This window comes from Danaus plexippus, chromosome 12 (genome assembly GCF_018135715.1).
Source record: "Danaus plexippus chromosome 12, MEX_DaPlex, whole genome shotgun sequence".
NCBI classification, from domain to species: domain Eukaryota; kingdom Metazoa; phylum Arthropoda; class Insecta; order Lepidoptera; family Nymphalidae; genus Danaus; species Danaus plexippus.
Genome location: NC_083545.1, coordinates 6,478,176 through 6,622,354, shown reverse-complemented (window position 1 = coordinate 6,622,354; position 144,179 = coordinate 6,478,176). Strand labels below are relative to the sequence as shown.

At 31.2% G+C, this 144,179-nt stretch overlaps 1 protein-coding gene, 1 long non-coding RNA gene and 2 other non-coding genes across 8 annotated transcripts in view; 2 read left to right on the top strand and 2 right to left on the bottom strand.

The window, feature by feature from the left end:
• The window catches only part of LOC133319101 (uncharacterized), a 7,492-nt gene extending 4,769 nt beyond the window's left edge, over positions 1 to 2,723 (bottom strand). The window contains exon 1 of the long non-coding RNA XR_009752808.1: positions 2,564 to 2,723. This is a non-coding gene — a long non-coding RNA (uncharacterized LOC133319101). The remainder of the gene's footprint in view (positions 1 to 2,563) is intronic.
• A 36,824-nt stretch (positions 2,724 to 39,547) lies between these two features.
• LOC116772779 (small nucleolar RNA SNORA16B/SNORA16A family) lies at positions 39,548 to 39,679 on the top strand. Its single transcript, XR_004353669.2, has one exon. It is a non-coding gene; the product is annotated as a small nucleolar RNA SNORA16B/SNORA16A family (small nucleolar RNA).
• A 19,889-nt stretch (positions 39,680 to 59,568) lies between these two features.
• Positions 59,569 to 142,549, bottom strand: LOC116772715 (uncharacterized). Of its 5 annotated transcripts, none has more exons than XR_009752778.1 (2): positions 142,021 to 142,549; positions 59,569 to 59,701 (listed from the first exon to the last, which is right to left on the bottom strand). XR_009752778.1 is itself a non-coding variant. In XM_032664990.2 (2 exons), exon 1 carries the CDS (start codon positions 61,514 to 61,516, stop codon positions 60,479 to 60,481), a length of 1,038 nt encoding a protein of 345 aa, XP_032520881.2. In that variant the 5' UTR covers positions 61,517 to 62,758; the 3' UTR covers positions 59,569 to 59,701; positions 60,456 to 60,478. The 5 variants fall into 5 exon arrangements, 3 of the variants coding, with proteins under 3 accessions (XP_032520881.2, XP_061378159.1, XP_061378158.1); XM_032664990.2 differs by lacking the exon at positions 142,021 to 142,549 and adding an exon at positions 60,456 to 62,758; XM_061522175.1 differs by lacking the exon at positions 142,021 to 142,549 and adding an exon at positions 60,465 to 62,758.
• Positions 73,381 to 73,453, top strand: Trnav-cac (transfer RNA valine (anticodon CAC)). Its single transcript has one exon. It is a non-coding gene; the product is annotated as a tRNA-Val (tRNA).
• Positions 142,550 to 144,179: the final 1,630 nt, after the last annotated feature.

Below are 144,179 nucleotides of genomic sequence, written 5' to 3'. Positions count from 1 at the left end.
ATAGTCTAACATATAAGCCTCATATATCTTATGACATATTGTTTGTCGCGCCCAATCTACATATCATGATTTCGCTGGATACATTTTTTCACATTTCCATTATAATATTGTATTAAACATGTCTCTACAGTCACGTGAGGCGAGCCTGAATATTCTTTGCTCCCGAGCCGACCTAAATCTACATATATAAATATATTTCTGTTCGCCACCCAATACATTTTATCTATGTTACCGTTGCCTTACTACAAATATTTTATCTACAAGAAGGTACCATAGCGGATGTAGCTACAGTAGATTTAGAACTATATTCACATAGAGTTACAGTTGTGATTCGCGTGTGTCAGTCAGAGTTAGTTGTACAAAGACATTGTCGCTCCGCGATCAAGCCTCACGCCGTATCCTCAAGGGGTGAGCGTAGTTCTTGCTCAGATATAAAGAAAGGTATACTTATGATATTCGAAGGAAAAACCACCCTTCCCTATACCTATAGCGCAGTCGATTCGGTTTTCGCGGAGGAAATTGTAGCGTAGTTTGAGCGGGACATTCGTTCGCAGTACGCCGGCTGGGTACGACGATTTTCTTGAATTTCCTCGGAGACCTTCCAACGGCTTAAAGTCATTTTCATATCTTATCTTATCTTATCTTTTCTTTTCTTTTATTATCTGTGCTCTGGGTTCTATTAGTTTTCGGTACCGGTTGTAACTTTCCTTTTATCTTTTTGTATCCGCGCCGCGTAAACTTTGTAACTTGAACTTCGTGAGTCAGGTAAGACACTTTTTATTGTTATTATTAATATTATAACTGAAAAAACATTCTTATTATAATATATATCTACAAAGAAACGTCATTTGAACTTTATATACAACTTTAACGATTATATATTAAAAAAAAAAAATTGAGAATAAATTTAACCTATTAATTATTCAAAAAATGTACCTAATTTTAATGATTTATCGATATTTTATAAAGTCATGATTTATATATACATAATTAAAGTATTCAATAAATTCTATTCGATTTTTATATCTTATTGGAAACAAAATTATAATTCCTATAAAGTCACAAAATGAACGTAATGTATAAATAAACGTATATAATAAGGTATCCAATAGATTTTTATTTAATAAAAGTAAATTTTTGTTAATTCATATATTGTATATTAAAAATATAAATATTATATGTATAATATATACATATATCATTTAAAATCTTTTTAATTTTATGTTCATAAACTGAAACCATTTTTACGGCGGACATTTTTAAATCGTGATATGTGTTTTATAAGTTTTACGAAGTATGAAGTGGTCCTTCCATTGATATATAAATGTACCTATATTATGTAGTTGGTCCCTCGCAACCCTCTTAAATGCAGTCACTCGGAGGGTAGGGAATCAATCGATAGGGCACAACTAAACGCATTCTCAAAATTGGCATATGAGCCTGTCACATATTCTATAGCAATCGCTATAATATATAAAAAATAATGTTTTTTTTTAATATTTATTGAATTAAAATAAAATATTCAACCGATATTTAATAAAAAGTAACTTTATTCGATTTCATGTCTGTTGTAAACTATAAATGATTTTTTTCACACAACATTTCCAAATCGGATGGACTTAAGCCATCCATCCATTAGTCCGACCTTTATTAGTCATTTTAAATGCTTACATAGGAATAAAATTTTACGATCGCTCCAGTTAGTGGTAGTAAGCGGTTCGGTTCCCTGTTTGGTAACGCCGGTGAGTAGGAATGAGAGATCTATGTTCAGTATTCTAAAGTACTAGTTGCGACGCTAAAGAAACTCGCGTAACTAACACCCGACATAGAGTTATTAGCGTGTATTAATTAGGTTGTAATTAGTTTGTTTTGGAACTAAAAGAGAGCCTTATAAGTTCAGTTTACGAGATACACAACCATTTTAAGACAGACGGACAGATATCACGATACCGTCGATCGTATATACATGCCTGTGACAAGAATAAATTGAATATAAAAACATTATTGCTCATTACATTTTAACTTATGGTCATCGTTTTTAACCTGTAATAGTTTTTGTGTTGGAATTAATTTATGCTCACTGGCAATACTGGAGAATTAATTAAAGAAATAACATGTTGTCATTGTAACTAGAAAAACTGTTGTTTTTATATAAGTTTAATCTCTTTTTTCTGTCTACAAATTGGTTTGAATTATATCATTTTTAATATAATTTATTTGTTTTAGTTTATATATTTTTAGTACATGGCAACACCATTACACCATAAGAGACCCCACCCACAACTTGTCAATCGATCAAACACGAGCAAACACTATAGGGACTAACTTATCAGGAAGGCATCATTATAACAAACGAAAAGATACCTTAAATTATTATAATAAAGTATAAAATACGTCGCGATCAGGTATACAGTATTTAGGCTATTTGCATTTCGAATATATTTCGTACATAAGAGTCACGCCGCGATGTAAAATGTATTGACAAATATATTAAGTTACTACTTCCATTAGGATATTGTTTATTTTATATTTTATTAATGTCAGACGACGTATATACGTTTACCTTAATTTAATTTGTGTCGCACTTTTTACGTGTTTTTTTCAATACGCCATATGCAAAGGTTTTTACTGTTCAGCCAAAGTTTTTAGCGATAACCGTGATTTATATTTAATTGTACACTTTCACTTAATTCACTGACACGTCTGTACACTGTTGTCGTTCATTTAAAATGCCACTAAAATCTACCGTATTCTACATCTTTCAATGTGAATAAATTATGGGCATTTTTCCCCTTGCCGTTAAAGGGTTACCAATTTCTATAGGAACTTATGGGTCGTGAATTTGCATATAATTTCTAGTTTATTATTTATTTTTGAAGGGTCCCATTGTCACGGTAACGTTTTTTTTTCAGTGATGAATTGGCCGAATTAATATGGATTAAGGTGTGCGTGTGTAATCTTTTTTTTATCTGTCGAATTGTCAAATGCTATCCAGATGACATTAGCTATCTGTATATATATTTTAATCTCCATCTAGCCATAAATAATGTTTCACGTACCATAATATTTAAACCAGTTCCGTATAAGGTTATCGACATTTAATCGGCTAGATACCATAAAACATAGTTAACGTCAGAACCATAAATTTTTGGAAGCAAAAAGAAATTTAAATAGTATTGTATGACTAATAACAATTTATTATAAGCGTGTGGTCATTTTAACGACTGTGGTCACTTCCGAAATAAAAAATTACTATTAACATAATAAAGAAAATACACATAAAACAGCATGACATATTATAATATTAACATTTAAATATTATCTATAAATTTATTATAATGTATATTCTAGAATCATCTATATCATGATAATAATGGCGTAATTAAAAATAATCTCATACATTATTATCTATGGTTATTAATATTACGACCACAATATGTCCGATGAACCGGAAGTCTCATCTTTTGTAATAAACTCAAACCCTTCCGCTGTTTCTTCAATGGAAGCCATTTGGTATCTATTCATTGACCCTTCTATCTCACGGGTAATCTTACTTTGAATATTATTATATTTTTTATAGCGTCGTTATTTAAAAAAAACTTCACGATAGTCCGTCTATCTTGTGATATCTGATGATAGGAATTTATGTTTTGTTTTAATGCCTTTCTATTTGTATTATCCATTTTAAATGAGAAGAACAATAAGTATTTTTTCGACAAATATATGACATATTTCGTATGTTTATCACGAAAATACTTCAATCAACAGACAAGCTCGTGTATAGTAACAAAAATATTTATTTAAAAAAAATTTTAAACAGCCATCATACCTAACAACATCAAATATTGGCAACAAAAAAAAAACGCAAACAAAACAAACATTTCACGGGTTTATGGTAACAAAAAACTTGTCTATGCACAATGAGCGCGTCCTATTGTCGGGTATTTGACTAACCTTTGTTTAAAATGCTGATTTATAGGCTATTAAACCCTTTCTATTAATGTATAGATAAATTTATGCGTATTATTCGATAATGTTTGTAATAATTTATCGGTGGGTTATAATGGACTGCTGTGCATTTTGGTTCGTAGATTCGGTGTTTTTTTTTTTTTAATACACTGGCTGATGTTTGGAAAAAGAATAGCCGGATGACGTAGTGATATCTAGACGAGTCATCGAAACGAACGTAAAACAAAGAGGTTTTATATCAAGTAAGAAAAAGTTAAATTTTTTTAGCTTTACATGTACCTACATGTAAGTATTCGATGTCAATGTTTCGCAAAGTATAACAAAGCACTGAACTCGAAGAAACCATATCGTCTGACGTCGTCGATTCCAAACAACTTTCGCTAACTTTGAAAAAAATAAAGAAAAAATTAAGACGGAGCTTTGAACTAGGTAAATGGCGTGAGAAAAAAGTAATTTTCATTCATAAAACCATTTTCTTAGAAGCACTAGACAGGGACAGAGATATATACTTATATAGCTGCGTCCCTCTCACGCCCACTCATTTTTAATGCACTTTCCCTGAAGTGTTCCTTTTATACCTCTTTTAAGACTCGAGGCACGGATGCACGTGTTTTTAACTTTTCTCTTTAAACGCCCTTGAATTTTCACTTTTGTGCTACAAACATGTACTAAAATAAACTTTTGAAATTTACTTCACTTATATACTTTTAGTCATCCACATAAAACACTGAAAAATAAAAAAAAACTGTCCTTATCGTATGGACATCAAAATATGTTAATAAATTCAAAAATATGAAACCTCTTTCGATTATAAAAAAAAATATGTTTAAATTTGGAACACGGTCGTTCTGCCAGGACATTAGCCACATCATATACAGCCAATAAAGCCCTATTTAAATAAACTAATCAATTGTAAATATAGATCCAGATCGTGTATTGAACTTTAATCCTTTGAGTGGTGCTCCATACTGAAAGGGATGTTACCGTTTGTATTGTGTTCTTATAATTTATTGTCAATGTACATGTCCTACATATTTTTTCACGCTTCTTAGGGTTGTCGACAATAAAAGTCAATATGAATAGGAAGATTAAATAATATCTATAACTTAAAATTACATGCATAATAATTTATAAAAAAGAAAATGTGTTTGCAAAATATGAAAATAGAAATGAAATGTAAAAATAACTTAGATTTTATGGGGGACAAGTTTCAGTTGAGAGACGTTATAAATAAAATATGCTCAACTCTCGGATGCGCAACTTATGTGTAAGTTCAGAAACCACTCCAGAAAGCCGGAAAAGTTCCGCCAACAATACATTTATTCCAGAACTGTATTGTGAGAAACGTTGAACTGTGTCTTAAAGCGAGCGCTAAAGGATTTCATAATATATATCATTATTGTGATACATCATGATTACGACGACGTATAACAAACCTTGTACTTTATAAAATCTTGCTATATTAAATATTGGTCTTAAGCCAAATATTAAAAATAACAATGTTGATGTAAAAAATCTATATATTATTAATATAGTTTATGTAGATGGAAGAAACATGTATATATTATTGAATGAATACTCCGCTGCTCTTGTCGCTCCGCTCGTGACAGTGAACAGCGAACCATAATAAAGGCGAACCAACAGACATACGCTCGCTACCAGCACTCCAACTATAAACATGTTACAATATATTCTTATGATATTCTTTCCAAACTTTATCCCCGCATTTATATTGTGGTGTTTATTAAGTGGAGTCTTGATGTTATTCTTGGAATTATAACCTCTTTTTTGTAGTAATATTAATGTATTCTAAATTTAAAATTGGATACTTATAATTATGCGGACGCTCTTTAATGTAGTTATTGTTTAAATCTTATTGTAAAAAAAGGTTCTTAATTCAAAATTACTATATTTCAAAATGTCAATTCTACGTGATTATTAGTTTTTTTTTTAAATTGGAATAAAAACGACGACTTTGAATCTCTAGTCCTACATTCTGTAGTCCGATCTATTTTTCCCTTTTCTCGTGCTCAAGCGGCGGGTGTAAGTCAATACCTACATAGTTCGATATATATTACATATGTATACTTGAAATTGGATCAAAAATCGCACATCCTCCCACTGACATTTGACAAAACAACCCTCCCCATATACGAGTAACACATTACCTATCGCACGTGGAATGGAGTCGACCTGCCTTTTTTTGCTAAAATATTATTTTCATTTTAACAAAATCTCTCAATACTTCGACTTTTTACGTTCGCATAATTATTTTTGTACTATAAAATTAAAATCTATATCTGCATTATAATAAATTATATAAATAATTCAGAACCAAAAAAAGTTTAATTTAGTTAAAACTATAAGGTCTTACATTTCGTAAATTAATATTTCACCAAAATAGACTAAGAATAATAGCTAAATAAATATAAAATGTTTTTATATTTGAATTCGTCTCCACTCCTCCATTGTCCCATCTCCGTATGACACATGTGCGGTATAAAGCGAGAAAGTATTGATCTAGTGGCGTTATTTCTTTGTAAGATAGTGAACATGTTTCCTTTATCACAGCGTTATAATGATACCTCGTTACAACGACGCGGGCTCTCTGTAATTGGACACGAAAATAAACATTACAAACAAATTTGAATTTAGAACCGATGTTTTGTAACAATGTCGTTCTTTTGTTATATCGTCTTTGCCGGTTCTAATTTTACGTATATTGTTATAATGGATCGTTTCTCACAGCCGTGCTTTTAATATTATATCTCATGTTAGTTTATCAACGCTTGGCGCCAAGAAATTGCATCAAACTTGGCCCACGGATGGCCACAAACGGTGGTACCAATAAACGCGTTGTCATCCCGCTCTGATTGATCTTTATTTTATGCGCCAAACTATCTATCCGTTTCCCTCGCACACTGGATATCTGCCAGAGAATATATTTCCCTATGCGGTGTTGAAAATGTGGCGTTTCCGTTTTTATTTGAATACAGAACGTTGGAGTGATAATGATGGCGCGTCTTAGCATCGAGTTACTTTTAATATTAATGCTTACTTATCTTCTGTATATACTATTATTATTAAATTAAATATACACTATTAAATTTAATATAATGATTACGTAATTATTATAAAAATATATTGTAACAGAAATGAAAAACATAATGGTCCATAATATACGACTAGGCGTGCGGTTGACAGCTACCCGCGATTTATGAAGGCAGCTCGCGTTAAGAAAAACGTCAGCCATGTTGGTTACATGTTACTGTTTGAAATGATTTGTTGTTACCAGTGATGTCTTTACACAATATTAAATATATATTATAGGTATCTTTCCGTTTTTTTTTAAATTATTTTCATGTAGTATCCGCATAGTAGTTTTCATACATCCGATAACCCGTCATTGTGATGTAAATTCATCAATTAGTTACGTGCCCGCCACGCAGCTTCTCGGATTGCCCACATCTGCTCTCATTTGACTAACAATGATATTTAATATTCAAATACCTTTGTCTGTACGTACGTCGAGTTCAAAGGGTGAAGTTTGGTAAAAAAACTCAAGCTCTTTATAACATTGAATATCTTTGAAACAACGACTTGGGAATTATTTCAGACTAAAATAACATTCTTATATGTTACGTCTAAGTTGAGACGTTAAAAAACGTAAAAAATGTCGTAAATATTATACAGTAACATATATTTAGAGGGTAAAAAAATACTATTTTTTTTGCTTACAAACCGTCGTGACACGGCAAATCTTGTGTAAGTCTGTGAAGATTTCCTCATTTTCCATTTTTTTTTATATCATCATAAATACATCTTATCATGACGCCGATGACAGCCTATGATGTTATACGGCCGTTTCCGTTCTGATAGCGTGACGGGTAACCTTCATCTCCAGGTTCACCCCCAGATTACCCTAGATTACCCCAGATTACCGTTTATCAATACATAATATCATAGTACTCAAAAATCAATACCAACACATAATGATGTAACAATACTTATTAATATAAAATATAATTTTATTATATAATATAACCATTTTGAGAAAAATAACCATAAAAAAGATATCATTTCGCTTACATTGAGTTGAATAAATAAATAAAAAATAAAACATTTAATTTATATATAATATAAACGTCGTCGCTATAAACCTTCCTGAATCCCAAACCAATATTGACTGTCGAATTAAGAAAAAATCTCAACATGAAAAATGTGAAGACATTCCAATAATCCTTTACTTAAGCATGTTCATCCTATGTCATCTCGAGATTAAATTCTCCAACAATATAACTACTCCGCCGGAAAATATTTCATATGCGGACAGCATTTTTTAATATCTTATGTTGTGGCGGACTTTTTATAACGTATATAAAATATACAATTTTATCATAGCGCCAGTGTCATTGTATGCCATCCATCTTTTCGGGTTGTTACTTTCGTCTCTTTCGCTCGTATAGCTGCGTCGCTTTTTTCGGGGATTCCTAGTTCCCCCCAGTGGGAGTCGGGGGGTCGGAGTAGTCAACTCTTTGCCCATTTTTCATTCGGAATACGTTGGATATGAAGGCATGTATCGCTCAGCCGGGCGTGTTATGATTTTTCGTCTCCTATTTTTTTGTTTAGTTTACGAGGGTAGTTGTTGAAATGGCTGAGTTCTCTGCTATTCGATGCCAATTTATTTTCGATTCTCTTTATATTATAATTGAATGGAATTTAAATTCTAACTATGCGTTATTATCATTGAAGTTTATTTTTTAGTTTTCAATTTGTTAAATCTAATAAAATATATTCATATGTATATTTATATATTAATCATAATGAAAATTTAAATGACTTTCAATATTATGGAATGAAGAGAGAACATCAAACGACATATAACACAAATAATATTAAATCGACAAAGGAAAAACTAAGACGAATTCCCCTTGAATTTATCGGTTGCGGTAAAAATATTCAGATCACAATTCTGTTATATTTGCTAAAGAGTCCGAATCCAGGTGGTTTAAGAATTTCTGTTCGATTCCAGTTTATTCCAGTATATTCCAGTACATTCCAGTGTATTCCAGTCACGTGTCGTACGTGACTCGGGTGATGGTAGCACCAACACTGTTCAGCGTCGCTGATCACGGAGTACGGAACTTGATTCGTTTACATTTACCTTTGGTTAAATGTGCGCGTTGTTATGATGTGAGCTGCGACGCTCGATGGAATTTATTATATACTTATTTGGTTTTAATATATTATTCATGTATATATATATATATACACAATTATACATGTGGAGAGCAATATTGAAATAAAATAAAATAAAGAGTTTATTTAGGGTTTTCATTGAATTGGCAATTGATTCACAAATTTCACAGATCACTGACGCGATACGCTGCCATAATGAAAATTAAACTCGCTTCTAATATAAACAATATCGGTGTATTTATAAGATACATTCAAATTGGTTCAAACGGTAACCAGTGGGAGGTGTACGTAGCTTTAATGTTTGGAGACGTAACATGCTACTTGAATGCCATTCCCAATCTACATGACTGGCGGGCCAGTGGAGTACGTTGCCAATAAGCCGGGATAAAGTCGAAATGTATTGCTCATGTTTATCTGATTACGGGTGTTCCTACCGAATTATCCTCTGTATTTTTCTTTCAAACGTCGCATTATCAATTACAAGAAGGATTTCTTTGGACGTACCTACTCAAAATCCACAGGTTTTTTTTTTGAATTCGTATTACAAAAAAAATATCAATCAGAGAATAGAATTCTTAGTTATGTCATAGAAAATTTAAATATAACAACACGTATAGAATTAAATCACGTGATTAAAAAAAATACCTAAACTTCTTCATCGGAGTTTAATTTAAGTTTTGAAAACATTATTTAAATTAGATATAAGTATATGAAGTGTTTCATAACTAGGTAATGCAAGTCGAAACAGAACATACCTACCCTTCACATGTAAATTTATCTCATATAAGGAGACGTTTCAAATCCGGGCTTTATCACACACTCAGATAAAAATAATAAAATATGAACTACGGAGAGATGGAGAGGGGAGAGAGAAAAACACAGCATCCATCAGCGGAGAAAATAACGATTCATATAAGACAAATGATTGACAGTGAATGAAAGACGAATGGAAATGATTTCTTATTCAAATCTTCCGCGGCGTTCGATCTTTTTTTCATTCGTTCCTTTGTCCCGTTGTGTTTCCATTTGTAATTTGTCGGTTTGTTTAATGGAAACGTTGGGTTCTGCTCGAGCGTGGACGTGTCCTGTAATTTTTAACCAACGAATCCTAGATGACGTATTAATACGAGTCAAAACAAAAATCACCAAGCCGTTACAGATAAATATAAATTCTGTAATTCACACGTCAAATATGTCAGTCCAAGAATCTTTTAAATATTTTTTTTATCTATATATAAATATCATAATGTAACCCCATATCAGCGGTACATCGGCATCTTATCACCGCGACCTTCGCATCAGCTGTTCGGAACCGGGACATTCGAAATTTAAACTTTGACCTTGTTAACATGTTAATTCGCCCCCGACGCCCCCAACAGCCCCAACACCCCCTAGCATCCCCCGGTAATTTACGCTCACCATAAAAGTGATTACGTGTACAGTAGACAACTCTGTTCCTCTCGCACGGAGGCTCTCAGTCCCTCCCATTCATGAAACGTTTAATTATACGCCATCGGATGGCGTTGTGAAGTGAAAGTTCACAGTTTGATTGTACTTTCCCTGACTGCTGGCTGCTGGAACTTACACCACCAAGAACCAACTAACTTTGTCCAACTATATTCACTTCACACTTGACTTTTCTTGTTACGTCTTACGAATTTGTTAAATGTTGTAGAAAAATATGAATGTCTTTTTTAATTAGTATATAAAGTCATTTTATATGTTCCATTAAATGTCAAAACTATCGATCGTGATATAAATGACAATCGCAATAGACCTGAATCTTCATAAATAATTAGTAATCGTATGCCTACAGTCCAAAACATCTGTCAAAATATATAAGGTGTATCTTCATCTTAAGCCACCACCAGCTATCTTCAGACACTCCTAAGTCCGTAACCCCTCGCGCTGTGAAAGTAATTTGCACTTCAAAGTCCTCTCGCTTAATTTTAAACGTTGGTGTAGGTCAGGCACATAATGAACCTTCAAATTGAGCCTCAAAGCTCGCAATCCGATTTCCTTTTTCTTTTTTCTCTCCTATCCTTTCCTTTCTTTTCATATATCATGTATCGATGTCTGTACATGTTACCCTAGTAGCATGACGGATACAAAGTTTATATAACAAGTAAATTGATGGGACAATAAATTTAACCCTTCGCGTGTTCGCCGAAGTTAAATTATGCACCAAATATCAGTAATGTCATTAATATTTTATATTACGATGGTAATATCGTGACAGGATGTCTGTCAATAACAGAAATGACGCGTTCGAGGAAATTACTTTACAAAATGGCTACCGATTGTGTCCTAATGTTTGTGAGATTAGTTTCATAATCGAAATTTTCAGTAGTTTTTTTAAGTTAAGTCAATAAATAACCTTATTATTGTATGGTTTCTGAACTAATAATTAAGGATTTTTTTTTATTTCGAATAATAATAATATACATACATTCAGCGTTTTTCTATATTATCGCCGGGGAGGGCATAGTTAGTATAGTAAGCGTTAACGAATGATTGATTATCGTTACCAATTTCATTAAACAATATATTAGCAACTTAAATTTTGATATCAATGTATTCAGAGTATTCTGCACTGCAGATACAATAGACATCAGTTTATACGTTAAAGCCAGTATTTCCGTGGAAGCAACTATTGTTTTATATTGAAAATGAGGCTCAAATCATTAGGTACTTCCACAGAGTGTTACCAAAGTCATGGAAAAGACCGAGCTGAGGTAACAAGAAGGTCTTCTTTGAGAAACTGACCTTATTAAGAGCAATGTCGTATTATTCACATAAAACATACACGTGCTCTTTGAATCTTCAACACGGTGTAGGGCTGGGCCCCGGCGTGGGAGGCCTCAGCCCGGGAGGCCCTCACCCACACATACATCACGGGCCCCCTCAGGAAGGGTTACGGAGCGGAATAGAAAATAGTACATAATAAAAATTCAAAATATACCCCATTCGTCGGAGGCTCCAATTTTGTGGAATCCCCGAAGGGATGATTCTCGTATTTTCTCCTGATATTCGATGTAAGAGATCCTCATGTGATATTGAATACTTGTTATGGCTTATTTGAATAAAGTTCAATGTTTACCAAACTGTATTCCGCTCTACGATCGATGAGAATTTAGTGTACGCATAAAAATACTGTAATTTCTTAGCCTCTCGTTATAGGTACATCTTTATTGGAATAAGACGTAATTTTACAACAAAATAGAAATTTGAGTTCGTATCTTACACAACTTCGCATTGTGTTGGAAAAAAATATATATTTCTCGAGAACAAGAAGAAACTGTACAAAATGTATTCTAAGGCTTCACATACCATATACCTGGCAACAATATTCTTGAGACATATTATAAGAGTGTAGTCATGTATTGAATATAGAATTTATTATTCCCTCGCAAACAGAATAAGGAAATTGTGGTTTGATCTAACATCCTACCGTCAGGTGAGGACTCAAAGAAATTACATTTTCAAACGAAAAATCCATTCAATACAATATATCACACGGTTCTAAGCCCGTTAGGAATAGAGAGGGACGGACATATAGCTTTAAATGGGATTGAGCGAGATGGAATCAAATGTCCCTGCGAAATGGAACGTAAGAAGATTGAATAGAAGTCACACTAATGCTGTACGTTACCTTCACGCACACAGACGCAACTCTCTTAAGGGGCTTACAACTCAGACGGAAATTTTCAATACCACTATAAAATATCTAGCGAAACTATCCGACTATAAAGCAATTATACATACAAAATTGTATATCTACAATACCTATTATGTGCCGTCCAAAATAATTTTATCCAAAAAAGAAATAATAAGAGACAAAACAGTATGACCCTTAATAGTCTGAGATGTGTGCGTCTAAGTACATACAAAAATTCAGATCAGCCGTAAAGAAATCACACACACATGCAATAAGAAAGGCTTAGATCACGCACACACGAACAGAATACATACGAACGATGGGATATCATTGTGTGAGTGTACATCTCACGATGCCCTTGGGTGACACACATGTAAAATTTCGCTCGAATATATTTCTGAATGCATTTACTATATTAGATATGTATTAGGCTGTCTGGTTTAAGATAAGTGTACACTAGAAATATCAATTATATTACATCCATAAATCAAATACGAACCTTCTTTGAATACAAATATGGTATTATTTTACCAAACCCAAATAGAATGACGAAAAATTTTATTTTAAGAATGTCTCAAGCGATTTTTTATTCCATTGTATATTTGATATTCGTATTTCAAATATCTTAACTGGACTTAGAATACTGTGAAGACTGAACACGTAAGATGCATTAGTACATTGTAAAAGCCATTAAGTAGTTCCTTAACAGTAAATGTTAACATAACCTGTGGGTAGTTTCCTATTCGTTTAAGTCGGTTTCGTTAACCGCACCAGTTAAAGCCACGGTTAACTGTTTAACCGCAGACATATATTTAAAGTCATATATATTTTTATGTCCGGCAATCACGGAAGACGTATTGTTGACTAATATTAACAAACACACATATATCTTTAAATAAAATAAAGGCAGAATTTTCGTGAGAAGAGCATTTTTAGTAACTATACCAGTATATGTCGAAGTATTATCCATGTAATCAGAGCTTAAGGATTTCCCGAGCTCTACCAATGTGAACAGAGCCTTAACTTATGTCGTGTTTAAATACATTAGACGCGTCCTCAGCACAGCCTATGACATATGTAAATGGTTGCCATAGTTATTATGTTCTGAATTATAAACATTTCAAAGCCATATTAAATTAAATTTGGAAAAGACATATTTTACAGCTATGTATTATAATTAAACCACACGATGAATTTGCCTTTACTTGCTCTGATTTTTCAACTTTAATTAAAATGTTGCCAGTAATGATCATTTTAATGAATGAATCTAAAAATCATTTACACTTTTTAAGGTCTATGGCAACACTAGATTGTTATGTTTCATATAATCTTTATTATTTAATCTGCACCCGTCATAGAAGCGATTTATTTTCGGATATATCTGTCTTTTTTGTTTCCTAATTTAATAATATGAATAATATAATAGTTGTGACGAAAACATATTTTTCATGTTTAATTGTAGTTAATTTGACTATTGCAGTAAGGTTAAGATTAAATAAAGAGATGAATTCTAGCAAATAGTAAATGTTTATCGATTGAATCAGATCAATACATTACATCTAACGTAGCACGCTAAAAGATACGATAAACATTTGTTCTCTCTTGTAGAATTTAACGCGGGATAAATCTGACAACTAATACTGATTTAGTGTTTGAATTGGAGCGCTTGAATCGCTTTAAGATATAGGAGACATGCTAAACTTTTTTAACAATAAAGAAATTGAAAAAAAATTAAAAATTAAGTGTTTTCTATATAGTATGTGTATCGTTAGAGTGAATATAAACAATTCTAAACAAGGGAGCGTATCAGCAATCGTCTGGACGGGACATCCGATCGCTGGCTAAAACACCACCGCGTCAAAGGTAAACCCCACACAATGATATACTGATAGATAAATTTCTAGAGAGTTCTGCCGAAATTTAAAATACGATTCTATTCTATTTCTTTATTATTCATAATTTTATTTTATCATCACGGCGATTTGAATCAATTAATCACATTGCAGCCATTATTTATAATTCAAACGTATATTTGGAAAATTTTATATCGTTAATATACTGTGGTTTTATGTAAACTACTTTGATTCGAATTTTAAAATTCGTCAAGCGTACACATTTTTTTAATTTTATTATTTATGATATGTTCGTGCCTCAAGACTATATTTTCGGATATGACGTAAAAAATACGTTATACAGCCAATGTGCTAGACGAATAAATATAAAGAGTAACTAACAAATACTAAATAACAATTATTGAACATAACGATATTTCATTATTCATAGAAATATCTATGACCAGAACACTTGTATACTCGTATACTTTTAATATAAAGTGAATGCAAATGTCTGCCAAACTTTGTAACTTACACTTTACTTTACAAATAGGTCTTCAGCCAATCTGATAATGCTTGTTGGATTCTGTTTAGCTCGAATACATTGTAACAGGATTTATTTTCTCTTACGATAAATAAATTTAACAAGATTCTACGCAAAATTTGTACGATTTTAACATCAAAATTATGTCACTTTAAACAACACTATTGACGTAATTATTGGCGTTCGTTTGACATTACTTTGAAGTAATTGAATTAAAAACTTTGTAAGTCACTTTTTTCCAATTAAGCTGGAAAACGAGATCAGATAACAGCATTTAATATTGCCAATAATATATGTATTTTTTACCGTAATTACACGTTTACAGACTGTCTAATAGCGATGCGCCATCTGCCTGTGACTGAGGGCAGTTCTTTTGTGTCATTTACATTTAAATTTCTCAATAGTTATATCAGGTCGTAGCGCTAAGGGCCGCCTGTCTATCTTCAAACCAGAAACACTGTCCGCGTTGACATTTAAACTTATATGAACAATTTTTTTCATTTAATAAATTGTATCTCGCTCCACAGACACATGTCGTAACGGATGTGTCACCGTTATAAGCCATTACCTTTTTGTTTCTAAATGACATTTGCACTTTACTTACATTCAATGACAATATATCATGTTTTTAATGATAAATTACTTTAATTAAATCCGGACATAGATTTCTAACTGTATGAAATTGCAAATATATTTATGATATATGTTTTCAGCCATATAATATAACTCAATGTCCGCGTCTCGTGTTAGTGTAGTTCCGCTATATCGATAATAAAGTCGAATAATTATCGTCCAGCCAATCAATAAGACACGGCTAAACGGCTCACATACTAACGAGAATCATTAAAATACGCACGCCATATACTATAACTGTGACCGCTTACTGATGACATAATGATTTGAATTAATGTCCCCTATCAATGATGTAATTATATTTGCTGTAATAATTAGATAAAAATATAGTTACAGATGCATACATGCGAGGAGACAGACGTGTTTTTGCATTTGGTTACAAACGAACACTCTATAAAACTATGATATTAATTTTGGATTCTGGAAACTTTGGTCGTTATATTAAAAAAAAAAAACATTAATATTTCACACAACCATATAAAAAAACATAAAAATTTAAAACACGTCTTTAATTTGTGTTAATATATATATATATTTATCATTGAATTTGTTAGTAGTATAATAAATATAACATTTTTATCCTCCTACCAGCGGACGAGGGGTTGTGTATAAGGATGCGTTGCTTGTATTAATTCACTATAAATTAACTTAATTAACGGAAAGACGCAATGCTGTTTTCTTCAAGAAACATTCCAGCATTAAAATAAAAACGCATTATATGTAGTCGGCTTTAAATGTACAAAAATAGAAAGAATATTCTATGTTTTTATTTATGTTTAAAAGAAGTTTAAGTAAGTATTTAGATACATTGTTAGGTTATAAATTAGTTCGCTTTAATATATTTCATATAATTCTTTAAAAACAGACAAGTTTAGGTATATTAAAGTAAAGATATCTAGGATTTTCGATTACTATGCGTTTTTTATTATTTTACAAATGCATATTCCATGAAAGTGAAGACTTCAAAGGAACCGAAATGTCGTGATTATGTAGGTATAAAATGATTAAAAAAAAAAATCCGGAAACCTTTGTTTTGTGTTAAAGTAAAATCAAAACTATCATAAAGCTAATGCCGTGTAATTTGTGGACGTAAAAAACTGTTTCTCCAACGTCAGCAATCACTTTCACTCAAACACAAACACTCGTCAATACACCACCTGAGCTCCCAACAAAGGGATGTTTTTTATTGTGTCAGTAACCCTTTGATGCAGGAAGTCTTCGGGGTTTAAGCACCTGCGTAGAAAGTGAACCCGTCTGCTCTGCTGATGAGATATTTTTTTTATATCAACCAAACGTTTGATCTGTCCAACCCCTTGTATGGGAACCGTCTGTAAACAAACAACCAACTTAACTCACTCCGTAAAGAAAGTCGAGGGCATAAAAACAAATATTTGATTTCAACTAAAACGGATATCTACATAAAACAAAGAATGATCATAACACGATCTGCGGCCGTCACTATTCTATGAAACGATATGTAAAAATTAAAAAAAAAATTCCATACAACAGGCAATAATTGGTAACGCGCTATAATTTCCTCTGATGAAGGCCGGAGAAACGACGCGCTGAAAATATATTAACAAAAACCTCGTTTACAATGTAATGTAATAAGAAATATTCACACGCATATTAAATAGACTAGCTTCGAGCGCCGGTTACAATCATGTGAGTCTATTTTTTATGACTGCCATTGTACGATTTGTCGCAGCGCGGGCACCTGAGAGATATTTCTATGCCGTATTGTTGTTTAGTGACTACGTGATTTATATTTGCATACCGTTTTGTATAAGTTCGTTAACATCTCTGAGGGTTCGATCGAGCTCATTGTGAGGATTTATTAAATAATAACACAAAGTTTCTGAGACCGCCCGTACACTGCACGGTTAGGCTATGTTCGTAAATCACACTTAACATTCTCTTGGAGCAACAGTTAAATTTAACTTATCTTTATAAATATTTCAATATGTTATGTTGTTTAGTTTTGGAAGGCGCCACCGATAGGAAACCATATTTTGTTGTGAATTATAAATTTATTTGTCTTCTTCAATTTATTACGAATGGCAAACAAAAAATATTTTCCCATACATAGAAACGGACGATTCAAAATATAATATTATATCATATAGATATATAGCTGAATAAAAAATTTTTTGATAAAAAACAGAACAAAATATGACTTAGTGGAGGAATTAGAAATTGATTATGTTTTTTTATACAACCCTGTTAGCTGTACTCAGGTAGGTCTGATCACAATAGTGGCTCGGATAATGCGAAATCTATTTCAGTAACCCAATATGCAAATGGGTATTCGTATGTAAATTTCGTATTTTTAATCACAATAACTCGTTGTTGGGGTGATTTTTGGATATGATCAATGGGCTAGTGATTTCTGGAGTGATTTATTTGAGCGTTTTGTTACGTTCCGTTAGACGTTCATACATTATGCTCGTGCCACGTGAACTATAGGACGTGTTTAAATCTGTGTGAGATCTAGGTTTTTGGGGAAGAAGTAATTTTTCCAATTTTTTATGTCTTTTCAATGAAACTTGAGATGTGATAGACGGAATCGTTGGATACTTATATACGATTCACCTAGGTACTCTAAATGAGATTTCAGTCTTAAATAAATTTTTTTGGAAAAAAAAATATTATTATTTCAAGAAAATAAAAAGTTTTTCTTGTGTTTTCGGAAATTACTATATATTAAGATATTTCTAAAATACAGTAGGTAGGTACCTATGTATAAAATACTCATAATATATTCATTATTCAAGATGAATATTTTAAAATTCTTAATAAGTTTAAAAATCTGATAATTAATTATTAATGTTGTATTTAAATTAAACTAATATATTTAGGATTTACTACGCGAATTCTATTTTTTTAAAACTACATAATCCCGACGTTTCGGTTACTCTTCAGCAACCGTGATACCGGGCAGACCAGATGACATCACTATATATAGATATTTTAATTTTAAATTTTAAAAAATCAACCAAATATAATTAGCTTAATAAAAAATACGAATTTTAAACGAAACAAATTATAACAGAAAACTATAAACTCATATCGGAGCTAGTTTAGGAGGCAGGGACTTCCCCCATTTCTATATTTATGGAGTTTACCCCAAAATTTGTATCCCCATTGTTGACTCCCCACACTCAGGAGCGATTGGCCATTACATTACTGATTGATATGGACGTTTTTTTATTTCATATTTATATACATGTATATATTAATAAGCCACGGAGTTGGATTACTATTACTAGTATAGAAGTGTCGTTTTAAGTAGTCATATTTTGTGTTTTATTAAATTTAAACTATATATAAGAATTTTATATTGATTTTATTTTATAGAAATTACAATATATATATACATATCTACGTGAAAATTTATCCCTTTAAATCCGTAATACATTCAATGACTCGGGTAAAAAATTAACTCATCTCATTGAGATAACGTTTTTTATATCCTTCACACGCAAATACAATTTAATCCGTTGAACAATTAAAGCATAGTTTATAAGATATTAATGAAAATAATTTGTAATTCATATGTAACACAAAATAGACAAAACTGATTTACTCATGTTCTGTACTCAGATAACAATAAAAACCTTACAAGTGTTATATATATATATATATATATATATATATATTAATAACTATTTAAACTATATTTGTTATGACACGTTGAACTCGTAAAATAATATCTTAAGTATAATTTTATGTTTATGAGTTAAACTGTTTTATCAATAAATATTATATAATAGTCTTCTATTAATGATTTCGTTTGAAAGAAAATTATATGAGTGTTATTTACCAAAAATCATTAGTTTTAAACATTATTAAATCGAAATTTGGAAGAAGGCTTTAGAAATAATTAAATTACTATCTAAGTTTTATCAAAAAATGCTATGTTCTCAAAAACAAACAAGCTAATATAATGTAAAATTATAATTTGATATTTTTTTTATCTGTATTATATACTGACGGATTATTTGTTTTTTATCTATGCTTAGCGGCTTTATATATAAAACCTTTCTGTTTTTTCTACGGCAGTAACTAAGTTTACACAATAAAATTAAATTCCTGTACAAGAAATCAATCTAGATAAGTTACATTACGATGAATTTTAATATTGACATTAAAGAGTGTTTGAAATAGATATGTATTGTATAACAAAATATTGAATATCAACAGTGAGAAGTAAACTTTAAAATACATGGTAATTAATATAAAGGATTCTGAATTTATTATAATAATGTATGCATTGATTAGAACAAGCGCGCTGTGTGTGGGAAGTGAATCACGATAGACCGACTACCAGAGAGCTGTATTCGTTAAGAACCTATTGTTTTACCACAACACTAAATGGGCGGGAATTCGTTGCGATGACAAATGACACATTCAAATGGGATAAAAGAAAGTTATATTCTTTAACAGATAATAAAACGAATATAGAGAACAATCGTGGAGATCCAATGTTGCCATATAACTCACACACGCGCTGGTAAAAAATAATTCAAAAATGTTGCTTCATGAAATAAATATACTTATGTTACAATGAGATTATAAATTAACGTGTTAACTGTGTGCTTACAGCAAAAAATATAAACTGCTATTAAAGCTATAAAAGTTTTAACACTTTTATTGTTGATTCTTATGAAAAAATATGTACTCGTATTTATATACATATATAAGTAAATTCTATTGTTTCTAAGTAGTTATTAAACTATAAGCACAAGCTACTATAAAATTATACTATAATTTAGTGCGTAGTAAAAAAAAGATATAAAAATGTACAAAAACAAAAACGTAACTAATTACTGTCCCAACCACTAAAAGATACATTCCAATTAAAATAATAACAGTTTACGGGAAAACTAAAAAAACTTACATTATATCCGTCACCCCATAATTTGAGTAATGCCGTGAAAAAAATGCCAGATAACTATGAATGACCCCTTGAACCCCCACCCTAGTTGACGCCCATCGATTTTTAAGAAGGAACCCCAGCCCTGCCTAACGCTCCCAAACACTCATATCGATTCAAACTATCGGCTGGAATCGATTTATTTTTCTTATTGAACAATATTCTTACTAGAACTCGGTTCGTAATTTTTGAAGACTAAAACTGTTTTATTAAATGTAATCTTTGTCGCATAAATAAATATTTAAATTATAATATATCATATAACAAATAATGTTTCTTATAAAATATATTGTTTTCAAATGGCAAATTCCATTAAGTCATAGGAAAAAAGAAAAATGCATAAAATATTATATTCTTCATATCGACAATTTTATATCTTGATGAAATAATTTATCTTCAATGAAATCTTATAAGACTCTTTTTGTTGCAGATTCAAATCTTGAGCTGTTCAACGCCATCTGTTGTCAGTAAGGTAATTTTTAGTTTCATACAAAGCGCCATCTAGTAGCGACATAGATTTTATTTTACCAGTAACGCCATCTGTGCAAGATTTAATATTTTTTTAAACTAAATTTTAAGTATTTGAGTATGTATGTATATTATACAAGGGATATTTTTAGATTTTAATTTAATTTTTATATGCATCAATTCCGCATTTGATATTGAAAAACCTATTAATTTTTTTTGTCACATTCTAAAATAATCCAACCATCAACATATAAAAATGATTGAAGACGCAAACGAGGATTACAGAGTGACGTCACGAAAACACTAAAACAAGTCTTAGTAGAAGTTGGCGCGAGTCAAGTTTTTAGAAACGGCGGTAGAATTCCTAAGAATCCAGTTTAGTCACGCCACTTGTAACAATTATACGGAACTACTGTCACAAGCGATAACACTACTGAGACGGGGACTTCGACACATACGAATCTAGTCGTATAAATTTAATGCATGAATGCAGATCGAAGGATTTTCTACGAAAATCTGTGCTCTCTATTTCTACTGAGACGCCGTTTTTGTGAAACCTTGGACCCGGTTTGACGCGATTCTCGCCACTCTAAGTAAACGTAGGTATCGATTGCAACATACTTGCGAGCCTGCACGTCATAATTTAAGCAACACGTGTAACAGTCTACACATTATTATGAACTTCCACGAAGAGTCCCGCAGGGTCCGATTATGTGTCCACGTCTTTATATCGTGCGTGACTCTTATACTTTGTATCGGTCATTGAAAAATAATCGGGAATTATTTTCGTATGTCAGTGAATTTTAATTTGAATTACTACATAAGAATAATCTAGCGATACAACATCAAGAAATCCTTTATCACGACGAACCCTAAGAAGTAAAGAATCGTTTGCACGGAACAAAATTACACTTGCGTGTGGTTCTTGCGAATCATACAGCTGATTAAAATACTGCGCTGTAATCCTTAATAACAGCCGGCTCGCTCCGTCTCTGTGTCTAAACTGTGTCACAAAGAAGCACAAATGCGTACGGAACACAAACGCACAGTGATGCAGACGGAATGCAGCGGCGGCTCTGGTAACTGGAACGGAAAGGAATTAATCAAATCTTTTATCTCCGCATGAATCGCATGATCTTTCTGCGATCTCATTAAAAACTGAAACGATGACTCAGCGGACATTCCGCTCGCGTTTCAAAAGACGGAGATCGCAATGATCTGATGCACTTTAACAATTAATATAAAATCATTATATTGAATTGTTGATATGCCCACAGATTAAAAATACATTCCTTCGACATACGGCTTTAATAATCGTATTCATTTTAAGAGTTTATATATATTTATATGCATTTTATATATGTCGAAAACAAATAGTAAACATCTAGGTAAGTAATCTCTGTAAGTAATTACTTAAACAATCCCATCAATACAAATTCACGAGTCACTAATCGGCGCCTCATATTCATACATTAGACAGGCTTTTACTGTTTTACATACTATTTAAATTTAATATCCACCCTCGGACGATCAGGCCCGAGCCCAGTTTATCTCATCTATCAAAATGTCAATCTCAGAGACGACCGCCTGGATCGTATGCAAAATCTTATAACCGTAGTAGGAGCAGTCTACAAATAAAATCTACCACCCTTAAATAATACGAAATTCAACGATATTGAACTTATATATAAGTCAGATACGTTAAAAGTTTCGTATGAAAACTATTAAAATTTGATGAGGTAATTTTTTTGCCTCCAAAGTGTACACCAACTAAAAATAATGTCGTTGTTATCACAATAGATGACGCTGTTAATAATTGTGATAGTTACAAAAAAAATTACTATGTAGAATATTTCCTCTCGATGTGTCCGTGTCTTTATAGGGCAGGTATTCTGTGATCGTTGAGCTAGCCGCAAACGAAAGGTCCGCTTCAAATATTTGCTGAGCAATGCCTTCAGCGAGAGACCACTTAAAGTGGACATCATGTGAAATGATTACTTACTCGAGGAAGTATATTTTATTGACTGGATTATAAAGTTGTTTTGATGTCCGGCGATTAAGACGATAATATGTCAGACAAACGGAGGAAAATAAAAGCTATGGAATTAATAAACATACCCGCTAAATTAAATAATACGTACTAATAAACACCACTCACAAATATAATTGTTTCTATACAAAATTCTTAATATATGAAATAAATGTATTTTTTTTTAAACGTCCAACCGTCTCAGAACCGCTTAGTGAATAGGATTTCCTTATTGGAGTTTATGAAAAATACGGGGTGATAGATCAACTTAATGTGGTTATTAACTTTAGACGAACAAGTCGGCTTCTATCCCGACACAGGTATTAAATTACCGGCATCCAACTTTTACACTTAAGTACGTTGTTATAAAGACTTCTAACGCGTAATATATTACACGATATAATTGCTGGTCGAGTCGCCGAGTGTACCTCGATTAGTATCAGATAAGTTTTATAGCAATTCAGGAATAGCAGAGAGTGATTGTTAAATAGCTCGGATATCAGTGAGCTGTTGGCTTCTAAGCTATTAGCGAAACGGACTGACGAATGTACAACAAACGGGTTTCATACTGATTGTGATTTATACAACTCTTTACGGCATTTGGAATTAGATACAAATGAATAAACTGTCCGAAACAAATGAGCCGTAATGTAGCCATTGTTTTGGTGACACTCGTATCACCACCTAAAAATATTAAATTACTTAAATTTTATGATATTCACATACAGTCAGAAATTTTATCGAAATAACATAGCGGTGAGTTAATATAATATATAAAACATGTAGGCTTAATATTAATAAAATGTATGTGAACATGGCTGTCACCCTAGCTGGAGTGTCGACACAGCTTTCCGGAACAGATTAAGATCGCAGTTGAAAACAAAATTGAAACAATAACTTAACGGCGAGATATCGGAAATTATTTTAAAGCGGCCAGCGTCGATAACAATGCGGCTGACAGAATTTATTTTGACAATTAACGTTTTAACAAACACTAGCAGAATGTTGTTTGTATTTAATAAATACATCGAATAACCGTATTTATACATAAAACATGGCAGTAGAGCATTCACTATAAAATTCTAATCGAGTATTATTATGTTTGTATTAATTGCTTGCTGCGATCCTGTTTTCCTCCCAATCAAGAACCCTCTTGAATATCTTTTTGCTTTGTGCGTCTGATGCGACATCCTCATGAGATTGCTCTTACATCTTCAATTTCAATAGTAACTGTATCATCACTTATCTTACATAGTATTAAAAATATTTATTCATTTTGTTTATTTTGAACTCCCCATACATATGCTTATTGTTTGTCGTACGCGCGTTACCACCGATTCTTAAGACGTAACGCATGGTTGGTTCTACAACTCTAGTCTTCCATGAGTCAGTTGGTATTCACGTGTTAGCCGGTCACCACATGCATGCACATGCACTCGGCGTTAATGATATTTCATGCTGTTTCTCTTCGAGGTCCATGCACTAGTATTTCGCAGCGGAATTCGCCTAATTAATTAAGTGTTTCATCAGCGCCAATTTGTCCACTATGTGCTACTTCGTTGTCGTTACAAAAAAAGACAGTGACCGTATTCAATATTTGGATTTAAATTTTGTTACCAAATACATAAATATATATATAGACAAATATTTTTTTTGTTTTATAAGTTCATTTGTAACGAATAATATGAATGGTACATGTTTTCATTCGTTCTCGTAATAACTAATGGGTCTGTCGACTATTTTTGCGAAAAGTTTTATAATAGTTTGTAAAGTTCCAATTAAATATGGAAAACTACAAATGGATAGTAAACGAACGGACAGAGACAGGTTCGTAGTAAGATCGTGTGTTTTGAAATGCTGTATTGAAGAGTTGAGGTGTACTAGTGTCGAGAACAGACAAACAGTTCATACAAGTATATACAAGGACCAGAGCATGACGCTCTACACATTTTATAATGACATTTTCTAGGGATAATTTACTCTCATAGAAACAGTCGATTTAATATTAGGATTTAGGATTCGATAAGAAAAAATAATGTTTAAATCAAAGCAAAATATTTTAAATGATAAGAATAAATTTCTTGCTCATGACTTTCAGTTAATTAAATTTGTGGAACAGAACGACATACACACGTACATAACACATACGCGTACAGAAATTTTGAGAAAATACAATGTATAGTTAGGTATTTGAATGCGCTTTTTTAGTATTATATTGAATATTTAAAATTCAGTTGAAATAAAAGTAACATATAATGAAAGATTTAATTATATTTAATGTACAAAAAAAGGTGTTAATTAAATAAATTTATCTCTCATATACTACGTTTGATATCTTCCATGGAGCCTACATTCATAACGTCACTGACTTCATAAGTCATAACGTATGCAATGCATGCATGCATGTCTACTGCTTCCGCATGCAGTGAATTGAATAACACATACAACATTTGCCATAGGGCATAGGCATTTACCTATATATATATACCAGGAGTAAACGAACTTGTTATATCAAATAATACCGAAGTCACGCTAAAATACTAGTTTATGTTCGCGATTCCGCTTACACGTTTAAAAATTAATAATACATATGTTGCAACGAACTGACAGCGCCATCTATATTCAGAGACACGTTACTTCATACACAATACGAGATCCCGTCGTGTTGTTCAAACTAAAATAAATGTTGAATAACTTCTAACTAATACGTTATTCTAATACAATAAAAATATTCGTAATAAAATTAATAAGATCGCTCCCTACGGAACTAAAGCAGAACGAGCTGCACAATAATTGCTGGCAACAAATAACAAGCTATTAGCCGAAGCTGGATCGAGTTGTGCTCTACTAATTAGAGTTAGCTCGAGATTGCGGACCACCAATACGGAATACTTTGTGAACTTCGGAACTACCTCCGGTTGTATATTAATATTGTATTTACTCCCGTCTCCCGCCAGTTATATACTATGAGCTATACAGTATTATTGGTACTGGCAATATTTATCGTTTTATCATATAAAAAGAAATATTTAAAATCTCTTATAACGTTCTATAAATAAATACGTGATTATTATTATTACGCTGCGGTCTCGTCTCTGTTCGAATTTTAAATAAAGTGTCACGTGACGAATTTAAACTAAACTCGTTCAATGATAATATAATGTTTGTAGTGAAGGTGAATTGTAACAATATGGATCGCTTAAGGCGCTTAACATACGCCCCCGGTAAGGGCCATAATTCTAAGTAATCGGACCTTGACAAAGGCTAGGTATCCAGTATAATGTAGGTGGATAGGTCTTATGGCCATAACTAATTGGAAAACGGATTGAAATTGTTCTAACAGACAACCGCACGCGATTGACGACCTTAATGCGATAAAATATAAATCATTATCAAACGGCAATCATGTTTACATTGTCGGTTAGAGACTTTAATAGACCAATTAGTTTGGGCGATTATACATTTTATTGTGATTGTCTAAAGGCGGTTATAGCGTGACTGTATTTGTTTGCGTTACGTTGTGATGACTGTAGTTGTTTGTTAATTGGGATAATAGGTAAACCATAGTTTCGTTCTGTAATGAGGTTACAGTTGTCATTTATATTAAAGTAATGTTTTAAACATTGTCTTGTAACGGCTCCGAGGGCTTTTATTTAAAGTCGGACGGAACAATTGTTTTTGTATTATTTGAGTTGATTTAAAGTATTATTATATTATATGGGTTTCATTATGATATTTTCGAATATTTTTTTTTTATTACATACATACATATTAATATAATTTTAACGTGACTATCGAGTAATTTTTGTCTGTTTCGCAAAATTTGCTCTATGTGCATTCATTACTATTGTTGCCTTAATACAATTACGGAAAGTTGATTATCCGACTTACCCAAAAGAGGGTAGAAAGCTATGTCTCTTTAATTTTTGATTTAGAATTATATATATGCGTGTGTCAAATAATGTCTATAGAGTATGCAATCGAAATTAAAGAATAAGATAATCATTTGGAACCTTCTAGATGAAAAATTTCAACTAAGTACGTAATAGACATTGATATAAGAAACAATAATTACTCTGCTAAAGTAAAAATATGTTATTTTTTTTCTCATATATATTATTATTTATAAACCCGATACAACGAATTTATTTTAAAGTATTACAACAAGTTTTCCATTCATAAATCTTCACACGCATCATAGTTTGTTAATAATAGAAAAACGTGAACGTACCGTACGTAGTAGCGCTTTACGCTTCCGACTTATAGTAAGAGCGTTGGACACAGTAGGTACAACATTTACTACATTCCTGTGTAAGGTCGAGATCTCGGTTACTCCTCAAGGTTATTAATTATAAATTGCAGCTACGAGATGTTTCTGTGTAACTTGTGATATACGATTAAAATAATACACATTATAATATATATTATTGCTTTTAAATTATATTTATATTTAATCTGATTTTAAAATATGTACCGAAATAATTAATTCGTTAAGTTAAAATCTGCTCTTACTTGTTTATTATTTCAAACCAAAAGTTAATTTAAATGTCTATTTTCTGTTATTTATATTAAAAAAATGATAATTATCTCAAATAAAAACAGCCCGTATCAATCTTTGTGACATCAGCTATCCGTCAGTCTCCTAGAAATCGGTACAGCAGTTTCAATCACCCTAACAAATGTACGGAAAATAATTGTTGTCAAAAATTTTAGTTTCGGTATAATATGTAACTTATATACACACATATGATTTAGTGAAGAAGCCGTATTGGAAACACAAGCGACAACTCGATTCATTTGTGTGTACGCGTTGTGTAGTAAAGTGTGTGGGGAGGTTATTCCAGTTGGATTGATATGACCTCAGCGAGTGTTAGTTGTGACCACCGCAGCGTCTCGTTTCTGACCAATTAACAATTAACTTGGTGTGTCATTTTATTGTATTTTAGTCACAAACATTCCCTGGGATAACAACTGCACGGTTTGCTGGTTAAATTAACTCAATACCACAAGGAGGATTCATACAATGCTCGTCTTTAAAACTTTACTTCGTGAAAAATTTGCGGGTTATTTATGTTCATGTTGATCTTATCTATGTAAATTGTATTTCCAGCAGTTAATCTCCCATACATTTTTACTCAGAATAATTCATATAAGATATCAAACAAGCGAACTCTTATCTATAAATACATACAATTAAAACAGTTTTCATTTACCTGTATATGTTTATTGTTAATGTCTCGTTGTCATATTTTATTCTTACTTTGCAAATGATGAAAACATAATTATAATCGCAATGTCCAGTGTGGGTGTTCATAACGACGTGTTCTTTGTATAATTTTAACCAGCCCATGTAACGCTTGGCCCAACCAACGCGCAGTTTGGCCGAACTAGTGTACAAAAACAGGCCAACCAATGTACAAATTTGGCTTCACCAATGTGAAGAGTTGGTCCAATGCAAAACCTCAGTTCAAAAAAAATGCAAGCTTGGCTCAAAGAGGTATGTACATATTTGGTCCAACTAATGTACAATCTTGGCCCAATCAATACACAACCGTGGTTCAACCAATGTAAAGAGTGGCTCCACCGATACACATACTTGGCCCAGTGTGTTGTTGATGGTGATATCTTCGTGTTGGTCGTCCCCTCACTCCTGGTGGGTGACTGGTGACTTATCAGAGCTATCTTAATACGCTACGTTCAGAAATGTTAATGCATTGGACAGTCAATTAATATTACGATAAGAGTTTTTCGCATCACAATTTATTTTTTTTGGTTTCTTTAAATATTTTTTGGATACAATTATCTTACAAGAATACGAAATTTGGTTTGTATATTTTTATTTTTATTGTCCTAAACTGTCCCCGATATAAGATTATAGCGCACACCTACATAAAACCTTATGACACCAAATTATTTAGTTTTAATATACATTAAATAAATAATTTATAATACTATAAAGCGTTTTAAAGGTTAATCATCAATCTATTTCTATGAGTTAAGAAGTACCCTTGAAGTTACTTTTAGCTAGCTGACATAAATCTCTGTACTTTTTAACACAGTTCGTAAACGACCGGTTGAATATCGCTAAATAAATGTGCAGTCCCCACACGACTAGTCCTGGTACGAGCTACGTCGCGTTAAAAAACATAAAGCAATCATTTACTCCTCATAATTTTGTTTAATAGAATAAAGATCTCAACTATACTACACAAACAAGCTGGACACTATCATCCCGAGGTTCAAAACAACATCTTTATTAACAAGTAAATTGAATCTTAGCTGGCTAAAAATAAAGTTGATTTTGGACCCTCGTAATGTTATTAATATGAGAGTTAATTTACATTTAATACGCCGAGAAGAGACACGCGGGATACATGTATAGATAACGCGTCTCACTGAGTTCGCTGTAAATAAGTTCCCAGTCTCACCTTAACCGTAACGTACGCGGGCTTGGTTGATAACAAATTATACGGACAGAATAACTTAAATAATATATGCACTTAATATTGTATTGAAAATAAGTAAAAATAGTTCAGTCGAGATGAATTTATATCATCAAAACAAATCTCAGCTAGCTCTAAGATGATTTTTCTTTAGATAACAATATAATTTTAAAACAATCAATGTCTTTTTTTGATTGATTTCGAAAAAATACCCAAAAAAAAAAGAAATAAAAAGTAAATACATTAAAATTACTATTTTAGAATTATATCCATAAATAAATACGTTTATTTATACTGTAGTTATACCTATTTACCGTTTTTCCTAACAACCTGTTATCTTTTAGAGTTTGCAAAATTTGTATCTAAAATACTTTTGTTATTAGAAAAAATAATTTTTGGAATGGGTCTCAACCCTCACATCAGTCTGAAGAACAGCTATCCACGTCATCGCGACAACCTGGCCAGCTTTAACCTCGAAGGCAGCACATTGAATAGGCTTTGGAAGTTTTAAAATTATTCTGTAGAAAAATAACCGCAAGATTTAGTGAACCAGTGTCCGGGTTGCTCTGGATACGTAAATCCTTATAATATTTTAACCGACAGCCTTTTCCTTTTCAAATTTTTCTTTGTGTTAGAGAAGATGTATAAAACTATTAATATTCTCTGCCTCAATATAATTCTGAGGCAAGAGATATGGCAATAAATAATTATTAAGAAACGTCTGAAAGATATAAAAGATAAGATATCAAAAGACAACTAACCAGAACCTCCTGCAAGCATCTCACAAGACATTAAACTAGCAATACCAATAATTTGGTAAACCTTGAAGTTTATTTGACTTTTAAATAACAATAAAATATAAGAACGAATTAATTTTAATTATATATAACTCTGTATCCAATGTTTTCATTAATATTTTATTTGTATGTGAATAAGTTTTGTTAAACATAACATAGTCATAAGGTATTATTATTAGGGAGTTAGAGAATATTTTTGTCAGCGAGACCTCGGTGTTGAAAGCCACGAGTTATAGATAACCTTTCGTCAAAAAAAGGTTGTTTTTGGGAACCTTATGTGACCTCGATTTTATAAAGAAAAAGCATACTAAAATACTCACTTCTGTTAGAGTATCAACAATATTATTGGCACGTATGTAGTCATTAAGGAACATCTCGTTGGGACCAACGACTACTAGTCAGTAGTAGTCATGACAGTTACGCCTTATTACTGTAGCGGTTTGTGACAAACACAATATTTTTCCGTGTTTTAATATATAAAATTAATTACATATGTCTAAGTACATTCGTGTGTCTGTGCGTACACAGCGTAATCGAGATCCCAGTCCCATCAACGACCATAGACGTCCAGAGTACACCGGTCGGTGTATTTCGTTAAATATGTCAAGACAATCAAACGCAAACGTTGAACTAAAAAACTTGAACATTATTATTTTATGTGACTATAATTATATATTTAAAAAAAAGTACAGCATCTAACAAAATAATTCCAAATATCGCAGTTTCAAAACCCGCTCGTAATGATGACTTTTTTATATCTGTATTATTTATTTGATTTTAATTGATTCAAACTATACTTAAAAGTTAACGATTTTTGTTTTCGTGTGTCGTCTTCCATCATAATCAGAACGTTCCACTGTAAACATTTCCTGTAAGTAAATTCAACGTAATCCTACCACATCCCCCGCGCCGTCCTCAGCGCCCCCTGCCGGCAGACGATCGCGAACCGGCTAATAAAATGCTAATTTCAAAACAAACTCCTGAGATTAAACTGTTTTGAGACACGAGTCTTATTTCTCGTACATAATTCCGGTTCTATGAACGGAGAGCAAACACTAAAGGAAATAAACATGGCTACGTTTAGAAATACAGATATGGCTTAAATTATTACGTTAAGATAATTACATTTAGAGGTTCGTAACATTAAAATGCAGTTGTTAACTTCGTTTCATGCGTAATGTTATAAATTATTATTAGTAATGTTATTTGTTTTTCGTTTAACTCATTTAATGGACGAAACAATCTATTTAATTATTTTCTCTTATGCGTGTTTTAAATCTTAAATCTCTTGTCATTTTTATTGATTCTATTTTATATATTTATGTATATTTTTTTAGTAACGAACAACTATTAGAATAGGGTTAATAAATTCTCTTGATGCTCTTCTTCTGAGCCGGTGGCGCTGTGCGGTGAAAGTCGGAACTAAAAACAACCCCTTTCACTAAGTGCTGCCACCCCTAGAGGGAAAATGAAGTCAAAACAACCCTTAGATAACAAGAAGTTCCGCTATTCACTGATAGATGGCGCGTCTCCGAGACGTCCCGAAGCATCCGCTCAGGGTGTCGAATGTGTGCGTGTGCGAGCGAGAGAGCGAACGAAAAATAAAAAAGGAGTAAAATAGACGGCAATACGTGTATACAAAGGCGTGGTTACGTGCATGCGAAACGTTTTTTTTATCGCAGAAATGGCCGGAACTTTACACTTCGCATTGTGTACAGTAAAGCCGTAACAACACACTCGACATCCGTTTATAAGTTTTATGATAACAGGATAAGGTCGAAATTTGAACTACATTTTGTTGGATATACGTTAAAATGTTGAAAACACTGCAAAATAATTGGCGTCACCCGCGTCGCGACGTCTCTAGAGGGAGAAAGTATAACGCATCCAGTTATATGATGGAACAGTATGACGGTAGACCGTTACACGGCGAAAGGGACGAAGGATAGGAGGATTAGTGCGTAAGAGAGGGACGGTGATAAAAAAAATATATCAAGAAAAAAGGCATTTTCACAAAAGGTGCGCGTTCGGACAGCATTACGGAAACATGGGCGCGGTTTAAAAAACGCCGGGGGCGCCTGCGCCCTTAGCGAAGAACGGCGTTGAAGTCGAGGGGAAAAGAGACGCTGTTAGTTAACATTAGGTGAGGATGTGACGCGAACGACACGGCGCCATCAACCACTGGCGGTGACATAAACAATAACATAATATTCAAATATTATAACTGTGACATAGCGGAGTGTTCCACGATCGAGTTTTCTGTTAATAGTGTTGTGAAACTTTGTAGTATACGTTACGATGGAAGACTTAAGGTAAATAATAGTTCGGTAAAAGTTTTCCTACTCAGAAAGTACTTTTATAAATGACATCGAAAATTATATTAAGAGTTAAAACACATTTCAACACATCATCTGGTTCATGTAAGTTCGTGAAATTTAAATCGTTTTGTTATTCATAAATAAATAAAAATCCTATTGGAATACAATATCTTTTATATATAATTTACTTTGAGACTAATTTATTGGGCTATCATTTAAATTTAATTAAAAAACTAACGTGTAAAATAATTGTCACACCAATAATACCAGCATAGGTCTGAAATAAAAAAAACTCAAACAAACGTCAATTTGTTTTACATCCAAAACTTCATGTTAGGCCTAAAAGCGATACAACTAAAACAGTTGTAAATCAAACTTTAATTTGCCTCTTTTTTTCCCGGCTAATGTATAATTTCTACACTTGATAAAACATTCAAAGTTCAAAATAACATACTTGGTATAAGTTTAAGTAGGACATATTACATAATAAAAAAAAACATAAATCTAAATTTGTCTTATGTATCCAAAATTAAATTGCAAGAATGTCTTGTAAAATCGTATAATTTCTGCAATAATTATTAAAACTCATTCGGTATTTCATAAATATCTCGGATAGCGTAAAAAAATCCGTTTATTGGATACAAATATTTTAAAATGTTAGTATAATATGTTAATACTTATATATTTCTGTGACATGAGTCATATCAGTGTCTGTATATATACAATTGTATCAAACGAAAAAAAACCTCAGTGTTATAATAATAATATTATTGGCTGTATAACTAAAACCGAAAAAAAAAAAGAAAATTGAACACTTATTGTTTAATATTGTATTATCTGCATCAATATATAGTACCGAATATTTGAATTTCGAATGTGCTTGTGGGTGTAACGTCTCAACCTTCGCCTTCATATTTTACTCATCACAATAACAATTTGAAAACATACGACACCAAAGGTCTTTACACTCGTCCTCAATAACTTGGAGGCCATTCGCCCCTCATACATCTGTGCATTTCATACATGATATTTTTATATATATAATTATTTATTTTAAACGTTTTCATTATAAAATATTAACTATCTGAATATTAATAGGCCATTGATTCATGTTTGATATATTGTTATTGCTTTTTCTATGAACGTAATTTATATTTAAATCAACCTACTTCGGAACTCGATTGTTAAGTTCCAACCAGATACTTGTAAAACGTTTCGACTCGACATATTTGATGTAAGATGACCAATAAATTAAACCTTAGCGTATAGGCTAATAATGTAACGCGTTTTGTTATATTTTTTTTATGTAATTCTCATACTCGCTTATAATTTAATTTCAATATAGATGATATAGTCTTGTTTATTAATTTTTCAAGACACAGCACTTCTCATACGCACTTTGACACTACCGCACTATTGCGGAGCGTTCAACACATATGCTTCACGCGGCTCAACTAGCTATGTTGTCGTCCTGTACTAGCGCATAGCGAAAAATTTTCCTTCTCACTCCCACGCGGCCAGTCGTTCGTATACCTAACGCATAGAAGCTAGTTTGGCTTGTAGTATTCAAAATAGGAACGTTAGTAATGAGAGGTATGGGACGGTATGTGTATATGTGTGCGTGAGGTGACCCCCTCCGCCGCCCTCCCGCCCGGTGGTCCCCCGATCGCCCCCGCGCTCGCCGTACTCTGTGTCGCCCGTTGTCCCCCCGCGCCCCCCGTCTTCCCGTCTCCTCCCCCCTCCGCCCGCGCTCGACGCCAACGGAGCGGCGAGCGAGTGGCGCGCGTTTACACAATCCGTTGGTTTGGCGCGGGTGATGCTCGTGTTGCAGCGCCTCCTAGTAAACTACAAACGACGCGCGAACATGTATCATCATTTATTTTTTTGTTAACTCGTATCCTGTACGTTGGCGACTCAGATACTAATTGGAAATAGTAGATTTAATATGATGCTACTTTACAAATAACGTGCAGCGGGATAGTGAATGTGTCGCATGTTATATGCGATATTTTTTTTCCGTCGCTGACATATAAAAACTGACAAAAATACATTTTTTTCAAATCCATTTTTTTATTATATGATATGATACGAGGAAAGTGACTGATAGTGCAAAAGTGCTGAATATTTTAAAAATATCATGGCACTATCCTGCAGTGCTAAGGATCGTTCGAAAAAATATATACTTGTATTTAAATACAGAAGATTGAAGAATAAGAAGATTACTTATGCCTCGGTAAGTTAAAAAAGTGCTAAGTGTTAGTGAGTAATTCCCGCCACTCGAAAAGTCGCTATAACTGAATAATAATTATTTTTTAAGTATTTAAATATATTCTAACACTGAAATAATTGTATTCAGTCAATTCTTATCAGCCCACTTAGCAACAGTAATTTTGCTGATAAAAAACAGCCGCATATTTTTTATCTTGTTGCCACGATTATTTAAACTCGAGCCCTTATCGGACGAAAATATCAAAAACTAAATACAAATGTAACTTATGTTAAAATATGTGGTTGAAAATTAAATTTATGTTGAAAAAAAAATATATATATATAAACCAAAAGTTTAAAAAACAGTTAAAAGGTTAATAATTTGACTACAATTTTTATATGATAATATCAAAATGTCTTTATATTTTTTCGTCGTTACAATACAAGAACAAAACGCCCTCCAACTTAAAATAATGAGTTAAAATCTCGTATTAGAACTTAGATATTTTTTTTATGTAGGCAGTAACAGTTCATATTTAGTTCAAAGTATTGTCGGACCAAAAAGTATTTATATTACTCTATAGTTATTATTAGAAGTTTCTTTTAATTACAAAGCATTAATTAGTTATAATAAAACTAAGCATTCCATAAAAGTGACACCTGTGATATAAATCAGTACCGAGGCTCGCCTCAGGCGACAAGATGGATGACTCAAAGCCTCTGTTCAATTTCGAATAACTAATTATTATTTATGGTCAAACTCTACTAATGTTTTTTAATTAAACTCAAAACTGTACAAACTAGTATAGAAACTGGAATCGGCATTAAGTTATTTAAACTGGCTATGTATTTGCATAGTGCACTCTGTCACAAGATGTTGGTGGGTGTAAGTGACACATCCAGCAGTCGTTTACCCTCGATACCGAAATCGATTTTATTTTAGACGCTTCCCAAAATATCTTGCATTTAAATGCATAATTACATTGTCGCTGGCTTCTGAGAGACATATTTTATTCGCCAGATATATTTAAAATAAATATATTTTCTTGATAGTTAAATTATTAATAATGTTTTTTGTACATAAATATTTATCTCTATAGTCATATTTTAACGTATAATTTTATCTCTAAATACAATGACCTTATGTCATTGTTAGTCCAAAATTTTTTTATAGTGCGGATTTCATGCTTTTTGTTTGGTCTTTGTTAGTTTTGTTGCTTTGTATGATTTTCGTTTTAATTTTTAAAATTTTATTGAATAGAAATTAAATATAATAAAGATTTTTTTTTTAATAATTACTACAATAATTTGCGTTTAAATATAAGCACTCACTAAAATGTATGATTGCGTGTTTTATTGACAGTAACTCAAAAAAACTAAAGCAATTTGTGTAAAATGATATTTTAATAATATTATTCATGTACTTATTGGCATATTTTTAAATAATGATATTAATAAACACGCGAACATAGCCGCGGTTAAAACTTATACCATAATACACAAACAAAAATATCTCAAAAGACTTTAGCTGATTTTATCTCTGAAGCAAAATTGATTCTTCAAGCATGAGTAAATATACTATAATTATAAAGAAAATTAACCAACAAATTGATTGTTTACAGTATAAAGATTAAACTGGCGATACGTCATGATATTTTAATTCAATTAAAAAAAATACCCGTTCGTATTTTATACCAATTAATCGATAACTGGCCGTCTTCGTGAAATATATAATTTTTTTTTTATTGTATGAAATATTGCTGTAATAAATAAATAATTTTATATCAATTAGGAATTTCGCTTCTGGTATACATTTCATTTGTTTTATACAAGTCTCATCTAACATTATGTCATTTATGACAATGACATTTTGAATTCTTGTGTCATTAATCTGTCAGTTTGACAAATTTTCGCAAGGTATTTTTTTCATATAGATTATAATATTACTAATATATAAAGGTTTAAGCGTTTATATTCATATATAACTGTGATGTAGGTATCAGTGTGGGTGTATTTTACAAATTTCCTAGCTTCAATTATAATAATAAATTAATATATTTAAATGGCAACAATGCTTGTATGTAATTTATGAAAATTACACATAATAATTTGATTGTTACGCAACGGCTGTGACCGTTTTGATTAAATCTGACACGGTGATTGATTTGACTTAGAGAAAGACTTGTTATTTTTTGGTTTTAATAAAATCCTCGATAGTGAAGCTGTCGGTTGTCGTTACTGTAGTATGTGTATGTGTGTGTTTGTTTGTTATATATATATTCGGCATGTTATCGCCTGTGTATGTTTGTTACTACGTGTGAGTCACGCGGTCACGGCCCCAAATAGAACGCGACTCCGTAAACACTTGCCACATTGTATTGGTACGGTTGCTATTTGCTAGCAATGGATATTGCTATCATTAATGTTTCGGTAAAACATCTAATGTATAGTAATTAACATTAAATTGAACCATTACAAAATGAAACCCAGTTTTGATGTTTAATTTATACGATCTTTGATTATTTTGCAAATGTATTAAAATTTGCCACAGATAACATTTTGTCAATATACCCGTGTTGCCTAGAGTATCATACGACGCCACAGCGTTGAGTTTATTTAAATTCATATTATTATATACATTAATTTTTTTTAAATACTATAACATATATTTCACACAATAGTTTATTTAAATTTTATATACATATATTTTTTCCTCGTGCCATTTTTTTTTTCCTTGAATGTCAAGGCTGGCTATGACACAACATAATTTTTGCTTCTAATGAGTTATATTCATGACTTAAATTTAAAGATGGTACGAATTTTTAAATAAACTAAATTAAATAAATTTAAAAAAAATGATCGTTTATGTATTTAGCAATAAATAAAGAAGTAATGTGTTATTCGCAAATTATATTTAATAAGAATCTTCAAAACTTCTTGCTTTACATTAATGACAAACATACGTACATCACGCGTAACTCGCAAACGCTACTATAATACCACGGATAGCTTCGTAACATACAATTGTTAACAAAACAAGTAACAATTAAGATGATACTCGTGTCCTTACATATTTTAAACCCATTTTTAACTGTTATATGTAACTGTCAAAACATGTAACCATAAAGTAACAGACAATTCATTACTCTCAACATAATAATAGACAGCACAAAAAAAAACTATTAAAACCCATTGTGGTGCCGCGCTCTTGTAACTTTGAGAGCTTTCTTGAGATTTTTTTTTTTTTATTTAATATAATTGCTTAGAGTTTTTTGATTTATAAGTGTCCATTGTTCTTGCACAATAAAGCGTAATTTAATTTTTATATTTGTGATTTATTTCCATTATATCAATTAATCTCTGTAATGATTGGACGCATTGGGTTGGGTGATATATTACAAATAAATCGATGCCATATATCATCCTATGTTTGATATTGAACAAAAATATTCTTTGTATTCGTGTAACGCCCGCGGTAATCTTCGAATTCAGATTTATAAATATATCTTAAGATATATCACAGGAAATATTGTGTAATTTTTACGGCTTACGTGTCAGAAATTCGAGCTCAAAACAAGTGGCGAGCTTCATGAATGCTTTCCTAAATTAATTCAAATTTGCATCGCATTTCGCGAGCCCGGGACGCAACGTGATATTTTAATTTTTGATAAAACATTGTAGTTGAAGTCGTGTGCGGTGTCAAATGTCATTGTATGGCTTCCAAAAAAAAGGGTATTGATTTCACAAGCTGTTTCACTTTTAATTGGCAATACGTTTTAAATTAGCGATGACTACATCGCCAAAATATTATATAATCTTTGTCCGAGTTAATTGGAGAGGAAAAGTTAGACCACCGATGATCCGAACTTCGGTAGACAAGTTTATTCGACGTTAGTTTTAAAATTTCAAAAATCTTCATATTAAAATACGCGCTTGTTATGTTTAATCAATATTCTACTGAATTAATTCACAAGGATTGACAGTCGTCTGTATTTAGGAGGCGCGAACAGTTTTACTTAAAGAGTTGATGCAAATTGCTCGCATGTTAGTCTTCGTGACAGCCAGATATCTAACAGATAAGTGGACTTGGACAAAGATAGATGGAAATTTGAGAATACTTGACACCTTCACATGATAAGGAACTTAATATGTAATAGATTCACAATTATATATTTATACAACTGGTTTGTCAGACATCTGGCTGGGATGATTTTATGTCACTGTATACATTTCCCTGCGGTTAGTTAAATTGTATTAGAGTGTTCATTAAATGAGTATGTTATTTTGTTTCAGATTACGTGAAACGGATATTTTTTATAACATACGAGGTAAGGATCGTATATATTCAAATTATGGATACAAGTTTATATTATATAGAAATTTTATATAAGCGTAATGACTTGTATTTATTACATTTTCGACTTAACGTTAGCGCTGGCGTCAGTCCAGTGGTCAGAATTCGCTTCGTCGCGCGACGGTTACGGTTTCGATCCTGGGTTGTAGGTTGTATCGCGCTGGCTTTTATCGAAGCTCTCATATTTTTCCTATAAATATGGTAGTCAAACAAAGCCTATAGTGAAGATCTCTATCGGTCGCGGTCTAGGTGAATCATACCTCTAACGTATCACCAAGGAGGTCAACAGTTTTACCATTTTAATGTAATACGATACTAAATGGAAATATTCATTAAAAAGGTTTTTATACTACTTATATAAATGCGTTAATTTGTAAGAATGCATGTACGGATGTTTGTTGGTGTTCCACGAAAACTTTACTGAGCCAATTTTGATGAAACTACACTAATGTAGCTTAAATGTGGTGTCCAAAACCATTGATTACGGAATTCCAAGTAGTTACACATCATCAACGCAGACTATAGATGGCGCTGATAGTTTATATATGTATTGTTTTAACACGGACTAAGACAGACAAAACTATCATGTATATATATTGCATATTGACATTGAATTTTCAAGTAGAAAGCCGAAGAGCCCTGACAAATAATTTGATTGATCGGATAAAACTGAAGTGAAAGTATATTCCGTTGATAATACGTACATATGTAGATAATGTTTAGATAACATCTCTGCATGACCTCACGAAATGCCATGTCAATAGAAGGACGCGATAAACGCACGAGGAGCTCGCTTTTTAATATAATTTATATAATCCTATAGAGAGCAAGCCGCGGTAATTCTATAGTGTTATTTTTTTGTTCGTATCTTCGTTCGATTCAGCCGCTCCCCAACCCTTTACCATGCGGCGTCTTCAATACAAACTTTCACATCCTTCCTGTCTTAAATGTATTCATAACACGATGAATGTAATGACAAAAAAAAATACAATCTAATGCGTATCATTTGACGGTTTTTAGACAAACGATCTCCATTGTTGAATTAAAAGGGTCGCTGTGAAAACTATCATATACATCGTTTTTTTTATTTTTTTTAATATCCAATTACTTCTATATAAAAATCGGTTCAATTGAACGCAATGATATACATGATAATGTCAAATAAATAAATGTACTGATAATTTAATTAACAGAATTGATATTTAATCCTCCATTTACATTTATTTATAGTTATACTTTTTGGTTTAAATAAAAATAAATAAAAAAAAAACTTGTAGAATTTCAATGCACGGACAACACTAATAGATTTTAAATATTATTTTAATGTAATTTCAAACGGATCTCTGCGTTCCTGTTCCTGGGATCAGGTAGATTTCAATGAGGCTGACAAACCGCTATCACAAAGTGCCTCATTGTTAAGTCCCTTATCTTCCAACAATGAGCTGCCGTGCATCATCAGACTTACAGAGAATCATCCCATTGTAAATATTATAAATATTATGCTAATGCGATAAAGGAACTGTTGACTTCGCATCTTAAAGGCCAGGTGTCGCTTGCAAAGGGTTCGAACTAACCCCATTTGAATGTGATCATTTATTAAGGAATCGGTACATTGTTTAGTCTCTTATTTCCCATGCATGCATGCATGCTTAATAATTTATGTGTGAATAATGTTAGGGATATTATTTATCCTAATGTGCTCACAATGGTTTAGAATATTTCTGAGACGGTGCGGAGATTTAGAATATCTAAAATACTACAACTATAATGTGATACATTTCTTTCTATTCAAATATGTATAGCTTCGTTAATATATCAATTAACAAGTCTGTTTTAAACAACCTGATACAAAGAAAACGTTGAATCGCTTCCATCTGTCATATATATATATATATATATTAAAATACAATCCACTAAGGAACTTTCAATTTGGTAATTGCTGTTATTTTCTGTACATCGCAATTGTGTCTACATAATTATGTAATTAGTGTACAGAAAAATGTTTCTACCTTCGACCATGTTTGCGGCGACGAGCTACGTCCCGTTTGTTACAATGACTTACTGTTGGGACAATAAGCTGAAGTGATACTTAGTAACATATTTCCTATTTGGTTATTATTTTATAAAAAATAATATGTAAATAGAAACGTAACATGATATTAAAAAAGATATCTTTGAGTAACATAACTCGATTATTGCTATATATTTCAAACAACATCCTTATAATTAGTGAATAAGAAAAATAATTATAATTAAATCGTATTAAAGATTTTAAGCGCGTACCAATTAAAACATCAATGGATCGCAATTAGAGCGTTATAGTTAAATGTTGAATGTGTTCTACGTATAATGACAAGACAGTACCACCGTGCATATGGTAGCCACAGCTGTTCTTCGACTATTCTTATGCAAAACAACGCTCATTGTTACCAAAAGCTATAATAACTTCTAGGGTTGTATTCAAATTGTCTATATTTTTAAACCTCGGTTAGACAATGCTTTCGCATCATACGATCCAAATTATTCCAAATACATTAAGCCCCGCGACCGTATGCGCGCTTAAAAACATCTTGCTTATGTAAAAACATAACACAAAAATGTATTTTATTGTATTCTATATTTTTTATTATTTTCAAATAAAATACGACACAAAAAAAAACTCCTTATATCCCAATTATGTGTTCGTGAAATTATACACAATATTTTTTTTTATTGAAATGTATAAAAATAAAATAAAATAAAAATATTAATTATACAGCATAAAAAATTAATTTCTATGGTAACTGTTAAAAAAAATATTCAAATAAGACTACATTTAAAAAATAAATTCTATACTTTACATATTTTTTAACATATTAATTAAGCTTTTCTAAAATCCGTTAAAACTGTTCTCGTTAATTAAGTTTTTATGACCACTTAACGACTGCTATAATTCAACAACAGTTGTTTGTGACCGCCCCATATTAAAATGTCCGTTAATTTGTCAACTTCCTTTATAATACGTAGGTGATGATTAAGACGTCTCAGACCACACGCGTCCATGGGAACCTTAGAGATACATCGGTCCAGCCGCTTCATTTATAAAAAAATATTACATACAATGAAAAGTGCGCGTCGAGAACGCGCTAAACGAATTCTCAGTTAGCTGTTAAATCTTAAAGTAACTCGATAGAAACAGTTTTCGGTAATTAGTTAGTCTGTTCTCCACCCAACATAGTAATGTAAGTCACAGATGGCAGTCATTTCTTATATTTATAATCCGTCTCGGTTTTAATCCGTGGAATTGCGTCCTATAATTATAACTTGGAGAATTTTTCTAATAGATTCGCGTTACAGTCTCCTTATAGGGTGGAACGAGAATTCTTTTTAACGTTGCTCGTAATTAAAGGCTCAGCAAAAAATTTTTACGTTTAATATGTATCGGACAGATATTCAAGAGAGATAACGTTTTCACTCAAAGTTTTATTTGAGATATTATTTATTTTGTTTTTTGTTATCAAACTAGAATAACGTTTAGTTGTATTTCGATTTATTTTTTAATAATTTAATTTCAATACACCAGCCCTATTGTATCATCACAGCGGGCGTGTCGACTGATGACGCAGGGCCTCACTAATCGCCCCCTCGCTGATAAATGCGACGCCATCTTGGATTCCCTCTTTTTATTTTTTCCGTTGCGCAAACGCATCCCGCCCGTGCTAATTAAGTTGCCTTGTTTGGTTTGAATGATCGCATGCAGATATTTAGATCAGAGAATGAGTTTATATAAATGCATTATATTTTAATACAAACATCCTACATCAGATTATTATCGTCGACGGGACGGTTCGAACTATGAACACGTGCACATTAGCCCTTTGTTCGTACGACACTCATTCTGATCTTAGAATCCTTTGTTTGAATATGTCATACTATGAAATTAGTGAAGTCGTTCCAAAGATCGAGTCAAACAAGTTATTTTTCACCATAAAACCTGTATAGGCTTTAAATCGCGGGACACAGTTATCTTGATGCAGTATCAAGAAGTTACTTATTGCTCGAATACCTTTATAATTTTTTAAAATGAATTAACAATTAATGTTTAATAACTAGTTGCCAGGGAAATTATATTGGGCTCGTAATTAAGTTAAAACCATATAACATTTTTATCATATTTTCTCTACTGCCGGCTCATAAACTGATGTTTATTTTAAGAGATTTAAGACAAGATTAATAAACAAAGCTAGGAATAATATACTATATGAGATAAAACGTATATAAGGAAAAACGGCATTAGTAGAGGATAAAATTTAAAATAGGACCTTTTTTGTAACTAACGTTTTAAATAAATAATTTATACATATATGAATTCTTTATTCAAAAACCGATTGAAATCACATCGTTTCAATACTTCTACGTATCCTTGTATAAGATACAACCTGTTGTAACCACTGTGACATTTGGTTAGCGATGTTATTCCTTAAAACATTTTTTTGTTCGACGTTTTGAGGTAAAAAAAATGTAAATACGATCCACTCAAAACGGATACGTATCGAGTAAAGCCCGTGACACACATATATCGTAGGAAATTATTCAAGTTTTTAAAATTAATCAATATATATAGTTTTACTTCAATTTCGTTCAAAAGAGGCCTCTTCTTAAATTTTGTGTATTAAAAGCTTTTTGGTAACCTGTATAGGATTTTTTTTATATCTCAGTGTATTACCAACATTGGCTGTATCTGTTTCAAGCCACTTGGAGCAGATTAAGTCCAGGTAACGCTTTTTATGGTTCACCAAAATAGGTTGTAACCTATTTATTAGGGGCGACCCGGTATTAATTTGATCGCCCGGAAGGGTTAAAGTATATTATAGTGTTTTGATCAACAGAAGTAGGTTAGACTGGCATATGGCGTTAGTTTCGAATTTGAAAAGTTTTATTAAAAAAAAAATTCTTTAATTTGAATTTTAAAACCATTATTTTATGAGTTATTTCTAGAACATCTTGAATTATCTGGAATGTTTTTAAATGGATCTTTCTAACAAATTTTATATTATTCTCCATCTGTAACAAACAATCCCACATATATAAATTACAAACTATCTTACCAACGCCATAGTTTTTTCCTATTCATGGAAGTCTATTCTCTGTAACACTATAATTTAAGATTGTATTTTCTATGAAGTAATCACGTTTAAGAAATGTTTCGAAGAAATGGTCGTGTTCGTTCTACCTGCTATGACTGGATATGTGGATGACGTGATGCAACACTATCACAATAATTTATATGCATATCATATATCGTATATTATATTATGCTACGTGTATTAATGAATATATATTAAATATATTTATTATTATTATTGAAGCAATATGTTAAACAGTTTATATTAATTTAATTCAACTACTCATGAGTTGTGCTTATAAAATGTATGTAATTAACAGATAAAAAAATATGTTTAATCAATGTTAAATAAAACTTTTCTACTGTGGCATAAAACCGTCACCTTACCTGATCTTGTAGGACCGGTTGAGAAAAAATCTTGACAATTTTTTTTTTTATTAAAAATAAAAATTATAAGAGATTTCAAAAAACCGTGAGATTTATTTCGATGTGTTTAATTATGTTCTATATACATATATATTTGTAATTTCTCGGAAATAACTACTTACATATTAAACCCGTGTAAATCATTCTGCCGTCCCACAAATAGCTATACCGTAATTAAATCAAAAAATTTAATTGCATGTTGTTTTTTCGGTCGTCATTGGTATCAGTATTATTATTATATATATTTTTTACTTTATAATATACTCCGAGAACTTGAATCGCCATTATGGTTGTAATTAGGAACCAGTCCGCGAATGTTTTTTTTTCCTTTAATTTAAAAATATGTCCTAAGTATTTTTATCTTTTAATTTGCTATGCCGCCTGCCGTGAAGTTACTAACTAAAGTTCCAGCGCTATTTAAAAGAAGCCTTTTTTCTAGAATCTTCCATTCCGTCCGGTAATTACTTGTTCAATCATTCAAAATGTCCCTCTATTAGTTTATCTTGGACGCTATTAAGCGCGTTTTTTTTTTTTCGATAACAAAACTATTTGGAAAATTCCTAACCTTATTTATTTTATTCAACATCCACACGTTTTATGTAATTAAATAATTGAATGTAAATAGTATTCTGAGTCGCGTTTCGCTGTACGGAGCGCTCCTGATTGGCCGACCGCTCAATTTATTCAAATTTTACGACTGCGATATTATCGAAACGTATTTATAACGCTTTTCAAAAACAATTATAAAAACATCGTATACTATCCGCCATTGTTATAATCGAATGACGTTTAAATATCGAATTGTATGTAATATGTCTTTTATATTTTTTTATAGCCGTCTGTCTGATAGCCTAAGGACAGCTTTAACAAAGATAGGTCATGCAGGTTACGTAGGGCGTTGCACGCAAGTAAAAAATAACGCAAAATCATCAACACAAAAACATTGTAGTGTGAGTCATACGAAGCTTTATAAAGGAAATACAAACCGACAGACTGCAGTCGTTTGTAAGTATTACAATGATTACCTATTTGTCATGAATTGAATGTGACACCGCGGTCATTACCACCCACGTAAAAAAAAAGTCAATTAGATCGTGATTTGCGACGCCTGATTGTTCGAAATTCGAATTTTTGTTCTTATCTGTCACCTATGGCGCGGTATTTTGTAAGTTCTTTTTATATTTTGTTTGTTTTAAATAAGTGACACGGGCATGTGTTGAATGTTATCTCGCTTTTGAATTATTATTTAAATTACATTGATTGTGTTGAACGCTATTATGTATTATAATTTTCTGACCAACGCGTTATGTTCTTAAGGAAAAAGATAATTACTTTAAAATTGTTATGTACTATATTTTATCATTTATGGATTTATATAGCATTTAAAATAATAATATGATATTTTATAAATTGTTAGATGTTCCATCTTTTAAAAATACAGCCAATATGAATGTATTGTACCTACAAAGAACAGTTTTTTTCCCGTACGCCATCATTATTTATAAACACGAATCAGTGCCGGTTGTTATGAAAAATTCTATACAAAAAGAACAAAACATTGGTCTAGGTTAAATCAGACCGTGTTGTCCGAGGCAAGGACGCAGGCATTTGAACTCAGCATATTTCTGATAGATTTTTTTTTTATATTTTTTGTTCCCATTCACGATAGCTCAATGATCAATCAAGTTCGTACTTGTATAGTTTTTTTTTATATTAATATAAATTTATTTTTGTTTCAGGATTGGCGTTCGTGTGGAATATATTATATATATGTAAGTTATTTTTGATTGTTATAATCAATGGATAATTAATAATATTTAAAATTTCCTTATAGTAAATTGCAAGAACGCGCGGAGAATATAGTCGTTTTTCAAATAAGTAATATGTTGATTGTTTTACAAATTAGTAAAACGGATAGCCAAAAACAGAGATCACATATAATCAGTGTCCGGGTTGCGCCACCGGTTGCCCTGCCAGTGACAGCTCAATATAATACGGGTCTAGTGGACTACCATTGCATTGTCTTTACACGTCACAATGACTCACGCTATTGTATCTCAAACAATGCCCTTTGTGCATTGTACAGAACTGGTGTTACGTATTAGAAAATAGATAATTAGTCTACATGTAGATTGAATGACACATGCCTTCCATTTGCTGGCATTTCACATTTTACGTTGACGTTTTATTAATTTTTTCTGTGTTTGAATAGTGCGTTGCAAGAAATAGGTTTTATATATTAACGTCATAATAAATGATATCAATTCGGCTTATATTTCAAGCTAACATATAATGGATATATCCATTCCGGGACGAATAATACTGGTGATGAGGAACACAATGATGGCTCGTGTATGTTTCGAATATAAAATCTATATACCGACCAAACTATTGATCCGCCGCTAAGTTTTGAATCGCAATATCGTATGGCACGCGCTGGGGGCTCACCCTCAAACATTTGACTGTACAATGAACAAAAAAATATAAACGAAAGGGTCCCCATTATAATGGATATGCGAAAACTCAATTGCTAACTATAATCTGTGCCTCCAATGTAATTTGGTCTCTGTGTCTATGGCACGAATTATTTTTTTATCTGCGCCGCTTGCTGGCTCCCTCGAAAACTTGTAGGCGGGAAAAACGCTCATACGTTTCCTAATGTCAAAACAAATTAGCGGTACGCAAAACGGGCTGGGTTTTTTATCCAATATATTATCTGTTGATTAGTGATAGGTCGCTAAATGATAAAAAAAAAATTAAGCAATAAATAAATGTATTAGTTATTCACATTTTACACATTAGATTGTAAAACTATGGTTTTGTAAGTTTTTTTCATCAGATTCTCCTTTAGAGGCATCAGACGTAGGCGTTTAATATTTTTACATCATATCAGAGATTTATGTCGCGAAAACGAACAAGTTTGACTTAGCAATTAAGGTTTCTAATAATGTTTGTCCAAAAAACTTTGATTTAGTCTCTGGTATTAAGGAATATTAAATATAGATCTCATGGAGTGTCATTATTGGCTGATCTTTTTATTATCATTGGTTAGTTAGTGCATGTCGCTTTTCTGAATTTGAAGGTCGAATGGCTGGTTGTCGTCACATTTATCAGCTTTTCAATTTATTCGTAAAAAGAAATCAATTTGCTGATTCTTGTAAACCCGTCCAAAGATTTTAGGCGCTATGCCAGTAACTTAATGCTTGTATTGGCAACCTTAGCGTAATCTATAAAGTTAGTTTGTTAAAATATATTTGAATTTTAACTTAAAAATAGTTTTAGTACAGTTGTGTCATATAAAAATGATGATCAGTCTGCTCTGATGTTATGGAGTATTGCTTTGTAATATATGGTACTTCGGAAAAGCTAATAGTAATATAAAATCGTTGTCTCCCAAAAGAACAATTAAATAAATTGCTATAAATGTTAACAGTGAAGCAGGATCGCCTAATAAACGCACCCCCTTTAATGGGCCTACAGTGTATAATTGCACTTACTGTCATTCGATTTGAAAACTATATGTAATGAATATTATATATATTTTTATAAGTCACACTACACAACTCACTGTCTATCTTAGAAGTAATGTGACAATGTGTATTATCCACACTACACAGATAATTTTTTCAATGAAATGACCCATGAATACTGCTGTCGGTCAAAAAGATTACGAGCAACCGAACAAATGACCACTAAAATATACGAAACACGAATAATATAATTACAAAATTGCTCATAAGTAATTCAAATATCCAATGATGAGGGCAGTGGGTGGCGACGTTGTGATGGGGTAAAAATTACCCCCGGGGGTAACGCGTGGGGTTCATTCCTATGTGGCTCGTGGACATTGTGTGTCATAAGCAAATGTAGTTTTAAAATCATTTAAGGTAGGGTTCGTTTTCGTGTGTCAATGCGTTGATTGCGATGAGCGTGTGTTTATATATCGGAGGGTATGGTAATGGTTTATTTCCGACGAGTGAATCCCTCTAGGTATTGGTGAGAAAAAAAAGATAGCTTCCAGTCTGCGTTAGTCTTTTAAACGTATTCCTATTCAACATACAGTGAAAACTCGAGTTGTTAAATTATTTGAGACGTTTAGTTAAGACGGAGGTTTATACGACAGCGGCTGTGAACTGGGATCATAGCGTCGTTAAAATATCAACAGAGCACTTTTACATTTTTATTATACGACATAAATTTAACGCATACACATAACGGCCGTTAAAACCCATATTAAACACCTCCACGGTGTAATCAAAGAGTTCCAGTAATAATCCTGCCGGGGATGCGTTTTGCGAACTACACTCGTAATAAAATGTTGGAGCGCTGTAACTTGTAAATTGTAACGTCACAAATATTTACGAAGACATTTAGCGGCCTCGTGTACAATAAAAACTTTAAATCATTCAACTTTCATACCACCTGGTGGAAGAATTCCTTGGAGGAATCGAAGGACACTTGAATCCTATTAGATAAACATCTAGGAATAAGACTTTTTACGATTCTACGCCGGAACAGGTGCGTCCACGCGAAAATGGCGATAAAAATAGTTCTCACTTATATAACCCCCATGAGCCCGTATTGTTTGAACCAATATCCCTTTTAATTGTCCCCATAAAATTTGAATATTCAGCTCGCAGGAAATGTCGCCGCCATAAACGCACGCACGCATTTAGCAAGTCATTTTAAGTCGGGTAAATTGTCCGTGTTGACAAAGACGTATTGTGGATACTTAAAAATTATACATTTGCATGATATAGCTTGTTTCCATTATCGCGATGTACAATTTCCATGGCCCTTTGAGTGGAGACGCGGCCATTTTATTTGGAGCTGTTTCTTTCCATGTTCTAACTTCTAACGTTGCATGAAGCGTATGTCGTGTAGCAGCTCCAAGTTCACTGGTGCTGTACGAATCGAACGCGCATTTATTCGGCTTTCGCTGTTTCAAACTCAGATACAAAGGAAACTGGCAACATTCACGCGATTGTTTAAGCCCCGTCCACACAATCTATAAACGCGATCAGATAACAACTAATTAAAAAAAATTAAAGAAAACTACTTTATCAACGTGTCTTTATTATTAAATCGATAAACGATCTCCGAGTTCCTAATTAGACACGTTACTTTGTGATATAAGTCATAAAAATAACATATTAAACTAGCAAAGAATTGATCATTCTTTTGCACCGTCTACTATCTACCGTCTCACGCAATGGTCCATAATGGTCCATGTGGTCTTGTATTCAAACAGTTAGTCCGACAGTCTGGTGCTACATTGTAAAGTTTCCTACACACGATACTATTTGTTACAACTAGTGTCGTGTGTAGCCGCACTTATTGTCGTTGCGTGGTTATTCAATTGAGCCGTTCATACATATTAAGCTGGAATTAGGCTTGGGAAATTGGATTTATCGCTACGTAACTTTCACACAGACATTCCTTAAACAAACGCAAAGCTAATGTTGTTTACTTTTTTCGTACCACATCTATATAATTATACGTGATTACTGAATTCCAAAAAGAAAAAAAAAATTGTTTCTGGTGTTGTATATAACAATAAACAAGAAGCAGAGCCTCCGTGTTATTTATCTGTGCTGGTGGGGGAGTAATCCTGAGATTTCCGAACTAATTTCAACTGCAAATCCACAAAATGAGTGGGATTTGTGTGACGGCTCCGCTGTCTCACACCTTCACGTTAACGACTAGTTCTCTTTATGACTTACTGGGGTTATCTCCTCACGGAAACCTAAATGATATTCGGTTTCTTTATTTTTAGGCCAACATTAAGAACGTTTTCATGTAATATTCATGATTTTCGTCAAATAACAGGTACATATTCTGTATTTAAAATCAATATATTTAATATATAATTTTCTACCGTCTGATCCGAAGTATGTATGTATGTATGTCATTTTAAATATCCACGTGTAACAATAAAACAATAAAGTATGCGAGCGTTTTATTATATTTGTATAATAATACCGTATAAACGATATCTTATCACGGTTATCACAACCTCGGTTACAGTGATTCCGTAACGTCTTATCTCTTATATAACGACTAACGAACAGTTGCTACTATTATAAATAAATTATTATTTTTTATTAACTATCACCTCCCGTCGTTACTTAATTATGTTCTGTGTAAAGGACCTGTCAGTTGCTTCTGTCACGCGTCATTAGAATTTAACTCAAAATGGCCGACGTTGGACATTTTTTTTTTTTATAATACTGAAAAGCATCGGTTTTAATAATGTACATGTATCTTAGCACCGTGTGTACTCAGATCCAGCGCCACTGCTCGCCTTTATGCGCCCAGCTACACATTTATGCCATAAAATTTAAGCTTTACGGCCGCGCAAAGATAAACTGATTCATTGTAAATTACAGGCTATTGGGGCTCTCGATGGTAAGACTTTATAACAGTATTTATATACCTCCATTAGTAATGTAGTCTCCATGACAGTCCTCTGCTCCCAGCCACGGTTTGTACTTAGCTATTCAGAACGTGACCCCAAGCTAAGCGATACTTCCGAAATGTTCTCAGGATTTTCTATGCGGGATATTAATATTCGCTACTGATGTTATTATTTTGAATTTCTTATGCAAATCGCGGAAGCTTCCCACGAGGCGTTTAGAAAAATTTGCATCACCGAAAGGGGTCGAAAGTTATCTCCTTACGGGTTACGAGTCTAGGATAAATTATGTTAATGTTAATATAAAGGAATATTTATAATGAGGGTAGCAGCAGCTGTTTCATTCAAATGATAATTTCGCTTTTCGCTCTGACGCCAAGGTGTTGCCGAGCTTTTCTGTGTTCTACACGGATTCAGGCAGTCAGCGTGTATACACACCGCGAGGAGTAACGTGAGCTTTGAAGCCGTCGAGACGCCTGGATACATGAAACCTGGTGATTGCCACTAGCGAGGTATAGAGTTCCTACGTGATAAATGACTGTAGGAACTTCATACCGTGCTCTTGGGATTGCCAATCTTCAACGAACAGCTACAATGAAGACGGAGGATAAAAAAAGAAACACTTTAACATAATATTCGATCCATCTCTGTTACATTATTAATAATAATATACATATTATGTTTTTAAATGTAGGGAAATCACCTGTTATTTTTACGGAATATTTTTTATATATCGATTAATGTGAATGAATTAGAATTTATAATATGAGAAACCAGTACATATCTAACCTCATTTTTGTTTATTATATTATCGAATGATCATTTACCACATTACGTGCCAGTGACGGATACTATGAAAGTTGTAAGTTTTTGTTTGGCCGCCTTCGAGGCGCTTGCCATGATTCTTTCTGTGAGTCAATGAAAAACGTTTATTATAATACTATATAAACGTTAGTTAAATAAAAAACCAACAGCTAACCGGCCGTCACTTCTTACATCGCTCACCGCAAACCGCATGATAAATTACTAAGAAAATTCTACCGATTATGCCCTTTTATTTAACGGTAATTCAAAATGGTCTGATAATAAATAAATTATATGTATAGATGTAGGGAAATTATTTGTCGACATTCTGTTTGAATATCGGATTGTTTATAATTTTGATACGCCCGCCATCTATTGTCTAGCGTAAGGAACTAAAGCTTAAGAAAATATTATTAGGAATAAAAAACAATGAAATAAAGCGATTGTACTAATTTCTTATTAAAATTACGAAATGAATGAAGTTTTTTTTTTAAGAAAACTTATAGCTACAAATTGTATGTGTTATATACCTAGATATGTTTATTTAGTGTATGTATGTATATTCTATTATATACTTTTATAAGTGATTCACGTAAATATTAACAAATCATTTTCTTCCAATGACTAACAGTGTACACTGTATTAAATGTACACCTTAGTATTATAATAGAAAGTGTCAGTCAGTTTGCATGTTACGTGTTTTACTAACTCAAACTATGACAAAAAAAAATTGAAATAGATTATCAAAAATCATTTTATAGGACCATTTTTAGCGTCGGATGAAAGTATAATGATATTTAAGGTTTTCTCCTGTACAGATTTTAATGAAACTGCGTTTTTCGGTTACTACGTGTTTATTGTATTGTAAGACACTTCATCTCGTCTGCCCGTGATCGCGGTTGCTGTAAAGGAACCGAAACGCCGAGAAAATTTTGTTATTACATAATAAAAAACGTGAAAAATTTAGTTTCATTTCAATTAAAATAACTATATTTCTAAATACATACCGAAACAAAAAAAACGTTACTTAGCTAAATATTTAGATTGAAAACTGACTTCTAAATAGCGACTCAAATAGATATAGTTATAGAAATACGAAAATATAATGAGCTCTATTATCTTACAAACAAATTACTTTAATATTTCCATAACTACGTAATATTACGGTTATGTGGAGTGACTTGTCATGATCCGTGGAGTACGTTAATTGACACTCCTAGCCAATCCAACCCTCCAATCCGCTGGCCTCAACCCCTAGTAATAGTTACGTAATAGGTAAAAAAATAAGAAAAGACACGTTTAAGTATTAGTTAGAAATCAAATATAATCAATTGAATCGAATTTATTTAAAAATATAATAAAACTTAGTTTTATTAGATTTTTTTTAGATTTTTATTTCTTAAAAAAAAATATTAGAATCTTGAGTAACTTTGATCTTTAGTAAATAGTGGTATTTTTGCAGACGCAATTTTATTCTGTTAATGTAGTTTCGTAGGCGTCTGTCAGACATTGTATTCTATTATATATAAATTCGTTCAATAGTAACTTTATTTTAAAAATAATTACTTTTAATTTAAAGTGTTACAACCAGAAAAACTATCTAAAATATCAAAGGAAATTTACACTTTCATTAAAATTTATCTCGCTAGTACTATAGATATATATAAAGACATAGAATATACGAACAAATAAATAATAAATTATTTTAATTTGCGAAATAATCTTCAACTAACAAATCCATACAGAATAATATGTTAGAAGTATTTGTATTTATATACAAATGTATTATGAAATTAAATAAAATACGCATCTGGTGTCTTTAATTATATTAGACTGAGACAAAACATAAAGAAATTGAGATAAATTTATTACGCAAAAGTTACTATTTATATAGAGACAAGGCAATATTTGTTTTAATATTCTGTTAAATGACAACATTAATAAAAAAATATTGACTGAATTTTTCTAACACGCAATATTTCCAAGTATATATTAAAGTACCAAAAAAAAAACTAGTGTTATATAAAAAAAACCTATTAGTTATTTCTCTACATATAAACTCATTTAACGCAAGATTGCACCATTAAAGGTAATCTTGCGTTATTTTACACCCATATAAATCATAGGTACCATGCCATAATGCTACATATATATATATATCTGATAAACTGGCAAGAGACGAATCCATTATTTTCAATGAAAAGTCTTAGGTAATTTTTATGGTCTTATAAGTTACATGATTTTATTTAAATCTTAAATTATTGCAAAGATCTACTCCTATCTGACGCTTTACAGGCTTTACACTTTTAAAGAAAATTAAACATAAATACTTTATTTGACAAATTTTGAGCTAAACATTTGAATTTCATAGTATATATTCCAAAAACATAAAATTTATAAAAATAAATTATCTGAAATTATATAAGAATTTAATTTATTGTTCATTTACAATATTTTCATACGATGTTATGGGGAATCAAAAAAATGACGAGTGGTTTCAGTCAGTTACTTTAGAAAAACCGTTTCGTATATGATAATTAAGAGGAAAATTATTTTAAATTAACTGCATGTAGAAAACATATAAAATAACGTTATATATTTACAGATAAAAAAACTTTAATTAATTGTGTTATTAAAATAAAAAAAAAAAAAAAAAACATTAAACGATTTAATTATAAAAACAACTATATTAAAGACGTCGTACGAAGAGACATTGACAAAAGTATAGCAATCCGTCTCTAATTACTATGTACACAATGACTCTGTACGGACAGTTAAATGTTCTGGGAGACGCGATAAATCGGTTTTATGTGGCAGCATTCGGCTACCAGAGATAAAGCATGGTCACCCATCAGGCTGCTGGACCCGCGCGGACGCTCGTTACACTTATATTAACAGTCTCAAAATCACTTTAAACCACGCCACAACGATTACTTGTAAATTAATTTTTGTTTATAATAAAATATTCTTCACATGACTTCATTATAACAACTTTACGCTAGTTTTAATTTACGTTATTGTGTGAGAAACGTGAAACGCTGCGTATTGAGTGCGACGATGGGCGATGGGAGCTCGTGCTAAGGTTATAGATGAATCTTGAAATTCTATGTTCATGCTAATATTGACGGCTGCATTCTGTAACCCAATATTGGAGGCGTATTGCTGACTATAATAGATGTTTTATTGGCCGCTTTCTATGTGATATGAAATGAAAGGAAACATTATAATTTTAAGGGAACTATTATTTCTAGGTAACTCAGGAGATTTAATAGAATTTCTATGTATACCTTGTTATGATTTACGACCACATAATAAATACGTATATTTCGTTGAATATTGTCTTATAATATTTGGCTTTCATATTCCACCATCAGATTTATGAACCTTTTCACTTTTATTAATATGTTTTTTATTCTAGTATATGTTTATTTTTCAGATTTTTATTTTATTGATGAGATGAAATGAGACACCAAAGATCATGTCGTATCTCCTTTCCTAAATATTTGACTTCCATATAGAATTTAACAATAAGGTTTTTTTTATTAAATCCTTACATATACTAAATAACATGTGTATTTGTTTTTCTTTAAGAATATTCTGATTTAATATAAACATTTTGTTGATAACATAGAGAGCGCAATGCGGTGGAGAAGAGCTTAGTAGTTTTATATAATTAAAGATTCTGCTCTTTAAAGAATTGATCAAAAACGTCTTATTTTATGTCACACATCAAAATCATGAATAAATATAATAACAAACCCCTTCGTGACATGATTCTCAAATAAAATATAAGGGAATATTCTTAAGAGCCCTCGAAGAGACAACCATTAACATAATTTTGTGACTAATTTGGCGAAGACCTAATAAAGAAAAGCAGCTGTAATATAAACCGTGAACGGGAGCCGACCCCGGATCACCGGTCCGAGGTGCCGCGGCCGCATTGATGACGCAGCAAAAACCTCCTCCAGCATCCCTTCTCCGAAATCTCATTTCACAGACACATCTCGAACAGGTTGATGTTTTTGTATACGTGAATATCGCTTAAATTATTGCTTACTAAATATAAGCCATATGTTCAGATGCGCAAGGATCGTTTTGATGTGTGGGCGCATTCCTATATATTAGCGGTGTATTAGGAAGTCGCAAACACGGAGTTATCATGTTAAGTGCATGTAATTGTGAGTACACCTGCGGCCATTTAAACGAATTATGACGAATCCTGATGAGAGATAAGGACGCCCTCCCGGTCCTCATTAATACAGAAATTGTTAAAGGGTTTGCTTGTTATCACGTGATCTATAAACAGAACCTAAAATATAATTGGTCGAATATAATTAAATCATGTTTTTAAATGCAAATTTATAAAACATTCGTGTTAGTTACTGTCTTTCATATATCTTGATATTAAACTGTGGTTTTATTAAAATTATTTTAAAACTTTCTGCATTAAAGACTAACAAACATACTCACACATCCATCTTCAGATGCTATTAAAATGTGACGTATATGAGATCCTTGTAATATATAGGTATGTATGTTTTATAAACAATATTATTTTATAGTTTTATATACAAAAACTTTAACACATTGAAGTACAGCGTAGTGTAGTACAGATACGGGAAACGCTCCGTTTTGTGTGACGATGCAAACATGTACAGACTACAGGCAAATAGAGACATTTGTAATACAAATTGATTGATTGATTCGTAATATGGACAGAGGATTCCTGGCATCGAGTCAAAACAAATCGAGCAAAAAGATCAAATACGGTACGATATATTAATATCTAAGAGCGGTTAGTTACTGACAGATGTTACTGCAGTTGTAATTTCTGTTAAGACTTCCTATATCAATATTATATTATAATATTATTATCTATTTACTTGAAATGAAAACTTTAAAGCTAGGGCTGCCTCATTATTTTATTTAAGAAAATAGTCTACGCTTCCGAAAATTTTATTTTGTTGGTAGCAATTCATTTGAATCTATCACAGTTTATAATGAAATTAGAAGCTCCCTTAAAATTACTATGAACAATCTATATCACGATTAGTTCAAAGAAACTTACAAACCTATACCTTATATTGCATACCTAATCAGTGACCACTAGTCTCCGCCCGTGGCTTTGCACACTATAAACTGAAATCTTCTATCACTTGAGATACCATTTTGTATTTTAATTAATACCGAATAAAATAAAAGCATATAATAATAATAATTGTTTATATATAGTATATTAGCTGGTATAGAATAAAAAAATCCCTGGTACGTTGATATTTGTTATAAGGTATTCAAATAGGTTTCAGTTAAATTATTTCTTTCCTTTTAAACATGTAAGAATATTATCATTATCATTAATTTCTGTTCCGTAAAACTGTACATATATATTTGATATTTCTGTAATTATAATCAACTATGAATGTTTCATTATGTACGATTTTTCTAACTATTACAATACTAAGTTAATTGTACTGGTAATGACACGTACGCCACGTTTGGTGCCAGATAACTCTGATCTCTATTACGTTTATTCAATAAACATTTATACTTATAAACCGAGAAACCGCATATATAATAATGTTAGAAAAATAGAGTTATTTTTTCATTCTATGTATTCATAGTTTACTTTCGTAGTAGAAACATAATTCTAACGTCCCCAGATGCCGATGTGAAACTTCTAGATATCGCGATGTTCCAAAAAACATGACGGACGGGCTTTTTTAATTGTCATGTTTTATTCATAAAAAAACAGTCCAATAAATGAATTTGATTTGACGTCTCACTCACTAATAGATTTATACGAGTTGAGGAGCCGTTTGCATATATTTGTATTCGAAATAACAGCACGTAGGCGTTACGTCCGTGATTAGCATACAGATAGTAGTGTGGGTTCGATTCTCGCTTTTTAGAAAGTTGTAATGGTATTTATTATGACAGTCGTAATGCCGGCTGGTGTATGATTTATATGAATGTCTCGTCGCGCTGCAGCGAGTTCTGTCTTTGTCTCTAATTTAGATACGAGCTGTTTGAACTGTGGGTGTTTGTTGAAATCCGGCGCCGGTTAAGTTAACTCAGATTGTCGTTTATAACGTTACACAAAGAAATACCAACGGCTTAGCGCTTAAAGCCCCATTCGTGTTTGAGACGGCTCAGAATTTACAAACTTATCCCATTTGTTATTAAATTATATTTTAGGTCTAGTAATCTAGACTGTTATTGAATGCTAGGTTAGAATTTCTGTAGCGGTATTAAATTATTAAATCTATATAGAAATAAGAAGTGATTATATAAGAAGGTTGCATTCAACTTAGCTCATATTTATTTCATTAAAGTGTTTTCTACAAGCATTGTTTTAATGGTATATCTACGGAATACTAAGAATGATGGGACCAAAACTGGTCGAGGTCAACGTTCTTTGCTCATTAGTTTTTGATCCCAGTTACTCCACAGCACAGAGCTATATCTTGCTTTCACCAAACAAATGATAATCCACTCTGTATCAAGGCGTTAAGGATCAAAATGGTACACGAACATAAATAGAGATTTTTTTCATTTTACGGTCGCACAACTGGTTCTTCACTTTAAGGCGGTTGAAATGATAAAATTCCTCACTCGGGTACCCATAGATTAGGAAATTTTTCTAAGCTATAAGTTTGAAATGTTTATAGACGTCGCTCGAGGCCGGTTCCATTGACTATTAAGAACCGACAATTTTCGTTCAAATGGAATGTAGGAGAATTTAAACGTTATCGTGTCTTCAGCATTGGATGCACAGACTCAGGAACTGGTCCCAGAATTATTTTACAGTTTCGATATAACACTACTCGATTGATTAATCGATTTGTAATCTAGTTTTTTTTTTAAATCAAAAATAATATTACTCTATAAAATGGGATAAATGTTTTAAGCGATATTATATTATATGATTTATTGTCATAAACATTTTGAAAGACGGAAAATGTTAAGTTGAGACAGAGAGGACATCTCCGCTATCAATTTTGAAGATGAAATCCGGAGCCTATTAGTATGGAGGTGGTACGTACGCCGTGAGGGAATGTTCAGCTTTAAAAATCATCGATTTGCATTCAATAGATTTAAAAATAAAATATTCCATACGAGGCAATTGTGTTTTGTTATTTAGAATTCTTGTGTTAATCGCCGCGTTCGAAATAAATTATCTCACGAGATTTTGGAAAGCAAACATACGTATGTCATCCAGTAGAGATTTAAAACAGTCGCTTGGAGCTATCTGAAAGGTGAATTATGAAAACTATGTTTAGTTATAAGGAAAGCAAATGATTCTATGAAATTTTACTTGTTCTTAAATCAAAAAATGTTAATAATAGTTTAGTTTAAATGGTAGAAATGTAAAGTATTAGCGAGGCGGTGTTATATTCGGTTCAGTTAACACACAAATAAATGAAAGGCTAATTGTGGATGTAAGGCTTTATTGTCTGGCGGCCATTAGGCACAGCTTGCAAATTGTACAAATTTACACCTGGGAAGCTCACGATCAACAATCACAAACTTGGCGGAGTTGCAGCGCTGGTGGGGAGACCGGACCCTGGAACAGTTTAAGAACATTATTACCTCATGTGTAATACACATCATTAAACCCTTAGCACTCATTACTTTGTTTTTCTCATTGATTTAGTGGGACTGGAATGTTGTTTTAAACTCTTGATTAATGAAATCTATTTTTTTGTATGTCGACTGGGTAGTTCTTGACTATCTTTCCACCTGTTTGAAGTCGTAGGCGGTGAACGCACTGTCTCGGTAACTAATTTAATTATGAAATCATTGTAATATTTTTGACTGCTAATTTTTCGGATTGTACACTTTTGATATCATATCATTTTAACCGACGTTGAAAAGGGATGTTCTGTCTAAGTTTTCGTATGATATTTGTTAGTCATATTTTTTTATTAACAAGTAATATGATATTATTCAAGACCCTACATATATTATTAAGCACTTTCTCATTGTCTTTGAAACAAAGCACCAACTTTGTAGTAAAATCGGATTAAAAATCTACAGAACTAATAAAATAAGATTGTTGAGCTAAATGGAGCTAACGATATATGTTGAGTGAAGTCGCTTTTAAATTGATATCAAAAATTGCCTACTCGAGGACGATACAAACATATCAGCACTAAGCTAAGTGTCTAATGCAATTAAGACAAGCCTCGTCTACTCTAAGAGACAATATCTCATCTACTCGATGCATTTTTATATGAGAACATGTTGAACGCAAGGGACGGTAGCTGATAGTTTATCTAGAATGCCACTACTAAGTGCATCTTAATCAAACAGGAAACCTTTCATACATCCTCAGCCAACTTCAGACTATGCGACAAGAGGTATTTGGATATTGAGATTGAACAGAGACCATTTCTTTGGTAGACTGCCTGCAACAAGCGGGAATCATCTCGCAGCTAGGCTTATGCGTGCAACCTGGTATGGCTCCCACTGGGATGTAGTCCCCGCAGATAGCGTTAGCTAGGCATTTCGGTATCATGAAACATGGTGGCTCATGTCGGCAGATCTTGTTCTTTGGTTGTATCTGTGTACTGACACTCTCCTTCGCAGTCAGTAGTATATATTGCCTGGAGCAGAGTGGTATTTCTGGGCACTTGGGCTTGTGAATGCAGGAGTTATTCTCGTTAGAGTGCGTCCCCAACAGGCATTGAGGTACTTTATTGCAGGAAGGTACGTGAATACACGAATTATGTAGCCTTGGATCGTATTTGGCTTTATAGCATCCGTGAACGACCTCACAAGGAGGGTTGTGATTACAAACACTTTGAATTACTTTCTCTGTGACAAATTCTGGCAGACATTGCTTTATATCAGCGTACGGTGGATGGTACTGACTGGATTGTTCGTTTGATGGTTTAATGTCCTTTGAAAGTTTAATTTTTCGACACATTTGCACGAAACTACATTTTTTTTGGTGTGTAACAGGCCAAAAGTTTCCTGGTACTTCAACTTTGGGGGGAGGTAAGCTCAGGCATCCGTTTATTAAAATACACGGTGGATTATGAATACACAATATTTCACCGTTATATTTACGTGTAAGTAAGCCAGCGATTTTGTCGTGATTTTCTTGACAAGTCTTCTCTACGTCCTTTTGTATCTGAGCATCCAAGGTCTCTGGTTTCTTATTCTTTTTGTCGTCATAACATTTACAAATAAAATTAGATGCCTTGGTTTTTTTCTTCTTAACTTCCTTTTTGTCAGTAGGACTTGAAGTAATTGATTCGCCTGATAAGTTTTCCAGGAACTTAGAAAGATTTCCTTTATTACTGCCTTTAGCGATATTAGTGTCATTAGGCATATTCGTGTCATTACTCATATTCGTGTTATTAGTCATAATCATGTCGTTTAAATTTTTGCAGGTTTCAGGATTACAAGGCTCCAGAGGTTTTTTACAAGAGCACGGTTTTATAATTCAGTGGGTAGGTTCATTTTCTCCTTAATTGAATTCCAAAGTATCGATGGGGTCGTGTCTAAGTGCAGGTCAGATTTCGCTTGACAAGACGTGGATGTTAAAACCTGGTAAGGTTTCATTAGCTGGGATTTTGAAGGAAACTGTTGTTGTTGACTTCTTGATGTATCTTTTTGAATGACGCATTCATTTCTAATTTTACTCTGAAGCCTTTCTTTAGTCACATCTTTATTTCTTTTAACTTTACGCTTATTGATAATTTCAATTTCAGAATCTGATGAACAATAATTATTTTCAAAACAGTCCTCTGTACAATTTTGTTGCATCGTAGAATCGATTTTAGTTACAGATACAGGGTGTATGGAATACGGGATAGGAAACCTATGTATGTTCTGATTCACGGCATACACTGGATGAAGCGGCATGACGTTACGTTCTCTCTTTTTACTCGATCTCCGTCGTTTACAATATGGACAGCAAGTTTGTTTGTTAATATCAGTCCTGTTTGTTTTGTTGTCTTCCTCGATAATCATCATGGGCTTGTTACAGTTATGAGAGCGTCTGAATATAGTAGAGAGACACGGTATGACCTTGTCACGTAAAATAGATTTAGAATAACACCACCTCGTCAAGTTCGACAGGCTTTGATCACCGCAATTTTTAATTTTTCTTTCTAACATTTCATCGCTTTGGTTTAAGCGACGTTTGAAACAGTTTCTTGCTGTTTTACATTTGATTTTATTTTTCTATGCTTCGTTAAATTTTCTCTATCTCTGTGGGGACTTTTTGAGCTTGTGTGTATACTGTTTCTTCTTGCTACTGGCGTGATAGACGCTGAAGTCTCTTTCGGGCTTATCAAACTGTGTTTCATCTCGAACTAAACTCTTAAATGAAAATTTAGAACTCTCGAATTGTACTTCGTTTGGATTTTCGAAATCTGAGCTATCCGAGTGCCTTTCGACGTGACTTGGATCGGATCTTCTGAAGAAATTTTCTATGCAGTTTTCATACATTTTGAATATTCTATTAAATTCATTTATAGTAAAAGTTACATTCACATTTTTTATATTTATTTTTTTTTTAAATTGAAATCAATATTATCAATTACATTTTTATTTCAAATTTTAGCTAAAATTTTGCTGTCAATTCCGCATGACGTTAATTATTTCTCGAAATGAATACAGATCTTTAAACAAAGGAGTTCTTATTTAAATTATTCGTAAAATCTGAATGACATTGTAGAATTCTGCATTTTAATCAAGGGACGCAATTACGATGACCTAATTACCACTCCATATTTCTATAGAATAGTAGTTTTATTGTTGTCAACGTGAATGGAGCTCGGTGGACCGTTACTCGTTTCACGGGGAGGCATTAAAACAAAGCGTTGGGGTACGCGCGTTTTATTATTATAGAAATTAAACGCCGAATTAATATGCATAGGTGATACGTCATGCTGGAAACACTGAGCTCGAAATGAAGGGGGCCTGTAGCCCGTACGATGAGAATTGATCTTTGACTTGGTTCTCGCAACTTGGTTTCGAAGTACTATTATAAATATATTGATATTTTTGGAAAGTTAATGCAAACTAATAATTTATATTCATTTGATGATATTCTTCAGAATTAATACATTTATATCAGAAACGTATGTGCTTTAACGTTTGTCAAAACTGAATGCGGTCAATGTTCAAATACATCGAGTCGCGCTTTAAAACTAAGCAACGTCACACTGAAATAATAGGCAAGAAAAAAATATACCCAAGGTGAATGCCAACGCACGTTAAGGTTTTTGAGTAATGAATCGTCCGAAAGGGTTCATATTAATGTAATAGGGGTGCAACCCTCCGTAATCATAGGTGATCTGACGCTATGTCCTTTTTTATCCTATAAATTAAACCCAGGACCTCTATTAAGTTTCGGACAAACCCGTTGTTATTCTTTTTGTGTCTTCTCTTGATTTCGATGGTTAAAATACTGATTTATATCTAAGCAAGCTTTGTACAATTAAATGCTATTAAAATTACTATACATTAGGAAGGATTTGTATTATATCCTCTCGTGTAATAAAGTAACGTTAGAGTTTTTATATTTATAAATGTTAGTTATTCTAAATTATTATTTAAAAAATGCATCTCGTACTTCGATATATTGTACTTAACGTTTGGCTGTAACTGATATGGATTCCTGATGGTTAAACACGACCTTGAGTATGATGACCGTTTAATAACAGCGAAGTGACCAAATCTTACATCCTCATAGGATTTTAAATCGTAAATATATTACGCTATGGTTTATATTCTATCGCCTCGGGTTATTTTTAAACATAAGGAAGGATTAATCGACATATGTGGTTCCACACATGTTCTCTAAAGTACTGAAGATGAACCAGATTTTTATACAATTGCAGTTTTTATGTTGATACCCCGCAGTGATCGCGTTGTCCTAGAAAATAAACTAGCCACTTTAATTAGCCTCATAAACAATGTGAACGTTAAAATAATATAAACCTTATTGTCGTCATATAGAGTTTAAAATTCTCTCTGTCACAGTTTTACAGTTCGGTCAATTGAATGTTCGAGATTGATACGAATGAAAACTTAATTAATAATATTTCTAATTATCATGTGGAGCGTTCTTATGTTTTGTTTTGTATGCTATGATGTTCATGGCTGACGAACAAATTGAAGCGAACCGAACCGAACCGAACCGAACCGAACCGAACTGATAATGCTTTTCTATCAAACCGCACTTCACTATAATAAATCTAGACATATTTTTATAATATTTATTTCGTCAGTGATATTTTTTTTGATGAGATGACAAAATAAGGATTATATTTTAAAGATTCTATCAACAAAACATACTGGTTAAGGGAAATCTGAATAAATTATTTTCAATATTTAATTCGTGTATTACAATGCCTTTGTAGTACTTACGTACACTTTCAATGTATTCGCTAAAACTAAACATATCACATATATATATATAAATAACAAAATAAACATGGCGTCATCGCAAAATCATTTTATTGTATTAAAATTCCTCGTATACTAGCTGTGTCAATGACTTTGTCTGAGATCGTATTAGAATTTTAATGAGCCATGTTTTATGTATGTCATTTTTTTTATCCGTTATGGGCTGGCTCTGACGTTATCAAACTTAAGGTGTTTAATACCGAGAGCGGTTTAAGTTTCACAATAAAATCGCCTCCAATGTTTATACGCCATGCTGAGTCAACTAGCGATGATTATAGACGTCTAGTGTTTGTATATCATTGGGAGGACCATGATAGTATAGATCAATGATTATTCTATTGCGGTATATATTGAAAATTAAACAGCAATGAAACTAATATATTCTTTATTAATGTATTAAGTTATAATTGACAAGGAACTATACGCGCTAAGTATATACAAAAACGTTTTAAATGTAAGTGAGATACAATCTCAAATAATTTGTACTTAATGTTTTTCATATAGGTAGGTAGTTTAATAAAATTTCGAAATAACTGACTAAAACTCATAGTATCTATTGATATTATCAGTTCAATGGCTGTTGAAATAATAATATATATTTTAGTATAAAGCTAGATGTAATTTTTTTGCATTTGTATGGAGATATATAAAAAATTGTGATGTAAATTTTATTGTTAATTTTGACATAGCATTCAATGTAATTATTTTATTTGAGAGATATAGGTAGTATAGCGAAAAATATATGAGCAAATATATGTTATTTTAAATATAAACAGCGTGTGCGGCAGGTGCTATCGATAGGTACGTAGTAACATGAAAAAAAATCATTTCAATAAAAACCTTAAATTATTTGTCTGTCCTTGATTGTCCCAGGTGATGTGTACACCTTTATCTGGCTATGGCAGTTCTGTACCTCTCCGATAGACATTAATATATTAAATGTTAGATTTTATATATATATCATAGCAATATGATAATTGGAATAGCAAAAAAAAAAACAATTTGGAATTCAAACGTCAGGACGTCAATCGCGAATTTAATTTGATTGGACAGGCTCCCTCGGGAAGAGGTGAGGATTCCCGAAATAGGGGAAATCAGGGAAAATAAAACTTTTATCCCATCACATGTGTTCCGTCCAGTCGAAGTTGAGCTCCTGTCGCAAGTTATCGCCGTACATCCGACACGTATTATTGTGATTTCGTTGTGATTTAGCGGGTTTTTCTCTGTCGGTTATGTCGGAGGGTTGGTAACCAATCGTGAGTCGATGTCGATTGATTGGTATAGGGCGATTTGGCAATGCACCCTTGTGGGGGTGAGTTTTATTACCGCTGCGTGTGGGATGTGGGCTGGACGGGCTAATGTGTGATTCGCGAGAGATTCGCGCAACCTCAGACGGCAGAACCCGACGATAATAATAATATTATAAGTTCCCACAAAATGAAACATTATGTAATTCAATTACAAATAATTTATTCACTCCATACGTAATCTTATTCTTCGCTCTATTTAATATTAGCATATCTAAGTGAAGTCCCGGGATTTGTAAACTCGCGTGATGCTCCCGTATTTGAATCTTAAATGTGTATTAACATAAAAATTGTGTGTCGTATGTATGTTTGCATTGTTGCTGATTTTTCTCACGACATTCAAATTTACATGCCCATAGTATTCGGTTAGATCGATTGTGAATATCGTTTCCGACGACCGGCGATTTAAATAAGGATATTTATCAAATGATTCATAAATAAATAACAAGTTTTATTTTGCTATTATTCCTTATAGAAATAATATGAAGATAACGTTTATAATCTTACATCAATATTACGTTATATATATGAAACTTTTATTTGTTACACTTTTAAGGAAATTGACACTGATAATAACATATTTTGTAATTAATAACAGCTTTTTTGAATCAAAAAATAAATCGTAATCACAGCTTACTATTTGAGTTAACTGTTAATCTTAACTTTTAACGAGCCACTTTTACAGCATCCCAGTAGTTTAATATATTATTTAACGTACATAACTCTACATTATCTTTAGTACACAGGATTTCCTTCTAGGGTCTGAACTACGTTTGTAGTTAAGGTGTCTATAAAATGTTCTGCCTATATTTTTTGCTGTCATAAATTCAGTAGTAATCTGCTACAGAACAAACATAAATCATCTTAAGAATTCATAATTATTACTGGTATCTTGTACACACTTAATTCATTAACTATAAATACAATGTAACAATGATTTGTTTTTAATAATTTTCAATTCTTTCCTCAGTTATAATAATATAATATACTAAAATTTTATGCCGCATGTATGTAATAGTTTCAGTAATTTTGTATTTATGATTCACAAAAGCCAGTTTTTCCGAGATCATAAGTTTATATAGAATATATTAAATTAATTTTAATGTGTTTATCCTTAAAGAATATGACATGTAATGTTAAAAACACATTTGGTTTCTGTAAATCTTAGGCACAATTTGAATCACCAAAAAGTTTTTTATAGTTTGTTTCGTTCTGTCTGTATCATAAAATAAGCAGTACGCTATGAACATACTCCCAGATATATAGAGCACAAAAAAAAAAAAAAAACAAAAGCATTCCATACATATACGAAATGCAAGCTATTAATGGAACAAAAATTTCATATATCACGGCAGATGTTACAGAAACAAACAAATTTTTTATAAGTTTATTATAATGACAATAATTTCGGCGGAGATTAAAAAAAAACTGACCCCAGCACAAAATTTTTTCCAAGTTAGATTTAAGTGGCCAGAAAAAATGTTAGGGATCGAATTAAAAGTGTATGCAAATTAAGAGAAGCCGAGCACGAAATATTGTATTAAAACCAGTTGAAGGGTTGGTTAAAACTTGTTTTTGTGTATTAAAAAAAAATCTTAACAAGGCCGTTTTTATACACACGTTAGCTGTTAGTCGAAACTTCATCTGGGCTCTTCGACTACGTAATGTAGAGTTATAAGTTGCACTTTCATTTATTTATGAAATTTCATATTAAGTTTTTGGATAAGCCTATTTTGTCCGATTTGTTGGTTTGCTATTTTGGAGATCCACCAGAACACCGGTCCAATGGGACGGACATATCAAAAAGCTTTTTTAATTAATAATCCTTTCATAAAAATATATTATTTAAAACGATGGCATTAAAATTATCAGTTAGTAAAAATATCACAGAAATATATGTATATTTACACACGCATTATCTGAATGCATTATTTGTAAGAATATTCTAAATATAATAAATTCTTATAATTGAAGAGGAGCGTAGCAATGAAGGAAAATTCATTCAGAAATAATGAACCAAATTAAAAGGGGTAAAGAAATTACTAAACCGGGACTGCCGTAGGTTAATGAGAATTTGTAAATAAATTAATTCATAGCAAACTGTTTTATGATGACGTGTTTTATCAGACTCCAGCGAGAGCGGACCTAAGAGGAAAATGTCTCGTCGCGTCACTGGGCCGTTTAATTGGACGAGACTCTGTTACACTACATTCTTATTGGTTCTTGTTGGTATTATGATATCTTAATTTAAATATAAACGCTTTTTAAACATTGTCCATACGTATATTTTATATATTTAGCTCATAGCTGTAACTGTCTTCGGGGACAATTAATTTATGTTATCCTGTTTTTGGTTAAAGAGACATTTATTTATATATAATACTAGGCTTAATGTAACTTTTTAAAGTCACGTTCTTTTGTAAACAGTCGCTTAAAGTTCAAATAGACATCATATAACACAAACTACTATTTGCACCAGTGCAGTAGAAAAGACCAGAGAGAACAAATTCGCAAGTAGACCATTTGATCAATTATCAAATAATATTATATTGCATGTGTTTATAAGACTTACTTCATTTTATATACTAAAAATAACTACTAGTAAGAGACAAAGTGAGAATGGCTGGGAAAGATTACAATAGAAGCGAAAGATAAAGGTCTTCTTTTTCATAAGTTAATATTTATAATATTCTTTCTATTCAGTAAATAGTGAAAAAATTATACACGGAATAAGGAAGTTTTTTTTGTTATTTTATCGGCTTAATGAACTTTCTGACACTTTTGTACAATGAGAAATACGTTGATCGCAAATGTGATATTGCCTGAAAATAGTAAGATATTAGTTTAAGTTTGTTACAATATGAAGAAGCGTTTATGTTAAATATTATCTTAGTCACAATACAGTCACAACTCTATTAAACAGAGTACCTCTGTGCGGACACAGTGGCAAGTGTTAGGGAAAAACCTATAAAACCACAACGGACGGCGACCGGTCGCTTTGTTAAACTAATTATAGCACGAAGTAAACAAAATTTAAACATGTTTACATATATATTATTTGTTAAATTTACTTCAGTATACTTTAGTTAAAAAAAATAAGTAATTTACTTCAGTAAAAAAAATACAGAAAGCACCCAAAATATATTTATTTAACTTAACACTTATTAAGGTAGAGTTAGAGAAACCAAATATTTCTTCAATTTTATGTTCGTTTGTTTGTTACATTTACCACAAGAAGTAAAGAACTTGTATGATTGGCTTATTTATATATATATAAAATTTTAGAAATTTAGTTCTCTATTCCACAACGAGACAATTATGACAAACACCGATGATAAATATTTATAAATAAATTACATAAAAAACATTTTTTTAAAACATAGTATATGAATTCGAACTTGGCCGATATATAAAACTATTGTGATCTCGCTCCGCGGATGTGATTTTTTTTTGTACCATGAAATTTTGGTTGAATGATGCCCGCATGTGTGGTTCTAGAGCATTCTTTGTTTTAAATTTTAAAGCGTTTATAAGAACAATAGACTTAATTGTTATCGGCGCCCCGCGAGTGTTCTTTGCATTCATTCTTTTATGTAAATTACTTTAGAGTCGATTTACTATTTGAGCCGACGATGCGGGCAGCTTGCACGTGTAACGGTCACATTCAACACACTAAATTATCAAACCACAAATATATCGATAATTAAATAGAAAAATAATTATTACGTGTACATTACATCGACTCGATTGCAGAATAATTTTAGTTAATTCTAATTGAATGGTCGTATAAAATTGTTAGAAATAAAAACAAATGTCTACTTATTATTCTGTAGTTGTAAAACTCTTAATATATTTGATACTATAGACACGGACGGCAATAAAAAGGTTGTAAATTCTATTTCTATTTTGGTGTCACTTATAAAAGTTTTACGATCGTAGAGATTTTAAACACATCGTACGCACTATCACCAAATTGGCTGTAAAATTGTGACCAGCTTTATAGGAAACGCTATAAAAATTATATTGGATATTGTTGTGTTTCAAAAGACATTTGCATTCTTCTCCATTTACATTGTGTTATTTTTTTTTTTAAATATAAACCAAATAGTTTCATCATTGGTGTGCAATTAGTGAAGCCGTCTCCGTACTTTTCGGGTTATCCAATAGGTTAAAAATAACAACAAATTTTATTGCTTTATATATATTTAAGTTGTATTTTCAATTAAGGAGTTAATTGAAAAATTTATCATCGATTCATAACAGCAATAAAATATTTTTTTATTAATATAATGGTTAGCTACAAGCCATTCCCAATTATCGGGTAAATTATATGCGTAAAAGTCAGTTACGCGATTAGCCGTCGTAACTTCTCCTATTCATATTATTATTGATAATTTTATTTGCTTTATATTGATCTATAAACATCATAAGCATTAATACGCTTGTAATACTAACTTTTGCGCGCAACTCCGCATGTCGAAAGATGCCGTTTACAGCGGTTTTTCTTTCGTATCACAAAATAGAATTGTTTAATCGTTTGAATATTGTTACAAAATTAAATATATTTTTATATTAATGTCTTGGACGAACCCACGCGGACGACCTCAAACCACCAACGAGGTATCATCACAATGTGATGACGGGACAAATAATTTATTTTATATATAGATAAACTTTATGTACAATTTCAAAGAGATCATTATAATAAATATTAATATGATCGGAATACTGTAAGAATTAAAATTATGAGATCCGTGTTAAATATAAAATATTGGATATAAAACGTTTACAGGACGGTAAATAATATTAAAACAGTTTGTGGTCCTTTACAACATGTGAATAGTAATTAGTTAAGAGGACACCTTTAAGGCTACTGATCAAAGGTGGAGACAATTCTTGATAAGAAGTTATTTATTTTTCTCATAAAACCTTGATACATACATTGTTCCTATACGAACGGTCGCTCCAATTTTATTATATATGTACAATAGTTTATTTACTATTGATCACAATTAAGCAAGTTTGGAAGCAAGTTCGGAATCGTCTGCCAGTCAACCAGATACAGGGTGCTCGTAAAAGGGACCTCTAATTTATTTTAATGATGCCACAGAACGTCCGTCCCATTTCATCGTGTGATTACAGACTCATAAGTTCAATTCATTTTATTATATATTATATACATTCATTGCCAACGTTTTACTTTTAATATCTTTTATAGTTGATTTAAAACTCGACGCTACAAATTTGTTATGTCGTTTATGTAGGTGTATTCATAAAGGTTTTTTTATTGTAACTTAAATTGCTTATATATATATATATATAAGCAATTTAATTTAATTTGTTATATATATATATTGAATTTTGTTATGTTATTAATAAAAATGTTTTTTTTTATTTTTGGTAATTGCGTAATCTACACTTAATTATATGAGTTTTAATGGCAGTGTATATTTTATTTAGTTATACCGTGGACACAAAACATAGTCTGTGAGATAACGCATGAGGTTGCATTCCGTCTAGCTTATACAATCTAAGTTCTAAACCGCTCAACTCTACTATAATTTTCTTGAATTCTTTTTCGTCTTATAATGAATGATTAGTTTTTATATCCTAGATGTTATTTCAACAAAAAGATTTAAACCGGCTTTTTCTCGATTTTTTTAAGTAACTCTATCTATTTTAATAATTTAATCTAACTCTATCTATTTTAATAATTTGTTATTAAAAAGTCACACTAAAGTCATATTAAAAATAACCATGCTTAATCAATTGCGATAAACAGACTATTTTGGATGATTTTATGGTTCTTAATTCCCGCCACGGAATCCTAAATATAGTCACAGATAAACCGACAAAGTTATTCAAAAACTTCTCTGTCATTTAGTCAAAGTTCCATTAAGATCGGCCCAGGCGCTCTGAAGATATCACGGACAAATAAGGATATCATTTAAGTGATCACATGCACTTGTGAGAATATATCTACATATAAATCTAGAACAGCCGGCCTGAATAGTTTTTGTCACAAATTTCATCAATCAAATCAGTAACATATAGATATTTTTATCATTCGGAACGATTCCGCGAGTGTTTCTATGTGTACTTAAAAATTATTGAATATGCATTATTTATGTACATTAACTTAACGAAACGTGAACTATACAATATACATGTAATATTATAATTTTAACAATGATTAATTGATCGGACGTCATTCGTGACCAGCATAATAGTTAGCGCAAATAGTAAGCTATAGCTGAGATTCCATTTTCCAAGTCAGTCAGTGAGTTTCGTCAAGGTCTGAACGACATTCCAACGCTGATGGCATCACCTATTATTATTTATTACATTGAACGCGAGAATCACATTATTAAAGAATAAGTCACGATTTAAGAATTTGGTAAACCATTGTCAATAGATTGCTCGTTTTTTGTTTTTGATTAAAAATTTTGTTAGGTTTTAAATTATGACAGATTTTTTTTTTATGTTTGTTTTTGAACACGTCGATTCTTACGATGCCGTTATTGTAATAGTAAAATTTTTGTTCCCCAATTCAATTGTGTCAAGCACATTATAAAGTAACGGCTTTAAGAGCTATCTTGTCTTTAGGTCACTACTTTTTTTATAAGAAATGCGGGTGAAATAATTAAAAGTCGCTAAAATAGTTTTATATTTTTTTTAATTTGAAACTTAATTAAGTATTATTTGCGATCATTGACATATATTGTGAGTCTAGCTGAAGTTTATGGCAACGTGAACACGGCAAGTTTGTCTGTAGATCATTGATTCGAGCGTACGATTGCCGTGCTGTAAATTTAATCGTTTGCATCGTCTAAACTCACCACAGAGATTGTAGTGTCATGTATACTGGGGGTATAGCAATATGTTGGCAATAGGAAGTTGTTACGTTAGTTTACAGACATTATATAAATCTGAATAGCATCCAATATAGCTACACAACTGAACCGGCCAGTTACTTAATGATTATCAATAAATCCAAAAATAGTGATTTTCATATAATATCGACTACTTCATTGCGTTAAATTATTTATATAGGAACCCACTCCGTGGATTTTCTGTAGATTACTTCTCTTTAAATTGTTTTACCGTCCGTCCGTCATTATGTTCGTCGTTTATTGTTGATACTAATTAGTGGACAAACTTATCCAGGATGTTTTGGAGAGTTTCCAGAACTGTATTATATCATTGGTCTATACTTTTCGGGAGCACTGAAAAAAGAAGGAAACAGCAACAGAGTCACGGCAGAAACTTTGTATTAACTTGAATAAAATAACAGAAAATAAAAATAGAAAAACCTGTTTGTTTATATCGTTATAATTTAGTGAATTATATGTGAATATTACTTAGTTGTAAATGATATAATTAAAGAGATGAAATCTATGTAATAGGAATTTTATTAACTTTAGGTTTTCAACTGATAAGATGTTAATTCATATTTGTACTATCTGTGAGGTTTTGTATATAATTTGTGTATTTCAATCCCCTCACGTAAGTTTCCGTAGTGTAGCGGTTATCACGTGTGCTTCACACGCACAAGGTCCCCGGTTCGATCCCGGGCGGAAACATTCTTTTTCTTCCATTTTTTAATAATCTAAAGATATATATATTTTTTTAAATTATATCGTGCGCAAGTTTTATACGAACGTTATTTTTGACGTAAAAACAAAAATCTTGAAAGAATACACCCGTGAATGGCAACAATTAACCTGCCAACGAATAACAGGTATTAAGAAATTGAAGCTGTCAACTAAGACAGTAACTATGGATATTCAGTTTAAATAAAGGTGGAAAGCGGTCAAGTGACTCACGCAACGCTACGGGGATAATACTGATTATCAAAAATATAAGTAGTAAACTTAAAGGAGTGCTTTACAGTTTACCGGTATCTTTTAAAGTCGTTATTTTGTATTATTAAATAAGTTTATATCTAAATAATTAGAAACTTCTAGATGATAACTAAGAAAACGGAAAATATATAACATAAAGAAATTAACCCTCCGTTTTGTGGTCGTCAAGAAAACCTTCGTTTCATAAGAAATAACATCCAGAATTTGCACTAAATCGTTGTTAAAAGTACATCCTTAATAGATAACATACATAAAACACCTGACATCAAACAGCGCTAATTCGACAACATTAATTATGCTGTCAATAATAAACATTTAACTTCTACATATAAATACAAAAAGAATTGCATTCAGCATTGTTAGGTTATTTATCTGTCAAAGCAAAAAAGAGACACAAAACAAGTGTATTGACGTAAACTGACATTATTGTTTATGGCTACAATGCTATGAAAGCATAGACACAGCTAACACTTAAACTATTTAAGAAATTTAATAGAATCGAATAGTCTCCTCAAGAACTTAAAATCTATTTTAATATAAATAATGTTAGTGACGAAATAAAAGATTATTCATGTGGCGGTACGATCGGATGTCGTGACGTCTTTAATTAAAAAGTCGTGTCGTATCGTGTCGTGTGCAATTCTTGCATTTAAATCTGATAGGAATATCATAAACGATTTTTTTTTCAAAATATTTATATCAAATTATATAACAATTTTAGAATTTAATTTTTATGTCGTTATCCGTTGAATAGGTTTACTTTAACATAGTACAAATGTAAACGTGTCAAGTATGTAGGTATGCGTGTATGTAAGAAAATATAAATTATTTTTATTAATTATGGACTAAAGTGTAATAGTTCAATAATGAAGCAATAACAAAGTTCTTTGAACTTTTTGCTGTGAACTTAATATGGCACGAATGCAATACGTTTAATATTATTTATGGCTGCACACTAAAAACCGTTACCTACCAAATAAAGATTCCCATTTAGTCACGTAACTTGCTGTAAAATGTTTAAACATTTGCCTTTTAAATGTCCCATAAATTAAAACTATATAAGAAATATGAATAAATGAAAAATTTATTTAGCTAGCAACATTTATATGAAATATTGATGAAGGGAATATTTTACATCGTTTTTGTAGTGAACGCTACTTTTAGTTACTTTTTCTCTCAAGATGTTCATACTTGTTTTGGTTTCGATAATTAAATGCAATTATTTCATTGATATAATTTTTATGTGTTGCTATTTACCATCACTTCCTACACCTGCAATTCGCCATCAACTTTTATGAACACATGTCCTGCGTGGCTCCAATTACGGCTATGCGATGCATTTCTTCGTCCCTCCTCTGTCTTATAATTGTACATTGCTGTAAACATGCTAAAGAATCAAGGCACAAAAAAGGAAAAAAATCGATTAATGTTTCATAAAATAAAATAATATTAAAATCAAAAATACCGTGTTTTAGGTAAAACACGACCTACTGAAAAGTCAAACATGTGTATGAATTCAATGTTTGTAATCCATTTATCAGTATGTAATAATGCGGGACTTGCTAATGTGTAAATATTTCTAACGGGCTAGCGGCTTAAAATACTAAATGAGTCTTGAATATTATACTATCTTGATAATACACGGTTTTCAACGAACATTAATAAGTGCCATTCAAATTTTTCTAATAACCGGTTTTAAAATATTAAATATTTCCCTAATGAAACTCAAACCGATTCGAATATGTTCGAATATGTTGACAGCAATAATATACTATTAAAAAATACATAGAATTTATATTTTTAACAAACTTCAAAAATGATCTTGGCCTCTGTCACTAAATTTTAATTTTTTTCGAATAAGACTTTTTTCGGATAGGAATAATTTTTGTTGGATCGAAAGATTAGGAAGAAAACTTATTGACACATTACTGTCAAATGTCAAAAGATTTCGGTGAATGTTTTTGTTATTTAATGAAAATGGCGTCATAGTGGTAAGTAACTTTTTAACTTAAGGCAATTATTATTTGCAATACTATTTCTACGTAATCTGTAGCACTGCAACGAGTACTTTTTGTAAACATCTCTCATAAATGATATTTTGCTTTTGTCCAATGTCACCAACGAGTACGCCATATAGAATTTATTATGTTTGTAATATGGAGTGGCGTGTGCGGTCCGCGCAGTCATTTCCCGATTTCGATGTCGCAATGAATTGGTAGTGCAGTACACGGGAAGATGTAAGATGAATATTTAACTATTTGTTCACAATACCGGTTGCTTTCCGTTACTATTGTAAATATGGCGTCTCAATGATAAATATCGAGGCATTTATGTTTACACAGACATATTCACTTGGAAGCTAAAAGAAATTGTTTTGATATAACATTAGTCTTTTGATTTTTCAGACTAGGTACTACTTGATTTATTACAGAATATATAATGATTATTATATAAAGGAAAGGATTTGGTTTTTATTTCTGTTTATTATATTTTCTATACTCGGTTAATTTCTTTAAAATTTACGAGTATTATAAAGTTTAAAAGTGAAGGACAAGTTGAGTCTAAACAAAAGGAAATTTTCTAAATTTGTAAACTTCTATTGACTCGAAGTAGGCAGAAAAAATTCTAATTTAGTATGCGAAATTATAATATTATATTGCACTGGAACAAATTAAAGCATAGCTTAAACACTAAGTGTCTTCAAAGATTTAAATAGCGATATAGTAAACAAATGTACGTTGTAAAGGACACACAAGTTTGAGAAGAAACAAATCAAGAACTTGATGATTTTATATTTTAAAACTTTAATAAAATGTCTAGAAATATGGTTTTCAACTGCCTTATCAGACAAAAATAATCTCTTAAAGTCGCAGGAATTGATCGATTTCAAGAATTAAAAGCTGCTTGTTATCACTGATTGCGTATTGCATATTAAAAACTGCCATTTCGTGAGTAATAATTACAGCTAGTCATTGAAACGTTTCCCAGAACATTATATCATCTAACATTCCTTGATACAATTGCTCAGTGAATTTTTTAATTTGAATAATAGAAATACAATACAAAGACTTATTTTAAATCAAAATTTTTGTGCACTTAAAGGAAAAAAAAATCAAGGTATCTATGATAAAAGATACATTGAGTTAAACGAAATAGCAATGTTATATCGAAGTCGCGGCTAATTATGTCGTTTATAAATGTTTTATGTACAAACTGACAGGGTACTGTTATATAGCAACAGCCAACGAGGAAGCGAGGAGACGGATAATTTTGGCTAATAGAATCCGATGTACAGGAAACTATTGTCAGGGTTTGATTGCACTTTGATTGTCTGTGGTAGTTTTTTGATTTTTGTTTTAAATATGGCAATCGAGGCACGCATCAAATTGAAGTGCCTTTATTAGAGACGTCGGATGATATGTTTTTTATCTGTTTGTGTGTCTGTGTGCGTGTGTGTATGTATGTGTGTTTATTACTCTCATAAAACATTTTGGAATAACTTTAAATTATTCAAAAGGCAAAGGCACATTAAACACATTGTTTACATATATATTGGACTTAATTTAAAATAGTTCTAATGTTACACAATTACGGCTAACTCTTTGTATGCGGAGTCATGAGGCGTGACCATAGCTAGTTACGTAAATTTGGTAATTGTAGAATTGTTGACCCTTTACGGGCTCTTTGTTTGATACAATCAGCTTCTAATACGTTACGTTATATTATACTGATGACAAAGGAAACGTTTGATACGTTTAATTAGTGCTGTGTGACGTATGTCCGGTCCGAGATGCCTTCATTATTATGAACTTTGTTTTGGTTATAACATAATTATGACGGAGGTTAATTTTTCAATTGAATTATTATTTTAATTTGACGAAAACAATAGGTTTGGATAATTTTGTTACAAGTTAATAATATACCTGATTATTTTTAACTCCGACAGAACAAAATGTTACAAGTATCATTGTAAATCTATGTCTATGATTTGGGAGCCGTAACAAATAAACAAAATAAATTTTATTTAGTATATTTGTAGTTTTTTATGAAGTATTTTTAATAAAAATTTTCAGTACAATGCAGAATTAAAAAAAAGAAGCTCTCTCTTGTTAAAGGTTGTCAAATCACAATGATCCAGAAATACCGCAGAAATTTATTGCGAATTAAGTAAGTTTTTCATAGTCAACGAGGTAGAAAGTTACTTTTGGTATTAAAGTACATACAAAACAGAATACAGAAGAGAGTTACTTCTTCACCTAACGCCAAATGTCAAGGCTTCACTCGTTTGCAGACGCGGTCTAGAGGAAAAGGCAGGGAGAAAATCTTCTGTCCAAAGATGAGAATAATATACTCATTGTTTGGTTAAAACTGCGTTTATAAAGTGTTAATAAAATAAAGATTAAACGAGTTTACCTGCTTTTATCGATCAGTTTTCTATGACATTAGGACAACGTCACTTGTATTGGAGTTGAAAGAGGCTGGATAACTCCGGTGAGAGTTCTGGAAGAACGTCTCCAGGTTACTTGAACAGACTCCATCAAGCTGAACCAAGTTGCATCTAGACCCAAAGTGCTTGAAGCCCAGGTAAGGAATATTTAGTTAAACAGATAAACACAACATAGACGTGTTCTTCAATGCCTGTTCTATAAGGTTAAGTTATATTTCCTATTTTGGAGAAGATTTTCTGGATTTCCATATAAATGTTACTCGCCAAGCATTATTAACTTTATTGTTATTTGGTTTATTTATAGGTAATATTTTTAGATATTGTCGAATAAGTTTCACAATCGTATTGATTTTCGTTACTGCGGGTTTTGAACAATAATTAAACGAAAATGTGCATCGTAATCATTTGGACACTGATATATTTAAAATGATTGAACGAATGAATGAGTGAATTACCCATAAATGAACTAAATTAAGTTGCAAAACAAATCAGAGCGGAAAAGGCAAGGGTAATGAGCGGGTGTACGGAATGAAAGCGAGCAAATAATAATTTTGTTAATAGCATTACCGAAGACAATACGTTTTGTTCAGGAAGTCTAGGGTGACTGTGATTTAATATAAATAATCTGAATATTATTATAAACAATGTAAGATATACATAGATGTTTGTAGTTTTATATTATAGATGTTTATACATAAGTGTTTAAACAAAAACCATATCTAAATCAAACTTTGATTAAAACTCATTCAAATAGAAAAATGCTTCAAAAACAACACTTTAAGCAACATTACAATCAATTAATACATTTGCTCTTAGTGCTCATGTATGTCATTGATTTACTGTAAAAACATTAAAATGTATATAATTTAAGTTGAAAAATTTATAAAATCGCTGTTTGTGTTTATATTATCTGTAAAAAGTTATAACTTGAAATAGAATTTAAGTGTGGAATGCCACCGCTGGGGAATCTGATCGAGCATATATCTTGTGGCATTACATGGCCATAAGTACCTCAAATTTTTGTCATTAGGTTGTCCGTACATACTTCGTTTTATCGATGAGTACGTCTATGAATTGCTTATGAGTATATATAATTAATACGTTATAACAGTATCTTTATTATCCAGCAATATATTTTAGATTTAGAAATAAACAATACTAGGCTTTAACTGTAATATTTATGGTAAAAGCCTCAAGAGACAAAGGTCCCAAAGGATGACTGATTGTACTCTGTTAAGATAGATGCAACGTAGGTGTACTATTTGTAAAGACTGAAAACATACAAACATACAAAGCTATAAGAATAAAAAATTAGGAATCATTCAATATTACCTTCAGTTCACTTTAGTCCTTTTTACTATTTTTTTTTAGTTAATTTCATATCACAAACCGACAGGTGAAATAAATTTCGGCCTATTTTATTATTTATCCTATCAAAAATTTTAAAATAAACGTTGGCTTAAAAGTATGTTTTGAAAATGTTAAACTTTAAAGCCGAAATGTTCGTCACCCTATAAAGCCCAGGCTTTTGAATGACAATGCGTGCTGGACCGCCCACTTTACATCCGGTCCCGTTTTGTGTTTTATTTCACCGGGAGTACCAGTTATTAGCCTCGGTTTAGACCTAGCTTTATACAAAACACTGATTCATTTCGATTAGAATATTCAAGTTTTGTATGTATACTCTCAATTATGCAATAACTTATCTTTCTGGGAAATTATTTATTATGGCTAACTTGTTTTTATATAGAAAATAGGTTTAGTTTGGTTGTCTCGCACGTACCATCTGCTGACAGAAGATAGTTGAAGGGATAACAGTAACTTAGTAACAGCGGTAACACCTGGTTGAACGGTAACAGTAACCTCGATTGTTGTGGTTTATTTTTCCTCATCTTTAATCCGATCAAGGACGCCTCACCATCATTGGCTGTATCACAGCCATGAGCTATGATAATCACCTTCCCTCACGTGGGAGGTCTCATTTAGAGCCCATATACAAAACTAGTTTAAGCAACAACTTCAATAGCTTTTTCAATTTCAAATCTTCTGTGAGAAAAGATGTGCCCAGCTGTAGTTTTTAAAGTAATAAGTGTTCAAAACATTTAACAATGCGTTGTGTTATTCCAAAATTAATCAATAATAATGAATAATCTTAATAGTAAGGTTGGCATTGAAGCAGTCAATTGGACGAGATAAAAAAACATTTATATTTTTATATCGTTAGTTAAAACTAGAAAAGCATTATAATATATACATATTAAGAACAGCTTTATTAATTAAAATTTTATATAATAGACTTGGTAGCACTAAGATCCGCTCGAGTTGTATCAGTTTGTTAATGAGGAAAGCGTCAATATATAAAATAAATATCATTTATATTACTATATCATTTGTAAAGTAAACGCATTAATGTATCAATTTTAATCTGTATGTTATTAAACAAATTATATTATAATAAAATGCTATACAAAAATACACATTTTTAATATAGCTAACGACAAAAGAATTCCGTTTCCATGATACGGAACCCCCACAGAATGATCGAGTCTGCCTAACATACTTTTTAATTTCGTAACCGCTACCGGACTTATAATGTCGAGGCATATCAGGAACGTTTAAAGATGGTACCTACGTAGCAATAAAAAAACCAAAAGAGTAACATTTAATAAACATTATTATTTATGTGACGGCATAAATTTAAATGATACTTCTCATATTATTACCGTAAAGCCGTTATATCCAGTTTTGTGCCTCAAAGTATAGAGAACTTTGAATTTTAATTTATAGCCCTTGGTCGTAAAAGCCCATGTTTATTGTATGTTTTCTACATGAACTATAAAAATATATGAAATTGGAATACATTAGTGGGCTAGTTAAATGTGCGTTATAAATTTTGCTGTTTTGTATATAAATTACTTGAATTGCGTACAGCCTTCTGCTCAGATGAGATAATTAGTTTTTTATATGCGACAACCAATGAGACAGATAAAGAACTTTGAGGAGATTAAATCTGTTGTTGTCGTATTTTTAATAGTACGCCATTGTTATATTCCGTGTCAAGCCGGAGTATGTTTATCTTCATCTCACGAGACATAAACAATAAAATGGGAATTGATGTTAACGGGCGACTTACGACTCGGCTAAATTGAAAATCCATTCAAATCACTGCCTGGGAATGTTGGACCTTTGAACATATTGTTTTATATGTTATAACTATTGTACTATAGTACGTTTAGTATAACGGAATTTTAACGATCGAAGCGCAGATCTTTAGTCTGAGAACACCATCGTATCATGACCTCTCCATAACGAGACGGTCTGTACGAACTTCATATCATATACTTATCTACGATAAACATTTATTGGAATGTAAATCATATGCAATGCGAATGGAGTGTTAATTTTATTGAAATTGAAATACATGTGTGTATAAATAATATATTTTATACTGGACTTTATCCGCGGTTTCCTTCGCTTTTGATTATTTATGAAAATGTACGAGATTTTCTCAGGAAAAACTCATCTCAGGAGCGTATTTAGAGTGACATTTATGTGTTTATCTTCACTGTAGCCACCAATATGTCATACTTGATTTGTTACTGTAGTTTCGGTGCTATTGTACAATAAGTTTATCTTCTTAGGACTTGTATTTCAGAACAACTATTTATTGTACCAAGTTGACTAAAATAACTATAGACAAACAATTTTTGCTATCTGACGCCTCAACAGAAACGTAATACAAGTTATTATCTTTAATATTTTTTCAAATTGAGGAATAATATATATTATAAGGGATTTTTAAACGACAAAATCAAATTTTTTATTAGTTTTCAGTGTGCCCCCATTTCGAATTAAGCCATAATGCTTTAGTGATTGGACCGATTCCAAAAAATAATTTGAGTGTCCGATATAAACTTTAATATACAGCAATTTTTTTCATAATGTTACCACATTTAAAAGAACTTATTAAATTAAAAAAAAAACATTTCACTTCTAAGTATTTCTACATTCAGTTATTAACAATATTTTCGTGATTGACTCATTCAAATATATGCAATTTAGACGGACATTTAAAATAACAGAATGGCAGTTAATTAAAATAAATATAATTTTAATAATTCATTTCAATAGCGAAGAACCATTGTATACAGCCGTAAAACTTAAAGCAGCAGTTGGCAACACCAGTCCATGGAGAACATTATTACGTATTTCATAAACACAATTCTGCGTCATCGCTCCATGGGTAGAGCTCAGCGAAAGCATACAAAGTGGTTACAATGTTAGAATATCAAATGGTGCCAATAGATAATCTGTTTTTTTTTTCAATATTTATGGACTATTGTGTGCTCTCGGCCTATTATTTCGATTCGCGCCTCGAATTAACAATCGTTAAAAAGTTTGTTGAACTACAACGACTGGTTTGCACTTTAATTTCTGATTAGTAAACTAGTTACGGACGTGCCATAATTAACAAAATTGTTTTTATTTACATATTCATTTCATCAATTTAACCAAACGATATTTATTAAATAGATTAGCAATTTTTATTCAATTTAATGATATATGGTAAGTTCTTAGATGTCGGTTTCATTGAAATAATTGTAAATCGTATACCCCATTATCTCTTACATAAACATTGGAATATTAAACCAGCACCAAAGAAGTCATTTTGAATTGCGAACCATTTCTATTTTGATAAAATAATGCTAATTCAAAAAATCGTATGCGCATGACAAGCAGTGGAGCCGTCAAACATGCCAAGAGAGACGTTAAGATTAAAGAAGTGTCCAGAGTCGACCACGTTCTAAATTGTTCAGATATGGCGAGCATTTAAACCAAGCTAGGCAATCCTGGTGCAATTGCTCACGTCGCCATCGGTATTCGGTTGGCGCACAATTTGTTGCCAAGTGACGCGGCGACGCTGCTATCACACACTCAACGCTAAGATATGTAAGCTATTACTGGCGTAGTTTTGCATTTTGAAGTTAAATTGATGTAATACATATAATTTTTTTTTGGCCATCTATTACATGTCGCATTACAGCCAGATGTGGAGAGGGATAAAGTGAAAACTTAAAAATTTTCGTGGACCGATAGAACTTAGTTCAAAAATCGTTTATGATTTTCCTGAATACTCTCTGTTATTATTGGTGGATGTTCACTGTGGACCTGACTTAATGCGCACGCGCAGTTTCCTAGTTAGGTGACCAAGTGCAGGAAACGGCCATGATGCATGGTAATGTTACTGGATAGACTATGCTCACCAGCTAACAAGTTAACTGATTGATTTACATATTTATGAAGACGACTTAGTTTTTTGTACCTCTCTTACATCAACCGCACTTTATGTTAAATGTTTTGAGCTGGGAACATATTTTTTTTCGGATGTTTCTTTAATGACCGACTTGCAGCTAAAGAGTTTATTGGTGTTACATTCATGTTTCACATTTTGCACACACAAATTAGTTGGACTAAGACCTTATAAGTGTAATGCAAATTTTATCAAAATCTAATCAAATGTTTTTCAATGTGAAAGCTTTACGGTGCGAAGTTATAAAGGCGTGGAGAAGCCTATAATACGTCGAGGCCATTACGTTTATGTAAATTTCACTGTCCCTTTAATTAACTGTAACATAATACATCAACATTTCCGTGATGTTTTATAATTTAAAAAAAGATAGCATTATAACTATATAACTCCTAAGGTATATATTTAAAAATGCATTTTTTTATAGTTGGTTTTATTAAATAAATATCTTAGATCTCATTACGAGATTGTGAAACTGATCATACATGGTATAAGAAGTCCGAGGTTGGTACATCAGCAACGCATGTCAACATTGTTGCTAGATTGAAATGTTACTTTTGAATCGGTTAATTGTACGATAAAAAAAACTACTCACTCGTGTATTGGAATTTATATTTTATAAAGTTATTCAGATAGATAATTATGAGCATTTATAATTATAATCAAGTCGTCAAAGCAGTCGAGTCGTTTGAGTGGTCTTAAATAAAGAGATGGTTAGAAAAATATATCAAGAGCCTTGTAATAGTTTAAAATTCAATGAGACGTATTATATATAAAATAACATAATGTATGAAAATGTATTGTTGTTAATTCATATAAGAAATACTTACTTTTGAAAACACAATTTATGTATAGTTATAACATTATGTTTAATCTATTTATACTCGCACATAAACTGTAGGTAACACCGCAACTAACTTTATGCTTCGCTTCTTGAGTTTTTTAATTCGTTAATATCACATACGTATACACGGAATGTCTTGTATGTGTCTATATACATTACGTTAACATAGGAACTTGAAATTTATCATTCGGGAAAAGAGGAAAATGTTACGCGTAGGCGCAAGTTTGTCTAAGAATAATGTGTGAGATGTGGTCACGTTAAAAACGGACATATTTGACTTTGACATGAACGAGAAGTAAATGTTACTGTGATGTTTTGAAAATGTTTGGACAATGTCGTTGTGTGTTGAAAGATACTTACATATTTAATCTTATATCGCTCCAACATTTAGTGTAAAGTTAATGACTGTAAGGTCATTGGCTTGTTTTAATTAATGTTTATCGAGTCCAACGCGTTATTGCATTCGTAAAGTCACATCAAATTATTCTGGACATATTTAGATATCTTATTATAAAACCTCAATTCGAAATCATTATTTTTACGCACAAAAATATCATTACACGAAGAGGGAACATCGCTTGGTATGTTTTTATTTAATGTAAGCTGCCATTGAGGTTCTTAATAAATTATTTTGTGTTTTGTATAGAGAGTAATTGATTGCATTTATGTGTCTTGTAACAACCTATTGCATTGACCAGACGAGACTACGAATAAGTACCTAGATGTTTATGAATTTTATTAACATATACATAAAACAATATTCGTCATTGAAAACATGTTGTGTGTTTGTAAATTTAAGTGTCCATTCATTATTGTATTTTATATAGCCGTCGGAGGAGAGGTCGCTCGGGTTGAAAACAATTTAAACATGTAAACCACATAATCTTAAGATATTTTCAAATCAGCTATGAAACGAATTAGCTCAAGAAATATTCAGCTCTTAAAAACAATATGAGTGTTTATATCCATGTTAATGTTATAAGTATATTTTACGCGTAATTATTATTGGATTTGATGTGATTTTTTTTTAATTCTATATATAGAAAATTTTATGAATAACATACTACATATATTAATATATTCTTACGACGTTTGTAATAGCCGTTTTTTTTATATTTAGAGAATTTATACCTCGTTTTTAAGGGTCTGTTAAAATGTGTAAGTATGTATTAATTTGTGTAAGTTTACGTCCCCGGTGATAAATTGATGTCACTTTAATTTGATCATTTTATTTTTCTTATTATCAATCAAATAGTAATGAAATAATATTAGAAGTATTTTATACATTATCTATGTTTTTAAATTTATTAACAATTTCTAATGTTACATACAAAATTATTGTTCCTGAAGACAGGTTTCAATGTCATATATATTATATTGTTAAGACAGGTTTTGAAAGCTACATGTATTTCTTAAAAAGAATAATAATACCCAGTTATTGTAAGTTATTTCGCCAGCCGTTGCAAATGATAAAAAAAATAACGCACCTTATAAGCGAATAAATTTAAAATAGCGAAATGACTAGTTTATGAGCGAGTAATTCTTCAGAAAGCTAACACCTAAGGCTAACTGATAATTAAGCACATGGTATTCAGTAATTGTGGTACGGTGTCAAAATCGCTCCGGGCCGAGTCGGTCGCACCTGTTGAGACTCAGTAGTAAAGTGGACGTCTTAGGAATGGCTATGTCCTGTGATATACGGATTTAAGAAATTAAAAAAAAAGGATCCAACTCCATATATTTTTAAAACGATCGTATCTCTTATCACAGAATAAGAATTGTCGTAAAAACGATATCAAGTAAATATCACGTACTGTAGCTAAGTCAGTGTAAGTAAAAAAAAACGCTTAAAATGTCACAAATCTTGTGTATATTTTATTTATTAACAGTTTTTAATTATTAACGTCCGTGCCACTCGTATGCAATCCGCCAAATAAAATGACTGCCAGTTATCAATCAAAGTGGTCGTTGAAACGTGGGCGGTGTTTTCGAATACCTTTTGACATTTGCAATTATTATTTTTGTATTCAATATTTATGTAACTATAACACATTTGGAATTTATTATGATAGATTCGTGCATTTACTAGGCGCCCATGGTAATTTACAAGTTAGAACGCTTGAATTACGAATTTTAAGTTATTTTTTACAATCAGATGATTTAAATAACAAGCACGCTTGATGAACAACTTATGACAAGATTATGAGTGCTGAAAAAGGTTTAAACGTATTTTTTTAAAAAAGTTAATTTTTAACTAAGTTATTGAGAGTAGCAAATAGTCATATCTCACATATCATTTGTCTCGCTAACATTTGAGGTATCTGAGAGGGATACAATTACGCCTTTAAAAACAAACTAAAATTTAAAGTGTATGAATTATCTTAAACAATCTCGTAATAAATTTTCATCAAAAATTATTTTCAATACTTAAAACTTAACAAGTTAAACATTTATATTTTATTTTAATAAATATTTATTAAATTCTGTGAATCTTTCGATCTAAGTTTTTTGATTTTCATTTGAACTTATCAAAAAATCTAACCTCATAAAGGCAATGTCGTCTTAAATCAATAGATTTGATTAAGTCGAATGTGACGTATCTTCATTATTTTAAAATACAATTGCTCATAACAAGAAAACGTCGTAACAGATGTTCAGTGAATCTTTAATTCGATAGTTTTTGCTGTTGACGCATAATTGATCACCGAAACGATAAATAATTCAATTCCGTATACATATCAGATCTGATCGTAAAATGTTTTTCATTAATTTAATTACATAAAATTTAAAAAAATTAACGACAGTCTCAACCGGAGCCGTTGCACGAATCAATGCGGCAGCGAGACATTTTTATAAATGATTTAATGATGATAGAACAACGTACCCGACTTTCATAGTAACAAATCATAATCTTTGTATAAATCGATTTGTCTATACCAATTAATAGACCTACTTTCACGGTTGAAATGGGCGTACAAAAAATATATAAGAAAAAGTTTTTAACGGACATTAAAAAAAAACACAAGGTGCGTGCGTGTGTTGCCACCTGCGTTAACACTATTGTATGCTTATTCTTTACAACAGGTGTATTGCTTCTAACAGATATATAACAGTACCTTTAGTACCGGGTTACGTAATTGAACTAGATACCAACAGTTTCAACGTCCTAATAGGTTTACACCGATAGCATAGTATGAAGATGAATAAATTAACGAGACACTGTTAGTGCTAATCGCCATCCTTATCAATGGTCGGCATTAAACTTAGTACGGAAAGTTTGTTCTGTTCCATTAATAAATCTAACGTGGACAGTTGGTGCGTAGTCCGACGATTAAGGTTCACGTTAAGGGTGTAGTTGTTATTTAAAATGTTAACAAGACGCACACGAAGGTTCCACGTACGCGTCACGTCATCCGTGGATTTTTATTTGCTTAACGTAACGTAACGGTTACATTCGTTTTTATTTCATTGTTTTAATTATTGTAAATTTATATATCGGCAGTGTTGTAACATTTCAGCTCCGTAACTTTTTGCGCCGTGTGCTTGGTAATAGTTGCGTATTAATTGACATTATCCTATATTTTCTGTCTTCGTTATCTTAAGGCGACATCATTGTAACTATTATTCATATAACAAACAGATTCATGACTTTAACGTAGGTGATATGTCTTTGCTCATTATGTCAATCTTTATCTTAGAGCTTTATTGAATGACTTCGATTGATTAAATAATTATGACATTAATTTTAAAAGACCCAAAACTTGACACTTTTCAAATAAATCGATCGAGTAATAGAGGAAAAAGTTGTTTTATGTTCAAATAATCGTTTTTTAGTGTAATTTTTTTTTGTAATATTACGAATAATTATAAAATGTTAAGTGTCTCTACATTTGAACAACAAACCAATTGGTCCAGTATCTACTCTAAAAAATTTAAAAACTAGGTAGTCTTTACTTTTTACGATTATATTCCAGACAAATTTTTACCATATCACCAACCTGCCTACAAACGGGATGATGATTTTCCTACATTTTTGTAATAAAATACCTAACTTAAAAATTATTGATGTAAGTAGGCACTATAATTGTCTATCTTAGCTGTTAAGAAGTGTTCTGTTAAGAAGTTAATGAAGCTATTAAGACGTGTTGCAGCTTCCTGAATCATTCGTCTTAACTAGGAACTGATTTAAATCATGTGTATTATTAAATTATAAATGTATTGTCACTAAGAAATTATATATTCAAGGATTACAGCCTAGTTTGGCCATTCTTTGTTACGTTAAATTACTGAAAAATAGACAAAAGAAAAAATATTATGGTATTAGTACTATTTTATATATTTTTTGGTTTCGTTTAATTAAATTTCAATGAGTCTGATTATGAGAAAGGATTGCATAGACAGGAAGTATGAACAGAATGAGGATAAAGTATGTTCTGTCAGTAAGGAAGCTTAGCATAAGTTTGCTCAGTCACGCTTCATACGAAGTGTTTCCCGTATCTCATTCAATAAACGAAGTCACTATTATAAAGTGCAAAGACTTATCAAGGAAAAGTTTCTCATGTTTCAATTAAACGCGTGTTAAAAAAACATTATTACTGTCGGTATTGAGTTGATGATGGAAGCTCGTCTTAAAGGTAGTATTTCAGATTCATCTGATACTTGTATATTTAATTCAGTTTACAGAAAAAGTTTTAAATATATTAAAATAAACTATGATAACGAATGTACAACTAAAATTCTCTATGCTGTATTAAAATTGTGATTCTCAAATCTCAAAGACAGAAAAACTTAATGTGACGATGTTTTCAAATCATTCATCTGGTGCGAGTCAGTGAATTTAATATTCCGTAAGAAATATTGGCGAGCCTATATAAAACAGCTCAATACATTCGCAATATAATATATGATTATGCTTAAATATAAGCAGTACTGAGCTCGCAACAGGTACAATATTGCTTATTGCTTAAATTATTTTATTCGTTTCAATAGCAATTGGTTTTACAGTATTCTGACCACGGATCAACATTGTCTAATACGTGTGCGTTTTCAGTATTTAAACGTTCTTATCGTTATATTTCTTTCATTTTTATATTGATGGAAGTTTATTTTTAATAATTAGATCTTAAGGAAATTCTGAAAAAAAATTCGGGCTGGTTTCTTCTTTGTGAAACCTTATTCGAAATTTGCGAATAAAACTATACACATAGCTGTTTGTGTCAGTTACTAAATTGTATATTTTTTTCAGAGAGTAAGTAACACATTATATAATATTATTTATATTATTAAACTATGAGGAATATATTAACAAGAGATAACACATTCCTTATAATGTAATGCTTCACACATAATGTGTATATTTAAAATAAACATATATCTGAATATACTTCTAAGAGTAATTTCGATGTATTAATAACAATGAAAATGTATGATTTTCATGTAACCGTTGTTACTAACTATATTTAAGCCCTCATCTAATCCCTCTATAGTCTATACTATCCAGTAATAAATCCAAGGACCCCCGAGCCACCTTATAAAGCTAGATTTGACAGCATCTAACATCAATGGTACCCCATCAATAGTATCTCGGCGAGATGATCATAACTAGACATTTTACTTCCCATTAGCCTCCCGGTTAAATTATAAATATCTTTGTCATTAGAATTTATTTAAACCTTCAGTTAAAATAATTGCATTTTTATGTATAAACAGTATCTTAATGAGAATTGAAACTTATGCTTGGATTGGCACTAACATTTTAAATAACTAATAAGATAAATGTAACTAATTAGATTCAATGTAACGCAAGAACTTGAATCACCAAAATTATAGGTAATGTTTAAAACATAACTTAACTAATATAATTAAATGGTTTTGCTCAATAAATGTATTATATTCACTCTATTTCGTAAACCATTATTTAACTTTATACCAGTAATATATAATACTATGTTGAACTGTGTAACGATGTAAGTAATTAATATTTATGTTGTTGCAAACGAGCATAAGTATGTTCCTCTTTGTTTTGGTGTCCTTTCCCATGTAACTAACTACATTAAATGCGTCTCTATATAAAGTTCTGGTTTACACTATCATATATATTGTTGATTATTTTGTGTGCTTGATATATTAGAATAAACATTTGTTTGTTAATATTCTTAGCACCAGCTATTTGTAGATCGAGAACGCTAATTTTATCACCAAGTATTTATAGGTCTAAACTCAGAAGTATCTCAACAATACAAACATATTTAATATCAAAGTGATAAAAAAATTCGTATTAAGATTTTCAATGTAATGAATGTGGTAGGAACTATTAAAGGAACATATACTTATTCTATCATGATACAGAATCTGATTATTCCAAACATCTCCTTAATTAATATATCATTTGTGAACATTCTCAAAGGAGGTATAGTATCCTTAAGTCTTAACTAGTACATAGAAATTATCTGTTTAGTTGTCCCAAGTCGTTAGACGACGTGTTTTTGTCGCGCGACTCGGACGAATGTCGCGCGCGTCTTTTTTGTCGCTCACGGAACGCAGCGACCATTTAAGACGCGGCTGGTTTTTCATCTGTACGCCAGTTATATCGACTCACACGAAATTCATTGAATCATTTCGTATTTTTGACTTGAATGACCGTTTATGTGTCCACCGTGCAATACTCGGGGAAATATGTTGAATTTCTTTTACCTTATTTACTAGAAAAATTTACCTCGATACGGTTTTACTTATTCTAGAATTAAAATTTGTATTATTTATTTAATGACTTGGGTTTTCGTTTTTTATTTCGTATTAATTGCTCTGTGATGGAGAGCGTTCAAGAAATATAAGAGCCAAGTTAGGGTCATAAGACTATATGTTGGTATTTTTAAGTAAATTTTCTTTCGGATTGATTGTAAGGATAAATTAATTAATAATACCGCTCCGGAGACCTTAATTAACAAAAAGGCCTCTTTCTCATTGCTTCCAGAAATAAGGCATGAGTTGTGTTTATAATAAAACAGTTGTATGACAGCGCGTAAACTTATGAAAGGAATAATTATGTCTCTAATATGGCGTCCAAAGCGAACGTTTAAAGTCACAAGTGCGTGCAAATACATACACGGTTCAAGGCTGAGTTTGCTTAGCAACAGAAAGAATATTACGTAACTTTCAGTCCCCTAGCCGAGATCCGCCAATTAATACAATTTTAATTAATTACTCGCCTGTCTGAATTAACATGCGATATAATTGTGTTGTAAATTATAAAAACACAAGTATTTATTATAGATGTAAGAATGTAAAATTGATTATTTCAAGGTAATGCAACACAGAGCTGTTTTCTTAATGAGATATTATTACTAACTAAAAGCCGCTGCGACTTGACTTCATCTTGAATTATGTTTATTTAAAACTAAGATACTTAAAACGTTGTTTGCAGTCCGAATATATATTTTATTGGTTAGTTTTGGTTGGAATACGTGTTCATAACGTATTTGTGTCACTGCTACTATAATGGCACAAAAAAAATGCATTTGGTATGTACGTGCCTTATAAAGGACTTATTTTGTGTCACTTTTATAAGAATCGAAAAACGCCTCCACGTTTTACATAAAACACGAAAGCAAAAGAATAACTGAAGCTTTATCTATACCTACTTCTTGTTTGACATTTTTTTTCATCGTAAATATATTAATATTAGCAAAACGAATTTATAACAATAAAATTAAAAACGTGCATTGATTATAAATTGATTGTATGATGTGTGGTAACAAGCGAACGGTTTTACAACACCGCGCCACTATTTTCTGGACGATTATCAGTTTACGCAATCAAGTTATCTGTGATTTTCATTAAAATTATAATGATGTAATAAATTTTAAATTAACATAAAAATCATTAATGGTGTTTCGTCTTTGAAATATCAAAGCGTGGTTCAGTTATTGGATGCTTATTGGATGTCTGTATTGCTTTAAGTAATTTAATGTTGCGATAATTAATTATTACGTTTTGTTTTTTAATTGAAATATAATATTAAAATTTTATTAAAAAAAATATAGAAATAATAGCTGTGATTATAAAACAAACACTTCTCATTAAACACAGTTTTAATTGACAGAACATTGTCAAAATATTTTGAGTTTTCTAAGCGATAGGAACGCAGGAAGTAAAATTTAGTTGTTTAAAGATTTCATTCGGTAGGAATAAAATATAAGTGGGATCGATACAACAAAAAACTTTCTAGAATTTGCAAAATATTGTAAATTATAAAAAAATATATGTATAATAATGACTTGTGAGGAAGGCTGAATGACAATTGTTTTTTTTTGTCACTTAAACCTATTTTTTTTTTTACTTTTTTAAGAACATTTTAAAATATATATTTACTTCGTTCTTTTTCTTACTTATTATACCAAATTTCTATGAGCATACAGTATTTTTAAGTTATAATATTTGAATAGAAAACAAAAATACAAATTGATTTTATATGAAAGCGACTTAAAGCCCTTAAGCTATTATTTGAAACTCAAAATCCGATTAGAATCAGCATCCAATTAGAAAATAGAAATGCCATAGATTGGCCTTTCGTTTTGATGTTTGAAATTATCTTTTTGCGCATGCGCATGAAACATACGTCATGCTTTAATAAATGTAGACGTAATGACATACCAAGTATAATAAACAAAAATAAAAAACATTATCAAATCTCAACCCTAATATATTGATATAGGGTTTAGTTTAGATGAGACAGATTGTTATGTCGTACGGATATAAATCATGAAGGTACGATGAACTATCAGTGTAAGAGCAAACAATCAGATAAGCAATCTTCAAAAAGTGAATGTTAATTGAAAACTGGTGGTGGTTTCTAGTCGAGGATAGAAGAGTTATAAAGGAGAGTTCACACTAACGACGGTATTGAATTAAATAAAGCAAATATACTTTGGAGATTGTTTTATGAGCCATATGAATGAGTTATTTGAATTGTATTAAAAAAAAATATTTATTTAAAGCCAATTTCCAGAGAGTAGGTAGGTTTATATTTTAAATGATAACGTTTATTTTTAATGTGTGCATTATTAACATCAAATTATAATTTATGTTAATGTTTATCTTAGAGTTCTGAAGTATACAAATAGAATAAAAATAAAATTAATAAAATTAATATGACAGTATAAATTAAATTTCACATGTACACACTTTACTTAGACCAATATACATTCATCCGAATAAAAGGGCCGTACAAAAAATTATCAAGAACGTCTTCACGCGGCCTATCTCTAATCTAAATAATACTCGTAAATCACAAAATAAAAAACATGGACTTACAGAACAGTTTTTTTAAGGGAATTCAATACTTTATACACTCGTAAGCACTAAGGTTGCTTGTGAATTATTATCCCATGGCTTATCATACAAATATTGTAGTTCCAACCTTTGGAGTCACCTTTCACTTACAACGACATCATTATCGGTTTCATTTGCAGACAATCCCATAGTTGTAAGGTCAAGTCATTATAAAAATTAATCATAGCCTCCAAACAATAAAAACTATAATTACTCATGGATTGAATACCATTAATTACAATTACTAAGAACGATAGGCCATAGAGGAAAAAACATGTTGTAGTGCTTTTAACTGTTAATATAAGAAGTGCTAATTTTGCGATTTAAATTATGTTAGTTTATTTTGTAGCTTTGTTACGCAATAACAACGCAGATCTATGAAATCTAAATAAAGTTAAAGAAAAATAATATCATTAAGTAATTTCTTGTAATTCAAATAAGAAAACAAAATAATCAGTAGCGAATATCTGATATCCTTGGTAGAGTGTTAGTATATTATTTTATTGATATCTACTTAAATGTCCAATAAGATAATTTTATTACACTTACTCCCATACCCAATTCCTTAACTTAAGTCATATATAATTAGCAAAGTTATAATCTAACTTGATCAGAAAATTATTTTATAAGCTTACATTAAAAAATATCTTGGGAGTATGCTTGTTTGTCGTTATTTTGAAAATGTCCAATATTAAAAGCATTTTTAAAATTACGCCATAGGCATAACATTTAAAATATTATGCCAATGTCATAACGATAAATTCTCTTTTTATAGTTATTAATATAAATATAAAGTCTACACGTATATTATCGTAAAACATAAGTAATAATAAATAATAGATAAAAATAATATCCCGCGTAATATAAGATCGGGATAGGTGTCATAAAAAAGCTTTTTCGAAATATCTTAATTAAAAGAGTCATAAAATGTTGTTATTTTAGTCTATGTCCTTCTTTTGAAAAACCACAATTCTAAAAAGTAAATATTTATTTATGTTTACATTAAAAGGCTATCAATGATAGTACAAAAAGTAATGTCTACATTTTTGTTAGAGATAGATAAGTGTAGCCACAACAATAATATAAAATTATTATACCTCCTTTTAAATAAATTAACTGGATGTATGATTTCATTAGCTATTTAGCTAATCCAATGGTATCCAGACTCGTCCATAGACAAAAAATATTTTTTAAAAGAGTATAAAAACAAAGATGGCGTTGCGTAAGTTCGTTCTTTACTTCCATCTGCCAGCCATTTAGATACCGTAAGTTTTATAGTGCGGTGGCATTCAAGATTTACACAACAATGACAATAATGTCACTGTTACCCTGCAGTTAAGATAACAGTGTTTATGAAAATGTACCGTGTAAAAGCCTGTCCTGCTTGCAGTATGATGATTGTGATCTATTCACGTGTTGCCTAGTAGATGTATTTATTTACAGTTAATTCATATAAATTATATTGACCTTACGTTGGTATTTAATCAAATATATCTTTAAATTTGAGCTCAGATTTAAATTTAGATTTTGGACAGAATTAAGATTTTTTTTTCTATTCAGGTCTGATACAAAAAGTTATTTGAATTATGAGAGTTATTTGTTAATTTAAAAAAAAAAAAACATATTTAAATTCTTTTTAAATTTAGAGGTGTCATAAAAGTCTATACAAATAAAATTTTATACAGTCAGCTATATGTAGCTCTAGTTTAAAGGTTTTCCTTACAGATTTTTGTCTATATAAATATATTAAGTTGCATTCACTAGTTAATATTTAAAATTGATAGTTTATATAGAAGAAGAAACAGACACAACAAGAATATAAAAGACAGGCGATCATTACGGTATCTTTTACCATACACTTGATATTTTCAAGTTTATGGCTTTCAAATCAATGAAACGGTGATATGGCAACTATAAATTTGGGCATAAAGTGGCTGAGAGTGACGTCAAGATTGTGGACCACTAATTATAAAAATATTTTGCCAAAAAAAAATTATCTCTTAACTATTAAGAACCTCATTATAAAATATTTTTTATTCTCTTCCTCTTGAATTCCAAATGATAAAACTTGACAATTAATCTAATCAATATTTTTATACTATTTATATTTAAAAAAATGACAAATTTTCAAGCAAAACATAAACGAGGTAAAATTTCTTCTATTACAGTAAAACAAACTCGACGACCCTGGACAGCTATAAAATATCAAGATGGATATTTCTATGCAAGTATTATTTACCGACTTATCTGAGGCAGATCTGCATTTAAACATTGTGCAAACAGAAACAGCTCAATGACCTGCCATTATAAGACCTATAAGACCATTTCCCTGTTAAGCCTGTTGCTATTAACAGTCGGCCAGTGAACGTCGTAAATTACATATCCTTGATATAAAGTCGTCAGGAAAACATCTGTGGCCGAGTCTTTTATGTCATAACCCTATATAATATATTCTATATGTATATGTCCTCCTTGAAAGCACGTGTAAGATAGGATGATAATCACGATTCCGTAACCCTATAACTTTAATGAATCGACATCATATCGCAGCCTCCCACTGAGCGAGATTACAGTCTGTGGGATTTATTTGGACACCACAATGCTTCCATAAAACTTTAACGTAGGTGTTTATTGCTATTTACATGATAAACACTGTTATATATCACCCTTGGCATTTATGTATTGGAATAAAAAATGTCAACACACTCGTAAAACCGTACCAAAACATAGTGATTATATTTTTGAAGTGTTGATAATGTATTAAAAGCAAAATAAAAGAAAATCATATAAAATATATATTTTTTGTAATAAGATACTTATTATCATCTTTTAAAATAATATTTATTTAGGGAACGAACATTTAATTCAGACCCAACCTTAAAAACTCCGGAACGCACCCAAAGTGACGTTCAAGCGATGACATTTGGTTTGTTCAATTTTGCGCGGGAAAGTATTTGTTGACGCGATTAGTGAGTGTCTTTGTAAATTAAATTTAAGTTGTTTAAGATAATGATTATTTAAAACTCTTTAAGACAAGTTTGTTCCAGTTAAGGTTTGATTTGTTATTTAAAAGTAAGTCTATAAACAACTTTATTTTTTAATGATTTTGTTGGGATTCTAAATATATGTATAACAAATACAAGAAAATTATTTGTCATGTATGATTGAATGATTCGAGTGATTTCATATAACGAATAATTTAATAATTAATCATTAATCCAAAAAAATATAAATTACTTTAACCAAAATTATATTCATGACTTGTAGAATAATTTACATTTGACAAACTATGACTTGATATAATCTATGCACGACGTGTGTCATAATGTGGTAGTGTATAACAGACTTAAGTGATAGACAACTCAATGCAGTGAGGTTTTGCAATCACCAGACCATTGTTCAGGAAATCACTGAAAACTAGATCGATACCACGTCCTCGGTTAGTGTGTAGATCATTATCATTATAGAACGAAGCGTGAGGTAATTTGACAACTGTTAAGCCACTTACACACTCACTAACTCACGATAAAGATTAATACAATTAAAATTGGCAGATTTTTTCAAAAAAGATTATAAATGTGTTATAAGGTAGCAAATAGAACTTAAATGTAATATAAATAAAATTTATTTAATTATATAGTGAATTTATCAAACTTCGAACCTTAAACTCCCGCGTTATCACGTCTCATACGCTTTTACAATTGAGCTGTTGTGTTCTTTAAATTTATATTAATCTGGACAAGAGACAGAGAGATACGAGACTAACTTAATAAATACTCGTTTCTTTAATATTGCGGAAGCGTTTTTTGAAGTGTTCCAATTGATTTTAAAATAAAAATATCTTCCTAATATGTATTGTTGTAAGAGATCTACTTTCTGACTGACCCCGCAGACGTACATATATCTTGTCATTGCTCATCAACCATCCCGTGTATTACTTCTCCACCACTGCATAAATTTCAAAAATTTAATAGTGAAAACTAAATTTATATCAAAACTTATATTCTAAAAACAATGTGCTTATATTATATTGAATGAAATACATTTGTACATGAATTAAATATTTAACTTCACAAGGGTTACAACAGTGCTGAGGTATTTGCAGATTTTCTGTCTGTTGTTAATCTTTTTCACTAAAGTATTTCTGTATCATGTATGTATATATTTGTAATAGTATTGTTTCAATAGTATGGTAGCTACAAAGGTATCAAAATTTTCCTTGCTTTAATTTAAACGGTTTTTTTTTTAAATATTTTTATGTATTAAAAATTTTAATTTATAAGTGTCGCTCGAAACGTACTTTAGTCTTTTATGTGTTAAAAATAGCTTAACTATTTAAACTTCAAGGCGTTCAAAATTACGTACGGTATTTTATGTCCACAAATCAAAGATCAAAGACCTCAAATTATCAAATCAATTGCCGTCTCGTCATCATTTCATAAAGATTACCATCTCTATACTTGCTCTCACTCTATGGTGTTTGGATCACCATATATCAAAGGCAGCGTCGCTACATACTTTATATTAACGTACGGTGTGAAAATAGCCTATAATGCCTTCGTTTTATGACAGCTTGGACATTAATGGCACACCAAAGAAACATGGCGACAGTGTAATCGTTGACCATCTGAGATAAGCAATTGGTGAGAGGTCTCGTTACTTATGATTATTGATACCCAGCACACCGTCCGCTATTGTTGGCCGAGGATTTGATTGATTTTATATATTTATGTATTGATTGTGAATTATATATGGTTAGAAATCAGTTTAGGCACTTTCACTCCGATATTTATTATTCCACAAATTCTAATTCAGCGCCAAGTTCAGCACTTCCATTGTATTTATAATATTCAATGGCAACACATTTTAGTGAGGGTAAGTTACAATATCATACAGAGGGCGCTAGTTTACTATTACAAAAATCCCCAATTAATATCAGAATATACCTACATAAAGTACACCATAATTTAAATTATTAGATATAAATAATAATTATTAACTACGTCAAGTAATCATGAAGTCTGGATTGTGAAATTCAAAATATTTTGACCGCGTTCAATTGATTTTTGTTTCGATTTTTTATAAATTACTTTTTATGTGAAATATTCGAATCAAGTTTAAGAAATAAATTCAATTCTGGTTCCTTCCTATCGAAGTCAATTTTGTATTTGGAAATAATAAAAACAAAAAAATAATAATATTCTACACTTCATTCAATACATAACTAGTTTAAATACAAATTATACTTAAAGAATTAAGCCATAAAAACTTTAAATGCTTCCCGGAACAAAATCGTTAAAAATACAGAAGAAAAAAAAAACATTGTGCACGTTATTTGATATATAAGAGGGTAATTTATTTTAATCGCATACTAACATGTATGACTTATAATTATAAAAACATATATATATTTTTTACCTCCCTTAAAAGTACATATCGCAACACCATAATAGGAAAGCCGAGCCCATGCTTCACAATAAAGAATTTTTAAAAATGGCGATATAATTGTATCACATTTAAAATACTTTGGTAACCTTTTGTTGTTTATTGATTTTTTGTTATCAAGTTAACATTTTTAATCGGAATCAACTGTTGTGTTTGTGATATTGCACGTCGACTTTTTCACTAAATTCACTAAATAACCGAACCATATAGGGATCGGGTTATTATTTCATAGAATAAAACATTTCAACAACAAACACATTTACTAAATTACTATATTGCTAGGAATAATATTTATGAGTTAATAATTATGAATTATTCAAGTGGTGGTATTAAAAAGATATTTAAAAAAATATATATAGTTCATTTTTAGGAATTACTCAATTTGCGAGTCCACAGGAAGTAAGTCGTGAGAACCATCTTCGACTGTTTGAAGTTTAAACAGAGCGGCCTTTGAGGCGTTCCGAGTTTGTTATAATAAGAAAGATGTTTATTTAAAAATTTCTAAATGCATCTCTTTCACTGTTAATATTGTATGCAAAGAAATGTTCCTTATGAAAACCAATTCTTATACAGGTTCATATAATATTATCATTATAGTTGGTAACGTCTTAAATATACTTCTATTTATACAAGCGTTTTAAGAATTATCCAACAAGAATGAGTACTCAGTAGTTCATCAGGAACAAATAATCTACCGTACATTTCAGTGGTTTAGTCAATTTAATACAACAAATTGTAGTAATAAACAAAAAACAAATAAAAAACCATCGACATTGGACAAAATATATCCACAACGATTGTTCGCAGCGTATATTTTAACATGTGTTATCTTTGTGACAAAATGAATCCAGATCCACTCGACAAATTTGGCGTGACTTATTACAACACAAAAAAGCTCCTAAAAAAAGCATAATATAATCTTTAAATTAATTCAAACTCATCAATTTATTAGATTACAACATGTCTATAATATAAAAGCTTGTCTGGAGGAACGTGATCTCGCCATATGTAAATTTAAGAATAAAAATGTGTTCTTTTTTATACATTAATCATCTACGAAAATAATCTCGCAGCATTCTGATGTGTAAGCTCATTTAGTAGTAAGTTTTATATACATAACTTCAGTGTTTATGTTTTGAGCGAATTACTAACAAACATATGTATAACACGACAAGTTTCGAAGCGAAATTATATCAATCATATATTGTTATGTAAATTCTCGCCACAGATTCAGGAAGTTTGTGGCATTCGGAGTCATAGCAGAAGACACTTTAATATCTAATGGACCACAAATGAGGAATTATTTGTACTTAAATATAGTCATAAGCCTAACAAAATGTCTGAGAACCTTATTTCTGGTTAATAACGTTCGAATATCTTTGTCTTTTAAATATGTATCTATATAGTTATAACAGACTAAAATTCACAAAAGGGAGTTTTGTGTTAATACATATGACATGTTTTTAATATTAACATTTTACGTTAATGATTTCATTATCTAATCAAATAAAGTCCATATGGTGACAAAGGAACGAAGATTTTTGGCTCGTCTGTGACATATAGTTTACACTTCCATAACACTCCTTCGACGATAGGTAAAGTCTATTGTGTCTAACCGTATCGTAAAAGGAAAACGTATCTTTGACAACAGACTGACCGCAAATGTCCATGCCTTTCTCATAAACATATTTATTATTATTATGCCCAGATCGGTTGACACTCGCTTATAAAGATCGGTTATGGTGCTAGAGGTCCTAATATGAATGGTCACTGGACGTTTATGACGTACCAACTAAGAAAGGTAACTCAAGCGTTATATTCAAAGTTATTTTGAGTATAATATTGTTGCAAAAATACTTAATAGATATTTCTATCTTTGTGATATTCATAAATACGTCACAATCTCTTAATGTAAAAAACAGGTCAATGTTATCGAGATAGCTCTTTAGTTTCTCAAAGTACTTACATGTTTAGTTTGAGTCAATTTCGTTCATCCAAATATACGGCAGCATCTTACATAAAATATAAACGTTCAAAAGACTATTATTTCACAAGAACAATGAAAACCTTAAATTATAATTAAATTAAAACGCAATCCATCAACCATACAAGAATTCCATCAAAATTCTATGGGGCAACATTCAAATTATTCAAAAACAAATGTGATTGGCCGATACCAGATAGAGATATAATGAAACGGTAGCCCAGATTGACAGTCCGTCTGGCTGTTATGTCAGTCACGAAGCTATTGTATGCTAATGTATGCCTAGGATGTTTATGGTGTGCTGTAAATAGATAATATGATATACGATCATTAATTGTTTTATAAGTTTCAAAATTAATATTATTATAATGTGACACAATGTCTGTTAAGAATTATTTATAAACAAATTAATATATGTACTCATTGGGTAACATAATTCTGCATTTCATAGAGCAAAATCTCTGTTAGTATTTTGGAATAGCTGTGATAGGAATAGGTTTCTCAGAATAACTTCCTGTAGCCAATTGCTTAAAAATGTAGACTAGTATTTAAAAGGTGTCATTTGTTGTTTAAGACCAACGAATCTGATTGTAATTTTAATTATATATCTATTTGATGTTATATAAATATTCATACACACTCCTCAGGTACTTCCACGTTATTAAATAAGAATACATTTTCATGTCGACTTGAAGAAATAAAAATAAATTACACTTTGAATATCAAATGTTAATAAATGCTACACTTATTTACAATGTGCGTTGGGGATGCGTTAGTAATGTTTACGAGTCGATTACATCGGTGTCTTGTTGCCGTTCAAGTGGTAGCAGATGTTTTACATTTTTTTTAGTTTATATATAAATATAGTTTACTTAGCAAAGTTATTTACATATGTTGTTTCAATTTAATTTTTAAATTTTATAAGAATAAGATCGTAATTAAATTGTACTAAGTGTCTATTAAATATTTTTTGTTTGCTTTAAATGGTATATCGTCATTTTCAACAAGTCATGGTAGTAAAGCCAGCAAGGAACAAACGATTCGCAAAGTCAAATCGTCTGTAACATTTAAAACTGCTATTATCATAATGTTCCGATCAATATTCTAAGTTTGCTCCGGCCAGTGAGAGCATCATTTCCATGCTGATTGCGTACGCCTCGGCGATGTGTTATGCTCTTTATTAGGATGGCCATACACCTATTATAGTTCTATTTTCGTCTATCTCATGTATGTATAATTTAAATATCAAGCGTATCATATTAATGATATATTTTTAACATACTACAAAACCGTTTTCAATAAAATTTTATAGTCTCTTTTTTTTGTGCTTCAATAACAGGTGCTAATAAAAATTCATTCGCTTTGTTAATGTCATCTTTACGATAATTTATGTTTATGCAAATATGTGATATATGAACAAACGCAACTATCTGCATTCAAATATGTATGTATAAAAGTAACGACAGTTCGCTGGCCGGAAACTTGTCAATTATGGCGATAACTATAAAATTTTATGTCATCAGAATCTCAGTTCAAACAAACTAATAGACCATTTAGATTCAGGCTGTTTTAACATATCTTGGTAGCGTTTTCATTAAATATATTTATTCTTATGAATTGCAAATTTGCTGATTTGTCAAGATGATCAAAGATAGATATTTTATTTATTCAATTTAAATTCTGAAATACTATCTTTACTACTATCAACTGATTTATAAATGGGAGACCTTGACACTTTGTTTCAGCGTAATGTAAGAATTTCGTACTAAAATCCTTAACATATTAGGTATTATGATTAAACGAAAACCGTTGTAGGGATTTGCGATAAGTTTAGAGGTTACATCCAAATTATGGAATTTTGTTTTTGACATCATTATATAATATAGTTTCTATGACTATAACTCAAAGGCAAAGTCATTTGAATCCCTACACAATTACGTCTTTACTACATTAAACTTAAATATTATAAAGTCTGGCAAAAGTTTTTTCACACTTTATGTATAAAATTAGGATTTTTTTTTCACACTCCGACAACTTTAAATTATAATATAAATGTGCCAAATTACTCGATCGTTTGTTGCCATCTTGTGGGTGGGGCACGGATAAGTTTTTGAGAATTCTCTCTTGATATTTTTGATCACTATTTAATTATCAAATGAACGCTCAGGAGATTGAGGTTCACGAGTTCTTCCATATCAAATCTCTCAGCTTGGTGACTGCAGATAATTAAGGTACCAATTTATCACAGTGAAAGATCTCTGGAATCTACTGTATCATTCGTCCTCGTGGTGAGCATGAATTAAGTCATAGGTAATAAAAGTAAATGTATATTTACCATTGCCTTGGATATTAATATTGTAAGTGGAAAAACAGAAACCAAACTGCTCCAATCCTTCGCTGTGATCATGATGAAAAAGACAGAATGAAAGGGTTATGGAAATATGTACTAGCAAAAGTTGAAATAACACAGTGAGTCTGGTTGTCCGAAGATCGTTGTTTTTGATCAATTACGCTGATTTCCTTAATATCTAACTGATTCATTGATTTCAGACGTCTGATCTGATAATTTCTCGCAAAGAAAAGCACATAATGAAAAAGTATCTTAAAATCTCTTGAAAAACTTACTAAGTACGTGAGTACCTTACTAAGTTGTTTTTCGGGTTTTTCAATACTATATAAACGAAATAGTTTTTAAGCTTGAACCCATATTGATTTATTTTTTTACATAACTTCCCATTGTAACGATTGTCTCCGGGAGTTTTTGATGTAAACATATATTAATATTAGAATAGTTAAAAAAGTAAGACCGACGAGGATTTACCTCAGATTTGAAGTAGACAAATGACTTTAAAGAAGTATGTATATATTTTTCCAGCATACTAATAAAAGATATGTATTCGCATATACGCGTCTATGTTACTATAAATCTAAACTAAACTCTGGCTGAAATTGTTTCAAATCTAGAACATTTTCAAACAAACTTATACGAAATTAGAGAATATAATACAAAAATATATAAAAATAACATACTCTGAACGGATGTTAAACAAGCGTTAGGTGGAACCAGTATAACGTACCAAATTTATTGGACTTACTCATTAAGGTTTTAGAAACTAGATGTATTATAAACATAGCTAATTCACTGACCTCATCACTAAAAGTCGGAAAACATGAAGTTACTCCACAAATTAGAAAACGAAATAAATTAACTGAAAACGATACGGAGCACATCGAATATCAACCTTAGGGTTGCTACATAGAGTGTATATTGCGTTGTATGATTATTGTTAAAAGTTGTCGGATTATACGTACGTATGCATTAGAATAATTGCAATGAAACATTCCCTTGCGGTTATTAAAAAAACATCAGGGAACTTATATATTAGTTCCCATAGTTTATTATTGGTGTTTGATATTTTAAATTTATTGTAATATATGTCTGAATGGCTGGTATTTTATTTGGCGAATGTTTTAATAAAAATTACATTTGTTCAAGTAGTTTATTTGACGCGTCAAAAAATGTTGAAGTTATTTCGCGAGTCATTTAAGACACTATTATAAATAGTACTTCGGTTTGTAAAAACGAAAAGTAAGGAACATAAAAATATTACGAACACTATACGAAGAGATGTAAAAAAGGGTTTTAATTAAAAATATAACACGGAAATATTTTTCATTATTTGCAAAAGTCTAGTTAGCTATAATAATCTTTGTTCTTATTAAGCATAACTTAATTAAAAGAATTGTTTAATAAAACACGTTAGAAAAGACGACGACAAAAAAACAGATATTACATTCCTTAATAGTTATGTTGAAAAACCCTCAACATAATTCTTTATCGTTTACCTAAACCTCGATGGTTTCAACGTTAAAACTGTTGGTGTGTCGACTATGAAAACTAATGCTAAGGTTACTGTTATAAATTTAGATTGTCTTAGATATAATATGTCCTTTCTATTTAAATAAAAAAAGCAAAATTTCTCTTCAAGTCAGATCGTATTACAAATTAACCGAAATGAGATAAAATTAGGAAGCCCAATTTGGTAATTGTATCAATTTAGAGTGACATAAGTATTTTGGTCACAAGACTATCACGTTTTCAGTAGACGATTTTTTTTGGGTTCCCGGACAAAATATAACTTTTTTAAATTAACATTCTGTCAATTTCACTACACCAAGATCACAAATTTATTTTGGACTGACAGCATGCTGGGTTTTTATTAAAAGTATTCCGTATATATATATTATTATTGACGCTTTAGTAATTTTTTCAAATGAAATTGTAAATGAAGTATAATATTCATTGCAAAAAATTAACTAAATAACATTATACTGGCCTGGTTACTTTCAAATACAATGACAGACCATTATATCAACGGTTAGTTGAGATATAACAAAAATATCTTTAACTATTGCCAGAAAAAATCCCATAAAGTTCTTAATTTATATGTTATAATATAGAGATAATTGAAATATCGACTAACAGTATAATGTCAAACGTTATTCCACAGATTGACTGTAAACCAAAATCATTCTGACATTTCATACGGAACGCGATACAAAAAAATATATATTTTTACGTTACAACCTCGCGCAGCTGTTAAGAATAAAATAATTTGACTATTTTTTACCACACATGTTCTTGATATTCAATATCATGGCTTCGTACATTTCCATATTAAAATGTGTTTACCGCAATTGTTAATTTGAACGTTTAATCAGCAGGCTGGGATGTTAAGTTAATGGCCTCGTTCAACTGGTGGCCTAAATGATAATCCGAATGCCAATGAGACGGCTTGTCTAATGACGTGGTTGGGTGACTTAGCCGAAACATTAAATTGTTTGTGCGTTTATTAAAAACGTCTATTTACATACGCCACCTTTTTAACACTTAACTAATTTTATCAAGAGAACTATTTAACAAGCAACGGCTCTATTAAAAGCTCTAATTAGAGTTGCTTAATCAGTAGGGACTTTTATTATGTCACAAATTACATTTAGTTTGTTATAATAGACAATCTTTGGACAGTTTATTTTAATACGAAATTACGTTCGTAAATAACCAGAGAATCAATACGATATATAATGTTTTATTAAATTTTTATTCCGAGTCCAATTAAAAATGGTATAATTTCTTACTATCATTGATCCTAATTACTGTAAGTGACCTACAATCCAACAAGCTCTCGTAAAAACAGGTAATGTTCCTGAAAACATAACAACATTTGACGAAGCGCTAACTGATTACACGCGATGGTGTCGTCAGGGTGGAGTCAGATGATTAATTGCCCTTGAACACACGCTTTTAGGGCAAGTGCTTTACACAATTGCAGAACAAAGAAACAACACCCGCTGGACTGTTTTTACTAAACGAATCGATATGATCCCAAAATATAATAATATTAAAAGTATGTACATTTGCAGATTGAAATTTCAATTGATTAGATCTAAGACTTAACCGAAACGTCGGGAGTAGTCTAATAAAAAAAGCGTAGTAATCCTAAAAAAAAATAGTTTTCTTTCAATAAATTGTTCAATGTTGTCTTTATCCATTATCAAGGTTCGTGATTCAAGCCAATCACATCACCAGAAACCTGTGAAGCAATATCAGGAACCGATTTCTGAGTAAATACTTAATATTAAATTACCAACCACATTAAAATGTATAAATTAATATGCTTTGACACTTGCGGACTTATAATATCAAATAAACCGAGGAACTTTCAATATCATTTTGCATTAACTAGTTATATACTGTGATTTCACTCGATAAGGGCTGCGTAATAATGTTTGTATTATGAATGATTTATGTACTGCATGATCGTCTACATAAGTTTTAGTATTTTTATAGTTAATTTTTTACCGACATATAACTATATAAATAATGCTTATATACACATTTATTATAATATTAGGCTTTTTAAATATCCTGGAGACTAATGTTCTATATATTTTTTTAATGTAGTAATCACACAATTGTAGATTTTAGGTGAAGTGATTAAAATATAAGAGTTACTAGTTATATTTATCAGCAACACTTCCATATCCGATCGGTCGCCTTTGTGATAGATCTCAGTCGAAACAATATTCACAGGCGACTTGTATATAATAATTAATTTGTTATTCGTAATAATAATATTAGAAATATTATTTAAGAAATAAAAAATACTGTATGCAATTAACTAAGCCTTCAATTAATTAATTTATTGCCATTTAATAAATATAAATTTACATGAATAAAATGCCACCCAATATCATCAGCAAAAAGATCAAATTTCATGCAAAAATTACATTTAATTAAAGAAAACATAGTTAATTATGAAAAGGTCTATTTTACTGTACGTATAATAAATATAGGAAAAAAATAAAACATTTTAAAGCCATTATTTTTTTAATTACCTTTGATTTAATTTTGATTTTTTCTTATACAGTGACAGTTCATATTATCTATAGTAACAGATGCATTGCTATTTCATTTAAGCGACAGTTAAGTAGGTGTTAAAACACTTGTCAGTTAAACGCCTCGTTAAAATTCCTGTCTCACTTCCAGGATCATATGTCATTATTTTCTCAGATAAAACACAAGCGAATGTAAGAATCGTGGCGAATAATTAGAATAGCAGACAACACAAAACTATTTCCTATCCCACCCGCATCATTGTGAGGCAAATGCGCTTGTTACAATTAGCAACAATGTTGCAAACTGCTGGCGGTTCAAATTTAAAAGAATCTCACATCTATTATAGAGTATTAAGGTCCATATTTGAATATCACCAAATTGTTTTCAACCAATGCATTGCAGTGAAAAATTATACCTTATACCAATGATATATATTTTAAAATCGTTTGCCTAAATATTTTTGAAAAAAGCTAAGTAGCTAACGAGCGTCTCAATGTTTAAAATTCCTGTCGCTTTTTTTGAGTAACTTTATAGGTGTTTAGCGCGCAAAGTGTTGATGTTCTAATCATTTTTATTGGTATTCCATTTGAGCGTACGACGTCGGAATTGTTATTTACTGGACTTGGAGTGCAGCACATACCATAACTTGTTCCTTTTGAGAGCTCGTAAACAGCATTTATTCTATTAATTACGATTTTAAAGTTGACGTTCGCTAGAAATATTGCTCATATAATTTATAGGTCCCAGCAAAAACGTCTTTGTAGTATTAAAACCTTATATGGCGAGTAATGTACTCATAGATAACCGCGATAGAAAATTATATACATTGTTCGAACTAAAAGCGCAGTCCCCTATACATATCCTGAATCTCAATTGGCAGAATAACAGCATAACTAGATCGTTCAGACCATTACTTGCAATATATGAAGGAAATAGTCCTATCAAACGGTTGAAACGATATCGGTAAAGCAAAAATTACTCTACACACTTTTGTGGCATCCTGATGTAATATTTGTTTATCAGAATAAAGCGGAAATAATCGCTATATAGCTCTTGCCCGAGCAAAGTCATGGAATGGGGATAGTCAATATTATATCTTAATACACACTCAAACAGTGTTAGTCGGAGAATCGGGCGTTGAATGTGAAAAACTTTTAACGATGTTATAAGGGTTCCTAACTTATTTATTTGATATATTTCAATACTCAGAAAATTTTCTATTTAGTGGAAATATTAATATAAGATAATAATTTATCTCTGTTAATTAATTACAGTAATAATTTGATTATAACTTGCATAAACTCTAATCCTACTATTATTTGTTAATACTCTAAGCCGTTTTATTAACCCGCCTAATATAATTTTATTGCCTGGTGATAGCCTTATCAGAATTGCGTTTTGAAACCCGTTCAATATATTTCTATTTTATCACAAAATGACTCGTTCTTATCATTTCTCTTATTTACATATGATAGAAGAATATTTTCTGTAAGTTTGTCCGCCATTTTCAAAAAGAGCCTTTGGATGTTTGTCTTTCTTTTTATTACCTAATTATACATTAATTCCGATAATAGAAAGAATAATTGTATCGTAAAACTAGTGAAGTTAAGTTACTACGTACACCATTTATAAATTAATTTTTTCCTCAAAAATTTGTGCGTATTAGTGATCGCTTCCGTAACACACATTCGTATATATAAATAAAAGTCTTAGCATTAATTTATTTATAATAAAGATATATTATTAACGACATCACCGAGCTCGCATCACGACTTAGGGATGAAGAAAAATCTAAAAAGTCCCTCGACCTGTCAATCTATCAAACATGGACGACAGGCTGACATTTCACATAAAAACTGAATATCTTGGAAACGTCAAAATCAACTTTTATATATGGGATTGTGTAAATTAATGCTCATTTCGATATGATGTGTACATTTATCGTCATGGTGAGTTATTCGTCTTTTTTCTACTTTCCATTAAAAAAAAAAAAAACAATATCTATTTATTTAAACGTTCAATAAATACAAGTTTTTACATGGATTGTATACTTCAATGGATTATTACTAAGTTCTTTATATTTACTTCATAGAATACAAATTAATTTACGGTACGATCTGTAAACAAATCGCCAACTCTTCGTCGGGGTCATAAAAAACAGAATCAAATAGCATGATGGATTTAATGAGGGCTACTAAGTAACACGACTTCTTGTAGTGCTGGTTGTACATATTATAAAAGTTTATTAGCAACATGATTTATAATGTTATTATATTGACTTATAGCGCTTAGACGAAGCCAAGATCGATGCTGGCTTCCCAGCGGCACTTGATTTAATAAGGTAGTTAGCATTTGTTTTGTAAACGTCGTGATACGTATATTAATATGTTACATGTATAAATTGTGGTCATTTTATTATACATTATTATAGAATATATAAGTAAAGGAAGTTCTTAAGTAGTTAGTATTTAATGTAATACAGGACAAATGCATTTTCAAGCGATTACTGCCATTGTAGTATTCAAATTAGTCTGCAATATACGTGTTTGATCAACATACACTATTTTGTTATTCCTTAACGCTGTTTCTTATCTTCGTATTTTATTGCGGTACTTCAGCTTTTATTATAAAATGACCGTATATCTATAACATACAACATAAACAGATACAAAAATTGTAACAGAATCCATAAACGTGGTATATTTAAAGCTTTTAAAATATTTTCGACGTCCTAATTTCTCTTCATTCGGCCATTAAGTTTCGACTTGTAACAATTACAGTCAATTGTTCATTCTGAAAATAGAAAGATTAATTTGTTCGCATCAAAAATAGTGGTTTTAATCAATCTCAATTGAGAGGCCGATTATCACACAGGCGTGCGTTTCCTGCAATTCTTCTAACAGTTGTTGACTCTAAACACCACATTTATTCAAAAATTAACCTTCCTACCTCGTGTTAAAATGTAAAACTGCAAACGTTATACCATCAAGTAGATTATATAATTGGGACCGAGTCACGCGATCTTGGGGTAATGTTTAAAATGGCAGAAAATGTCAATATTTCTCTGGCTAAGTCTATAATTTTTGTAATTTTGGTAAAAGTTCAATTTGTACCTGTTCAATTTATTTATGAACCGCACGATCATTGGATAGTAAACGACTGTTTAAAATAAAACAATAGATTTCGTTCTTTGGTCTACTATTAAATTATTTTATTTATTTCCTTAATTTGTGCTTTTATAGCAATCTACTATAATGTTAGGCAGATATATTAAAGAAGCCACTGAGATTTGAACAGGTTCCTTAGAGAAATTCGAAGGTAATGTCTTAACATCAATGTACACACTCAAACATACAACATTATTAAAAGAAAGCTCCGAAATATTACACGCGCTGATATTAAAATTCATTGACACATCTGAACGAGATATTTCATAAACTTTGATTTCCACAGATTACTATAAGGGTTAGCATTTAAATATAAATAAAAAAAACAATGATTTTATTTTTCTTATTAAAGAGGTATTTTTTGATACAACCCTATACAAAAACGCACAATTAATATTGCAACCTAACATTTATTACCAAAACAGTAGGTACCATTACTTTATTGACAAAATATATTTCATTAATGTGAATATTTTTTTTTTTATTGCATTCCTTTCATTTAACATCAAACTTCAATGTAACGATAATTTTTTATAACCACTTTATTCATCATATAAATAACACTTTATTTAAAATTCAATAGATTACAATAGTGAAGACAAAACGAGCCCACGTGTTATATATATTTGGTCACATCACATTTTTTTTTTGTTAAAAGATAGTGTGAAGTACGCTAGAAACGTTGGTAGAAGGAATGACAAAACGTTGCTTTAATTCGCAGTTATGATGACGATGGTAGCTGTTACTAAGGTCAGGTGTTATCATCACTAACAAGGCGGGTCAAGGGGCGATTAAAGTCATTACGGTCGCTGTCAGGTCAAATTTTATTATACGGGTCCAAATTGACTTTAATACTGGCCCCTATAAGACGTTTATACGTCTTCTTTAGAGAGCACTTTAAATGTAAATGTCGAAATTGTTTTAGTCTGAAGGAGGTTAATTGATTTATAACAACTATCTCATTTTTTTAATAAATGACAAAAAAATACAATTGTAATAAATAACACGTATCATTCATTTAAATATGTGTCGATAAAGAATTAATACCGAATCCTTATATAGATAAGATTTAGAAATTTTCACATTAAACGTCTAAAACACTGTAAGAACTATTTACTTTGGTTTATTGTTTAGTTGTAAAGTCTCGTAGCTTAATAATAAAGGCTTAGCCAGAAAAATAAAACACTAAAAGGTTGCCAGAAGATATACAAGAATAGATATAAAAGAATTCGTTTGTTCAAATTTAAAAGTTCTTAATTGTTCGTCTAATTTCGCTATGTTATGGGGCTCTAAAAAAGTCTATGAAAAATATAATGAAATTCACATCTTGCCTTCCTGTGGTCACGGTTGCTGCAAAGTAATAAATACGTGGGGAGTCTAAAATAATACATTAATCGCGTAGTAATCCGATAATGATATGCATTTTAGAAAAGTTACGTGTCCTTTTCTGTAACCTAATCAAATGTTATATCTTCAAACAAAAAACAAACAGTTGCCAGGTTTCTATCCATACAAATATCGTAAGTTCATACTATGGTGTTTGAAAGTGTGTAAGTGAAACAGGGATTTGCTCGTCTCACATTTGACGTTGCGGACTTGTGGTAATCGAATTGAATAAACATGTGGGCACAATTTATGAGTGTGTGTGAATCCTACCAATTAGTGACGTCTGTGTAATTGTCGTCTGCGCCTGCGCCGGCGCCGGGCCAGCGGTAACCTATTTCATATTTGCTTGATGTGTAATTGCATAGAAATTACTCACATTAACTAACATTATAACGTGTAATATAGACTTCTGTATATTCGTTTTGCCTTTGTGGCATTTATTTATTTTAATATATATGTATATACATACATATACCTACATAATTCAAGAATAACTTCATGTATATTTAAAACTGTTTAGGCTATTATGTGACAATGTACGTATGAATGACATAGCTATGATCAAATAACCAATTCATTCTGTGGAACAATAGTAGGAGATTGCATTTTGTGATCCAATAATAAAACTGAGAAGGAAGACAAAAAAATATTTTTAAATTCTTAAAATTCTGGATTTTTTTTTATTCTATTGCAATCAAGAAAGTATTTATTATATAGTTATCAATATCCTAAATTAATCGTTAACAAATTATATTTCGGTCCCGAATGATTTTAATTCAATTATTATCGATTAATCAAGTTAACAAGCTAACCTGTTAATTATAGTTATAATTGCAGGTCATTAGCGCAACGATACCGATTTTCGATTAATGAAATCGATTTAATTATCAGACGATTAATTGGATTTAATGTGTATATATATATATATATATATTATTTCAATGGAATTCAATTTATTTTATACGATGGCTTAAAACATTATCAATGATGTAAACGACAAAATTTATGAAAATAAAATTTATTTTGGTGGAACGTGTTAATATTTTTTCATATATTAAAAATATATTTCACTGTTTATTTGTTAAGTGTATAAAGTACGTTTAATAGCTTCAACAAATGGTAAGATGAAATAGATTGCAGGTTCCTTGTAATTATGAGATGTAGCATGGTTTTCAAAAAAAAAATCAAATCAACGAAAAATACTTTATCCTGGATTTTCTGATTTTGTACAAAAAAATATTGAGGTCCTTAAAAATGTTTCATGATAAGGAAACAAACAAAAATAACAAATATTTATAACGTTGTAGATAGAAGATTGTTCGGATGTTTAAATTCATTTTTTAACCATAAGATCAAGAAAACAAATTTAGAAACATTTGTACATACAAAACTGTCTGTTTGTAATCTATTTCGAATTATTAGAAAACTCTTTGAATATTCAGGGACTTCCACAATATATTTATGTTAAATTAATGTATTGTGATTATTTTTCTATCACTTAACTTTATCTCTTCTTAAAGAAGCATTTTGTGTCTGTGCAAACAGATTTTTATGTACGTAATGTGTTCGACTTCCACAGACGGAGGAGTTTGAGCCGCATAATTTAGTGTAAAAAACACAAAGTTCAAACAAAGCCGTCGGGATATAGTTTAAGGGAACATAAAAAAACATTACAAAAGCAATCGGAGTAATGCGGCAAGGCATAGCCAGTTGTTAAATTGCAATTTACTGTAAGTAATCGATTTTTGATGAATCCCACTGTTGTGGAGTTATTCTTAAATTGGTCGTGTACCTTTTTGCGTCTATATATTGATTATTTCTGAGTAACAATTTAAAATGCTTAGTTGATGCTCGGCGTCGATATTTTAAAAACGCTTACCGTTCACATTTCATGCCAATAACGTTGCTAAATATAAGTGCATTTAAATATCCTTATGATTTTTTAATAACCCGCCGTTGACCCTGTCTGTGTAAGAATATTTAAAATTCTCAACATCTGCCTTTTAAGTCAACAATATATATTAATTGCACTCTCATATTTTTATTTTTATAATTACAAATAGCCTATTAAAATATCTCGCATAAAAGTATACAGTGAACACACCAAATTTGGTTTAAAAAAATGTGTTTCTTGGGTATCTTCTTCATATTTTTCTTAACAACGCTTTATTGTCAAAGCGGTATATAATAACCTTTAATTACAGTTATCAAAGTTGTTAAAGGATATTTGCATATCAAGATATCACATCTTGTGTTTGTTTATTTTAAATATTAATTGTACAGGTACAGAACTACACGCAGTTGCCGCATATTATTTATTATATATTTAAATATTAAATTTTCATCCGTTTCAATCCGTTTAATTTATTTGAAACATTGTAATATTTAAACTCAGACATTTCTATTAAAATTTTAACTAGGACAATAAACGAATTTTTCACTTTATGGTTTTAAATCTTCGTCTTTTTTTCCTTTTTATTCTCATTTTTTTTCAAATACAATTTATATACAATATTTCATATTGATTTTGACTGTGTGAATAAATAGTTTATTTTAATTTAATGAGAGGTTTGAAATTTATACAACATTAAATTCATCTTCATCTAATAACACGAAAAAGAAAATTTTTATTGAAACATTTTAGGCACTTTTATAGATTATTATTTGTAGTAATATAATACATAAAGATGCAATTAGAGTAAGGGGTGAAAGGTGGACCAGAAATATAACAAACTGACCACATTTTTGAACACGGTCAGTCTCAGACTCAATCAGGGTCAATTAGAGCGTAAAGTAACATCTCGGGATAAAGCTTACACGGTCTGTCGGTTCATACATTGTAGTGATCGTGAACCGAACTCACTATCCTCGTTACCTCATCCTCATAAAACATTATCAGTTGATGTAAGCTTTTGAACGATATGAAAATGTTATGTGTGTCTCTTTAAAAGCATAGATTTTCATTTTGAATATTAACCTTATAAGTAATAATTGATTGTGCGTACATATAACGTATTGAAAACTGTAGGAAGGATTGTAAAATTCGGTAATGATTTATTTTATAAAAAAATAATACTTCTAAATTTAAATGTAACAAAAGGTGCCGTTGGAGTTTTTGGTAATGAAGTACTAGATGTATATTTTACGCTCGTACCGTTCTAATGCACCAGTCACTAGAATTATAAATGCTCTTTATAGCTCTTTAATCGTGTAATTTATCTAATGCGTTCAAAAAGCTCAAAAACTTGCGAGCGCTTGAGTTTCCGATTAATCGTACGATTACGGAAAGAATCGAGTGTTATCGATATTTGAGTGAGGTCATCGATATAATAGAAGCTGCTATAGACGTGGAATCGATTAGCTGTGGCGAGCGAGAATTGTACCGTGCAGGCACGCCGTGTACACCGAATTATTTTAAAATTACACAGTATAACTAAAAATTTTTAATGGTCCCTTTAATTATATTAAATTTGCCAATAAAAAAATTAATATCGCCAAAGGTCAGTGCAGCATTGCAAATTTTTATGGCTTCTAATTAAGCCGTACAAAATCGATTATGGATATAAATTTTAGCGCAAAAATATGAGAATAAGGTATCATATAAATTTATATCTATATATAAATATAAATGGAATATAAAATTTTATATTTATCTGATAATTGTCTGTGTACTGCACGTGAGTTTAATCCGATCTGTAAACGCGTAATATCTTCCAGTTTTCAATGAGAACTATCAGTAACTCGGTTGTTACTTACACTATTACTAAAATAACTTAAACATTGGGAAAAAACAATATATAAGACTTTTATAAAATAACTTACATTATTAAGGGGAGTGGGGAAATTTTTTATAGTTCAGAATCTTGTAATATTATATTAAAATACATTTTTTTAACTTATTAATTTACGTTTTATATAAATAAACAGGTTTTTTTTTATTTTTCCTGATTTTCAATAAATTCCTTACAAATGTAAAAGTACATATGAGATCCTTAAACTACAAAGTATTAATAAAAAGTAAGTATAAATGATGTTCGGTTAAAAGAGCTGTCTTTAAGGAAAAAAATCTAACTATCCTTACAGTCCTCCAAAAGTCCGTTTGAATTAGCAATGAGATACCGTCCCGAGATAACTAAAGGCCGAATCAATAAAAAAGCTAACAAAATAAACTACGGCCACGAAACAGTAAACCAGTGGGCCCTATTATATTACACTCTCCATTATTCTGAAGCAACTAACCATTTTTATTTAACCAAAATGATTTCGTATTAAGGTCAAGTTTGATTAAAAATACATTTATATATATAAAAAAAGTTGTGTTAGTTACACTATTTATAACTCAAGAACGGCAGTAGGGATATGGTTGAAAATTAGTTGGGAGATAGCTTAGAACTAGGAGACGGACATACGATATTTAATTCTGTTCGATCGAAAAGGATATAAAAATACTTAATAAATTCCAATATCTGGCTATTTATGGCCTCTAGGGCGGAATTGAGTTCGCCCGGTCAGCTATACCTATATTACTAATGCCGAAATTAGCGCGGACGAAGTCGCGAGCAAAAACTAGTTATTCAATATATTTTTGTTATTAAATAAAATATATATAACTCAATTATATAATTTCTTACCGACAACTCCGTAACTCTCATTGAGAATGCTTATCACTTCGCTGTTCTATAGATTTGTATGAACAATTCATTCAATAAGTTATAGGATCTAAAATACGAGATTTGCAATGTTAATTTCATGACTAATAACAATATAAATTCTCATGAATGATAATTATTTTAAGTTACCAATAACACAGAGCAATTATTTACTGCTGTACTAACTACTCCTGAGGAAAATTAAGGCTTGCACTCTTTGAATAAACGCTAACAATTAATATAAATAACATTAGAGTAACATATCATATACATATTTAAGATTTATATTTAACATATAAGAGCATGATTCACAATCACATATTTCTATAGTCAGCGATCAACTCAAACATTTATAGGCCATAATAGAGGATAATTATTATAAACGTAAGGAAACGTTTATAAACACGGTAAGTGGGAACAGCCCCTAACAAATGGTTTTAGAATTAAATGCAAATCAGCCTTTGTAAAGGTATTCAGGAAACATAAATAGAAAGCTATCACTTAACGCTATTTCACTATAATTAATAATGCATTCGTCGGTCGTAATATTATTTACAAATTACTAACAACCAATATAAAGTACGTGTACTGACTTCCGGTTATAATAATTATTTAATAATTACTTAAGACCCATACGCGTGAAGATGTGAGCGATCAAAGCTAGCTATCATTTGTCAAACCGCTACCGTTCGCGATAAGGTTATCAGATCGCTAATGTGAATGCATTTGAAAATTTATTTATTCTACTTTATTTTGTGTGGCGTCGGTTGTAGCGGGCTGAAATGTTGGCTAATACTTAAACTAGAAAATGAAGAATGAAAAATTCATGACACAAGCAGGATTCGAACTCGTAAACCCCTTGATATCCTAGTTGCTTCATACGTTTGTGATTAAAAAATATAATATATAACTTGTGCGCCGTCTACTTTACAATAGCTGAACAAGGATTAGATTTATATTATTCAAATAAAGGCACATAATTATAACATAAAATAAGACAATCTTTTTCATTGCAAATTATACATATTTTGACTGGTCAATGAAGAAAAATCTGAGGAGGAAGCCATAGTTAATTTTCCATTATAACTGGACTGACTTATTCAACAATTTTTTGTTTTAAAACTATGCCAATATTCGGTTTACTATCCATATTTAGTAACGATGCCACCATGATCCATATATACCCAACAACATTGGATGTTAATTTCAACCCATCTAATCACCAAACCTCATTGGACTAAAGAGGTGATGTACTCCAAAACCGTCAATAGCCATAACAGCTGGTAATTTTCTACAGGGCTTATGTTAGACAGAGCTAAAAATATAAGAATAATGAGAGTGAAAAGGAAAGAATTAGTCATACAATCCTGTTCTAACATATTTGAATACACGCTTCTAATTAGGACACACGTTTAGTTGCATAAAGAGGACGTGTGTGATCATACATCATTATTATATCGGACAACTGCGGGCGACGACCTTATTTTTTTGTGCAAGCACGAAAATATAATAAAAAGCTGTTCAACCAAAACTAACTCTATACCAATGTATTATAGATCATATTCGCGTGATGCAATATAAAATTTCCGCAGCGAGTTAAAAGTTGTACAAGTGCAAGTTTTATCAGAACCCGCTTCGATACTTCATACAAATGTGTTTCTGACTTAATGTTGACGTGAACATTATTTTGCATTATATAAAACATAAAATATTTTTTGAATACAGTTTTCATTTTTATATAATTTTGTTCATATCTTACAAAATGCGATTTACAGTTAAATACATCTTATTATCAAATATTTTTCATGAAACACGTTTGCGTATCGTCAGAGCAACTAAAATGAATTTTTTAATTCATAATTTTTATTAATACATATACAAGTAAATAACATCAAAATTTTTAAATTAAATAATAACAAAAATCTTTTATTCTCATTAAGAGTTAAAAATCAAAATAACCAATAAAAGTAATTGTTTGGACTTAGTTTAGTACATAAAAAGTATTCATTAATACAAAGCTAATAAGTAAAAAATATATGTAATTAATTCCATACACTAGTTCATAATATTTCAAACTTATTCAAAACACATAATATCTCGCCATGAATACACTATATAATCAACAATCCAATACAAAGTGATCAAGTTATTTGCTCAGTCTAGTAAATCCTCTATGGAGCATATCAATCAGTTGTATATCGGCGGGTGCACACTCAATAACAGCGGATTACAGCGTCCACGTCCAGTGTGTGCCCAGCCTAAGTGCTCTTTAATACCACTTATCGGTTTTATACCCTAACTTTTATCTTAAACGAAATTTCCAACAGTGATTGATAGCGAGATTTGATCAAAGAATCAAGTAATAGCTTCTACCACTTAGAATTAATTCTCATAACTAGCTCTTGTTCACAACAAAACAGTCTCCTGCATTCCATATTCCATGTAAGTTAGTGCGTATTATAAAATATCTAACACATACCATATGAGCTATTCACCAACCACACGCAAATCAAACTTTCAGATAGATTGTGATGTGAAAAAAAAATACACTAAAAACAGTACACTGGCGGCTGGTGTTGCTAGTTTTGGTGATCCGTACGTTTTGTAATGTCGTTAACGTATCAGCAAGTCAACTTATATGTCCAAACGTACATATCTAACAAAGCTCTTAACGACTTTTTCATAATAAGAAGTGACAGTTTCCTAGGAGGATTTCTCATGTAGCGATGCATAAAATACCAGCACACAACACTGCAAACCATTAATTACCTACGCCCATATACGGGACCTAGAGCTTCTATACTCCGAGAAATGACCACTATGAAAACCGCAAACAATAGTGAACGAACCATTCGATGCTTTATAATAATGCTGTTAAAGAACATATTCGTTTCCAGTCTTTGTGAAGGTAAACGCTATTCACGGATGACCGCCGTGGGAAAAGTCGTGTGACACGCGGACGATGTTCAGCCTGATTGTAATAGTTATTTTAAACGTTATATTGATAGAGTTTAGGTTCAAAATTGATATCCGTTTAGACAATCAAGGGAAAGTGTTGTTTGATCGCAGCTCACAATTTTGAAATCTCCGACCGCACCCTAAACTTCTTGAGCTGAGGCGAATTCTTGTTTTGAAATGTTTTGACAGTAACGTAAGATACCAAAGACGGAAAATTATGAAGATTTAACGTGAAGGAGGACAAGAGGTTTAATGATCACGTACAGACTATACTTATATAACAATGCAACAATTTACAATCAAAATTACGATATTTGAAAAACTATTCACCAAAAAGAAACATTGTTTTTGTTATAATAAATGTTACCAGCGAAGCTAGTGGTCTAAAAAGTAGTTTGTATATTTATTTATTACGTCCTGATCACTACATCAGAATTTACAATACGGTGTACAAAAAAAAACATATTTTTAAAACAAATTTTAATCAGAAACTATAAAACAAGAGAATATTATAAACTACTTCAAAGAAGAACTTCAGTTCCATTACTGTTTTTAACCCTTTTAAGTTAACAGAAAAATCCAGGAGCACATGTCTCGATAAAACAAAATAGAGGAAACATATTAATGTTATTATTTCTATGAATGCGACAGGACCGGGAACTACTGATCGCAGACAAAACCGCGGGCTGGCAATAACACCCATCACAGTTCTTATAATATATCAAAGATCATCATTAGCCGTAAAACGTGTTATAATTTAAAATATATATATATAATGTAAGGGTATTGAGGTGCTCGTATATATTTTGACATTACTACCTAATAATAATACATAAACAAGTCTTTCTTGTCTTTGATGACAAAATGTTCTTATTCTTATTTAAATAACATTTACATATTCAAAAATAATATAATATTCTTATTAAAGCATAATACTCGTTTTAATAATGATATAATTACATCAATATGATAAATATCACTCGAATGACATTAAGGTATACATACGTTATTGAACCGTAGTAAACGGTTACAGATGCATTAAAAAATGTATTTAATTAAAGCTACAAAAAAACAAGATACACCACGACATAAAGAGGTTTTAACAGGGATTCATTGATGTGAAGTATCAAAACAAAAAATATTACTGTTCCACAGCTAACGGCATCCAATGTAGAAAGTAAAAAGTTCATTTAAAGGTCAAAGTGAAAATGAAATGTCAATTAATGTTTATGCATTCGTTTCGTTAAAGTTTATTGAAGCAACAAGAGGTTCTAATGTCGAATCGAATGCTAGCTTGACAGAACAGTTGTTAAAAGACAATGTACTCATTATAAAAAATATCAAATTAAACCGAGAACTTAACTGTTAAGTCATCAAGCCTAAAATACTTTGAAAGGACTCAAGACCATTGGCTGTATAGGTTTCAAAACAATGAACAAGGCAAGCCGAATGCAATACAACACGCAAAAAGTTCCAAGTGAATGTACTTCTAAGTCCAACACTATGTATAAAATATATGACATTAAAAAAAATAACAAACTAGAATGTTACAGTAAATTAAATCCAAATAAAACATTGTAAGATCTTCAATTCAGATATTTGTTTCTCGTTAGCTTTGAGGCTTCAACTATCAATTACGATCACGGGATTCCAAAGAAGCTGCCTCCAAAAAAAATACATAACTCAATTCCATAACTAGTTATTAACAGCGGAAACCTCTTAATTTTACCTGAAATTCACTTTTTGTACGCACTATTAGCATAGCAATGTAATTTGGATTTGTGCGTTTCACTGTTCCCTGAACACCAAACCTTATTTGTGTTTACTTAAAGTCCAAAGCTCTTTGTATACATGCGGCGATGGGATCGCGTTTTGTATTACCTAACAAACGTTTTACCTTTCAATTATAACATTTCGTCACGCAATTTTAGAAAAGTAATGATCGCTATGAATTATTATACGGGAAAGAAAAATTCTGTTCGGAATTTTTTATTCACATATACAATTAACATCACACACAAACTGACCTGATATTAATGAATGTGGTAAAACTGTACCGCTTACTTTATTATGATCTAACATAATACCAATGATTACATTTCAAGGACAGTATATAGCATACAAAATCATTATATACACTGGTACCGTTTTATAAATAGCGTTTGCGCGTAACATTACTTTGTATTGTCAGAACCGCATCCATCATTGCCGAGGAGGCTGCACATCGTGCTCCGACTAATTCTTACGTAAATAAAATGCAATAAATCCGTTGTGACGAACAGACGCTTTGAGAGACAGATAACGAAAGCTGGTGAGATGTGACTGTAAAAACGAAATGAATAATTAATATAGAAGCAGGTTTATAGCTTGGTGCAGCGGACAGCATCCGAGCGATCGGCACATAAAGCCGAGCATTGACTAGGCTGTACTAGCTGGGACATTAGAATTTGCTTTATTTTTATTTATCATCCATCACATGTTAGGTTACTTAAATGCATAGTTACAAATATACCTACACATATCAATTAAGTTTTATTATTAATTAAATATTAACAATAACCTTCTTCGTAAGTTTTCGCTTAAACACAACATGCAAACCAGTTATTAATAATGATAACATAAATAATGTCGTCCGGTATATCCTCAGATCTTACACCACGAATGTCGAAGCCACACATGGCGTATCAAAAGTTTTTCTGCATCCTCCTTTACATCGGCTAAGGCTGGTCGCGAGTAATGATTCAAAACACCGATAACGTTCGCTCTGACGATCTATCATATAACGGGGGATGGGTTACCTATATAGCCTACATAGACTGCTTTATGGCAGAACCAGTCTATCACATCGGAACAAATAACGTATAGCGATACTAAAGTATTATTTTATTATCGTCCACCAATAGAAAATATCTCTCGGATGACACTTCGTGGAGAATAAAAAGGAATAAACATAAATTATAAGATAAATACCTAATATAAGTGATATAGTCGAAGGTTATTCTCTGCTCAATTCTTACTCTTGAATCCGTAAAAGGTCTGAAACGGTTAAAATATTATAGGAATATAATTTTAAATTTATCAAATAAATTATAAAAAATACTATTTTAATCATGAATTTTTAAAAAATTAGTAAGAGATTTTATTATTTAAGGAACAAGAATAGTGACGTGAGAGTTAAAGGGTGCCCCAATAATAGCACCGCGTGCTACCTATTGTTACCAACTGTTCAAAACGACTTGCAATTCATTACAAGCTTTATATATTTGTTAACTGGTATACAGATTCATATCTAAAAGATTGAAAACTCATTGGAAAACTTTATGTTTAATGAATAACGAATAAAATTAAAACTAATTTTCCTCGATACACGGAATCTCTCCTTGAATGTTTACCTATAGTTAACGTTTATATAATTTATTAGATACTTTAATCTATCCAGTTCCGTTAATAGTTAGAGACAAATTAAACGTGTTATAAAGTGAAATATATAGTTATTCATCCGGCTCAGCGAACTCGACAGTTTTACGATGCACTCTCAGTATAATGCTGGGTATATCGGGCTTGAGATCGCGTAATACAAAATTCCCTTTATCCATCACAAAGTAGACAAATAAAAGTATAAAAAGCGAAAGGAAGCTTCAGACATGACCGGTGCTAAAAAAGGACGAAGTATAAGAAGCCGACACGACAATCCTTTGAAATGCTATGGGGTTGGTATAATTTTTTTGTCCTGCATTATTCGTTCACCTCTCGTACCTCTTGGAAACATTAAAGGGGGTTTTGGAAGGCAAATAGTCGCAGAGAGACCTCCCTTAGCTTGTGTAATACACCTCTATAGCTGGAATGGTCTCCTACTTCGGAAACGGTTAGTTTTTTATCATAATTCATAGGATTTAATTCGTATGAGTTTTTATTAAATCTCTTGATTCAGAACTTATAAGAAATTGCAATTATTATATGGTATACAATTCTATGAATATATTTGTCGTGACTTGGGACATCTTTTAAGTATAATAAAATTTATTTACTACGAGTAAAATTTTACCAACGTGAAATTTTAAGTAAATTATTGACAAAGAATTAAATGATTGTTATATGTATACATAATAACGTATTAATATAAAGTAAATATGCTCAAATTTCAAAATATATGCGTATGTACGGCTATAGCACTTACAGTTGTCTACTTGGCAGCAGTAGTTGAATGAATGGCTTGTAAAACAAACAACGCTAATTGACTGTTATGTTCGTTGGGAGAAATCAAACCTGTGCTTTAATACAATACCCACTTAGCGCGGTATATGAATTAGTATTAAAGAATCAATAACTATTGTCAGTCTCGTTAGAATATTGTTCAGCTATACTATGCGTGTGCATTCACAATGATTTGTTTAACTTTCAAATGTGTACTTAGTTATTTCTTAACACTTGCGAGTGACTAAGCGCCATACCTCTGTGTAATTGTTTTTAACGATGACAACAGTTTGCTTTTACTGCTAAACCTGTATTATGCTTGTGGCTCCTTACTATTATTTGAAATGTATTAGAAAACGCAAACAGTTTCAGATTTTCATTTACTTTATTTCCGACGTTCACTTTCACTTACACTAAGTTTGGAACGCGTTGTCGCTCATTTATAAAATTTTATTTCCAATTTATTTATTTTATAGATTAAGAACAGCATATTTTGATTTTGTGTAACATAGACATTGTAGCTAGATCAGTTAACAACAAATCCAGCCGGTTAAACTGTCGGCTATTATTTGAATCACAAACGTACACACATAGATAACATAAAACAATTATTTGCTCATATAATATTTGTAAGATGTCAAAATATGACAGTGACATATAAACCATAGACAATATATCTGTAAATTTTATATTTCTAAATTCTTCACGATATACTCTTAAAAATCATTACTCACATACCAAAAAAAAACCTCCTAGCTGGCACAATGTCTGTGTATTCCTGGCAATCTGAAGTCGTTGCATCGCTCACAATAAAAATGATAAGAGCTCGTACTTGAGCCACCCTCGTCTCGACGACTCGGTGTGAAATCTCAGCACGCCTCACTCCACACAGGATATCAGTTTTAGGGAAAATTTAAGCTACACTCATCAATTTATAAGTAGGACTGCGCTATGCTTGATACGAACAACTTTTCTTCCTTACAAAATATTTCGAATCCAATTCGTTTTGAAATTTTTATTCAATATAAGATTTTTCAAGCAAATAAACTATAAACAACCTTGAGATAAAGATTGAATTTATTATATCACAAAGGGTCACAGATTTATGGGTGGTCCTAAGTTGTATCAAGTTGAGCATGTTAGAAGGCAAGGTCTTAACTTACGGAGTAACAAATTTCTTTGTAAACCAAACCATTTAGAAAGGTCTATTGATAAACGATAACCTATAACATTAAGTTTCATGTGTCTTTTGATTCAGTTTCCACAGATAATAAAATTTATGGCGTCAAAGATAGATAATAAATATAATTCAGGTAGGATTACATTCATAAAACCTATTATTTTAATTTATAAAAAAATTATAGAATATATAATAACAAACAACGTGACTATCTGAATATTATATATTGCGGAAACAAAGGTCCAGATAATGGTTAAGCAATGTAAAGTCACGTGAATGCAGCCATATAAAAGACGTAGCTACCGCATTGGACCTCAAATAAAAGCCCATACTTCAAAGAGCTCTCTTCCATTTCATTTTCAGCTTTTCGCATTAATTTTTCTTTTTACTTATATACCTTTATTCTCCACCAGTTTATCTTGAACGCTCAAATAATACGACCTAGTACATTTAAAAAGAACTAAGCAAGTAGCAGAGCGGCTGACGGCTCACGTGGCCTGGCTGGTTATGAAAACGCTTGAAACAAAGATGGCGCTACAAAAGTATGACATACTTGTTATATATCAACATTCAACTTCCATTTGCGCCGTTTAAAAATGCAAAAAACACTGCAACCGCTAATATTAATATTTAACAGTTAATTTCCAATACGACAATATGTCTAATATTCCTTTATGAAACTTACGAGCGTCATATACCTTTGAATTTCTTTTAATTTTCAAACAAACAATAAATTCCCTCCAAACACGAAAACATTCAGAACAAAAATACATCTAAGCAAAGATAGAATACATTAGTTAAAACATAAAGCGTCCAACTTCAATATAAAATCCGATATAACTGTTCATAATGACACAATGACAAATCGTATTGTGTAGCCGTGAATAAAATTCAAATTGCGTGTCGGAGAGATTATGGAAGATTCTTTCATCCGAAATACACGTTGAGAAGAAAATCCCGTAATGGCAGCGGGTACAAAAGGTTTGGGGCTGTAACCCCTTGACGCCCCCACCTGCTGAGAAATACCCGTAAACACCTTCCACATTGATATTGCCACTGCGCGTTTGTTAATAAAATAATTATTGATAATATTGGCATAAATGTATATTCGTACAATGTTTTATCAACGTAATGCGATGTTTACTACGTCAGTATGTTCATAAAGTATTGTTATCGTTTGAGATCTCTGTCGTACAAGTACGTCGCCACCTCTAAGGTCTAATACGCCTTTCTATGTCTGATAAGATCCGATTACCGTTCTATTGTTGGGTAAAAGGTCAGCTTCAGTCAATAAACTAAGATAACTGCTAAAGGCAAACATGTGACATGCAACTTTACAAGCTCTTTGTCTACAATTTTACGATATTGAGCTGTGTTTCATATATCATAAGTATATATGTACAAGTTATTATTTACTTGAATCAAAAATATTATTGTAAATTACTAAATTTGATTGCAATTTTAGATTATTCTTATTATTTATTATATTATAATTAAAACGTTTCCCGTGTGAAGCAACTTAACACACTCAAAAGTACACAATGGTTATGGATGGATAAGGTGCAAAATTATGCTTTGAAATTGCATATTGTATACTTTATATATAAAACCCGGGAGTTATGGATGAGGAATAAGAATATTTTACATAAATGTAGGCTGACTCAAATTATATACTTAATGGAATCCTGGTTGGTATTGCTGTCTTAAAACTTCATGAACCATCAATATCTATATTACATTTATAAGTATGGATAAGACTGCTAAGCCACATCTATATGCGTTACCCACTTCATGGTCTGAATAACTGTCATTTCAGAAGTGGGGGTAGGCCGTGCAGGTGGTGGGGGGAGCCCTCTTTCATAATTGCGTCGTCAGGCGCGCGTGTTCCTGCATCTCGCTGTTACCGATCTCGTCCTATTTTTATATTTTTATGAAATAGGTTATTGATTTCTTTTTTTTGGTCATCCTGATTTTAAAAAGTGCGTTTCTCTGGATGAGATCGTGTTTGGTTTCTGATTATAATTTAAGATGTTCATTCATTTTTTTTTTCTTATAGACGATCGTGTTTAATAACATTCAGGTCTTAAGCTGAATTGGATGAATACTTTCTCCAAGGTCTTATGAATGAAGGAAATAATGAGAAAACCTGAAATTCTTGCAAGAATTCCTATAGATAGAATAAAATATTAAAACCGGTTGGAATTTTTTTTTATATTTGTAGTAATATACTTAAATTTTTAACTTAAAGTGTGGTCAGCGGTTTAAAAAAAGACTTCAACAGATTTCAAGCGCTAGTTAGTGTTTAAATCCTAAAACGCTCAGTATACGTCCTCAAAAATTAGCATCACAAATCGAGTGGTCGTTCTGAATGTTCGTGAACATCCAAGAGTGTGCTCGAATCCTCTGTATCTCAGACACACTTGAAGACTGTCCCGATTTTAGATAGTGCATGTTCTAAAATTGAAGCACCTTTACTAAATTTCAAGAGAAAATTCTAAAATACAGATTATAAACCAAGGTATTATATTTTTTGTATCTGTGCCATTAAAAATGTAGTTTATACATATTAAATGTAGATAATATTGAATACAATATATTGAAATACTTAACCCATATCAAAACAGTTAACAACTAAACAATATTATTTACGTAGGAAGACTGTAAACTATTGTTACATGCTAATGACTCTAACAACACTCAAACAGTACGAACAATTGTATTCAAACCCACGATACAAAACAAAGATTATTATAATTGTTTGAAATGTAACAATAAAATAATATCACATAAAGAAGCTTCATTCATTAAGAATGCTTTTAATTGATATTACAAGAACATCACCAAGGCACTTTATATGCGTTCCAAGGGTGCTTACATATGAAATTTTCGTTTTGTTTTACCGTCCATTTTGATCTGAAATATCCCCCCTTTGGTAAGGAATTTCAATATCAAATTTATATAGCAATTTCCTCTTGCATTTGTTTATCGTAAACCGTAATCCATATTTATTTCCGTCTTTGGTTGGAGATTAATCACATGATAAGTAAGAAGTAGAACCAAGTCTCTATCCGCATATATCTAAATTATGCAAAAAGGTTGTAATTCCATTATATTTTTAATAGCCCTAAGTCATAAACCTTAAATTATAAAGTCACAGAACAAACTCGTAAATGTAAAAGGTGATTGATTTATTATTGGATTTAAATAAAAACTATGACTTATAAACTGAAAATTGTATTAAAAAAAATATCAAGTAAATTATGACATTCAAACATAAGTAATTATAAATATACCCTGACTTCTATTGAGGCAAATTAATGTATATATATATACCAATATATAAACATGTATATAACCTGTAAAATTTTATAACGGAACAAAAAGTGATAATAATTATGTTCATGCCAGATTTCGATTGTCATACATTTCTTTTATTTCTACGTAGGAAAAAAATGTTTGGATGAAAAGCAGAATCTTTATGCATTCAGTGGCTAAAATATACCAATTAATCGTCTCTAAATTCTTGTTAACCTCAATTAATACAAATATGTCCTGTCTAAACTATTCAGTCAGATCACAGTGTGAGTAGGTGATGGATGGTGATAATGGCAATTAAAAGCCTGCTGATGAAACAGAGATGATGATTTTGAACAATATGCGAAATATTCTAAAAAAACTATAATAAGCAATTAGGCATACAAAAAAGGAATAAGTTTAAAAAAGAACTATAATAGTTTTTTTCTTATTTATTAATTAATTTCTATTGCAAATTAAGGTTGTATTATTTATCAATTTATTTTCCCATCACGCGATAACACTTGTTTTGAACAATTCTAAAACTTAGAAAAGCAAACGATAATATGTATAATGTATATTAGGAACCCTTCTAATGAGACCAATAATACTAATTTTATTGGATACAATTCGTGGAAATCAAATAATTGCAATGATAATGATATTTATATAATATGAATTAAAAGTTATAATTATATAAATAATATTATGAAGGCATCGCATTAATTCCTACTCCAGGCTATATTAGCTTTCAACGCTAGTGTTGTTCTCATGATTCTCACGGTGTGTGATTTATCGACTAGTGTTGTGCCTCGTGGGCGAGGAGTTACCGCAATCGGTATGTAGGTAACTCGCAATTGTGTAATAGTATTTGTTTTAGTGTATTTATTGCTTTGTTTTGTCAATGGTGGCATTTAGTTTGTTTACTGGATTAATTTATGTGAGTAAAATCGGTTTAAAACGTCATTGGATGTAATAAAATTAATAGTTAAGCCATACCTGTATTGCATACATACGATATACATCGTAAAATAAAAAACAATACAGGTCTTCGTCGTTTTATATTCCTACATTAATGGCAGTTGTAAAAACCTTATATTACTTACATAGTTCTTCAGAAAGCATATGAATCATGTGGCGTGTGAAGTCAAACTAACATACTTGAGTACAATTCAAATTTACTTTTGGTAGTCTCGCTGTCTCGAGAGTCTTTTGTCATGGGAAAATTGTATTCAATACATCCTCGAAACCATTAAAAATACATTACCGATAATTTTATTTATTTAAATATATAACTTTATTATATAACAATGACGGTAACAAATAGACGAAATGACAGTTTATTTAAATTAAATGTTGAGAATTCGTTTGATGTCGTTCATCTTATTTATAGACGACGCTGTCTGCAACATTTTGACTTTCTTACAAGAGTAAGTTGCGCAACAAACGTTTGGGATTAAGAGAAACGTCCAGTTGTATAATTATGTTTTTAACTTTTATGTTGAGCTAGTTATGAAAATATAATTTAAATGTGAAAAAATGTATCCACACGCTCAGCATTCGGGTCGGCAACCTAGCTATTTAAGTTACAATCCAATTTGAAAGTGCAATAATATTTTATATATATTCATAATATAACTGTTTCTTGTGGCTTTGCTCGCGAATTTGACTAACATTTGAAGCAAAACGTTCTTATCTGTACAATGATAGACTGAAAGCTTGGATTTGTTAATATTTGAATCAATTTAAGAAATACTATAAATTATTTTTAAGATTTTCCATTATATATACAACAACAAAATATACAAAAATATTTTGCCACGATTCATCTCCGTTTTAGCCCAAAGATATATTATAACATTGGGCATACATGAGGACCGAATCGTGATAGACCCTTCACATATCTACATATAACATACGTCTTGGGGAAAAATCGTGAAAAATTCCGCGAATAGGAGAAAGGGTGTTCCATATATCAGTTTGAGGGCGGAGCGCTTAAGACGTTCACTACCCTTCAGGATAACTTGTTATTATACATTTCTTTCTTGAAAAACATATCTTTGTCGTATCTTATGTCCTTAGATTCAGTCGATATTAGTTCATGGTAATGTTACTGAACAACCAGAGTTAAAGTTTGATATTACTAAAAAAATTCTCAATTCTATTTATAGAAAACGAACATAAAGTCATTAGAAAAAAATAATATGTGTACTTAATTTTTTAAATAAATGTTTGAAGCAAGTTATTTAAATGATTTCTAAAACAAAATTCTAACTAACAATGTGAAGTTTTTAACACGCATACATAACACACCCAAACACAGACTAACAAACACACTATATATATATATATATATATATATATATATATATATATATATATGGATTATATATTGCCATATTAAAGTTATATATATATATAACTTTAATATGGCAGCGCCCGTAACGTTAAACTTCTCGTAATAACTATCTTAGTATCTTCTAACTAACTTCATTAACTTTTAAATTATATTTACTACTAAAACAAAATAAACATCTCCATAAACTTTTACTTCAAATTTAAAACTAATATTCCCATATCGTTTAATTAATTTATTAATTAATTAACAGTTCAGAAACACACTGTATTCAAATATATAAATATTTAAAACAACCGTAAATGTCCATATTATTAATAGAAAGATATTTATTAAAAAAAAACAAAATTCAATGAAAAGTCGGGTTCAAGAATTCTATTATATATTCTATTATCAAACATCAAACATCGTATATGAGGTGAGACGTTAATTTTAGAAATAAAATTAACGCAATGGAATATAAACATTTTATAACGTTCGTAACAAGCACATTAATGTACTCGTATACGTAAAATTCATTTTAGTTTTGTCTCTCCTTCGTTTCTATAATGTTTGACGTTCAGTGTTCACCCCTCAATATTGTAATGGGGTCAGCTCGGTTCAAGTTCATCAAGCGAGCATTCATCAGGGTACTGTTGAGTTATAAATCGTATTACTTCATATTATACTAAATGTACTCGCGTCCGCCGTATATACGTATCAAGTGAAACATTTTAGAGAATTTCTTTATAGATTTCAGTATAAAACCAATTTAATTACGATAATTTTTGGCCCGTTCGTTGTCCCGCTTTAAATAAAAGCAATATTCTTATCTACTAACCCTTTGACACAAACGATGTCAGTCATAAAACATGGCTATAAATTTTTAAGACCCTCTCAATAAATTACTGTAATTTCAATAGCAGGTTTGAAATTTTAATTAACGGAACCACATACTATCCGACTTCGTAATACTCTCCGTAGTTATTACAGTCTATAAAATTAAACAATTCGGTTTCAATGATGTCGGTTAAACAAGAACTAAATTGATCACAAACTGTATGAGGAGTTTCCTCTGTATGCCATTCAATAGAACAAACAACGATCTATAATTAACAGGAAATAAAACAATCTTCTGAATCAATAATGTGATACGTACTTCAGCGTCGATCCAGATATATCTTTTTTCAATAGGAAAATATAATTAATATATTTTATTAATAATAAATAAGTTTAACTTGTCGCCGTAAAGAATCAGTTACAGAATTAAACAGTTGAAATAAAATCATAAGTGTCATTGAACTCACGTAAACTTCGTAAAGTTAGGTAATAAATTGGACAGCGAATAGTTTAAATAAAACCAATTAACCTTTATATCGTGAAATCTCTGGCTGTAAGTAACCTTTTAAATGTAAGGTGTAACTTTAACAATCAGAGATCGTAAAAATCTTTAGGTATGTCTTCGACCAATCTCACGAAATGTATCAATAGCGATTTACATACAATTCGAATAAGGTGGCAATGGAGCAAACGTAAAAAGACTCTTAACATCATTATATAAGGCTTGTTTTAGCTTGGATTTTTATTAAACTTAGGATGTACCATGGTGTGTTCCATGTGGATGTGTGTTTCAAGAATGTGTGGGGACTGGCATTAGGGGATACGTGTGTAGGCGGGTTAAGATATATGGCGAATTTTCTTCTACCGCAATTGGCGAAGACAATGAATCAATGCCTATAATATGAAAGCGTAAAAAACGAGATGTTTACTGAACCAGAATTTTCCCAAAGCATTTTTTTTTATATACATATAATTAAAACATTGTTTAAGTATTAACATTTTCACACATTCACAGCCAAAGAAAATTTCTGCTTGTAATTATTTTTCATTGTTATACATAAATTTCATTAACTATAAATGTGATTCTTATCAAAACAGAATTTATTAGCTCTGTTTGTGTACTTTTTCATTATATTAATTAAAAGTATATATTTATTTTGTATATTATATCAAACGATACCACACCATTGTTTCGACTCGACGAATATAAAACTCAGACTTAATATATACAACACTTACAAGAAAAACGGAATTTTACAAAACGTACTTACAACGTTCATCATTATCAAATGGTAAAAAAAAAAACATATTATTCAATATTTCCATATTTTTATACGCTCGTGATGACATATCGCTGAGAACCGTGATCTGAAAACCTCGATCTGATTTATATCGTATTACTATAAATTTAAAGATAATTTTCTATTGTATATTCTAACAATCCCTCTGATTCCATACGATTTCACCGAGTAATGATTTGCTCCGTAATGAGGGAGTCGCGGGAATAATATTACAGAAAAACAAAGATAATACTCACTCTGGATAAGATTTAAGCGGCATATTATTTTATTACAATAATGCTAAGCCTTACAGATGTCCATTAATAAATCACATAAATACGTAAAACACTTTATAATTGCTATTATAAGTAGGTGTATTCAAGTTGTCAATATGCAAGTCAAAGATCAAACCAATCTATAAGAATTAAATATTGTAAAAAATTAATAATGTTTTGTACAAATATATAAAGAAATATCTTGAATCTATATATCTGTAAAGGAAAATGTTTGTCTGAGTTTATTATTGCTGTTATTGCTTCCACACGTCAAACAGACTTCTTCACCGTTCTTCACATCTACTTAAAATATAATTTATAATAATCTCCTATGTAAAATATATGTTTATAAATTAATAATACTTTAAATGTATCACTAAACCTGCCTAACTCTATAAAGATATTTCCCTATCTCACTTAAGATACAACTTATTCTGTACTAGGCTTTTTTAATCTTAAATGTAATAAACCTTTTCAACGGCTCCTAAATAACAACAGTGTCAATTAAATTTGCTTCGATTTTTGACGACTGTCACCGACATAAAACTTATTTGTACTTACAAACTAGTTACAAACTGTCGATAGCACAACATATGTCAGCTGTGTTACGCTACAGCGAATTATTAATCAGGTCAATGTATTGAATGGAACAGATCGTTTTAATATTTTTAAATCAATGATATATTATAAAGAAACAGCAATACAAACTTCCACCATATATGGTAGGGAATTAATTGGCATGGGTTTTTAGGTCTTTTTAATATAATTTGTCCGTTAACTCTATATAATTTCTTAGCGTGTATTTCAAAAAAAGAACACTTACTTAAACCAAGCGAGTTATGAAAATATTTACTTAACGTTCAACTCAAATGGTTCGTATTAGGCAACCCACACAGCTAATTCTGGGAAGACGGAGTGCTTGCCCAGTTTGCCGTAACAAGCGCTGGCAACTTTCATCTCATTATTGTTGGAACAGTTGCATTACACAAAAAGCTTCAAGCATTGTCGTAAAGACGGTTACATTTTTCATAAAATACTTGTCCGAATCCCTCCCACACGGAGCCCCGAGGCATGACGTAACGAGACTGTGTGTGGAGACTCTTCACTCAAAAGCCACTCCAGCATCCAACCATCTCGCTCTGGAACACCAAAAATGTAAGGGACGCAAATAACACGACTCCGTCATATTTTTCCCTTTACCACCCTCGCCATCTGAAGCGTTCTTTTATATAAAAGAGGTTCTCGAGAAAATAATAACGGGTCTTCTCAAAGGGCAGCAACTTTCGCAATTCCGCGCTTTGATTTCCAACTTCGCAAAGAATTTTACGTAACCACAAAGGGATTTTTCGATATTAAGCAAGGATTTAATTTACAGTTAATACATCGCTACCTGAACCGATAATTGTTTGCTTGTAAAATTTATGGACGGTAAGACCGGGTTCGTTTTTTTGAGAGAGGTCTCTCGGCCGCTTTAAGGCAAATTGGCTCAATTCGAATATCTTTACAAATTACTCGATTACATGCGAACCTCTTTATTTTATAGCCATTTAATCGCGAGAAATTTGTTACGGAAGAACACTATTGTCTTTACGGTTTATCGACAACCCTAATTTATTATTCTATTTCAAAAATGTACTATTCCTTCTTGAGTAGCGATTTAAACGGTGTATTCTATAATTTAATTAAACCTTGACGTAGCTATAACCCTTTTGCCAAATAATAATTAATTACAATGGCTGCATATATTCGATAACTCAGCGCATTCACATTAAGATGGCGGGAATACTTGAATCTTTAGCGAGGTCGGAATTTTAAAAGACACCGATCTAAATAACATACGAGCCACAAAAAAATACAAAATGAGTCATCGAGCGAGGCACGCCCTGACGAATACCGAATGACAGAAGCAAAAACATTTAAACACGGCTCTCTAGACGGATTTTATGACGACAAATGATAAAAATACTTAACGTTACACTGTGGAACTTTGAAGCGAAATTTTTCTGCTCATATACATTTATCTCTACATGTGTATAAAAGGGCGAAGTTATTTGCCTTCGCCTCTCTTCCGTCCATTTCGTTCGCGTCTCCCTCGGGCTTCCGGTTGCCATATCCCACCCGCCGCCCGCTTACGACATCAATGTAAAAACAACCCTAACATATGCACGTAACATTCAAATTCATTTGACTGACCCTGTATTATTTTTCTTCAGCATTCCGCAGCGATAAGATGGCACGCAAAAACTAGGAGAAGCAACCTTAAAAAGTTAGCAACAAGCATCACAACACTATATATCGATGTGTGGCCGTTAGGACGTGTTGTAAATAATGCTAACAGGCACGGACTGTACCAAAAACATATTTTTCAGATAACGACAATGAGAAAGGAAAATATTCAGATGGAAATTCTCCGATATGGGGCGTCGGGTGCGTCAGTGTGGAAAATATTAAGGGGCGGGCGTGTACTTAGAGATATTTTAGACATACTTTTATTGCTAACTCACGTCGGATACCCGATTGTCGTATATCACAGACAGCGCATTAAAAATGTATTAGATTTCACTTTACCGGACCGCGAACTGAACGTGTGCAAAGAAAACTTAGTGAACAAAAGACTTATCGACTATTCGATACTTACGAATTTTCAAAATACGTTGGCGCTTCGGAAATTATAACACAAAGAACTCGGTATTAAGTAACGTGATATTAGTTCCCCTCAGGCGGAAAGAGACAAGTACTCGGATTAAATGCTTAATTAGAGGGAGACGGAGCATCTGGGGGGCGATCTTGTCTAAAGGACATCGGCCTCTAGGGCACGCGACCGGTGATTCGTACTCCTTTTTAATTATTTTTTATTAATTGTACCCAAACGAAAATATCTTGATAGTTTCGTGAACGGATCACATATTATACTCAAAAAACAACAGCCGAATATAACTTTAATTGAATAGTTTATAAAATAACAGCTCTATAGTATTACATACGTTTTAAGACAATTAATTATCTAACAACAAAGTTATAACCTCAACTTATAATTCATGAGACTAAATCAAACTAAATTCCCAATGATCAAACTGTTGCGATCGCAGTAAATTTCTTAAACGCCAGCCTCTGTCTTTACAGATATTTTTCTCAACTACGTATTTTATAGCCGAGTTAATGGGCAAAGGTTTCTTTAAGTAAACTTGGCAATGGGGGACGAAGAATTGGGTCGGTCTTTGACTTAATTTTTTGTTCCTCCAAGGTCGTTTGTAATCAATAAGGGGTCTTTTACGCCTCCAGTAATTAGATATTTGGGGTATCGATCGTGGGGTAGGTCGCGGCAATTTAATTCACGGTTGACATTGAACCATTTTGATTAGGATTCAACGTCATGCCTCATCATTGGATAATTTTGTTATTACGTTTATATATTTGATCAATTTGTGATTATTTAATTGAAATAAGAAATCGTTGTGGCATTTAATTTCATATTTTTGTATTTGGATTTAAGTATGTAGTTTGCTTTTTTCCTTCATGTGTTATTTAGTGCTTTTAAAGTGAGATTTCCTTAACACTATTAACATTTTAAATACAACACTTGCGGTTAAAGGAATGGTTTGCTGAAAACCATGTTTTTTATGAACCAAGACTGTAATATAGTTGTAAACAGGTTGTCATATACCCGTAATTAAGAAAAATATTCACTCTTAATAATCAGTTATTGACTGTTGTTTTCGCATCTTCGCTTGTTTTTTTTTATATCTATGTTCAAATCTATACACATAACTTAACTAACGTAAAACTCTTTCTTAAAACTTATGTAATTTTATATTCTATGGAGATATGGCAATATAGTCTTTTAAGGTTTGGTTCTTAAACCATGACGTTAAGAAAAAAAAGTTTAGAAAGTTAGTTTCATATCTCTCCAGAATATTCCCCCATATGCCTCAAGAATTGTGTACCTCTATCCTTTTATTTACAATGATCATTATATAATTGACACATACACATATATAGTGTGCATCCAGCTTAAGCCAGGCCGTCGTTCTGAACCTAGAATTAATATTAATTATTTAAAAATAAACACACGTCATTATTGAGTGCTGTATGATAATTTCTTTTATACCTGAAGCGTGTACGGACAGGAAAAAACCGGTTGTGTGGAAAGGTAAAGGCTCTTATAATATTTGCTCGAGGCGGAATGCGGTAGCTAAGGGGAACGCAAATATATTGTAGAATAGTCAACACTTAAGAACTACCGACACCAGAAAAATATAAATTCAATAACATATTTATACACTAATCAAAAAACTTATAATATTACATATAATTTCATTGGCGATAATCATGTATGAGTTTTTAATGACAAAAGTATCGTCGAAATATTTAAAAGACAATCATGTATGTGTAATGTTTTTCTGTTGTCTCTCCTAAAGTCAAGTTAATTTCTATCATCGTTAAGTAAATATTTATAAAAAAATACCAATATAATACGTGCTTGAACGCAAGAATCATTTACCATTATTGAAGTTAACAAACATGTTTTTTTTAGGATTATTTCACATAGAAACATCTCTATTGACGAAACTCACTTCGAGTCTAGCTGTAAGTTGAACAATTGTTTGTTTAAGCTAATAATATTAAGGAAAGTATGTAAGAATAGATATGCGTGTAGTTCTTTAACGGAAGAATTACTAGACTGATTTCTTTATACAATATATAAGAAGAGACTAAACAAAAAGTTTTTCAAACTTACGAATTCACGAGCAAAGCTGCGAAAAGTAAGTAATATAAGAAGAAATTAAGAAAAATAATTAATTAGGTAAGTACGCAAATCTCTTAAAATAATCAAAGCTTTAACTTGCTTTACTTATCTCATATTAATTGACCGTTGTTGAAAAATCTAGATGGAGTCTAGAATAATGTCCGTAATCCGTAGTGCGTGATATAATTAAAAACATTAATTTGTCATCTTACAAAGTCTAATCTAATCTCCATATCAATAGCTAGGCTACTAGTGTATTCAAGTATAGTTTACATATAGAAACCGTGCAGGAACGCTGTCTGCTTAGCAATCTAGATTCCAAATGAGACTCGGATAGGCGTTATAAATATTAATTATAATTCTAACATTCTAAACATACATAACAGAATTTAAAACAGTTTTATTGCTTATATAAAATAGGCTGAATTGTGAATAAATTTAATTTTAATACTCATTATAAATTCGAACAGCCAGGATGTTGCGAGTTATCCTACTCGTGTGACGAATTCCTCAATTTACGTGAATACTGACATTAGAATATTAATTCAATTACTAAATTAACGTTGCTATTATAATAAAAATGTAATAATAAAATTGTTATTTTATTATTTTATATATATATTTTTAATAACATTGAATATTTAACATCACATCATCATCATCATCAGCCTATCGAAGCCCACTGCTGAGCAAAGGCCTCTTCTCACATGGAGAAGGCTAGAGCATTAATCGCCACGTTTGCTCAAGACGGGTTGGCGATTTCAATCTTATAATTAGAAAGTATAAGACCAGGTTTCCTCACGATGTTTTCCTTCACCGTTTGTCAGTCAGTCACCGAATATTTATGTTAACTTAAAATACGACTCGTTTAACAATACGTGAGTGAGAAAAATTCTACACATCTAGCGATTGTTCACTTACCAATTTGTAATCATAGAAAAATAACAGCATAAGCTGTTCCTTAAGTTTTTCATACCGTCACAATTAGTTTATTTTTATTTTATACTAATTTAATAACCATTATAATTAAAACAATTCTATAACACAATAGTATTACAAAATTAGATGCATACCATGTTACGAACAGTGAGCAAGGTGTGCAATGTTTATAGAAGATAGCGTTTCCATTAACTAACCACTAATAAATAACAGTAATTACATTCTAATAAGATAATCTTTGACCCAAATTATCAAACATCACAATCCTATTAACCTTTGTATCTGATATCTTAACTGCAATCCGGAGACGACAATTGTAAAGTGAGTGTGGGAACAAGATTTACTTTCCCTTTGATGCTAATTTATAATTAATAAGTAAACATATACATTGGTAATGCTCAATAAAAATATTAAACTATTCATGAGGCCAATTTACTACATCTGATCTCATGTGATTTTGATTTCCATTTTAAAATTGTTCAATTCTAATAAAATAATATTTAGTTTATATACAGATTCTTTGAAACTTTAATTAAAAATATACGGAACAAAAAAGAGTATGTTTGATTAATGGCAATATAGTTAATTGATAGAATTCACAGTTATGTACAATTAATCTACGTATATAAAAGACAGTCGTATTAGTAACACTAGTTATAACTCAAGAACAGATGTACCGATTTGATGGGGAGCTAGCTTAGACCCAGAGGACAGACAGATGATACTATTTATCTCGTTTGATCCAAAAGAAATAAACTAACTTATCTAAATCCAAAATCTCTTTATATAATGCCTCAAAGCGAAAAAAAGTTCGTCCGGTCTAAACATTTTTAATTCTAAAACTAAAGCACACGAAGTCGCTAACAAAAAATAGTAGAATATAGATTTAATGTTATAACATGCCTTATTTCTTTGTAATGTATAAATTGGTTGATCGATGTGTAGAACAACTAGTGGAAGCGACCCCAGAGGCACCCACGGTGTGGAAAGGGTCTAAGATTCAGGAATCAACATCAACAACATAAGATCCAATCACAACAACCAGCTACCAAGGTCCTAAACGTTTTCAATTAGACCGATAACAATTAAGTAACATCATTTACATCGGATCACATAAAACTACTTTTCAAGGTCAACAATAATATACAGAGATGAAATTAAGAAATCTCCAAAATCGTAACATAAAAACCATCAAGCTGTGTAGTTGTCCAGTTCCGTTAATGAGAACATATCATTAACATCGTTAGTATGCGACTATGCCTCAATGGTTGTACAACGACTACCAGTTTTTTGTAAATCAGTCAAGAGCTACCTTAAACAACATTTCGGTTCCGTACATTAAGATAATCATTGAGCAAAACAAATCAACTTAGATAATGAAGCAAGACGTTGACTTATATAATATGTTATTAATGGGGAAGAAATTGAATGTTTTGTTTATTTATTTTAATTATATTGATATGGGGATCTCTAAATTCCTACTTATACGTAATAATCTGTATTTCAAAGTCTTAATGAAGACAGCCATAAACGAACAATGTCGGCCATTTGTAACTATTTTTATACACAAAAATAATTTGTTTTTGCGTTCTACAATTTATGTTTCTTTTTGTTAAAGAAACAGCAGAGTTATTTATAACATTTTCATAGTTATTTATTTTGATTTGAACAATTTCACACTCGTGCTATTTTTAAGAAGTAAATGCTACTCACCACAGATCTGTAAACCGACATACCAAACGTTTCCCGTTTCAATTCAATAATCTACGTAATTACTAAATTGTGCGAAACTGTTAACTGTTAACACTCCGTATGTAGTGCAAACAGCCAAACTCATACTAAGGGTAAAAGTTCCGTAGTTTTTGCGTAACATCCATTTATCATGTGACTTTTCACCATCCATTGAGATTATAAAGTAAAGGTTTATAAGGTTTAAATAATATTAAATTAGCTTTCTCTATCAAGTTTAGAACTGAGGACTGTTAGAAATTTTAATCAGCGAAAACTAAACAACGAATACACATAATACTCAACGAACATTTAACAAGACAACTTGTTAATTTTTGGACGTCAATGTAAATTAAACGATAAATATTTTTCACACAAACTTTTATACAACATAAAGTTATTTTGAACTTTACTCCAGCGACTTACGGGCTGAAAGCATTAAAACGTCGAACAAAACTTATAAAGGAATTTGGACGTTATCACATAGAGATTAGAAATTAAAATTATACATCACGTTGGACGACTTTCAAAAGCAATATCCTCGTAGGTAAAGTTCACGTGTCTTAAATCAATTTATGTTAGCCGTCAAAGAAAGAATTTCTCATAAGCCCGTGTTTATCTCATACAGAGCTATTCGGAGTTAAATAACAGACAATGGAGGCTGTATCGTGTTGCACGTGATATTATGTTACACAATTTAATAAATTAATAATAAAACAACGCTCCGCCTGTAAAACGATTTGTTTTAAAAATAAATCTAATTAAATCAGATCGCAATTAACGAGATGTTGAAAGAATCTCTATGTATCAGACAAAGAAATTGCAACAGGCCACGCCTCCACACGTTACCATTGGCGAACACGTGATCGGAAAAATGAGGAAAATGGGGTAAAAGATGGAAAGAGTTGGGTCCCCCCGCGTGACATATGAACGTAGACACGCTTATTGGTAGGAGCACATACTTCCTTACTTGATATGAGCTCCTGGTACATTATTGAGCATATAATGATACATAACAAATACTACATTTATTACTTATAATAAATTAAAAAAAAATCACATAAAATATAAATTCTATAATCGTCAGCTTAAATAACAAAATAAACATGAAAAACGTGAGACTCGTATAAAATAAATTCATATTATAATTAATCTTTGACATTTTATATAAATAAATTACAACAACAAAGAAAACATCTCGATCGTGATCATTATATCACTGGGAGTCATTAAATGTCTGTAACGGCTTATCAAATGGTGTTGCCACTTTTATTTATAAACATTAAACTTTAAATGAATGTCGTATAAATAACTGTTTATTCCAACATCCGGGAACGAAGCTCCCGGGAAGAGAGTAGAGACGTCTTCGAGGATACAACCTACACAAATAAGTAGCAACTCTCAGTGTATATGACTGATAAGAAATTGCCGAAAAAGCAGCAAAACAGCGTATTTGGAGTCCTGTTTGTGATAAATGAAATACATATTTTAGTATAATACACCGTTTTTATTGTTAAGGCTTTCTATTAATATAATAATAAATAAAAAGGCAAACCGTATCAGATGTTACAGCAGAAGTTTTACGTGAACGAACTCTATATTGTAAAAGTTTCGCGAATCTTTTATGAGACCTCTTTTGTTTCAGCACTCCTATTACTCATTGTGCTCTTTATTAACATTTTGTGTACAAATTGAATTGTTTTAGTATTCTACACTAGGGATGCGACCCAATGTCTCTTGTATTAAACTCACATTTTTACTTTCCTCATCAACACCACAGTCGATGCGATAGACACATATTTTTTCATATCTTTGCACTTAATAGCCTATGGATTTCTGCAGGAAACTTAATTACAACTTTATAATTTAAGTTCGTAACATCTTTATAATTATATCATAGCTAGAACTCTTCCTCGTGTAAAATAAAAAATGTAACTATTGACTACAGAAAAACGTATTTGGATTCATGGTTTTATTTTTCCGACACCTTTATTTTTTATCCCTTTCACACTAATGCGTCTCGGCTATCTTTTAGCTCTTATTTAATGTTCAATTTATATACGTAGCTCATTTAGATACATACATTTCATTTACTTACATTTTCTATCTTTTTCTCGCACATTTGCTCCCTTTCCAAGGATTTCCAAGCGCCAATTCCTCCTTATAGCGTCTCTTGGCTTAGCTGAAACGATTTTTTTCTAATTCACGTGAACCAGCCAGTCTTGATCTTTGAATTTGGAATATTCAAAAAACTTGCCATAATAATCGCAAGTATATGTGAAACATTCTCTACATCCATGTAATAATGAACGCAACATTGTAAATTAAAAACAATTTCTGTTTTGTAATCTGAGCCCCTGTTCGCTACACGTGTTGGACCGCTGCCATCGACTCCACAATATACTGTTATGTATTGAATTAATGAATTAATAAGATTTAACGATTGAGTGTAGACACTTTAATGGCTCTGAAGCCGTTATGACGTAAGTGCTTATAGTGTTCTGAAGATGCGTTATTTTATAGTAGGTTTTAGGTACCTGCAATATAAACGTGATAATACATACAATTTTTGTATTGAGATATAATATATATATTTTTGTAGCTAAAATCTCTTGAAACAAAAAATGTTTTTGTATTAAGAACTAGAAATATTATTAACCTATTTTTGAGACTAGTAAGTATTATTGAAAAATTTAATTAAGAAGAATTGACAATTGCTTGATAATTCTATGAATAACATCCCAGTAAAGACATTGACATGAAAATTTGTGTTTAAGTTTGTTACCCATACCCGGAATAACTACTAAATCGGTTTTAATGAAATTTTCATACAATATAGGACTTAGATCAGAATAACACATAGGATGTAATTGATTTTGAAGGTCCGTTTTGCTAATCTTGAAACAGGCAAGACACGGGAATAAAACTGATATTTTTCGGATTTACTACGCGTTTATAATTATTTTTTAACAACATACTCTAGATAACAAAATTTTATAAATATTACTTTCATGTCTATGGATACTAAAAGTCTCAGATCTCAAAAGTCACGTGTTACAGACCATAGACGACACTTTTGTATTTTGCTTCAATATGCGTATTCAAAGCACATTTTATTAACTTATCTATAAAGCGAATTCCGAAGTTCACATACTTTAGTTTCTCCCAAAAACTATTCAATAAAAAACACAATTATATTTAATTAACTACAAAATTTCATATTTATGTGTTTTCATTAATATTAATTGATAATAAAAAATATTTACAGTATCAAAATTGATCGGGCGTTGTAACAAAATAAATTCTAAAGAACGTACTCCTAGAGATATTTCTTTATATTCAGCAACGCAAGCACTCCGGGGAAATGTGAATTCAGCTCGACAGAATACCGCGGCGACGTTTGTTTTTACGTAACGTGTAAAAATATTATAAACATTTATATAAAATTTAATTTAAAAGAATCAAACGATATTAAAATTAAACAAGAACATCGTTTTATTTTGGTAAGTTAAATTCCTCAAATCATGTCCACATACGTCACACTAATCAAGTCCAACCAGACAAAGAAATTACAAAAAATCCGCCGTCTGAATTATAATTGGAATAGCTATTGGATTTAATGATTTATGAATTCAAGACAGACAAGTCTTACATTGTATGATAAACGATTCCTGATCATTTGGAACTCAAATCAATGCCCGATAAATGTCACGC

Coding starts and splice junctions, on each gene's coding strand:
- LOC116772715 (XM_061522174.1), bottom strand. CDS start 61,516: ATGATTATGACTAATAACACGAATATGAGTAATGACACGAATATGCCT. Junction 59,702..60,526: donor GGCAGTCTACCAAAGAAATG/GTCTCTGTTCAA, acceptor AAACTGTTCCAG/GGTCCGGTCTCCCCACCAGC.